This window comes from Eretmochelys imbricata, chromosome 26 (assembly GCF_965152235.1).
Source record: "Eretmochelys imbricata isolate rEreImb1 chromosome 26, rEreImb1.hap1, whole genome shotgun sequence".
NCBI lineage: Eukaryota > Metazoa > Chordata > Testudines > Cheloniidae > Eretmochelys > Eretmochelys imbricata.
The window spans coordinates 14,618,776-14,731,702 of record NC_135597.1 but is presented as its reverse complement, the minus strand read 5'-3'; the positions used below and the strand labels follow the sequence as shown (position 1 = coordinate 14,731,702).

Genomic DNA, 112,927 nt, shown 5'->3' with positions numbered 1-112,927 from the left:
GTCGAACCTCCTGCTCAAAGCAGGACCAATCCCCAACTAAATCATCCCAGCCAGGGCTTTGTCAAGCCTGACCTTAAAAATATCTAAGGAAGGAGATTCCACCACCTCCGTAGATAACGCATTCCAGTGTTTCATCACCCTCCTAGTGAACCCCCTCTTTGGAACCCCCTTTCAGGTAGCTGAAAATCTCCTTCTTGAAGATCTCCTTCTTGAGTGGTAACAGCTAATTTAGACCCCATCATTTTATATGTATAGCTGGGATTGTGTTTTCCAATGTGCGTTACTTTGCATTTATCAACACTGAATCTCATCTGCCATTATGTTTCCCAGTCATCCAGTTTTGTGAGATCACTTTTGTAGCTCTTCGCAGTCTGCTTTGGACTTAACTATCTTGAGTAGTTTCGTATCATCTGCAAATTTTGCCATCTCACTGTTTACTCCTTTTTCCAGATAATCTGTGAATATGTTGAATAAGACTGGTCCCTGTACAGACCCCTGGGGGACACCATTATTTACCTCTCTCCATTCTGAAAACTGACTATTTATTCCTAATCTTTGTTTCCTAACTTTTAACAAGTTCCTGATCCATGAGAGGACCTTCCCTCTTATCCCATGACAGCTTACTTTGCTTAAGAGCCCATGGTGAGGGACCTTGTCAAAGGCTTTCTAAAAATCTAAGTACACCATATCCACTGGATCCCCCTTGTCCACATGCTTGTTGACCGCCTCAAAGAATTCAAGTGAATTGGTGAGGCATGATTTCCCTTTACAAAAACCATGTTGATTCTTCCCCAACAAATTGTGTTCATCTGTGTGTCTGACAATTCTGTTCTTTACTATAGTTTCAAACTGAAGTCAGGCTTACCGGCCTATAGTTGCCGGGATCACCTCTGGAGCCCTTTTTGAAAAATTGGCATCACATTAGCTACCCTCCAGTCATTTGGTACAGAAGTTGATTTAAATGATAGGCTACAGACTACAGTTAGTAGTTCTGCAATTTCACATCTGAGTTCCTTCAGAACTCTTGGGCGATACCATCTGGTCCTGGTGACTTATTACTGTTTAGTTTATCAATTTGTTCCAAAACCTCCTCTAATGACACCTCAATCTGTGACAATTCCTCAGATTTGTCACCTAAAAAGTATGTCTCAGGTGTGGGAATCTCCCTCACATCCTCAGCTGTGAAAACCGATGCAAAGTATTCATTTTGTTCCTCCGCAATAGCCTTATTATCCTTGAGTGCTCCTTTAGCATCTCGATCGTCCAGGGGCCCCACGGGTTGTTTAGCAGGCTTCCTGCTTCTGATGGACTTACTTTTTTTTTTTTTGCTATTACTTTTTGAGTCTTCGGTTAGCTATTCCCATTCTTTTTTGGCATTCCAAATTATATTTTTACACTTCATTTGGCAGAGTTTATGCTCCTTTCTATTTTCCTCACTAGGATTTAACGTCCACTTTTTAAAGCATGCCTTTTTCCCTCTCACTGCTTCTTTTACTCTTTTGTTTAGCCACGGTAGCACTTTGTTGGTTCTCTTACTGTGTTTTTTAGTTTGGGGTATACATTTAAGTTGTTCCTCTAGTATGGTTAAAAAGTTTCCATGCAGCTTGCCGGGATTTCACTTTTGGCACTTTACCTTTTAATTTCTGTTTAACTAACTTCCTCATTTTAGTGTAATTCCCCTTTCTGAAATCAAATGCTACCGTGTTGGGCTGCTGTGTGGTTTTCCCCACCACAGGGATGTTAAATTTAATTATATTATGGTCACTATTACCAAGCGGTCCAGCTATATTTATCTCTTGGACCAGATCCTGTGCTCCCCTTAGGACTAAATCAAGAATTGCCTCTCCTCTGGTGGGTTCCAGGACTAGCTGCTCCAAGAAGCTGCCATTTAAGGTGTCAAGAAACTTTCTCTCTGCATCCTGTCCTGAGGTGACATGTACCCAGTCAATATGGGGATAGTTGAAATCCCCCATTATTATTATTTAGTTTTTTATTTTAATAGCCTCTCTAATCTCCCTGAGCATTTCATCACCACTATGCTAAGGGATGTCTCTGTCCGAACCACGTGCTCCTCTGCACCTGTCGGCTTTCCCCCAGCCCTCAGTTTAAAAACTGCTCCAGGACCTTTTTAATGTTAAGTGCCAGCAATCTGGTTCCATTTTGGTCTAGGTGTAGCCCATCCTTCCTGTATAGGTTCCCCCTTTTCCCAAAAGTTTCCCCAGGTCCTAATAAATCTAAAAAGAAAAGGAGGACTTGTGGCACCTTAGAGACTAACCAATTTATTTGAGCATAAGCTTTCATGAGCTACAGCTCACTTCATCTTTATGCAGCTGATGAAGTGAGCTGTAGCTCACGAAAGCTTATGCTCAAATAAATTGGTTAGCTAAGGTGCCACAAGTTCTCCTTTTCTTTTTGCGAATACAGACTAAAACGGCTGCTACTCTGAAACCTGTCATATGCAAGGTAATAAATCTAAACTCCTCCTCCTGACACCATCTTCTCATCCATGCATTGATACCCTGCAGTTTGCCTGTCTAACTGGCCCTGCGTGTGGAACTGGGGGCATCTCGGAGAATGCTACCACAGAGGGCCTGAACTTCAATCTCTTACCTGGCAGCCTAAATTTGGCCTCCAGGACCTCTCTCCTACCTTTCCCTATGTCACTGGTACATACATGTACCACAACCACTGGCTCCTCCTCAGCACTACACAAAAGTCTATTTAGCTGTCTTGAGAGATCCGCAACCTTCACACAAAGCAGGGAAGTCACCATGCGGTTCTCCCAGTCATCGCAAACCCAGCTATCTATGTTTCTAATGACTGAATCCGCATAACTATTATCTGTCTCTTCCTAATAAGTAGAGTTTCCTCCCCTGCAGAGGCATCCTTAGTGCGAAAGGATACCACGATATCATCTGGAAGGAGGGTCCAAAGATTGTTTCCCTCTGCTCCAGTTGGATGGTCTCCTTCTCTGAGACTTTCATTCTCCTCAACAGCACAGAGGCTGTCAGACCGGGGATGGGACCGTTCTACTGTGTCCTGGAAAGTCTCATCTATGTACCTCTCTGTCTCTCTTAGCCCCTCCAGTTCAGCCACTCTGGTCTCCAAAGCCGGTACAAGGTCTCTGAGGGCCAGGAGCTCCTTGCACCGAACGCACACATACAGCATCTGCCCATAGGGCAGGTAATCATACATGCTGCATTGGGTGCAATAAACTGGATAGGCCCCACTCTCTCGCTGGACTTCTGCCTGGATTCTCTTTGGACTCCTGAAGCTCTTTCCTTTGTTTTTGTGTTTTTATAAAGGATGTTTTGGGCCTTAAGTTTAAAGAATTTTAAATGTATGTAGCCCCTCACAACTTGTTTGCAAAACTTCCTTGTTCACTAGCTTCTCCGGTCGCTTAGGAGTGGGCTTTTTAAAGCCCTGGTCTTCCTGAGTAGCCCTGCCCCCTGGCTAAGGGTTGATGGGTGCTAAAGGGCTTAGGGATCAAAGCCCCGTTAAGAAGCTCTCAGCCTTGCCTAGCAAGCTGCTAGGCTCAGCACACCCCAAACTAAGAGACCACGGGGTCTATTTCAGTCGAGCAGCAAGTACACCACAAACACACACACTACTGAGAATAAACTTACCCCCAGGGTCCCGTAATCACTCCTCCTTCACCTGGAGAACTCCCTCCCCAAACTCCCCCGTTAGCCGCTCCTGGTCGCTAGCGCCAATCAGACTGGAAAACGGATACCCTAGGATGCCCAGAAGACACTGTGTTATTTCAATCCCATAACTGAGTCCCTGGCTCACTAAAAAAATCGGTGAGAACCATGAGCACAGACATTAGACCCCCGTCAGGCTGATGATGGCAGTGGGGCAAGCAGCCTAGACCCACGGTTCAAAAAGGGCCTCCAACGGTATTGCCCGAAAAATGCTGGGCTAGGGGAGCTATGGTCTTGTGGGAGGTGCCATGGCTCACTGGGGGGCCCTGTGTCTAGGCAATGGGCGCCATGGGGGGGCCCTGTGTCTGGGCAATGGGCACCATGGGGGGGGCACCATGGCTCGGGGGGCGCTGTGTCTGGGCAGTGGGCACCATGGGAGGGCCCTGTGTCTGGGCAGTGGGCACCATAGGGGGGGCCTGTGTCTGGGCAATGGGCACCATGGCTCGGGGGAGCACCATGGCTCGGGGGGGCACCATGGCTCAGGGGGGGCTGTGTCTGGGCAACGGGCACCATGGGGGGGCCCTGTATCTGGGCAATGGGCTCCATGGCTCGGGGGGGGACTATGGCTTGGGGGGGGGCTGTGTCTGGGCAGTGGGCTCCATGGCTCGGGGGAGCACCATGGCTCGGGGGGGCACCATGGCTCGGGGGGGGCTGTATCTGGGCAACGGGCACCATGGGGGGGCCCTGTATCTGGGCAATGGGCTCCATGGCTCGGGGGGGGACTATGGCTTGGGGGGGGGCTGTGTCTGGGCAGTGGGCTCCATGGCTCGGGGGGGCACCATGGCTCGGGGGGGCACTATGGCTTGGGGGGGGGCTGTGTCTGGGCAGTGGGCTCCATGGCTCGTGGGGGCACCATGGCTCGGGGGGGGCTGTGTCTGGGCAATGGGCACCATGGGGGGGCCCTGTGTCTGGGCAATGGGCTCCATGGCTCGGGGGGGGACTATGGCTCCGGGGGGGCTGTGTCTGGGCAGTGGGCACCATGGGGGAGCCCTGTGTCTGGGCAATGGGCTCCATGGCTCGGGGGGGGGACTATGGCTCGGGGGGGGGGCTGTGTCTGGGCAGTGGGCACCATGGGGGGGCCCTGTATCTGGGCAATGGGCGCCATGGCTCGGGGGGGGACTATGGCTCGGGGGGGGGCTGTGTCTGGGCAATGGGCACCATGGCTGGGGGGGGCCACCCCGGCGCGGGTGTCTCCGGCCTGCTGCCCCCGCCCGCGGCTCCCCAAGCGCTGCCCTTGGGCCCCCCCGCCGTGCCTGGCGGCGAGCCGGCCAGCTCCGCTCCGGGCGGGTCAGGGGCCACCCGCCGGGTTGTCTCAGCGCCGCCGGCTCCGCTCCGGAATCCCGGCAGCCGGGTCTTGTGGGAGCGGAGCGGAGCATGCGCAGTGCGCCGGGGCGGCCGGGGCTGCGGCGAGGCCTAGTGCAGACGCCGAGCGCCAGAGGCGCGGATCCGCCCCGCGCGGTGAGTCTCGCCCCGCCCCCCCCCACTGCCCCCAGCCCCCACCTAGTCCCCCCCCGCTACCCGCCATTGCCCCCCAGCCCTCCCACTGCCCCCCAGCGCCCCGCCCCCCCGCGCCCCCATTGCCCCCCACTGCCCCCAGCGCCCACCTAGTCCCCCCCCGCTACCCGCCATTGCCCCCCAGCTCCCCGCCCTGCCCCCCAGACCTCCCACTGCCCCCCAGCTCCCTGCCCTGCCCCCCAGCGCCCCGCCCCCCCGCCCCTCCCATTGCCCCCCACTGCCCCCAGCCCCCACCTAGTCCCCCCCAGCTCCCCGCCATTGCCCCCCAGCTCCCTGCCCTGCCCCCCAGACCTCCCACTGCCCCCCCGCACCCCCACCGTGCCCCCCAGCGCCCCCCCCGCGCCCCCATTGCCCCCCACTGCCCCCAGCGCCCCACCTAGTCCCCCCCGCTACCCGCCATTGCCCCCCAGCTCCCTGCCCTGCCCCCCCGCACCCCCCGTTGCCCCCCACTGCCCCCAGCCCCCACCTAGTCCCCCCCCGCTACCCGCCATTGCCCCCCAGCTCCCCGCCCTGCCCCCCAGGCCTCCCACTGCCTCCCGGACCCCCGACACTGCCCCCCAGCCCCCACCTAGTTCCCCCCAGCTCCGCGCCCTGCCCCCTGCACCCCCCGCCCTGCCCCCTAGCGCCCTGCCCCACCTAATTCCCCCCACTGCCCCTGCTACACCTCCTCACTGCTCCCCCGCCCTGCCCCCAGCGCCCCACCTAGTTCCCCCCGCTACCTGCCATTGCCCTCCGTGCCCCCCAGCTCCCCGCCCAGCCCCCTAGACCTCCCACTGCCCCCCCGCACCCTCCAACCCTGCCCCCCAGTGCCCCCAGCGCCCCACCTAGTTCCCCCCACTACCTGCCATTGCCCCCCCGCGACCCCCAGTTCCCCGCCCAGCCCCCAGGGAAGCTGGCTGGCTGGGTTGGTGTTGCAGCAGGAGGTCAGGCTGTGGGGGGCATTAAGAGGGATTTGGGAGGGGGCGGTGCCAGATGCTCTGCCAGCGGGAATCTGAAGGGCAGAGGGCACTGGGTTGTTTGGCTGGGGGTGTTATGGGGCTGGAGCTGGGTGCCGTAACGTGCCACAGAGGTGTCTGTCTCCCGGGGTCTGGTGGGGGGAGGCTGCTCTGCTTGGGCTCTGCTTTGTCATCTGTGTTGGGGACGGTGCAATACAGCACGGGCCATTTCCCCACAGCGTGTTTACCTCCTTCTCCCATGTTGCCCCAGCACAGGGTGGACAGGATGAGGAGCCGTAAGAAGCATTTACATAGGCGCTAGGAGTGGGGATGCCCCAGAAGACATGTCGTACCGAGGCAGCGAGCGGGACTTCCAGACTTCAGCCAGAAGGATGGGAACCTCGTTGCTCTTCCAGCTCTCTGTCCATGAGAGAGAGCTGGACCTGGTCTTCCTGGACCACAGCTATGCCAAGCCATGGAGTGCCCACCCCGATGCTAGCAGTGCCCGGCCTACTCGGATGCTCTTTGTCACCCCCAGGAGGCACCAAGACAGCACCATGTGAGCATAGCCCTTTCTGGTGCTACTGAGTTGATTGGCTTTGGGTTCTCGCGTACCTTGTGTATTCCTTTCCTGTGCTTTGATGGTTCACTCGTTGCTTTCTGTGTCTGTTTACAAGGTGCTTTTTATCACATTAGGTAACACATGTTGAAACCCCAGTCTAAGAACATAAGAATGGCCAGACTGGGTCAAACCAAAGGTCCATCTAGCACAGTATCCTGTCTTCCAGCAGTGGCCAGTGCCATGTGCCCCAGAGGGAATGAACAGAACAGGGAATCATCAAGTGATCCATCCCCTGTCGCCCATTCCCAGCTTCTGGCAAACAGAGGCTAGGGACACCATCCCTGCCCGACCAGATCTACGTGCAGTATTCCAGATGTGGGTGTAGCATGGATTTATATAGAGGCAATATGACATTTTCTGTTTTATTATCTATCCCTTTCTTAAAGATTCCCAACAGTCTGTTCGCTTTTTTGACTGCCACTTCACATTATTCCAAGATCTCTTTCTTAAGTCGTAAGAGCTAATTTAGACCCCATCATTTGATATGTAGAGTTGGGATTATGCTTTCCAATGTGCATTACTTTGCATTTATCAACACTGAATTTCATCTGACAATTGTCTAGACAGGACAATTTGTATTTGAACATGTTAGCTGTAGAAGGTCTCCCCTAGAGGGCAACCTGTGCTGTCTAGTGTAGATTTTTTAAAACGTTAACACATGCTAACTGAGCTGGGTGGGAGGTTTTCAATTAAATGTTTGTCAGAAAATGCTGATTTTTCTAAACTGAAGCTGTTGCAGTTGAATTTCCCCTTTTGAAAAATGTTTGAAAAAAATGTTTTGGAATGATCAGCGTGTTCCCTTTTGACTTTTTTAAAAAATAAAATATTCAGTTTTTCAGTTCAAAACCAAAAGTCACTTTGGAATTTAATTCAGTAAAAAAACAAACTAAAAAAACTAAAAAGGTTGAAATAGAAATGAAGCAGTTCAAAATTATGCATATATTCTGAGGCCAGACAGATCATTACGGTCATCTGGTTTAACCTTCTGTATAACAGAGGACAGAGAACTTTCTCAAAGTAATTCCTGGAGCTGATATTTTAGAAAAACATCCAATCTTGATTTTAATATGGTTGGTGGTAGAGAATCCACCACGATCTTTGGCAAATTGTTCTATGGTCAATTGCTCTCGTTTTTGTGTGTGTGTTTGTGAATAATGTCTTATTTTCAGTCCAAAATTATCTAGTTTCAGCTTCTAGCCATCGGATTGTGTTGGACCTTTCTCTGCTAGATCAGTGATTTTCAATCTTTTTTCATTTGTGGGCCCCTAAAAAATTTTGAATGAAGATGTGGACCCATTTGGAAATCTTAGACATAGTCTGCGGGCCCCCAGGTGTCTGTGGACCACAGGTTTAAAACAGTTCAGTGGTAACAACCTTTTGCAGACCTCTTAAACATATTCTGCGACCCCTCAGGGGTCCGCGGACCACAGGTTGAAAACAACTGTGCTACACTGATGAACCATTATCAAATATTTATTCCCCATGTAGGTACTTTTAGACCAGTGGTTCTCAAATTTTTGTACTGGTGACCCCTTTCACACAGCAAGTCTCTGAGTGCGACCCCCCCACCCCCTATAAATTAAAAACACATTTTTTATATTTAATACTGTTATAAATGCTGGAGGTGAAGCGGGGTTTGGGGGTGGAGGCTGACAGCTCACAACCCCCACATAATAACCTTGTGACCCTGAGAGGTCATGACTCCCAGTTTGAGAACCCCGTTATAGACTGTAATTAAGTCACCCTTTAATCTTCTCTTTGTTATACTAAACAGGTTGAGCTCCTTGATGTCTCACTGTAAGGCAGGTTTTTTAACCCTTTAATCATTCTCATGACGCTTCTCTGAACCCTCTCCAATTTATCAACACCCTTCTTGAATTGTGGGTGGCAGAACTTGTCAAAGTATTCCGGCAGTGGTCGCACCAGTGCCAAATTGAAGTGAAATTACCTCTCTACTTTTTCTCCAGATACTGAAATTAAATGTTTCAATTGACTTGAGCTGAAACTTTTTTGCATTTTCAAGTCATGTAAATTTTCAAGATTTTGACTTTTCACCTTTTCAGGGAGTGGGGAGGTTGGATGGGGGTGGGGTCACGGGGGGGGCGGTTAGGAGCAGGGGGTGCTGGGAGGGGGCGGTCAGAGGACAAGGAGGAGGGGGGGTTGGATGGGTTGGAGGCAGTCAGGGGCGGATAGGGGGTGGGGGCCAGGCTGTTTGGGGAGGCACAGCCTTCCCTACCCGGCCCTCTGTACAGTTTCGCAACCCCAGTGTGGCCCTCGGGCCAAAAAGTTTGCCCACCCCTGTGCTAAAGGAGCACTCAAGAAAGACAAGGTCATTGCAAACACATTAAATGAATTCTTTGCATCAGTCTTCACTGCAGAGGATATGAGGGAGATTCCCACACTGGAGCAATTCTTTTTAGGTGACAAATTTGAGGAACTGTCCCAGATTGAGCTGTCAGTAGAACAAACTGATGAATTAAATAGTAAGAAGTCACCAGGACCAGATGCTATTCACCCAAGAATTCTGAAGGCACTCAGATATGAAATTGCCGAACTATTTTTTGAATGTAACCTCACGCTTAAATCAGCCTCTGTACCAGATGACTGGAGGATAGCTACTGTAATCCCGATTATTAAAAGAGGCCCCAGACACAATCCTGGCAGTTACAGGCCGGAAAGCCTAACTTCAACAGCAGGCAAACTGGTTGAAACTTGAGTAAAGAACGGAATTATCAGACATGTTCATTTAAACAGTATGTTGGGGAAAAGTCAACACGGCTTTTGAAAAGGGAGATCATGCATCACTGATCTTTGAATACTTTGTGGGGGTCAGCAGGCATACGGACAAGCGTGATTCACCTGATATGGTATACTTCGATTTTCAGAAAGCTGTTAGCAAGGTCCCACACCAAAGGCTCTTGAGCAAAGTAAGCAGTCAAGGGGTAAAAGGGAAGGTCCTTTTCTGGATCAGTAACTGGCTAAAAGATAGGGAAACAAAGAGTAGGAATAAATGGTCACTTTTCATAATGGAGAATGGTAAATAGCAGTGTCCCGCAAGGATCTGTACTGGGACAAGTGCTGTGCAGCATATTCATAAATGATCTGAAAAAAGGGTTAAACAGTGATGTGGCAAAGATTGCAGACAATACAAAATTATCCAATATCGTTAAGTCCAAAACTGACTGTGAAGAGTTACAAAGGGATCTCACAAAACTTGGTGACTGAGCTACAAAATGGCAGATGAAATGCAGTGTTGATAAGGGCAAAGTAATGCACACTGGAAAAATAATCCCAACAGTATCTACAAAATGATGGGGTCTAAATTAGCTGTTACCACTCAAGAGAGAGATCTTGGGGTCATTGTGGATAGTTCTCTGAAACCATCCAGTCAATGTGCATCGGCAGTCAAAAAAGCTAACAATGTTTGGAACCATTAGGAAAGGTAGAGATAATAAGACAGAAAATATCATGCCACTAGAGAAATCCATTGTACGTCCACACCTTGAATACTGGGTGGAGTTCTGGTTGCCCCATCTCAAAGAAGATAGATTAGTATTGGCAAAAGTACAGAAAAGGGGAACAAAAATGATTAGGGGTATGGAACGGCTTCCATATGAGGAGAGATTCAAAAGACTGGGATGGTTCATCTTAGAAAAGAGATGATAAAGGGGAGAGGGGATACAATAGAGGTCTATAAAATCAAGAATGGTGTGGAGAAAGTGAATAGAGAAGTGTTTATACTTTCTCGTAACACAAAAACTAGAGGTCATCTAATGAAATCAATAGGCAAGAGGTTTAAAACAAACAAAAGGAAGTACTTCTTCACACAACACACAGTTCACCTGCGGAACTCATTGTCAGGGGATTCTGTGAAAGCCAAAAATGTATCTGAATCCGAAAAAGAATTAGATTAGTTTGTGAAGGTTAGGTCCATTAATGACTATTAGCCAAGATAGTCAGGGATGCAATCCTATGCTCTGGGTGTCCCTAAACTCCTGACTGCCAGAAGCTGGGAATGGACGACAGGGGATGGATCCTTCGATAAATTGCCCTTTCCGTTCATTCCCTTTGAACCATTTGGCACTGGATGCCATTGGAAGACAGGATATTGGGTTAAGGGGACCTTTGGTCTGATCCAGTATACCTGTACTTATGTTCTTAAACTATATTTGACCCATGTTACCAAACTGCTACCACCTCGGACCATTGAAGGCCCCATGGGGCTAGGAAATCTCCAAGCATGGATCACTGCGTGTATGGCGTCCTGCTGAGTTCACTGGAACGTCATGCAGACGCACAGGTGTGTGCTACAGGATCTGTGCCTATGACTGGAGTGGGTTGGGAGACATGGTTAAAACCTGATTCAGGGCTCATCGGCACTACAGGCTGCAAGTAACCTTGTCAGGAGACAACCATGTTATTAGATGACATTTCATTTTGTAGCGTAGCCTGGCCCCAAGACAGTGTGGTGCAGAACACTGTTACAAATACAATGAAAAACAGCGCGATTCCACCTTCTGCTCCAGTGACAGCAGCTTCAAAGGCTGTCTCTTAGTCATGGTCCGATATCTGAGGATGAAATAAGCTTGAAGGAGCCTTGTGCTTTCAGACAGGTGGGCACAGGTGTGCTGTCTCGGTTCCGTCTTGCCAGGCAGGTACCTGTAACCCGCTGCAGTGTGTTTCCAGTTCCTGTTTTGTGTTGAGAAACCAGCTGCTCTGAGTCTGCTGTGATACGGCAGGGTCCTGTTCTCTGAAATCCCAGCTCTCCTTTCAGTGAGGTGGATGTCCCCATCGACGTGGAGACTGTCACACCCACGCCTGTCCCCCTCTACGACAACCAGAAAGCGCGCAGTGTGATGAACGAGTGTGAGCGCCACGTCATCTTTGCCCGTACGGATGCCGATGCCCCTCCTCCGCCCGATGACTGGGAGGAACACATGAACAGGTAGCGTGGCTGGGATGCTGTGGGGGGTTTCTGTGCGGCAGTGCTTACTGAGAGGCTGTTAGCTGGGAAGAGGAACAAAATAAGCAACTTGGAAATGGTAGTACATAGAGGCAGGGATCTAGTGGTCCCAGCGGAAGTTTGGGATTCAGGAATCCTCTTGTTGGTTGTATTATGCTAGCGTAGAGAGCCTGAGCCGAGATTGGGACTCCATAGTGCTATGCACTGTGCATACAGATAAGAAAGGGTCCCTACCCCAAGGAGTCTGCAGTCAATACAAAGGGTGGGAGGGGAAACTGAGGCAGAGGTGAAATGACTTGCCCAGGTTCCCATAGCAGGTCAGTGGCAGAGCTAGGAAGAGTCTCCTGACTCTGTCCATGCCCTAGCTACTGGTCCATGCTGTCTCTGGGTTCTGTGTTTGCCTGGGAGAATTAATGTTTGTAGAGTGTTTTGAAGTCCTGATGCAAAAAAAGCTATAAAAGGACAAAGCGTTATTAATTTGTCGACATTAAGCTGACTTGCATTCTCATGTAAAACCAATGACTGATCTGTAATGTTGTCTTGTGCGATACAAAATGGGTAGACCATAGACCTAGGGTTAGTTTATTCTGTAATGTGCATTGGACAGCAGACCTTTTCTCGTTTTTGCATTGGGATTGTATGTATGTAGTGTTTGGCAGTGAGTGTTTTGCAGGATGAGGGCCTTGGTTTGGTTTTGTTATTTGTTTTAATGTGTCTAGACATGCACTGTTCCACTTTAGGTGACTTTTCACGTCCTTCTGGGCTTTATTTTTTCTTTAGTATTCTTATGTTCAGATTTCTAGAAATATATTTCCCAGAATTCCCGGTAATTTGAGACTTTAGTTCCTTTATAAACTGTGGAACTTTCACTTATTTCATTGCACAGGTATTCAAAGGAATGTGTTATCCAGCTGTTAATTTTACAATGACATATGAGCCTCTGAAGTCAACATCTGAAGATAGGCTGCAGTTGCTCATAGTCTAGCCACTTCCTGAGGCTTTAGTTACCAGTCTAAATAAATGGATTTTCTGTCCTTTTCCCCCACTATGAGCCCTGTTAATTCTTGTGGCTTTCTAAATGTAATGTATCATGTTTGCCCTGAATTTTGCACACAAGTACAACTGGATCAGATGCTGCTTGTTTTTCACTTGCATGAGAGTTCACATTGGTCCAAGGTCCCTTCCCTTTTTTCCTCAGTCAGTCTTCAATCAAGCAAAATATTCCTAGGAAGAGCTTTCAGTTGCCTCTCTATATGTGCTAGCCATCAGTCTCCTTTACAGAGGCCTCTCTCTTTAGAACTTATGAAGACTGTCTGTAGTCTGAAGCAGACACTCTTCTGTTCTGTGTAAGATACTGTACATCAGTTTTGCATCTGCATGTGTAATTTGAATTGCAGCCTGGAGCTAGTAACTGTGTTTCTTCTTAAAACATTGTTTGAAAATGCTTTTTCTGCCTGAGTGCTTTGTTTATTAGGAAGGAAAGGTGATTTTTTTGTCTAAGGAATGGGGTTAGAAATCGTCTAGAATGCAGGTCACCCATCTATCTGTGGGCTTTTGTCCCCTGTTGTGTAATGTCTGAGTGCCTCTCGACACTGTAATGTCTGAGTGCCTCTTGTGAGACAGAGGAGCAACAAGGAGCTGAGGCACTGCATGTGTGTTGGCCAAGATCACACAGGAAATCTGTGACAGAGCTGAGAATTGAATTCAGGTCTTCTGAGTCCCAGGTCTGTGTTGGTTAGTGGTGTGAAAAAACAAACTCACTAGTGACACAGCTGTGCCAACAAAACCCCAGTGGAAATGCAGCTATGCCAATGACAGAGGGCTTCTGTTACCATCGCTAATGTCATTTGGGGAGGTGGTGTTCCTGGGCCAGCAGAAAACCTCTTTCTGTTGGTGTGTGCTGTGTATGCCCTTGGGGCTATGCTGATGTAGGCTGTGTAGTGTAGACATAGCCCTAGCCTGTTCCTGGCTTACCACTGACTTGCTGGGTGAACTTTATATTCATTATAATCTTAAATTTTAGAAACAAAATTCTGGTAAATGTAAACTAACCTCCCAGAGTCACAGAAAAATCCCCACAGCTCTGAGGTCATGAGTGAGATCCTCATTGCAAACCCAGGGAAATCTGCCTGTAAAGACAAAGATGACACTTCCAGCTCCTGATCATCCACGAGACTTGAGCGTGACTATCTGGACATCCTCTGATGATAAATGCGTGGGTGGCTTTCACGTAAGGTGGTTGGTATTTTTTCAGTCTGCATTGCCCAGATCATATATGTAGCCAAAGCCATAAGACAGTGTAGAGACGATAATTATTGAACGTGAGGCATGGGATCTGAGCGCAGGAGTGGGAGCCATTAACTCCTGGGTGCTAAAAGCTGATAGATCAGCTGCACGGTCTTACCTACCTGCACCCTCACTGCTTCGTTTTAAGAGTTAGGAGTGAAAAAACGTAATGTTGAACTAAACTCTTTATATCCTATCTAAACTACCCTCTTGGATTTCCTTTCAGGTCGGGTTGGACGATGGCCCAGAACAAGCTATTTAATAAAATCCTTAAAGCCCTGCAGTCTGACAGGCTCGCCCGCTTGGCCAATGAAGGGGTAAGATCTTTCTTCCCCCATCCCCTCTCCTTCAAGCTGCAGCAGATGTGTTGCCTCCTTATGCACCCAATCCTTCCTGGCAGCGGCCATGAAACGTAGCACAGTCTGGATCCTCAGCTCTTGTAACCTCCACTGTGAGCACGTTTATGGCTTTGGTATGGATTAGAATGTGGTCTTCAGTGGGAGAAGGATTGGCCCATGCTCACTCGCCAGAGGAACAGAGGCTGTAGCAGCGAATTTTGCTCTGGTGGATTCTGTATGGTCCTGGCACACTCACTTTCCTTACGCCCATGTGGTCTGCTCCCCTTGTTTTTAGGCTTGCAATGAGCCAGTGCTGAGGAGGATAGCAGTGGACAAGTGCGCCCGGCGGGTCCGCCAAGCTCTGGCCAGTGTGAACTGGGACACCAAGCTGATCCAGTGGCTTCACACCACGCTGGTGGAGACTCTCAGTTTACCTATGTTGGCTGCTTACCTGGATGCTCTGCAGACACTTAAGGGAAAGGTGATAAACACAATGAGCTCTGGAATATACTTTGCTTTCACTTAATACCACTTTCTCTTCAAACGGTTTGTTTGGGGGAAGCTGAAGGGACATTGATCTCCTTTCTGGGTGACTGGGGGAAAAGTAGCTTCTTTGCCCCGTTCTCCTTCCCTTTTCCCCACTGTGCTATCTTGGGGAGCTTTTGCCTTGAGGATTAGGAGGGAGGACTCCTAGTTTTTCTGTGGCGGTACTGGGTGATCTTCAGCATGTCACTTTGCCTCTCTCTGACTTGGTTGCCCTATCAAGAGAGTGAGGAAAGGAAAGGCCACTAGCCTGGGACTTGGGAGAGGCTGGGTCAGCTCTTCGCTCTGCCACAGGCTTCCTGTGTGACCCAGGCAAATCCCTTATTTTCTGTGTGCCTCAGTTCCCCTCTGTACAATGGGGATAGCAGCTCTGCCATGACACAGAAGGGGCTGGGAGAATAAATACAGCATAGCATGAAGGGTGCTCGGTTATCGTAGATAGATAGATTTTGTAAAAGAGGACTAATACTTTACAGGCAGGTTGTAAACAATTAAGTTTGTAAAGCCCCTGGAGCTCCTGGGATGAGAGTTATTGTAACATGAGTTTCTAAACTTTTATGGAAGTGATTCAGAGAAATACAGGGGACTTAGGAGGTGCTGTGCTAGGAACCAGGGGACCTGGGCTGTTTCCCTTGCTCTGCCACTGGTCTGTTGGATATCTTTGGCCAAGTCTCCTCACGTCTCTGTGCCCCAGTCTCCCCATACATAAAATGGGAGTAATGATACTGAGCTAGTTTGGAAAGTGCTTGAGATCTATGGATTGAAAATCATGAGAGCAGAGCAAGGGGGGGGTGATCGTGTTTGTAGCAGTAATATTCAGTACCTTCTTTTATGCTTTGTATGCAAGAGGCATGTGCCGCGTTAAGTGTTCTCGGCAAACAGAGAAGACTTTGAGGAAACGTGCTACAGGAATGTTGTGTTTCACTAAAACTTCATTAATTGATCTTTTTCTCTCAATTCAAGTAGAATTGTGTGTTTTATTTGTTTGGATAAGCACTTTCAGTACAACGTTCCCATCCCATGAAGGCAGGGTGAATTGGTACAATACAGCTGTACTTTTGCATAGCATCCGTCGTACAAACTAACTCCCCAAATGGTTAAATACAATAAATATTAGAGGTGCAGAAGGATGAGCAGGTTTGAAAAAGACATTTACAGCAGAGAGATCAGCTAAGATTAGGGCCGTCAAACAATTTAAAAACACAGTTGCGATTAATCGCAGTTTTAATCGCGTTGTTAAGCAATAATAGAATATCACTTATTGAAATATTTTTGGTGTTGTGGGGAAAGTGTGTGTTGGGGGAGCAATGGAGCAGGGTGGCAGTAGGGGGGCACCCCTGCCCCGAGGCACGCACTGACGCCCACCCGAGGATGGCCCTGGTGTGCAGTTAACATTTGTTTAAAAAAAAAAAAGCGTTAATTTGTTTTGAGTTAATCATATGCGTTAACTGCAATTCATTGACAGCCCTAATTATTATTTTTTATTACAAATATTTGCACTGTAAAAAAGAGGGTGCAATCTACGAGTCGAAGCATGAAGGGGCATACAAATGCTTAGCACAGCGGTTCTCAAACTGGGTCGGGACCCCAAAGTGGGTTGCGACCCCTTTTTAATGGGGTCACCAGGGCTGGCTTAGACTTACTGAGTCCTGGAGCCGAAGCCCAAGGGCTTCAGCTCTGGCAACAGGGCTCAGGTTATAGGCCCCCTGCCAGGGGCTGAAGCCCTTGGGCTTTGGCCCCCCCCGGTATTCAGGCTTTGGCCCCCCACCTGAGGCCCCCCTCCTGGAGTCGTGTAGTAATTTTTGTTGTCAGAAGGGGGTCGCAGTGCAATGAAGTTTGAGAACCCCGGGTTAGCATATCTGACACGTAAATACCTTGCAACCCCAGCTACAACAGTGCCATACAAACGCCTGTTCTCACTTTCAGGTGATGTAAATAAGAAGCAGGAAGTATTATCTCCTGTAAATGTAAACAAAGTCGTTTGTCTTAGCGATTGGCTGAATAAGAAGTAGGACTGAGTGGACTTGTAGGCTCTAAAGTTTTACATTGTTTTATTTTTGAGAGCAGTTATGTTAAAAAAAAATTTCTACATGTGCAAGTTGCATTTTCACGATAGAGATTGCACTACAGTACTTGTCTGGGGTGAACCGAACACTACTATTTTTCTTACCGTTTTTACAGTGCAAATATTTTTAATCAAACAAAATATAAAGTGAGCACTTTGCATTGTGTGTTGTAACTGAAATCAATATACTTGAAAATTCAGAAAAACACCCAAGATAGTTGTAATAAATTTCAATTGGTATTTTATTAGTGTTTCAGTGCGAATAAAACTGTGATTAATGATGACTGATTTTTTTAAGCTAATTAGTTTGTTTTACATTAATTGCTTGGGTTAACTGCGATTAATCGACAGCCCTTGCTAAAACGGAGAGTCTGTGAAGTAGAGGGAGATCGTTCCACCGGATGGCAGGAGGCGCAAAGGAGAAGGCTTTCGTGGCAGCGGCGATGCGGTGCTGTGAAGGGACTAAAGGAGAGCTCAGTGCTAGTTGAGTGGAGGGAGCAGAGAGGGCAGAAATCGGCCGAGATCTGGTCAGGAGGCTGGAGAAGTGCATGCAGTGTTTTAACTACAAAGAGGTCATTTATTTAACTGGATCCTGCAATGAAGGAGAGCCAGTGGAGCTGTTTGGGGGTGAAGGTTGCACGCTGAGACAAAAGCGTGCAGATATATCAAATACAGACTCTCCCTTCTGGTGGGTTGACACTTCTTAGTGCTCATGCAGTATCTGCGGAATGAATCTCTGCTAACAAAAGGTATTGGAATCGGTAGTGACGCCTGTTCACTGATGTGTTGTCCTTACCTAGTGCCCTGAGGAGGGAACATTTACTGGTCAATTTCTGTGCTCTAAAGGTCTCATTTTCTCCAACTAAATTCCAGTGTCCTGAGTCAGCAAGTTCCTTGATGTGCGAAAATGCAAAGTCTGTAGTCCATCAGTAATGGTCTGCGAGCAAATATTCCCCAAAGGGTAACTTGGCTGGACCTGTGTCTGAAGACAGCTCCTGCTGAGCTGTGGCCTGTGCACTCCCAGCTGTGCTGCTCTGGGTCTCCTCCACAGCAGTGAAAAACCCAAGTACTAGCCCCTGGACTCGTACCCCATAGTGTGTGTGGCAGGGGAGTGCCAGGTGTGCATTCTCCTGTTGCTGGGGAAAAGCTAACTGAATTTCCCATGCTCTGGTATAGACATTGACGTGCCCAGTGAAATCAGTTCTGAAGGAAGAACCCATAGGATATCAAGTGTGTGGTTAATTAGTTTCTTCAGCCATGGTCTGGCCTTTGGTTTCAGATCCCCACCTTGATTGACAGGATGCTGCTCTCGTCCACCACAAAGACAGGGGCAGCAGGGGCTGAGGCTCTCTCCCTCCTCCTGAAGAGACCATGGGACCCAGCTGTGGGTGTCTTGTCACATAATAAACCTGTGAGTACATCCCTGGGCTTGCAAGGAGGGAGGGGCTCAGCTCAGTGTCTGATTGGTGCCCGAATCTGTTCGCTCTCCCCAGTCCTCTCTCTGTGCTTCTCCGTCCAGGTCTCTCTTGTACGCTCGGCATCATGGTCTCTGTCATGGTGTCTCTACCCCGAGTACGTCCTGTCTTCAAAGTGCCCAAGTGCCCTCTTCCTTCTCCTTCAGACCCAGTCCTTGGAGAAATCCATACTGCCTTTTCTCTCTGAGATGAGCAAGGCAGGGGGTCTAGTTTTCCCTTCAGTCTGTGCCTTGGGGGTGCTGTTTGGCCCCTGTTCTAGGAGGCCTGGGCTGGGCTTGTCCTTTGTCTATCATCCCTAGCTATGTTTGGTTGTTTAGCAAGGGTTGCTCCGAGATCATCACCGGTACTCGTAAGTACTGCTGGCCATGTCCTGTTCTCGGCACCTGTGGCTCGAGTGCATGGTTGGGCTCTGTAGCAGCTCTGGTTCAAATGATCTGCCGTCTTAACTTGCACACGGCTCTTCAGTAGCTCAGTCTGACAAACCCCTCTGTGTGTCCTGTGCTGGTGCAGATGTCCGAGTCCTTTGCTCAGAGCAGCGCGGGGGGAGGGTGTGGCTTGACTGGTACGCTTCGCAGGCTTGTCCTGGGGACCATGCCTGGGCCTGTCAAGGATGCGGGGGAGCGGGCAGGTCTCGGGGAAAGGAAGCGGCTTGTCTTATCTTTCTATTGCGTTGAATTTTGTAGAGCAAGTTGCCTGGTTCTCCTCTCATCCTGATTGCGTCTTCCGGACCCTCCAGTTCTATGTTCCCCACCTCTCGCCGGCACCGGTTCTGGCAGTCGCAGCTCTCCTGCCTGGGAAAGGTTTGTAACTCGGCATGTTTTTGAAGGGAGGAGGGGCTGACGTTTGTACTAGCAGCTCTTCAGGGGCATTTAGGGGCAGTGTAACTGCTGTTCAGCTGGCTTCTGTGATCCTGCAACTGCTGTCAAACACCCAACAGCTAGGTCCTCCCCTGGAGCAGCTCCCCTCAGACGCGCACTGCTTGGTCTTCCAGGCAGGGCACTCCATACCTCTGCGGCCATGGGCCATAGCAGGAGGCCTACTGTCCTAGCACATGATTCTGCTTCAGGGATTGCCCAATTGAGTGGATTGAAGACCATGTGGTTGGGATTCTGCAGTATAAACAGGTCAGGGGAAAGGGGTTATTTGGTGTCTGGTAGCCTGTCTTCTGCCTGGGTGAAGTGCTGCTCGAAGCCTTCCTTGTGCATTGACTGCATGAGCACTCTAGGAGAAAAGCCAGAAGCAGGTGGGGTGGGTTGGTAGGGGAATGACCGTAAACCCCTGAGTCCTGACTCTGTGTGTTCACCCCTGTCAGTGCATCCATATGAATGGTCATCAGGACATATTGCTTCACAGTGGAACTGCTGTGATTTATACGGTGCTCTCTTTGTGGCTTGTGTTCCAGGTGATCCCTGTTGCCACCCACCTGCTGAATAATGGTAGCGGGGTGGGAGTGTTGCAGTGTCTTGAACACATGATTGGTGCAGTCAGAGGCAAAGTGCTGGAGGTAAGTGTATGGGCAGCCTAGGTGGGCCTGTAACATATGCCTCTAACACCCATGACCATCACCGTGCCTGCACTGTACTGTTGCCTTTCCTCTCACTCCCTCTTCTGTCTCGGCCAGATTCACAACCATTTCACCCACAAGCCGATCATCCTGATTGGATGGAACACAGGAGCCTTGGTGGCCTGTCACGTAAGTAACTTCTTGTCTTGCATCCTATCAGAGGCCACTTTACACTGTACCTCTTGAATAAAGGTCACCTGGATTGGCTCTGATTCGCAAGTGCCCTCCCAGCGCTCGGCCCCATGCTGGATTGGGCACGGGCGGTAACTGAACAGTGTGGCCCTAAGGTGTGTCCAAGCTACTTATAAAACAGTGAGGAACCCTGATATTCCCTGGCTCTTGTATTACCAGACCAAAGGCATTTGTGTGGCCGATCACCTGCCTCACCACTCCTTGTTACTGAATGTTCAAGTGGTGATGAGCAAGTTAAGTTGATTAGTGGCAGTTGAGGTGGATGTGGCCGGTGGGGAACTGGATAAGGCAAACTAGGGCAATGGGTAAGAGTGGAGTTGGAGATGCCGGTGTAGGGGTTTGATACATGGTTGCAGCCCAGTGAGTATATCGGACTGGTCCAGATATGTCACTCTGTCAGGGTATTGGAGTTAAAGGACCCACTTTTCTTCGAGAACATGAAGCACTCATTGAGACAGATGGCCTGATTCTGCCCTGTTTTACTGCCCCTTGGAGTTCAGTTTGCACTTACATCCAGGCAAAAGTGAGCTATGGGAATCAGGCGCGGTATCTTCAAGGGAGGTTCTGTATTCCAGGAGCACAGGCAAAGGAGAAGAGGGTCCTCCCAGAGTGAATAACTGTGCTTTCCGTTCCTCTTGTGATCTCCGCATGAGCACTAGAATACCAAGAAGGGGGTGGGGTAAAGTACAGGAGAACCTCAGAGTCATGAACTGACCGGTCAACCACGCACTTCGTTTGGAACCGGAGGTACACAATCAGGCAGCAGCAGAGACACAAAAACGCCGGAACAGTGCTGTGTTAGAAATGTAAACTGAAAAAATAAAGGGAACATTTTTTTAAAAACAAAAGATTTGATAAAGAAAGTATTAATACAGTTCCAGAGCGTGGAACCTGAGGGTGGCATGATGGGTTCCAAGCTGCTTGGAGATCCAGGTCGTAGGGAGGGAGAGGCAGCTCAGGAAGAATCTAACTTCAGGGTGATAGAAAGAAGCTTGCTATTTGGCAATCACACCAAGTAAAGCCTTGTATTAGTTGGTTCCCCAGCTTCGTGTGAGCTGATGTTTGGCGTTATCTAGGATTATGTGTGACTCAATGATTAAAAGTCTGTCCTTTACTGGTGGTCTGCCTGTTGTCAATACACAGCCCCAGTGTTCCCTTATTCTTTACTTCCATGTGCGGAATGAATTTTGTTATGTGCACCAATATGGAGGTGATGTGTGACACCACATCAGGGTTGGGGATGAGGGGTTTGGGCTCTGGGGTGGGGCCAGGGATGAGGGGTTTGGGGGTGCAGGCTGCCCCGTGGCTGCTGTGGGGAGAGAGGACTCCCCCCAGCCTTCTTGCCGCAGCAGCTTGGGGCAGGGGTAGAGGTGCCTCTCCCAGGCTGCGGCAGCTCCGGCGGGCCTGGGCCGGGTCAAGGGAGGGGCCCCTCTCCCCCAGCCATGGCAAGTCTGGGGCAGGTCTGTGCTGGGTCCGGTGGGGAGGGGTCGCCTCTCTCCGCCACAGCCCTGAGCGGGCTTCTCTCCTTTCCCTCCAATCCTGAGGTCCTGTGTTGCAGTCTCCGTCTTTTTGGGCACAGGCAAATGAGGAGTTTGAGATCTTTGTTAGAGGGAGGTATTGTCAAATCCAGGTGTGTGCAATGGCGGGAGCCCAGCAGCCAGGGCTCTGCGAACTATGTTGACGCTGAGCGGGATTGTTCTGGGAGGGCTCTGGGTAATGACGCTGTCTTGCTGGTCTCTCTAGGTCTCAGTGGTGGAGTACGTCACCGCAGTTGTGTGCCTTGGATTCCCTCTGCTCACAGTGGATGGGCCCAGAGGGGTAAGCCCAAAGCAGTGGTCAGAGTTCAAAAGACGGGATTGGTTAGTTAACCAGGCCACTGGATCTGTGAACTTGTTTTAAAGTCCAACCAGAAGAGCAAGGGTCTGAAGTTTGATTTTCACCTGCAAGTATTTTCAAGTGTGTCTGAGCCCATCTAGCGTTTGGGGTGATGGAGAGCCATGTCCCAACAATCCGGGCTCTGGGCAGTGAATTATGGTGGGGCAGTCTGGTAGGGAAGGAGCTTAAGGGTTTGACTGCATCCTTGGTGTGACAGCAGAGTTGTGTGCCTGTGACCCATCTCTAGAGCCCCTCTTAGGCCCCACTCCAGAAACAGTTGCAGATCTCACCTTGCTTTGCACCCAGCAACAAGAATGCCAATTTAGGCAGACTTATCTGGTGACCTGATGTGCTCCTTTGTTAGCTGGCCTGTCTGAGACTGATTCAGGAGTGATCTTGGGACCCTGGTGCCACTCAGCTGACTAGCTTTGGGGGCTGTGTGAGAAGAGTAGGCCCTGGCACTGTATTGCCTCCATATAGAAGGCAGTGAGTTCCATACAGGGGACAGTTCTGTACCAAAGCCTTGTTCAGGGCCACATTTTCCCACTGGGAATATCCCTTTTGGGGCATAACCTGGAAAGTCATGAGACTGAATGGTACAGGCCTGCGACTTACTCTTGCAGGTTAGGTATCAGAGTAGCAGCCGTGTTCGTCTGTATTCCCAAAAAGAAAAGGAGGACTTGTGGCACCTTAGAGACTAACCAATTTATTTGAGCATAAGCGTTCGTGAGCTACAGCTCACTTCATCATGTTAGTCGATCTAGCATGGCATTTGGGTAGCTACTGCAGTGACGGGGGAAAATGCAGCGAGAGTGGCTGATAGTGGCTCAGTGTCAGCTGGTGTAAGTCAGTCGAATGACACCGATTTAGATCAGTTGAGTTTCTGGCTCAGTGCCTCTAGTATAAATGTATTAACTTGCCCCATAAAGGTTGTTAGGTCCCGGGCCTTCATATTCTATCGCCCAATGGCCCCTCTGTCCTTCAATTTTAGCTTGTCTCGTTGTCCCATGCTTCTGCAGGATGTGGATGACCCCCTGCTGGACATGAAGACGCCAGTTCTCTTTGTGGTTGGTCAGAATTCTTTGCAGTGCAACGCTGAAGCTATGGAAGATTTCCGAGAGAAAATCCGAGCTGATAACAGCCTGGTGGTGGTGGGAGGAGCTGATGACAATCTGAGGTATGGCTCTGCGACATAGTTCCATGCTGTTGGGATGCTGTCTCCCAGAAGCGTTGAGCGATGTCTGGTCAGGCCCATGGGCCACGCATGAGGATTCTAGGACTTCTTTCTGAAATTAGATGGGGACTGGATGGCTAACCGGATAAAGAGCCTTTTATTTCTGGGTAGTCATGTTAAATCAGGCCCAGGCTGGGGGGAGGAGAAACTTATTGCCATCAAACCAGCTATGTGGAATGAGTTGGTAAGACGTGGCCCAGCTCCTAGTGGTCATGTGTCCATGTCACAGGTGACAGACACTGTAGCAGTCACAGCTTGAGTTGGCCATAGAGAATGGACTGTCCCCTTTGGAGCCAAAAGTCGTCCTTTTCCAGATCAAGGTGGAGGCAGGCGGGCAGGGCAGGGTGTGCGGGAAACTTGTGCTGTTCCTGCCATCCAGGCTCTGTCTGTTCCATGGGCAAATGGCAAACTCAGTTCTCCAGGGCTGACAGGCTTTGCCTTTTGCTAACATGAGCATTCGTCATGCGAGGCTGATGGGTGCGTGTGCGGTGATGGACTGCAGCCGACTGACAGCATTCCTTTCCGCTGACAAGTTGAAAGTCCTGGGTGCAGCGATTATCCCCTTTGTGTAAGGCCAGAGAGCCTGAGTTTTATAGACTTTCCTTTTCCAAATCATTCTCGGCTCTGCTCTTGGAGGTAGATTTTGGCTGTTTGCAGTATCCTAAAGGGCACTCCTTTAGGAGGTGGTCAGCAGGAGAAAGGGTGCTATGGGACTGGCAGGAAGCCATGGGCCACCTGCTCCAATCACACTGGTGTAAATCTTGAGTAACCCCATTGAAATCAATGGAGCTGTACTGCTATAAAATGAACGTGAGCGGAGAATCAGGCCTGGTGGCCAAATTATGCAGGCGCTGTCATGCCAGTTACATGTAACTGGGAGCATATAATAGGAGTGATCAGAAACCTGGGGAGGGGAGTGAAATGCAAAATTAGTGACTAGCAGCGTTGAAAATGCAGCTCGAAGGGAGAAGGCGCGTGTAGCCCTTCTGACGAAGCTTTGGGCCTGAGTTTCAGAGCTGCCAAGACATTTCCCTTCTAAGCCAATGGGATTACCAGGTGCTCAGCATTAGAGCTGGGTGAATAATGGAGTTTTTGGTTCACTGGCAAATCCAAAACATTGGAAAAAGAAATTCATTTCGGGTGGAAGCAAAACCAGTTTTTTGTTTGGAAATTTTCATTGAATTGAAAAGTTGAAAAATTTTCATGTCAAAGCTACATGTTTTGCTTCAATCCAACTTTTTTGATTTCAGGCATTTTGATAAAAGCCAAGGAGGACTAGATTCACAGACTGGGGGAGGAAGGGCAGCTGATCCCTTATAACCTTGAACCCAATGGTTACGGTCCTCCTGGGGTGTGAGTGTCCCATGGGGAGAAGGGGTTTGAACTTGGGTCTCCCACATTGCAGAAGAGCACCTTAGCCACTGGGCTATTGGATAGGCTGGTGTAGGGTTTTCTCAGTCTCTCCTGGTTGAAGCTGTTCCACTTGTTATAAATAGTTAAATAGTCATTGGAGCAGGGATATGAACTTGAGTCTTGCACCTCCCAGGTGTGTGCCCTTCCCACCAGGCGATAGTCTCATTCCTTTTCTAGTCACTGTCATCTGAATTTCACCCGGCGCTACTTGGCATATCATGTCCAGCAGATGGAGCCCTTGAATTAAGCACACTTTGAGCTGATTAGTTCCTGCTTCCTATTGGTGGAATCTCAGTAACACAGCAAACCTCATTTGATTATCAGCTTTCAAGCTAAGAATGTTGTCCACAGCGCGGTGGGGGCAGGGGAAAGGGGGGAGGAATGAACATCTATTGACTCGCCCACCTTTTTAAATAGGATAAGCAAAGCCAAAAAGAAGGCGGAAGGCCTGACCCAGAGCATGGTGGACAGATGCATCCAGGTAACGAGCAAAAAGATCTTTCAGCGCCGTTTCCCCTCCATAGCGTGACTTCCTGGTCATCTCCATGAGCACACGCTCCAGGGCTGCTGCCTAGATTGACTGGGCAGGGGTGCGTGGGCGGGCAAGGGAAGTCGTTGACAGCATAGCTGTCCAGTGCCCTCGAGGTGAACTCAGTAGTCCTGACATGTTAGCCCTTTTGAGTGCTATCAGGGCCATAGTCCTTCATTGCTTCCATAGTCCTTCATATTTCCCTGTTGGTTCATGTGTGTCCCAAGTCACAGGTTCCAACTTCCAGCAGAGGGGCTCAGATATCCTGGTGATGTCAGCGGCTCAATGGGTAGAAGGCAGAGCAGCACCATTTAGAGTCCTAGATTCACCAAGACTCATGCTCTTGTTGCGTTAAGTGCCTTGACTCCGCAGTGAGCAGCTCTCTGGGTTACCTGGTGCTAGAATTTCTCTTGTGGCAATTTAGCACAAGCCCAGCCTCTTGTGCTAGCCTATTTGCCCCCATCAGTGCCTAGTTCTGAGGCTGGCATCACACTAGCTCTTCCAGTCATGGGCTTCTCTGAAACACAACACCCTGCTGAAGCATGGACTGGCCTTATGCTTGTGGAGGAGGAAGCTGGGGGGAGGATAGAAACCTCTAGAACTAGTTCATGGCGTCCACATTCATTTCACTTGTGGCCCAGACAGCTTTGATGCTACTTTAGTGTCTCTGCTGATGGTACTATGCACACGAATCCCACAGCAGCAGTTTTCAAGAGGCCCTGTCTGCTGGGGTGGCTGTTCCTAGATTATGGGCCATAAAGGAGATGTCCTGATGCAGATGTCTGGCCTGGGGAAGCAGGTGTTTTTGGTTCTTCCTTTTGTGCTACGGAGAGCGGCATACTCCCCTCCTGTTCCCAGAGAGCCACCGAGATTAAGCGTTAACACGATACCTACTAACATTAAAAATAGCTAAATTCTTCTTGTCTTGAGCAGTGTAGCTGGGTTACGACTCCTCGCTGGGAAGATCTGAGTGGAGTAGAATCCAGTGCAACCCTGGCTATTCTCTGTTTCTGGAATCGTAGTATTTATTTCTTTAGACTGTTAAGCTAAATTCCCTGCACCCTAGCAGGGCAGTAACTGGAAGCTGCTTCTAGGCAAACTGTGGAGGCTAGTTGTTAAGAGGAGTCTGACCCCTGTGTAGGATGAAATAGCTGACTTCCTGACTGGAGTCCTCACCCGCGCGGACAGCCATTCAGGCTCCGACCCCAGGGACCTCGATGCCGAGAAAAAGAAGAAACCACGTGACTTGACCAGGAGGGACCTGTCGTTCGACTTGCCAGAAAGAACCAGCAGTCCCACCTCCCCGGCAGCCAAGGTGCCGGCCTCACCTTCTGGCTCAGAGGTAGGGACTGGCCCTCTGGCATGTGGAGCTGGGGAAGGCCTGTGTTTGAATGACCATCCTGTGGGCTGTTTTTGCACTGATGAGCCAGGCTGTGAGAGCACAGGGATGATGTTTATATGGGGGGAGAGGTGTGCATATGAAGGTGTCAGCTGCTCACATGGTGGCAAATGGCTCTTGCCAAAATAGATGAGTTGCATTTTAAGGTTTCCTGCAAAGCTTAAGAACATAAGAACGGCCATAGTAGGTCAGACCAAAGGTCCATCTAGCCTATGTTCTGTCTTCCGTCAGTGGCCAATGCCAGGTGCCCAAGAGGGAATGAACAGAACAGGTAATCATCAAGTGATCCATCCCCTGTCACCCATTCCCAGCTTCTGGCAAACAGAGGCTAGGGACACCATCCCTGTCTATCCAGGGAGCTTATCCAGTTCCTTTTTTAACTCTGTTATAGTCTTGGCCTTCACAATATTCTCTGTCAAGGAGTTCCACAGGTTGACTGTGGGTTGTGTGAAGAAATACTTCTTTTTCTGTGTTTTAAACCTGCTGCCTATTAATTTCCTTTGGTGACCCTAGTTCTTGTGTTATGAGAAGGAGTAAATAACACTTCCCTATCTACTTTCTCCACACCCGTCATGATTTTATAGACCTCCATCATGTCCCCCCTTAGTCGTCTCTTTTCCAAGATGAATAATCCCAGTCTTTTGAATCTCTCCTCATAACGGAAGCTGTTCCATCCCCCTAATCATTTTTGTTGCCCTTTTCTTTATCTTTTCCAATTCCAGTATATCTTTTTTGAAAAGGGGGGACCAGATCTGCATGCAAGATTCCAGATGCGGGCGTACCATGGATTGAAAGAGAGGCAATATGATATTTTCTGTCTTGTTATCTATCCCTTTCTTAATGATTCCCAATATTCTGTTCGCTTTTTTGACGGCCGCTGCACATTGAGTGGATGTTTTCAGAGAACTGTCTGCAGTGACTCCAAGATCTCTTTCTTGAGTGGTAACAGCTAATTTAGACCACATCATTTTATATGTATAATTGGGATTATGTTTTCTTTGTATTATCAACATTGAATTTCATCTGCCATTTTGTTGCCCAGTCACCCAGTTTTGTGAGATCCTTTTGCAGCTCTTCGCAGTCTGCCTGGGATTTAACTGTCTTGAGTAGTTTTGTATCATCTGCAAATTTTGCCACCTCACTGTTTACTCCTTTTTCCAGATAATTTATGAGTGTGTTGAATAGGACTGGTCCCAGTACAGATCCCTGGGGGCACCACTATTTACCTCTCTCCGTTCTGAAAACCGACCATTTATTCCTACCCTTTGTTTCCTATCTTTTAACCAATTACGAATCCATGAGAGGACCTTCCCTCTTATACCATGACAGCTTACTTTGCTTAAGAGCCTTTGGTGAGGGACCTTGTCAAAGGCTTTCTGAAAATCTAAGTACACTGTATTCACTGGATCCCCTTGGTCCACATGCTTGTTGATCCCCTTAAAGAACTCTAGTAGATTGGTGAGGCATGATTTCCCTTTACAAAAACCATATTGACTCTTCCCCAACAAATTGTGTTCATCTGTGTGTCCGGTAATTCTTTTCTTTATTATAGTTTCAACCAATTTGCCCAATGCTGAAGTCAGACTTACCGGCTTGTAATTGCTGGGATCGTCTCTGGAGCCTTTTTTAAAAATGGTGTTACATTAGCTACCCTCCGGTCATTTAGTACAGAAGTTGATTTAAATGATAGGTCGCATACCACAGTTAGTAGTTTTGCAATTTCACATTTGAGTTCCTTCCGAACTTTTGGGTGATACCATCTGGTCCTGGTGACTTATTACTGTTTAGTTTATCAGTTTATTCCAAAACCTCCTCTATTGACACCTCAGTCTGGGACAGTTCCTCAGATTTGTCACCTAAAAAGAATGGCTCAGGTTTGGGAATCTCCCTCACGTCCTCAGCCGTGAAGACTGATGCAAAGAATTCATTTAGTTTTTCTGCAATGGCCTTATTGTCCTTGAGTGCTCCTTTAGCATCTCGATCGTCCAGTGACCCCATTGGTTGTTTAGCAGGCTTCCTGCTTCCGATGTACTTAAGAAATTTTTTTCTGTTACTTTGAGTCTTTGATTAGCTGTTCTTCATATTCCTTTTTGGCCTTCCTCATTGTATTTTTACACTTCACTTGCCAGAGTTTATGCTCCTTTCTATTTTCTTCACTAGGATTTAACTTCCACATTTAAAGGATGCCTTTTTCCCTCTCACTGCTTCTTTTACTTTGTTGTTTAGCCACGGTGGCACTTTGTTGGTTCTCTTACTGTGTTTTTTAATTTGGGGTGTACATTTAAGTTGAGCCTCTATTATGGTGTCTTTAAAAAGTTTCCATGCAGCTTGCAGGGATTTCACTTTCTGCACTTTACCTTTTAATTTCTGATTAACTAACTTCTTCATTTGAGTGTAGTTCCTCTTTTTTAAATTAAATGCTAACCGTGGTGGGCTGCTGTGGTGGGTTCCTTCCCACCCTCCCCCCAACAGGGATGTTAAATTTTATTATGTTATGGTCACTATTACTAAGCAGTTCAGGTAGATCACCTCTTGGACCAGATCCTGTGCTCCACTTAGAACTAAATCAAGAATTGCCTCTCCTCTGGTGGGTTCCAGCACTAGCTGCTCTAAGAAGCAGTCATTTATGGTGTCTAGAAACTTCATCTGTGCATCCCGTCCTGAGGTGACATGTACCTGGTCAGTATGGGGCTAGTTGAAATTCCTTGTTATTACTGAATTTTTATAGCCTCTCTAATCTCCCTGAGCATTTCACAGTCACTCTCACCATCCTGGTCAGCTGGTCGGTAACATCCCTCCGCCTATATTTTTATTCGAGTGTGGAATTACTATCCACGGAGATGCTGTGGTACCGTTTAGTTCATTTAAGATTTTTACTTCATTTGATTTTACGCTTTCTGTCACATACAGTGCCCCTCCCCCACCAGCACGACCTGTTCTGTTCTTCTGATAGATTTTGTACCTTGGTATTACTGTGTCCAACTGATTATCCTCATTCCACCAAGTTTCTGTGTTGCCTGTTACATCAATATCCTCGTTTAATAGGAGGCATTCTAGTTCACCTATCTTGTTATTTAGACTTCTAGCAGTGGTATATAAGCGTCGGAGTGCCTGGGCTAGGGGTCGGCGTGCAGGGGGCCGGGGGAGATTTGCCTGGGCTTGGGGGGGAGGGTTGCCTGGGCTGTGGGTCGAAGTGTGGGGGGAGAGGGGCCTGGGCTGGGGGTTGGAGTGCAGGGCGGGGCGGCTGCAATTCCTGAATGCTAATCCTGGCTCGGATACTGACTCCTGGTGTGACTTGGGGCAGGTTACCTGTCCTCCATGCCCATCTGTAAAACAGGGATGGTGATATCAAGCTTGGTCATTGGGGGTTGTGAGGGTCAAGTGGGAACTACTGATCTGCGGAGATGTAAATTAATTGCTATACCAAGCATTAAGATTAACCCATTGCTGCATCCTGCCATGGAAACCTGACTGCATGGGGCTTCTCTTCTTGTTTGGGCAGGATCTGTCCAGTGTCTCCAGTAGCCCCACCTCGAGTCCCAAAACCAAAATGGCTGCTGTATCATCTGTCCAGAAGTCCAGCCAGATGGGTGCCACCCAGCTGCTGAAGAGACATGTGCAGAGAGCAGACGGGGTCCTGACACACAAGCAGGCACAAGGTAACGCCCCAGCAGCTCGCTCCACTCGCTTCCTCCTCATTACCCCGGTAAAGCCCCTTGCGGGTGTCACTGTCCAGCTATACTCTTACTTTGCCCTGCAGGATTATTCTAAGTCTGCAACCTTCCTTTGGTCATGTGACATTCAGGTGGGGCGGTCTCCCCACTGCTCAGACCCCATGCACTGTCACTCCTAAGTAGTGGCATATGGGAGCTGACTCTGGGCAGGAAATGGTAGCCTCTCTGGCATAGGAGGGTGAGTCACTTACAGGCCTTTGCTTTGCTATTGCCCAGACTGGGAAGGGTCTTTGCCTGTCTTGGTGCCCAAATCATCGTGCAGTTGTAGAATGTCGGCCCAGTGGGTGTGGGCACATCCGTTTTGGGGCACCTGGTGGGCTGGTGGTTTGTATCAGTGAAGATTTTCTAGGGAGTAAAGGGTGGTCGGGGTGGGTAAGGCCACTGAGCCGGGATGAAGATGAGGGTCTAGCGCAGGGGTAGTCAATAGGTGGATTGTGGCCAAATCCAGACCGCCAGATGCTTTTGAATGGACCCCCAAATCTCTTTATTTACTTCTTATCATTGTTGTTTTTCTGGCATCTGGACCGTTCCTGTACCTTGACAAAAAATAATTTGACTACCCCTGGTCTAGAATGCAGGGGAGGGCCAGCCACCAAGAAGGAAAGGCTAACCGGAGCTGTGTTTTTTGTCCTGTGGGATGCTGATTAGATCTTGGGATGAACCTTCAGTCGTGCGGGGAAAGGTCTGACAGGTAGGGCTCTGTCTGGTGTAGGCAGGGTTGTGGTAGCCATGTTGATCCCAGGATATTAGAGGGACCAGGTGAGTGAGATAATATCTGTTATTGAATGGCTTCTGTTGGTGCGAGAGACGAGCTTTCGAACTACACAGAACAAGAGCGCCGTATAAATTTGAAAGCTCGTCTCTGTCACCGACAGACGTCAGTCCAGTAAAAGACATTACCTCCCCCGCATTGTCTCTCCGTGGAGCAGGAGGTATGTTTTCCTCTGGAACCTGTGGATAATACTTTGTCACGAATGGGCCATAGAAAATCCCTCCTGGCAAACACTATTGATTTAGTTGGGGTTGGTCCTGCTTTGAGCAGGGGATTGGACTAGGTGACCTCCTGAGGTCTCTTCCAATCCGAATCTGCTATGATTCTATGATAATTGGGAAGTAGTTCTCCCGTCTCCAATCTTTCTTGCTTCCTTTGCTCAGGACAGATCTGAACAGGCCTGCCAGTTCCCCGTGAGCATTGCCCTGTGCTCCGGCTAGTTCTTTCTCTGATTCACAGTAGGTTGCAGACTGGAACTTGAGCCCAGGTCTTGCACATAATAGAGCAACGCAAGAACCGTTGAAGTCTGCTCTGGCCTATGTTTTATCTATAGGAGCAAGTTCCTGGCGAGTATATGAAGGGAACTGAGCAGGAGAAGGCTCTGTGGTTGGTATCATTGCAGACACTTCTGCAGGGTAAAGACAGTCCAGAGGGAGGGTTCACGGAAGCGTTGTGGCAATGAATGTTTGTGTGTACTAGTTACTGCTTTCCAGTCATTGCCAGCATTTCAGCACAGAGATGGCCAGTGTGACTAGCTCTAGGGTGTCTGTGTGGACAGCTCCAATATCAGACGTGGGGTGGAGCCCAGCATCACAAGCCTGCTCGTGCTCCCTGGAGGCGGTCATCAGGGGACAGTTAGGGGGCTGTGGGAAGGATGCTGTGTAGTTTGGTAGTGCTCTTGGGGGGGGAGGGAGAGGGATGTCTCCAGACCTGTTGCCCCTTCCCAGGCGGGTGTGATGCATTGCAGTTTGGGGGATGAGTCAGGGGTGTCTCCAAATGCCATGAGGTTGCATCACGGAGCTGTACTTCCATCTGTCAGAGTGAGTGGTGTCTGCAGACCTCCCTGCTGGCCAGCTGTGGGTCCCGGGGAGTGAGTGGTGTCGGCAGAGCTCCCTGCTGCCCAGCTGTGGGTCCAGAGGAGTGAGTGGTGTCGGCAGAGCTCCCTGCTGCCCAGCTGTGGGTCCAGAGGAGTGAGTGGTGTCGGCAGAGCTCCCTGCTGCCCAGCTGTGGGTCCAGAGGAGTGAGTGGTGTCGGCAGAGCTCCCTGCTGCCCAGCTGTGGGTCCCAGGGGAGTGAGTGGTGTCTGCAGAGCTCCCCGCTGCCCAGCTGTGGGTCCAGGGGAGTGAGTGGTGTCTGCAGAGCTCCCCACTGGCCGGCTGTGGGTCCAGGGGAGTGAGTGGTGTCTGCACGGCTCCCTGCTGGCCAGCTGTGGGTCCAGGGGAGTGAGTGGTGTCTGCAGAGCTCCTCGCTGGCCTGTTGTGGGTCCCGGGGAGTAAGTTGTGTGTGCAGAGCTCCCCGCTGGCCAGCTGTGGGTCCCAGGGAGTGAGTGGTGTCTGCAGAGCTCCCCACTGGCCAGCTGTGGGTCCCGGGGAGTAAGTTGTGTGTGCACAGCTCCCCGCTGGCCAGCTGTGGGTCCTAGGGGGTGAGTGGTGTCTGCAGAGCTCCCTGCTGGCCAGCTGTGGGTCCTAGGGGATGAGTGGTGTCTTCAGAGCTGCCTGCCCCCACCGGTGAAAGTCAGCTGTGGGTCCAGGGAGTGAGTGGTGGCTGCAGAGCTGCCTGCCCCCCGCCTGTTGTCTGTCTCTCCCCCCACCCCCCGTGAAAGCCAGCTGTGATACTGTAATTCTCTCTGATTCATTTCAGCTCAGTTTGCTGCTTTTCTGAAACAAAACATGCTGGTGAGGAAAGCTCTTCCTCCTGGCACCTCTTCATGTCTCTTTGGTGAGTATCTCCTCACTTCCTCTCTCTCTCCGCTTCCTTCCTCCTCCTCTGGCTTTCCTCCATCACCTTCCTCTTCTCCTCGCACTGGTTTGGGGGGCGTTCTAGCGTGTGGTCCCCCTCTCTCTGCTCTTTGCTTTCTCATTGCTGTCGTGGGAGCTGAAGCAAAACAGCCACACCCCTCCCCTGGCTTTCCCTCTTTCTGGCCGGTAAATGTTCCCTGGGAGTGACATGATTTTGCAGTGGTTTGCTCTGATGGACTGTGGCATCATGTGAGTGTCCTGGCAGCTTCCTGTGGTCAGGAGCGTAACTCTTTTGTGTGCTGGGTCTGATTGGCTGAGATGCAGACCACAGCATGGGGAGTTGTGCTTTTGACATGGAAGGCGCTTCGTTGATGCATGGTACGGGAAAGTGCTTTGGACAGCCTGTCGCGGGTGCAGAGACGGGGCTGCTTAGTGGCTCAAGGAGGCCAGCTGGAGCATCTTTCCAAACCCATGGAGAGTTGGAGGAGGAACAGCAGAGGAGTGGGTAGGGAGGGCGAGGGATTCCTTGGGAAAGCAGGAAGGCAGTGCTGAATTGGATCCTGAAATGGATAGGAAGCCACTGTTGATGGTGGGAGAATGGGACTGGAGGAAGAGACTCTGGCTACTGTATGTCAGAGCCTCTGAGACCTAGAGATGAGGGGGCCAGATTCATAGCTGAGCTAAATGGATACAACTTCTTTGCCTCCAATTGCATTGGCTGCCACTGTGGAGTCAAGCTGAAGGATTTGAGGTTAGAAGAGGTTGGTGATAAAGGTCTGGAGGAGGATTTTAGCAGGGTTAGGCTGGTAAGAGAGTTGGGAGGCATTTCAGTTGCTGTAATAGCTGGATCTATCTCTAATGCGAGTCGCTTTGTCATGACATGACCTGTCAGTGCCAGAGCGGGTGGCCCTCGGCTGTGGGGAGTGTGATGGAGGAACACCTCTCTGTAAAGCATGGTGCCTCATGGCATAGTGCTGGTGGCTTCTTGTCTGGATGAATGAAGCTCTGGATAATTAGTTGGAGACCAGCGGGACTGTGGGGTGCTGTAGCTGGGTTCTCTGAGATACCAGGAGGTCCCCATCCCTCTCTCTGCCTAACACACAACTGGGTTATTGTCCAAACACTCCCTTCTTGGGGTTTGGCTGTGTCCAGAAGTGATATAACAAAGCCCGAGGCAGGACTGTATAGACAAGCAGGTCCTAGCCTAGGCTGGCTACTTATTGAGTTCTCCTTCCCTCAAGCTCTGCCTCTGAGAACTTTGTTTTTTCTACTACGGCGTTGGAGGTAATGAGATCCACCTGGTCAGGCTGCCTGGGTGACTCAGCGGAGTAGCTCTGCACTTCTCTGTGGGGTCTGAACACCCAGCAGCAGCTCACAGGCACAAAAAGGATTCATTGCCTAACTGGGGTGATTCCTGCTCGCATGCTGTCCGGATGGGAAGAGATTTTTCCCTGGGACACATTGGCAGCAGCCGCACCCTGTTTCTGGAGCATTGAGCAGGCGGCATCAGTAGGATCCAGGTGTGCAGTGTTCCACACCATCAAAGGAGCACTTTAGTCCCTGCCATCGAACACTTTATGGGAAAATGCCTTCATGCGGTTACATTGGATTTGCCCGCTGGCAGCTCTGACAGTAGCTAGTGCGAAGCCAGGGCTAGTCACACTGTCCTCCAGCCCTGCTGCTTCTGCGTCGGTGGGGCTGAGGAGAGGGATGCAGCCTCCCTGCAGGAGAACAGCGTGGTGGGAAGCCATGGTGAAGTGGGAGCAATAGGTTTGTCTAACTAGAGCTCAGAGCGCTGGTGCCTGGGGCTTCAGCCTGAGCGCACAGGGAGCTCTTCCCATCTGTTGTGAGAACAAGAGGCTGCGTGCGCCACAGTGACTGTGTAATGAAGGAGGCTTTGATCATGTGAAATGCAAGAGGGTGTGTTTGGTCACTGGTTCCTACAGACTGTCATGGGTGCTCTGAGGAGTACTAGCGTCGTTCCCCCTGCAGCTGCTGTTCCATGGTGCTGCCCAGCTGATGGCGCCGGGTGGTGCGCTTGATGCTCGGGCGGTCTCAAGGGCTTTTGCAGCGGAACTGATGCCTGTAATCTCTTCGCATAGGTGATCAAAACTCTCTGGGTAGTTCCATTCACTCTGCATGTTCACAGTTCTGGGGAAGGTGTGTAAGCTTTGCGCATCTGTTATCAGCCAGCACCCCACCTTGCTGCCCTCAAAGCAGGACCCTGGGTGCAGGTGCTAAGATAATACGCATTGATGCTTGCGTTGGGGTAGAGCAATGCCAACAAATAAATGCCTAGCAGTAATGTGGTTCAGCTGCACTCTCCCCCAGCAGTAGGTCAGGGACCTGCTCCTGCAAAGTGGGGTCATTGATCTCCAGGGGGATGAAGGCTGTTCAGTAAAGAACTTGGACCCCAAGGACTATTTCTTCTACACACACGCGCCTCGTCCCCGACCCCCATAGGAGAAGGAATTAACTACCTCAGTGACTTTTTTCAGGCTTTATATATTCTTGTTTCCCCTACGGCCCTCCCCAGCTTGAGGGTAAGTATTTAGGGCAGGTCTTCACTACCCGCCGGATCGGCCGGTAGTGATCGATCTATCACATCTCGTCTAGAAGGGATAAATCGCTCCCCAAACGCGCTCCCCATCGACTCCGGAACTCCAGCTCGCGAGAGGCGGAAGCGGAGTTGACGGGGAAGTGGCAGCGGTTGACTCACTGCCGTCCTCACGGCCAGGTAAGTCGACCTAAGATACGCCGACTTAGCTGCATATCTTAGGTCGGCACCTCCCCCCAGCGTAGACCAGGGCTTAGAATTGAGAAATGGAGGCTGGAAGGGACCTTGACAGGTCATCTCGTCCAGACCCCTGTGCTGAGGCAGGGCCAAGTAAACCTAGACCAAACCTGACAGGTGTTTGCCCACCTGTTCTTCAAAACCTCCAGTGATGGGGATTCCACAACCTCTTTTGGAAGCCTGTTCCAGAGCTTAACTCCCCTCAGATTTAGAAAGCTTTTCCTAATCTTTAACCTAAATCTTGCTTGCTGCAGATTAAGCCTGTTACTACTTGTTCTGCCTTCAGTGAACATGGAGAACAATTGATCAGTGTCATCTTTATAACAGCCCTTAATCTATTTGAGACTGTTCTCAGGTCCCCCCTCAGTCTTTCTTCCTCAAGGCTAACTCAGTGTCTCCAGTTTTTTTAACATTTCCTCACAGGTCAGGTTTCCTACATCTTTTATCGTTTCTGTTGCTCTCCTGTGGACTCTCTCCAGTTTATGCACATCGTTCTTCAAGTGTGGCGCCCAGAACTGGTCACAGTACTCCAGCTGAGGCCACCCCAGTGCTGAGCGAAGTGGGACACAATTACCTCCCATGTCTGTCTTACCACATTCCTGCTAATACACCCCGGAATGATAGTAGCCTTTTTTGCCACTGCATCACATGGTTGGCTCATATTCAGTTTGTGATCCACAATGACTCCCAGATCCTTTTGAGCAGTACTATGATCTAGCCAGTTATTCTCCATTTTCTACTTGTGCGTTTGATTTTTCCTTCCTAAGTGCAGTACTTTGCTCTTGTCTTTATTGAGTTTCATCTTGTTGATTTCAGACCATTTTTCTAATTTGTCCAGGTCGTTTTGAGTTCTAATGCTGTCCTCCAAAGTGCTTGCAAAGGGTTGGTGTCATGTGCCTTACTTCTATTGCCCCTTAGTCCAGAGTGGACTGAGACCAGGTGTGGTGGGAACTCCCTTTCTGAGCACTGTAGATTTACACCTTTCACACTGGAAGGCCGGCCTTCATTTCAGCACCTCCACTGCAGAATGTGCCGGGGCTGGGTGGTGTGCTAAAGCTTACTTCTCCAGTGAAGAGATGGACAGCAGGGTGCAAGCCATGAACTCCCGGGTTCTAAATTGAGATCATGCGGTTACATATCAGCAGTGGAATACAAATGGGCAAGATGCGGTACTGAGGAAGGATGGTCTTGTGGTTAATAATCACTTCTGTTCCCCTAGTGCCCAGGGTCCCAGTCATGTAGAGGGTTTCATTTTGCTGGGAGCTGTGATGTGTGCGCCAGAGCATTGACACAGTAGGCCTCAGGACAGAACAGATGTGCTCGAGTAGGGTGGGTTGGGAGGCTGAGGTACAAAGGAACTGTTGAGCAGAAAAATGGAAGTCTCGGCTTGCCTATGTGAGGCCAGACAGGTTAGGATATCGGACAGAGATCCTCAATCCTGAAATCAATGGGATTTAGGCACCTATATACCTTGAATGATCTGGGCCTTAGTCTTTGTGGACCTCAGTTCCTCATCTGTACCTTGGGGATAACAGGGCCTTGCAGGGGTGTTGTGAGGGAACATACAGGAATGATTGAGCTGTGCAGGTGTGGTGGTGGTGAGCGCCAAGGAAACACGATAAAGAACGGACTCTTGCAGAGTAATGAATGGTGGAGTCCAGCAATATGCGCTGCAGTGCAGGGACGGCTGGAGCAGAGCACGGGGTCAGCAGCTGAGGTCTAATCCCAGCTTTGATGGGGTCATATGTGCATTTGGGCAAGTCACTTTACCTCTCTCTGGGCCTCAAGTTTCCCCATTGGTAAAGTGGGGATACGTGATGATGGGCTGGCATTTGTACTGTGTTTTGGAAATGAAAAACACTTCTGTAAGGGGCATTATTACTGCAGCGGTTCATAAAGTGATAAGCCTGCACTGTTTTTCAGTGCAGAAAAAGACAGGATCCTTAGACTGTGCTGCCTTTAGAATATGAAGAGCTCATTCTAAATACAGCAATTTGTGATGCACAAGGAAATCAACTTAGAGACGTGAGCGGTAAGGAGAGAGAGGACTCTCCAGCAGTTGGTGATGGGACACTAGATGGGGAGGGCTCTGAGTTACTACAGAGAATTCTTCCCCAGGTGTCTGGCTGCTGGGTCTTGCCCAACTGCGCAGGATCTAATTGATCACCATATTTGGGGTCAAGAAGGAATTTTCCACCATGTACTGACAAGCTGAGGTTGTTTCCTCAGCAAACGTCATTCCTGCCTGAAGAAGAGGAGTACTTGTGGCACCTTAGAGACTAACCAATTTATTTGAGCATAAGCTTTCGTGAACTACAGCTCACTTCATCGGATGCAGACTGTGGAAAATACAGAAGATGTTTTTATACACACAAACCGTGAAAAAATGGGTGTTTATCACTACAAAAGGTTTTCTCTCCCCCCACCCTTCTCTCCTGCTGGTAATAGCTTATCTAAAGTGATCACTCTCCTTACAATGTGTATGATAATCAAGGTTGGCCATTTCCAGCACAAATCCAGGTTTTCTCCCTCCCCCCCACCCCGCAAACCCACTCTCCTGTTGGTAATAGCTGATTCCTGCCTGAGTTTGCAGGCTGCGTCCTGGCAGCCTGTGTCCTAGGTGCCAGGCCTCCCTGGTATGGTTGAAAACGGGGGGGCAGAAAGCACTGGTGAAGGGAGCTGGGGGAAATTCAACACAGGGCATTTTGGAAACATGCTAATAGAGTCCGTCCCCTTCTGCCATGTCACTTTCCCGGGGGACTCTGCAGAAAAGTCTGCGTGTTTAGGATCCAGGGTTGTTCCATGGGCTGGCTCAGGAAATGCTACACTGGGACAGATGCAGCGCTGCAGCCGGGCTGCTGCCGTGTTCACACTTCCTAGAGTGACAGAAGCGGGTCTTCCAGTGCTGTACTAAACCCACCTCTTCTGCCGACCTACTGGTGTCCACACCGGGGCTTGGGGCGGCTTCATTACATTGCACAGGATGCAAAATTTTGTAATTTTGTAGTTCAGGCAACGTAACGCTGTAGTGTAGACCAGCCCTTAGTAACCAACTTTGATTTCCCTGGGCCTTGCTGGGCCCTCCCCCAAAATCTCCCCAGGAAGCAGCCTGAGTTTGAAACATTGAGATTTGATACTGCAAATACTGCGTCCACCTCAATGTCTGTGCAGCGCCTGGCACAACAGGGCCTTCCACCGTAATTTAAGGGTTAGAATAAGGAAAATAATATAAAACAGAGGAAACAAATCAACCCAATACAGAAGCCTTGGCATGCTGCTAATCCCCTTGCTCAGCCCAGACAGTGACAGCCTCTGTAATACTGCAGTAAATATGTCCCTTTCCGGTGCAGGTAAATAATGTGCACTATTTTCAAACAGCTCTTTGGCAGACCTTTAATCAAATACCAGTTTGTTATGAAGGATCTTTGCAGGAGCCCACGCCAGTGACCTGTAATTCAGAGGGGTATCTTCCCACATGTTCCTGTGTCCAATGGTAGTTTTCAGGAGCTACCTCAACAGCTGAAGTTAAACTCAGCCCTGACTCTTCCACAGATGCCTTGTAAAAATGTTAACAACGTCACTTGTGTCTCTCTCGGCTTTCAGAGAGATCTGAAATCTCGCCCAAGATTTCTCTCCAGTCTTTTGCTGCTTTTTCCCAAATTCTTGAGGTGGTTCCCAACAGGCTTGAGGGCTCTTGGTGTCCCTTTTTGACCTCTAGAAGCAACACATTCACACACACGGGAACTTGGACTGTCTTGCTCTTTTATATGGCAGGTGCCCAGTAGATAATTGGTTTTGAAGAGTCTGAGTAATACCCAAACCTCAGCCAGACAGGCCTCGGAAGTCTCACGGGGATCACGGTGCAGGCCCCCTCCTTGCCAGTCACACCTTCCTCACCCTGCAGTTTCCCTATGTCAAAAGACAAAACGGAGAGGCAGACCCAGGTTGCTCTAGCCCTGACACAGGCCTTCAACAGCAGCACCCTGCGATGCAGCATCTGACAGGGGCAGCTGAGTCAGTCAGGAGGGGTTCACACGGAGCACAGCACAATCCGTTAAGATTCTCACTTGGCTCCTGCACTTCCTCAGTTTGCAGAGCAGGGCCTAAAGGACAGGCGTGGCTGTCACCGAGTCAGCCCTGGGGCTCAAGTGGGAGCAACTTGTGCTGTGGTGCTGAAGGCCTTAGGGTTCCGGTGCAGCATGGGGCACGGGTCACTTGCAGGTTTAAACTAGCGTAAATGGTGGTTCTCTGTAACTTGACTTCTTTAAACCATAGTTTGAGGCCGTCAGTGACTCAGCCGGAGTCTGTATAGATGATCATGATGGTCCTCTCTGACATTAGAGTCTGAGTCCTGGTGCATGGAAGGCAGGAGGGGGCCGCATGAAGGAAGCTGTAGAGAATATGCATGGGCTTGTGTTCCCTCTCTGGGTATATATCGCATTATCATCCGTGCTGGAGTTATGCTATCCTCAGGGCAGCAGGTATTGGTTTCAAATATACACTTCTGTGTCTTCTAGTTCCAGTCTCCTCAGAGCAGTCAGAAGCGACTGAGAAAGAAGATGTGCGAATGCAGCTGAAGAGACATCAAACCCCCAGCCCGACCCATTGCAGCAAATCCTCCAAGCGAGCCAAAATCAAGGTGACCATTGTCTCCCACGGGGAAGCTGCTGGCACTGGGAATGGAGCACCCCTCGTTGCACAGCCGGAAAGTGAGTCCCAGTTCCAGAACTGCTCTTTAAACCGGAGATATTTACATTCAGTGATATTTACATGGAGATCGGGTAGTTGGTGTGTCTTAGGCCAGCTCTGGGTATGAGGATATGTCTGCTGACAAAGATGGAGCCAAAGGGGAGGAACCTTCTTCTTTAACAACATAGACATGGCAGGCAGCCTAAGCGGTTCCAGATGCCAGCGACTGGGTACTCAGTGATGCTTGGGGAAGGGTGGGGATTGAAGTCCCATAATAGATTGTGTACAGCAGAGCATATGGCAGAAGCTTCAGTTCAAGGGAGTCGTTCAAATTGTATGTGCCAGGGTGAAAGGCTGATTGTGTGTGTGTGGGGGAAGGGTTTTCCCTTTGTATATGACTTAGCACAATCTACTGAGTTGTGAGGGACATGGTCTTTTCACTTTCCTCTGAAGCTTCAGGCCACTGCTGGACGCAGGATACTAGTCTTGAGGGACACTCAGTCTCGTTCAGTTTTGTAAGTCTATGGCTTGCTTAAGTGTCTGTCCCTCAAACACTAATGCTGTAGAAGTGACAACAAAGGACTCCCAAACAGGTTGGAATCTCTCTGCAAAGATCTCATCTGGGACCCGCTCCTGCCATACAAGGAGGACCATGTTGGGATTTGATGTGGTCTCCAATGGAAGAATCTCTGTGTATTCTCGGTATAGAATAGTTTCCTGCTCTGCTGATCCCCTTTGGGCATTGCAACGGTCTGAAGTCTGTCAAATACACCTTTTATATATACATTTGCAAAACCCAACTCTTCTCCCGTCTTCTCCTGGGTTAAGAAAACCCTGCTGTGATGTGAGTTGCAACTTGGTGAGCTGCAGTCCAGAGAGAGCTGTAGTGTGTTCAGCTTTGTTTCCCTCCAGCACTGGAGAGGAGGCCAGGAATTTTGTTTGCTTATTGTAACCACTGTACATTAAGGAAACTGTCCGTTGTGGTAGGCCAGGTTGATGCATAGTAGGACTTCTGCTTGGAGCACCAAAAATTCTTAAATGTAATTGCAAGTGAGTGGAATTAGTGTGCAGCATAGGACTGAAAGGGTCAGCACGCCATTCCAAAGCCCTGGGAAATCAGAGATTTTTCAAAGCTGTAAAGTAAATTGATCCATTTTGCACCATTTCTTGGTTAATTTAACAGTTGGTTTTACTGTGAAAATTAACTAATGAATATATTGTGGCTTACCTTCAACAGCTTTGGAAGTCTCTGATTTCCTGGATTTTTTTTTTTAATTTTCAAAACTTTATTTCTTTTCACAGAAAAAAAATGAAATGCAGAAGTAAACATGAACCAAACAAGAATTCCCTCTTACCGTGCGTGAGCAGGAGGAATACACAGGACAAACGCATTTGTATCCCAAACACCGCAATAAACAAATATTGTAACTCACCGGCCTTTCTGTGTATTTTGTAAAGTGTCTCAATAGAATGCTTACAAAATCAACCACTAGAAAACCGGCATGTGCTCAATGATCCATCGAGGCAGTAGAATTGTATAATAATAATAATCTGGCAAGGAGGAAGTGGGGGTGTGAGTGAAGTAGAAGCAGATTAGTGGAATTCACCAGAGATGCTTACATCCCTGTGCTGAGCACCTGGTATCCAGTGCTTTCAAATGTCGAAGCTGATTCCCTCAGTCCTATTGTGCATCATAAGATTGTCGCAATGGCAACTTCCTGGTTTTATTAGTGATTCTATTTGGTTTGATGTTTCTGGAAGGACTCGCTCTCCTAGAACGTGCTAGAAAATATTTGGGATTGCGCTGGAGCTTTCCTTTAAAAAGTGCTTTGGGCAGCAGGATGAGCTCTGTTCCCCCAGCATTGCTCTGTGTCACTGGGCCGTGCGTGATGGCAGGGGCTCCCCAAAGGCTGGAATAGGGCAGAGCTTTACGTCTCGTGTTTTTCTTTGTTTCCCACAGGTGTGCCAGGAAAGCCCCCCACCATGATCGTAGGCCAGTCTGGGTCAGGCGTAAAGGAGTTCTCGGGACTACTTACCACCACCAAGTGAGTGTATCATTTTATTTTTAATCTGTGGATCTCTGAGAGAGCTGAGCTGACGCCAGGCTCCAGAGAGCAGTGATTCCAGTGTCTGCCACTTCCTCGGACCTTGAGTGTGAAAGGATATGTCAGAAGTCCAGCTCTATGTCTGAATCCTGAGATATAGGAGATATCCAGTCCCCTGGAACCTACCCCTCGTTGGTGTTGACTTGTTGCAGGGCAGTCCTGAGATGTGTTGGCAGAGTGAGGGGAGTAGTGGGGAGGGCATCCTGGTGATAGGAATATCTCTCTCTTTCTATGGGAGAGACAAATATTGAAATGATAGATTCAAACCTCCTGATCTTTGTGATTCTGGCACTGCTTTCTCTCTCCCTGCATCTTCTGCCTTAACCTGGACTCCAGTTCCTGTCCTTAAAGCATCTTCCCTGCCCAACCCTTGTCTCTGCCACTGCGGCCTCCCTGCCTGCTGCCAGACTCGCCCCCCAGCGCTGGAGGAGTATTTAAAGTAATTCTCCTTTGAAATGCCCCCCCCCCCCCCCCCGGGAGTTTCTTGCTGTACATTTAATGCTGTCTCAGTCTTCTCATCTCCCATGGTGCTGCTCTGGTTTGCTGTATGCCTCAGAGCAGCAGCCCCTGCCTTTAACCTGGAACAGGAGGCAGGATCTGGAAAATAAAAACGGTTTTAAATTGAGACGTCCCTTTAACTCCCAAGGTGGAATCTGTCTGTGTATAACACTTAGTCAGCGTGGCATGGGGACAGAGGGCTTCCAGTCACACCGCATTTCAGAAATAGACATCCTACTCCATTTGTGCGTGCTTCTATCTCCCGTCATGGAGGCGCAGCCGCTGCGGCAGTTTTGAGTTCACCACAGTAAAGTTTTCAGTCTCACCCAGCCCTTCCAGAAGGAGAGTGGGTCTGGGCTGTGTTTGACCCCTTGGCTGCAATCTTTGTCCTGGAAATACATCCCCTTGGAGTTTGTTGGTTACTGGAGTGCATTTGCCGAGTTTCTCTGTTTATTTTCCAGGCTGAATTCTGCAGTGGAAACCCCCACCCTCAGCTCTACCCCCTCGGCCATGATCCCTAGCAGCACAGCTCCCAGCGCCTTCCATTCCTTGCAGAGCAGGCTGGTGGCCAGCAGTGCCCACTGCAGGCAGGCCCAGCCTAGCAACGCACTCCAAGGTACCTGTCTCTTTCTTCATGCCTGGCTTGGGAGTCTGCAAAGCAAACCTGGCCTGCGAGACGGATCTGTTGGAACCAGTCGTGTGTTTCCCTGCCTGCACCTTTGCTCTAACCCGGGAGTGGCTGAGAATCTTCTCAGCGTTTGGCTATCCCGGGGGCCTGATGAGGCCAGTGGCTTACTCAGGAGCTGGAAAGTGAGCCTGGTGGAGGATGGAACACTGGGCCAGGCCCTGTTTCCATTGCGGTCAAGGGCAGCTAGACTGGGTGACATTGTTTCAGCGAATAATACATCTGCAGAAAAGTCCATTTTGGGGGATACTTTCAGGTCAAATTTAGCGAATAGTATCAACCTAGAAATGGGGGGGATTCCAAAGTGGTTTATTTTGGTCCATTTTTAAATGGAACATTTCAGCTTTTTTGTTTTGAAACGGTGTTTTGTTTAATAATTTAGCTAGTATTAAAAAAGGGTGAAAGACACCCCAAAGTGACCTGGAGCAAAACAGAAAAACTTGAAGAACAAACAAACCGACCCCCAGTTGTATTTTGTTTTGATAAGAAAAACCGTCAAAATTCAATTTCAGTTTGAACCGAACCACGTTTTTGTCAGATTTTTTGGTTCAGTTTCTGAAATAAGAAATCAATGATGCTCTCAGCTCTAATGGCAACATCTCCACCGATTTCGGTTGTATGGGAGCAGGAAGTGGCTCGCTATCTGGTGTTCTAGACACGACTGGCCCTGCCTACACTGGGCGCACATCCTGTGTGCAGTCATGCGAGTTGATAGGTGTTGGGTCGTGTTCTAGAATGGTGTTTTCCTCCTGGAGACGTAGCTCATAGGGAGGACCGCGGGGCTCCCACAGGTCAAGAGGTAGCGTGACTCAGGGGACAGCCTCCTGCTGAAGCTAGTCCACCAAAGGTGAGAAACTGGCTCTTCATGGCAGGTTATTCCTCAGCCTTGTTTGCTTTCAGGAGCAGCATCTGCTAGCAGCCTCCTGCAGGGTCTGAGCTTCAGCCTGCAGGACATCGGCACCAAGTCACCAGCCCTTCCAGGGAGCGTAGCATCCGTGGGGCCATCCATACAGGTAGGCAGCCCTAGCGACATGGAGGGTTTCAGATAGGCACGGGCTCTCCTGGAGAGCGGGAAACGGGATCTAGAGAGCTTGGGAGGACAGCATCCTTGTCATCCTGGAAGTAGAGCTCTGCTGCGGTAAGGAGCTCTCTTGAGGCTCTTGCTCTTGTGTTTGGCGCTTGTACCCTCAGGAGGAGGGTACTTGAGGAGCAAGGGTGATGGATGCCTTCTCTACAAGGACCACTGCTGTCTACAGCCTGCCCTCCCATCTGGAGGCTGGGTGCAGTGATAGCATGAGGTGCATGGCAAGTGGGAGTTCTGGCACAGGAGACATTGAAACCTAAACTTGACAAAACACTAGACAATGCAATGTAGGGAATGGTCCTGCACGAGCCCCGGGGAGTGGGTGAGACGAGCCCGCTGGGCCTTTCCCACTCCTGCTTCTCACAGTGGAGTTGATTGCAGCCCCATCAGCTCTAGCAGGGGCAGCCTGCAATGCTCCACCTCTATCTGAGCAGCATCCACGCAGATCAAGGTGGTTTATTGCATGCTAGGGCCAGTAGTCTCCATGGGCTGCCCCTTCATCTTAAAATCAGGGTGTCCATTGTGAAAGGGCCAAACTTCATCCGCCCTTGGGCTGAGATGCACTGGCTGCCTACTGGGATGAAGGGTGGGAAGACTCTGCCAGACCTCGGAGACCTCGAACTGCCCTTGAGAGTGAGGGGGAGCAGGGAAAGACATCCTGCCCCTTCCTCCCTGGTGCTCACCGCACTTGCCTTGCCTTGCAGACCTCAGCTGGGAAGACACCAGCACCTATCCAGAGTCTGAGTGCCATAACCACGGGCACCGGGACAATCGTCCGCACCATTCCAGTCGCCACATCCTTGTCGTCTCTTGGAGCCCCGGGGAGCGGGAAGCCCACAGCTATTCACCAGTTGCTGACCAATGGCGGGCTGGCCAAGCTGGCCAGCAGCCTTCCTGGCTTGGCTCAGATCTCCAATCAAGCGGCAGGTAAGGGGCTAGTGCTGGTGGGGGGTTTGGAGACGGAGATGCAGGCCCCTTCCCATCTCCTTTCAGACTGTAGTTTGCATTTACAAAGCTTGTTTGAAGTTCAGAGTGATCTGTCTATGCCGACTTACCCTCCTGAAGCCGCTGCAAGGAAGGTACTATTGCCGCCCCCTGTGGAGACACTGAGGCACAGAGAGAGGAGGCGATTTGCCCAAGGTGTCACAGTGAGTCAGTGGCGGATCTGGGATTGGAATTTGTGAGTCCAGCGAGAGAATTTACATCCCTCACAGGGTGAAGGGGGGATCCGCCACTATAGACAGTGAACATCCATGTCCTCCCCAGTAGGAGTCCATCTTCATCATGCACATGATTGAAGGCCCCTTTGCATGTTCCTTAATACCAGGCAGAATTATACCTCGCATGGTTTAGGATGGCTTGTAAACAGGGCCAGGTGGCTGTCTCTGAATAGTGAGTCCCCTAATTCAGAGCATTCCAGGTGCCATAGAGCCAAGATCCAGCTATGGATGCGGGCTGTGTGTTCCTTAGAGATGCCAGCCAAGGTCAGACTTGTGCCCTGTCTGCTCACCCGAGCTAGTGACCGCCATTCCAGCCGTCAGCTCCATGCTCTGGAACTCGCATTACTGCCTTGGGTCGTGCTGACATCCTCGTTACACAGCACGTGGTCTGGTAATAGGAAAAGTGCAGGGGATCTGGGTGCAGGTCTCCGAATATTACTGCCAGAGACTGTGCCTGGAGAGCTAGTGTTGGGCTTTCCCAGAGGTGGATTTGCTGAGCTGTATGTTGTGTTGGGGACTGTGATCCTTGCCACACTCCATGTTCGGTCTGTCCTATAGCTGAGCTCCATTTGCTGGCAGTTAGGGAGCAGCTGCCTGGCAGCTGGCAGGGCGGGGTTGTGTCTGTTTGATCTGATTCTCCTGTAAAAGCCCGGGGCGAAGTGTGTGCTCGGAGATCGGCTGGTCGCAGTGACTTGCCTCGCTCCTGTGTCTTCCAGGCTTGAAGGCTCCGACCACCATTACAGTGACCCTACGGGGGCAGCCTAACCGTGTCACTACCCTGAGCCAAGCGGCTGTGGGGACTATCCAGCCTCAGCTGGAGGAGCAGCAGCTGCAAACTCAGACACCTCAGGTAATTCTGGGTCTCTGGTCTTAGGCGAAGAGAAGCCGTTGGGCATATGTTATGCTTCCATCACCAGTGTTTGCTGACCCACATGTTTTGTGCAGAAGCATCTCTCCTGGGGGGAGTGTTCTGCAATATGGCCCAGCAACCCTCATTGGGATTTTCTTAGTAGGGTTTTGCCAATGCTGAAGCCAGGGTGTTTACTCCCTTATGAGCTGTTGTGCCCCTGTGCTGTGATTTGAGCGGAGACTGAAGTGGACAGGAATGAGCGCTTGTGAGGGAGAGCAGTGTGTGCTCTCTGGGCAGAAAGGGGCATAGTAGGACAGTGGTTGGAGATAGATCCGTCCTCTCCTGCCACAAACGCAGAGGCCTCCACCCAAACAGTGTATCTGATGTTACCTCACAGCTGCACTTAATCCACTGGAAATGCCGAACCACGGCAGTTACTTTGGATCCAAACACCTGGAGTTGGTGTCAGCCTGGGAGCCCCTGTTTAATGTCCCTCTGACACTTGGGGCTTTCTGGAGAGGCGTTTGGAGACCCTGCTCTGTGACGAGGAAGGCAGAATGGGGCTCCCTCCAGAGCTGAGGTCGGTTTGGGCCCAATTTGACCCGAACCTGACTAGACCACAGACAATCCAAACCTATCCTGCGGTTGTTTTCATACCCGACCCTGGCGCTTGTAGCTAGTCCCAGGGGTTGCAAGGGTGTAGCTGCCAGCCCAGACTCCGTTTTCCGTACTTTGTTTCCTCCTTCAAGCCGCAGGGCTAATTATCCTCCAGCCCTGCTCTCCCTCCGGAAGCTTGTAGTCAGGTCTGCTGGGGTCAGGTCAGATTGCAGGACTCTACTCCAGAGCCTCTTGCTGCATCTCTTTCAACAAAGGGTCAAACAAGAGTGAGGTCGGGGCGGGGGGGCGGCACAGCGCCCCATCCTGTGCCTGGAGCTTGGTGCCTCAAGCCTTCAGATCCCTGATCTGAGACCAGGCACCAGGATGGCTAATGACTGGCAGGTGTCTGTGGGTAACACCAGTGTCTCCATACTGTCATCTCCTCCACAGGTCCCAACACTTCCCCATGCAGGTGGCAGGACCCAGTGAGGTGGGACTGTTCAGCATTTATCATGTTCTCTAGGGCAGTGTTTGTCAGCGACCGGTCTGTAGGCTGGTGCTGGTCCCGAGAGCTCCCTGACACGGTTTAGGAAGGTGGCAAGCCAGTCCCTGGTATCGAAAAGGTTGAAAAACACTGCCATAAAGTAACATTTTTTCATGACAAATCTCCCTTGGGATTTTTTCACTCACTGTGACAGGAGTGAGCCCTGCTGCTGTTGGAAGAAGGTTGTAGACTCTTGACCTGTCAAGTTCCCTCCCTGGGAAAGAGACTCAGGGCACCGTCCTCCCAGCCCCCAGCTGTGTCTTGTCCTGGGGCTGAACCCAGAACACAAGCTGCCAGGTTAGAGGCAGATTTGTTTAGTGAAGAAGCAGTTAATGGAGTCAGATGTTCCAGGCTTGTGATCTCAGATCTGCAGTGGCAAATTTCAGCCCAAGTCCGAGTTCAGAAAGGAAATGAGCAGCTAGAACATGTTAAGAAGAAGATGAAATCTCCAGGGCAGACGTCAGTTTGCAGTTGAGATGTAGATTTGCAGATGTCAAAGCCAGAAAGGACCATTTTGCGCATTCCAGCCTGAGCTGCCTAACCCAGGCCAGAGAACCTCACCCATTGGGCACCATCAGCAAAGTTGCAAGCCTCATAGACTGTAAGGTCAGAAGGGACTATTCGTATCATCTACTCTGACCGCCTGCAAATCACAGGGCACAGAACCTTGCCCACCCACCCCGTAACAGCCCCTGAACCTCTGGATGAGTTGCTGATGTCCTCAAACCATGGTTTAAAGAAGTCAAGTTACAGAGAACCACCATTTACGCTAGTTTAAACCTGCAAGTGACCCGTGCTCCACGCTGCACTGGAACCCTAAGGCCTTCAGCACCACAGCACAAGTTGCTCCCACTTGAGCCCCAGGGCTGACTCGGTGACAGCCACGCCTGTCCTTTAGGCCCTGCTCTGCAAACTGAGGAAGTGCAGGAGCCAAGTGAGAATCTTAACGGATTGTGCTGTGCTCCGTGTGAACCCCTCCTGACTGGCTCAGCTGCCCCTGTCAGATGCTGCATCGCAGGGTGCTGGTGCTGAAGGCCTGTGTCAGGGCTAGAGCAACCTGGGTCTGCCTCTCTGTTTTGTCTTTTGACATAGGGAAACTGCAGGGTGAGGAAGGTGTGACTGGCAAGGAGGGGGCCTGCACCGTGATCCCCGTGAGACTTCCGAGGCCTGTCTGGCTGAGGTTTGGGTATTACTCAGACTCTTCAAAACCAATTATCTACTGGGCACCTGCCATATAAAAGAGCAAGACAGTCCAAGTTCCCGTGTGTGTGAATGTGTTGCTTCTAGAGGTCAAAAAGGGACACCAAGAGCCCTCAAGCCTGTTGGGAACCACCTCAAGAATTTGGGAAAAAGCAGCAAAAGACTGGAGAGAAATCTTGGGCGAGATTTCAGATCTCTCTGAAAGCCGAGAGAGACACAAGTGACGTTGTTAACATTTTTACAAGGCATCTGTGGAAGAGTCAGGGCTGAGTTTAACTTCAGCTGTTGAGGTAGCTCCTGAAAACTACCATTGGACACAGGAACATGTGGGAAGATACCCCTCTGAATTACAGGTCACTGGCATGGGCTCCTGCAAAGATCCTTCATAAGAAACTGGTATTTGATTAAAGGTCTGCCAAAGAGCTGTTTGAAAATAGTGCACATTATTTACCTGCACCGGAAAGGGACATATTTACTGCAGTATTACAGAGGCTGTCACTGTCTGGGCTGAGCAAGGGGATTAGCAGCATGCCAAGGCTTCTGTATTGGGTTGATTTGTTTCCTCTGTTTTATATTATTTTCCTTATTCTAACCCTTAAATTACGGTGGAAGGCCCTGTTGTGCCAGGTGCTGCACAGACATTGAGGTGGACGCAGTATTTGCAGTATCAAATCTCAATGTTTCAAACTCAGGCTGCTTCCTGGGGAGATTTTGGGGGAGGGCCCAGCAAGGCCCAGGGAAATCAAAGTTGGTTACTAAGGGCTGGTCTACACTACAGCGTTACGTTGCCTGAACTACAAAATTACAAAATTTTGCATCCTGTGCAATGTAATGAAGCCGCCCCAAGCCCCGGTGTGGACACCAGTAGGTCGGCAGAAGAGGTGGGTTTAGTACAGCACTGGAAGACCCGCTTCTGTCACTCTAGGAAGTGTGAACACGGCAGCAGCCCGGCTGCAGCGCTGCATCTGTCCCAGTGTAGCATTTCCTGAGCCAGCCCATGGAACAACCCTGGATCCTAAACACGCAGACTTTTCTGCAGAGTCCCCCGGGAAAGTGACATGGCAGAAGGGGACGGACTCTATTAGCATGTTTCCAAAATGCCCTGTGTTGAATTTCCCCCAGCTCCCTTCACCAGTGCTTTCTGCCAGGGAGGCCTGGCACCTAGGACACAGGCCGCCAGGACGCAGCCTGCAGACTCCGGCAGGAATGATGTTTGCTGACGAGACAACCTCAGCTTGTCAGTACTTAGTGCGTAATGGAAACAGAGATCTATTCGGACCACGCTGGCACCAAAGGCTGATGCCAGTTGCTCTCCTTGCATCCAGAAGATGGAGGATGAGGATCCCAGGGAAAAATGTTTCTCCTGACTGTGAGGGGGTCTTTCTTATCGCACAGTTGAGTTCCCTGTTTTCGGTGTCACTAATGCAAGTTCCGTGCAGATGGCCCTGCCATAGGGGATGCAGGAAAGCAGACTGTGACTGGGGAATTTGAGCTGTCCAGTTTGAAGCCCGCTCCTCTCAGAACAGTTGCTGTGACCCATGGCTGCCTCCAGCTGGGAGCCCCATGGAGGTGGGGGCAGAGAAATTGCTTTGGCTTTGCACTGCTCCTTCATCATGGGATTTCAGAGAGAAGGAACTTCTGAGCCATTTGAGGCCCACAGATGTGGGCGAGGGTGTCGCTGGAAGCTGCCCTCAGGCTCTGTCAGTGGAAGTGGTACATTAAGCGTTTGTAAGTCCTGGGCCTGTTTCTGGTTACATAAGGATCTGCACTGTACTTTTTTATCAGTAATTTCCACACATAGACATTCCTCCAATGTGCCTTGTAAATGCTTGGTGGCTGTTCTCCAGCTTGCCAGGCGGTGGGAGCACCTGGTCCCTTCACCTCTCTATTCAGTGTCAGTTTGCTGGCATGAGGTGGCCTGTAAGTGTCTCGGGAGTTAGTATCTCTGTGTCAACGCTGAATCTCGTGAAGGGAATGTGGAGAAGGTGATGATAGCTCCTCGTGTGACATTGTGTGCACTCACCATAAATCCTCTTCCAGTGTTGAAGATCAGTCTGTCTGAGTTGCATCCAGTTCTGTTGCCCTGTAGGTCAAAATCTCCTTGTGTAAGCCTGAGTCAGTCTCTGGTTTTCCAAGGCTGGTTGAAGAAGTGATCAGAAATAGCATGTTTTCCTTTCTACTTCGTTACCTGCATTGGGGCACCCTAAACAAACGTGGCAGAACAATAACTAGATTGTTAGTCTGACAAACCCATGACATTTTCAGGCATAGATTAACTCCATGCGTTGTTGCAAGGTGGGACTTGAGGCTTAATTCTAAGCTGTGAGTTTGACTTACATTGTTGGGTTTGTGTGTTTAAGGCAGTGCTTCATTGTGTTAATGTCCATGGAGAATTCTTTTAATGTCATGAGTTATGTATTTCAGCAACTGCTCTAATTATATCCATTAATGTAATTGACTTACATTTGCCATTAGAATGTGTAATTCTGTTTGACAGCACCTCTTCTTGATAAAAGACTAAGGGAAATAACCACAAAGAACAAAGGCCGTTTTTCCAATACAGCTGGGTGGTCTAAGGGAGTTGAAAGTCATTGGGAGTTGGACTCTTGGTCCCCTTTGAGAAGTGCAGCCTTCCGCTCTAAACCTGTATCTGTAATAGGGCTAAAGCTTTGGATTGCCCAAGGTTTCACCTAATTACTGGGGCTTGGCTAGTTCTTCTTCAACCTCTATGGAAATAAGATGTAAAGTTTTAACAACAAGAGTAATTAAGTATTGGAACAGCTTACCGAGGGTTTTGATGGAGATTGACAGTGGACGTTTTCTAACAGATCTGCTCTAGGGATTATTGTGGGGCAGGTGTCTGGCCTGTGCTCTACAAGGGGTCAGGCTAAATGATCACAATGGTCCCTTCTGGCCTTGGAATCTATGAAAGTTTTGCTCGGAAGGCAGTTCTGTTGGGCCAGTGTCCCCTGTCCAGGTTACAGCTGGAATCTAGATGGGATGCAGGTTTTCAGGATTCAGTACTGGTTAAATAATAAGAAACGCAGTCCAAATGGCACATGATTAATGCTGGCATCACGGGGGTTGACAGTGGAGACCAATGCGGTTGGAAGATGAAGGGGATCGTGACTTGTTGGTGTTTGCTTATGACACTGGCTTTGTTTCAGTTGCAAAAGCCATAAAGGAGTATGAGGCGCTCTATTGACTTTAGGTTTCAGAGTGGGAGCCGTGTCAGTCTGTATCAGCAAAAACTACAAGGAGTCCTTGTGGCATCTTAGAGACTAACACATTTATTTGGGCATAAGCCTTTGTGGGCTAGAACCCACTTCATCAGATGCATGGAGTGAAAATACAGGAGCAGGTATAAATACATTAAAGAGGGGGGATTGCTTTACCAAATGTGAGGTCAGTCTAATGAGATAAATCAATTAACAGCAGGATACCAAGGGAGGAAAAATAACTTTTGAAGTGGTAAGAGAGTGGTCAGACAGTTGACAAGAAGGTGCGAGTAACAGTAGGGAGAAATTAGTATTGGGGAAATTAAGTTTAGGTTTTGTAGTGACCCAACCACTCCCAGTCTCTGTTCAGGCCTAATCTGATGGTATCCACTTTGCAAATTAATTCCAGTTCTGCAGTTTCACGTTGGAGTCTGTTTCTGAAGTTTTTTTTGTTGAATAATTGCCACTTTTAGGTCTATTACTGAGTGACCAGAGAGATTGAAGTGTTCTACTGGTTTTTGAATGTTATGATTCCTGATGTCAGATTTGTGTCCATTTATTCTTTTGCGTAGAGACTGTCCGGTTTGGCCAATGTACACTGCAGAGCGGCATTGCTGGCACATGGTGGCATATATCACATTGGTAGATGTGCAGGTGAATGAGCCCCTGATGGTGTGGCTGATGTGGTTAGGTCCTATGATGGTGTCCTTTGAATAGATATGTGGACAGAGCTGGCACTGGGGTTTTTTGCAGGGTTTGGTTCCTGGGTTGGTGTTTTTGGTGTGTGGTTGCTGGTGAGTATTTGCTTCAGGTTGGGGGGCTGTCTGTAAGCAAGGACTGGCCTGTCCTGCAAGGTCTGTGAGAGTGAGGGATTGTCCTTCAGGATAGGTTGTAGATCCTTGATGATGCGCTGGAGAGGTGAGACCTGACCAGGAATACTGTGTGTAGTTCTGGTCTCCCATGTTTAAGAAGGATGAATTCAGACTGGAACAGGTACAGAGAAGGGTTACTAGGATGATCCGAGGCATGGAAAACTTGTCTTATGAAAGGAGACTCAAGGAGCTTGGCTTGTTTAGCCTAACTAAAAGAAGGTTGAGGGGAGATATGATTGCTCTCTATAAATATATCAGAGGGATAAATACTGGAGAGGGAGAGGAATTATTTAAGCTCAGTACCAATGTGGACACAAGAACAAATGGATATAAACTGGTCATTGGGAAGTTTAGACTTGAAATTAGACGAAGGTTTCTAACCATCAGAGGAGTGAAGTTCTGGAACACCCTTCCACGGAAAGCAGTGGGGGCAAAAGATCTATCTGGCTTTAAGATTGAACTCAATAAGTTTATGGAGGAGATGGTATGATGGGATAACATGGTTTTGGTAATTAAATATTCATGGTAAATAGGCCCAATGGCCTGTGATGGAATATTAGGTGGGGTGGGATCTGAGTTACCCAGGAAAGAATTTTCTGTAGTATCTGGCTGGTGAATCTTGCCCATATGCTCAGGGTTTAGCTGATGGCCATATTTGGGGTCAGGAAGGAATTTTCCTCCAGGACAGATTGGAAGAGGCCCTGGAGGTTTTTCACCTTCCTCTGTAGCATGGGGCACGGGTCACTTGCTGGAGGATTCTCTGCTCCTTGAAGTCTTTAAACCACGATTTGAGGACTTCAATAGCTCAGACATAGGTGAGAGGTTTTTCGCAGGAGTGGGTGGGTGAAATTCTGTGGCCTGCGTTGTGCAGGAGGTCAGACTAGATGATCATAATGGTCCCTTCTGACCTTTGTATCTATGAATCTAAGGCCCTTCAGAGTCTGCTCCAGCTTGCCTAAAATGGAGCAGATTGCAGCCCCTCTTCTCTTTAATGTGCAGTTGTCAGTGCTCAGGACACCAAGATTCGTCTTGCCTTTACCTGTTCTCTGATAACCTCCTCTGCAAGAGGAGCTGCTATATAAATGGGAGGTATCTAGATAGTATCTGCTTCCTTCAGAGCCCATCAGTGCGTGGGGTTATGGATTTGAGCCTCTACCTCCAGAGCAGTCTAGACCCTCCTGACCAAAGGAATTGGACCTGGATTTCTGGCAAAGCAATAAACTGTTCGGCCACTGGGTCTTGCAATTTGCAAGACTTTTAAAGCAACATTTTGTCTCAGTTTGGATAAAGCCATTTAAATTAATAGTGTGAAAATCAGCTTGGGTACCACTAAGCAGAGAGGCTCTTGGGTCTGCAGAATGTCCTGCAAGTCAGGCACTGCCTGGGCTACTTCAGAAAACTGCTTCACGTTGGAAAATCACCTTAGTAATCAGGGAGAATTAGCCTGGCAGCAGGGAGAGAGCTCAGTCTGTCGGGGTGGGTGCTAAGCTCTTCTTAGTGAGAGATGCTTCCTCATTTTCTCATCAGACATGATAGATTCGGGATGCTACTAGCAGGCTCCCTGTGCTTGGGTGTGATCTGCAGTGCACAGGGTGTGCGCTCCTTAACGGAATGGGCCAGCTCGTTAAAGTGCAGATCTCCTGGGTTCCGTTCCTGGCTCGGCAGCTGACCTGCTGAGACACCTGGACCAAGTTTCTCTGTGTCCCTCTCTGCAGAACAGGGCTGCGAAGGGTCACGTGCCTGCGGGGAGCTGTAGAACGGCCTCCTGGGTGTCTTTGGGACCCCCTACGAGGAGGGGGTAGTGTGCTGTTGTGTAAGTGGGAGCTTCCAGCCTCAGTGGCTTGCAGTTGCCAAGCCCCCGGGGAAGGTTTGGTCTGCCAGACCTGACAGAGTTGCCGGTGGCTTGGGTTAGTGTGGGGCTGCTTGGAGGAAGCAAGCCCACTCTGAGATGGGACCAAGGGGCAGACCCCTCCCCCACTCGCTGAGGGTTTGTCTGCACAGGGGGGTAACTCGAGTCATCCAACACGTTTGTACACGTTCGCTTGGACTCAGCTCATGGCAGCAGATTTCCATACAGCGTGTACCAACCTGTTTGCTAACTGGCAGCCAGTTAGTTCCAGTCTCGACAGCCCCTTGAAGCGAATGCAAGTGGGTGACTCTGGATGTGGATGGCACAGTCGGAGCCGAATACCTAATAGACCCTTTAGGAATCCCCGAATTGGTTAGTTACTGGCATGCCCTGGGAAGGTTAGACGTCTGACCAGAGGTCTCCCACTGAATGGGCTCTGCACAGACATCAGGCTGAATGTCCAAGGGAACTTGTGCATCTTTCACGGCCCAGCAGAGAGCTCTTCTGATGCAGAAGCGAACGTGAGCATGCTGCTTCCAGTCGTGTTGCACTGCTGGCAGCATCCTGATGTTAGGGGGCTTATTCCTTCACCCACTTACTTCCCTGGTCCTTCTTGCATGAACAGAGAGCAACAATACCCGAAGTCCAAAGGTGCAAACAATTCGATGTTTATTGGGGTGAACTTCCAGCTAGCATGATTCCAGTTTCCTTCCTTAGTATCCTCCTTCCCAGCTCTGACACCACAGAGCCTTACACCTGTGTCCCTGTTCCCATTCCTGCCCTTAGCAAAACATTATTCCAATTTCCTTACCCCCATTCCCTGTTCCCATTTCCCCCTTTAGCAAAACATGATTGCAATTTTCCTTACCCCTATTCCCTGTTCCCATTTCCCCTCTTTAGCAAAACATGATTCCAATTTCTCCACCCCCATTCCCTGTTCCCATCTCTCCCACCCACACACCCACCCCCTCACTTTCTAATTGACTGCAGACTGTATAGTAAAACTTGAGTTCGGCTTAGCTATACCTTAACCAATCATTTTCCTGAAATTTAACTAACCAGTCCTAACGTATTGTAACATGATTATGTAACCAATTATATCCCACCACTTTAATTAGTTTACACCCAGCAAAATTAATTATACAGCAGACAGGAACAATCACAGAACCAGACAGATTATACAGACAAACAATAGCAAAGTGGGAACTATAATGACAAAACAATACAGAAGTGAGGATTTCACATCCCAGTATTGATAAATGAGTTCTTGCCAGACAGGATGCTATCAAACTAAGTTTCCTTTTACATTTTCTAGGTACTTCCCTTTCTGTGGAGGTGATAGGCATTATCAGGACAGGATTGTTTTCCTAACAGCCCAATAGCACCTTATTTCAATGTGACTAGTTTGGAATGTGAGGATGTCACCGGTCGCTTCCTAGCTTATGGCTGCCTCTGCTGCTCAGCCAAAGGCCTTAGCCTAAGAACAGGGCCTCAGACTGTGACAGTAAGAGAAGGCCCTTACACCAGCAGACAGTGATTTTGATTCTTTCTTTTATACCTCTAGAACTAGCCAAGTGATAAGAATACACCTAAATTCTTAAAGTACAGGCCTTTGCAGACAGGCATGAATATCTATATCCTAACAGCTGACAGTAACCGCGCATCGTTGCTTTCAACAGAGGATCCCTGAGTGCTCAGAATCTCTTGTTAAGCCTCACAAGTTCCCAGGGACATGGGTCAGTATTAGCTGCATTTTACAACCGAGGCACAGAGTGGGAAAATGACTTGCCCAAGGTCATCCGTCGAGTCATTGTCGAGGTGGGGATAAGGCCTTAGGTAAGACACAGTCACCTGAACTCGCCCTCCCAAAGGTTGATGCGGATATTGCTGAATTTATTTAAGGAAGGTCTTTGCAGAGCTCTGTCTTGTTCCACAGAGTCCTTCTCCAGCTGACAAGTAACTGGTCAGAGGGAGGGAAAAGAGGCATAGAGGAAAGGTTAAAAAGTAGAGAAGTGGATTTGAATTTCCAGCTGCTGAGAGAGGTTACAGGCAATGGAAAGAGAGCCCCGCTAGCGAAGGGCTGGTCGGCGTCCCCGCTCTGCATCACACTCCCAGCTCCTGTGAGTGCTGTGAGTTTTTCCGTTGGGTCTCAATTACTTTAACCCTTTCAGGCTCCAGGTGGTGCAGTTGGGAACTTGAGCTCCCCAGCTTCCAGTGCCGCCCCTCCTGGCAAGCTGCTGTCTCAGATGGAACTCAGCAAGGCTCAGGCTGGCATAGAGATGGCTCCTGCTGACCCCGCGTCCCACCTGACCTCTGCAGCAACGCCACCTGTAGGTGAGGCTCATGGCAGTTCTGGGGCACACGCAGCCAGGCCTTGGGGTCAGTGTGGAGGAAGGGCTGGAGCCATGCCTGCCTGGTGACTCGCAGGGTTGCTGTGGTGGCGTGGCTGGATTGCCAGGACGCCCAACGATCTTGTTGGTTTTTTTAAAGTCACAATCCCCCTCTTAACTGGTTTCTTTGAGTACGTGTGTGCACTTTATTGGGCGTGACAGAGCAAGGGAAGGCTGTAGAGCAGTGTAGCTGAGACGATTAACCCCAACACCTAGGTAGTTATTTTAAGTTCAGCTCCATGGCCTAAAGTTACAAACTCCTCAGGTTCTGCATTTGTGCTGGCTGTGATCAGCTGTCCTGCAGCTTGTGCGAAGCGTGCGCTTTCAACGCTTTCAACGCTTTCTCCCTGCTGTGCGTTATTGTTGATCTAGACTAGGGAGAAGGGATCCAACCCCCTGCAGCTCAGTGAGTGTGTCGGTTGCAGCTGCCCAGGGAGAATCCAAACCCACATAACCAAGCTGCCCTCTATTGTATCCTTGAAATGCTTTGGTAAGATAAGCTGCATCCCGGCTGGTTTGATTCTTTCTTTCCTGTTGGTTTCAAAGTGAAGAGAAAAGCTCTCGAGGCAGATGGATGATAAGCGTTCTGGGCGAAATGAGGAGCCGGGACAAAGCCCCACTTGAAAACAATGGAGCTGTGTTGAAGTGTCTGCCAGATTCCTCAAAGTGCCAGGGTCTAAACAAACGGCTCTGGAGCGCTTGGGAATCTCTGCTGTTGTACAGAGGCTGGTACCTGGTACTCGAATGATCTCCCAGTCCCTGCAGGGCTAGAATCACTGCATACCGCAAACCCCAGCAGTTCTCCCACTGAGAGCAATAGGGCAGTGGGAAAACGCTGCTTTCTTTTTCTCTCCTAGCTTGAAGTGTTTCCCTTTGCTATTTGTACTTTAGCTAGTGGGCGACCGTGGTTGTTTTCAGAAAGCTTTCTTGGGTCACTCATGGCCCTGGATGACTGTTAACCCAGTAGCAGAGTTAGTGTATTCTTGGTTGCTTGTTTAGTGGCCAGAACCGCAGTAGGTGCTCCAGAGAAACACACAGCAGATACAGCCACTGTCCTTCAGAGCTTACAGTCGAAATAAACCCCTTCCCAACTGGGAAATACAAGCAAAACAAAGGGCGAGGCAGGGGATGAGAGATGGAAGGACAGGGGAGTGCTTTTCAACAGTGCAGTCTAGGATTTTCCATACCAGCTTAGATCTCTGGGTTCAACTTCACTGGTACCCTGCCTCCGATGGTGGCCCCAAATTGAGACTTCAGAGAAAGGAGAGCGCTACTCACATAGTGAATTTGGTGAGTTGTGTGATGTGTTTGTGATGGCAGGGAGGGGGAAACGTTGCTCCTGATCCTTGGGATGGCTGGTGGCATGCAACCTTACCCTGAGCAGGGGACTAGGAATCAAGGCAAGTCGAACTCCAACTTTCTCTGTGTCAGGACCTTGTGCTCCCAGATAAGCCTGTAAGTGCCCTTCTCTTAGGGACATCCCAGCATGCCAGGGGTGGTGAGTTGGGCACTATTCAGTGAGACAGGAGTCAGGTAGGGTCCTGTCTTTGTGGCATGAGACTATTCCTGCGTTAAGGCAATGGCTGAGGGAACCTGCAGTCAGGATGCCTAGCCCGGGCTTGAGCACGTGCAGGAAGCTTCCTCGCTCAACAGCATTCATATTGTTCACTCCACCAGATCCTGCCTCCTGGCCTCAAACTGATCAGAGCCTCTGGGCGGAGGTGAGGTGGTGGAGGAAGAGGGCTCATCTTGTCCCAGATAATTGCCACTGTAGCACTTCCTGCTCCCTGTGAATCTGACCCCAGTGCTGGCGCCCAACCTGGCCGGCTGCTGTAAAGGTAATGTAGCCAGCTGCCTCCTTGTGAGACGCAGCATGTCCTCCCTGGGCACAAGCTTGCATTCCCTGGCTGGGAGGTGCTGGTGTGACCCAGGAGCTAGGGCTGAGATAATACCCCAGCTTACTGCTGGGGGCACTGTGCTCCAGAGGTGCCATCTTCCGTTGTGGTGAACAGGACCTCGGCTGACCGCTGTGACCTTTCTAGCCCCGGTAGCGCTTTCCACAACGATAGAAATAGTTCTGGAGTCCTGGCCAAATGTAAATTTGGTCGTTTCATTTGAATGTCCCCTCCCTGCTATTTTAGTTGGCTGTGGTCATCTTGTTCTCTCTCTGACCTAAACAGCTGCTATAGTCCCACTCAGAGGTGGCTATATTTGGAGTGATGGTGAAATCATCTGCCTATATTCTACTCTGCATTTCTACAGCAGATTTCCATCCAGTGGTCTCAGAGTACTTCACAAACACTAGTTAAGTCTCTCAACCATTTCTGTGTAGTACAGACAGGGAAGCTGAGCCCCAGGAGTTGAGTGACTTGCCAAAGGTCAGGCATGCCACCTTGAGCAGGGATTAAAACCCAGGTCTCCTGTCTTGAAGTTCTGTCCCTTAACCAGAAGACTATCCCTGCCCTGCTAATCAGCTTGGAAGGTGCTTTGACATCACTGGCTGGACATGATCAGTGCTGAAGAACAGTGGTGTTGTGCTCCAGCCCTGGAGCTGTTCCCTGTGTGTGCAGCCACTTTGCTGCCAAGGGTTTGAAGGACAGTGGATCCACAGCAAGGGCTTTTCCTGAACCTGCATGTGAAAGGGGACCCGGGGGTGGGCAAATCCACGCTGTTTGGGCCCCCAAAGGGCATGGCTTGCCAAAGCACCAGAGGAGTGTGCTGTGCAGTGGGAGAGGTCAGGGCCACTGCATAGTAATGGGGGCATGAATCTGACCCTTCCACTCTGCAGCTGACCTCAGTTTCAGTGTACTTGCCTGGCCTAACCTCCTTTGAGTACCCTGCTCCCTCTGGTCTGTGCAAGAGCTCCTGTCTTCCTCCAGCATTTGAGTTGCTGTACGTTTGCACTTCTGCTGTTCCCTTGAAGAACCCCAAGTAGACCTCCCTCCTTACTCTGGCAATCTCAGCTGCCTCTCGGCTCCCTCCTGGGGTTTGCATGTGGCTAGAAAGTGGGCAGCCTCCGTGTCAGCTTCTCCTTCCTCCTCACACCACTGCTGCTCAAGGCGGAGCTGAAGGCACTGTGACCTGTGCTAACAGGACTTTTGCTTAGAGCTCAGCTAACGCAAGCCAGTATAGGCTCAGTGTTCAGGCCAGTGAGTGAGATGAACCAGTCACTGCTGGCCATGGGTTCTATGCAATACATGTAGCTTTGGCGAAATCGCTGCGGGAAAGGCCTTGACATCTTCCCACAAGCCTACCATGGTTTCCCTGTCCCCCGCAGGAGATCAGCAGTGATCATGCAGCTCCCTGCCAGAGGAGGTTGTGAAGGCCAAGACTATACCAGGGTTCAAAAAAGAACTAGATAAGCTCATGGATGAGAGGTTCATCAGTGGCTACTAGCCAGGATGGGCAGGGATGGTGTCCCGAGCCTCTTTTTGCCAGAAGCTGGGAATGGGCGACAGGGGATGGATCACTTGATGATTACCCGTTCTGTTCATTCTCTCTGGGGCACCTGGCACTGGCCACTGTCGGAAGACAGGACAGTGGGCTAGAAGGACCTTTGGTCTGACCCTGTCTGGCCGCTCTTATCTGATCAGCCTGCCAGAAAGACACAGTGCAGGACAAGCTGTGAGTTAAGGATGAGAGCTGTTGTCGTGGTGGTAATTCTGACTGTGGAGCGCTACCCCCCCTCAGAGAAACAGCACCATCACACCAGGGCAAGGCAGGCGAACGTTCATGCCAGTGCTGGGTCTCGGTCACAGCTGTTGTCCTCTAGCATTGGGATTTCCATCCTCTGGATGGAGGGCTGTGCACTGGTACCCCCGGTTGCATAGTGCATGTTGCTTTGGGGGTTCCCCGGAGCTCAGGGAGCAGCGCAACCACCAGGAGAGCACGGATTTCATGGCTGGAGCTTAGCCTGGCCCAGACAAGAGGTGCTGTATGTGGGCTGGAAGGCGCTAGTGTGGGCCAGGAGTGTTCCTGCCCCCTTTATTGTGGGAGACCTGTCCTCCTCTTATCCAAGAGGGTTGCAATTTGAGGATTACTTTGGATCCTTGGCTGCTTCTGGGTTTGCAGCTGGCATAGGTGGTCCCTGGTCTGGCACTCAGGACGTAGTATTCGTGTGCTGTGCCAAGCGCCTGTCCCCGGGGGCCACAGCACGCCAGGGCGCTTGCTGTTGTAGGGGTATATGCTGGCTCTGGGGCTGACCTGGGCACATACCGTGGTTTACAAAGTAACTTGCCCGCAGCAATGCACAGCTTACACCCTGGTTACTCTGCCCCAGCTGCTGTGGGCTTGGCCTGTAGAGACGGTGGAAAGCAGAGGGGAACACTAAGCTGTCTTTGTCCCTCTGTCTCCGCAGTGACAACCACCAGCCCCATGAAAACCCTGTATGTCATGTCAGACGCCAAGCTGTCTGCGCTCACCAAATCTGTGATGGCTGAGGCTGTCTGCGCCCCCCTGAAACCTGTGGGGATCCAGACGCCCTCGTCTGCCTGCTCGTCATCCTCCTCCAGCTCACCCCCCGTTGCCGTGACCTTCACCTCTGCGACGCCGGCTAGCCCCCACTGCAGCCTGGTGCATTCCAAAGTGGGGCCCGTCCTGCAGAACACTACCAAGACTGTCATCCTGACCTCCACGCTGGCAGCAAAGGGCGACGGGCCCCTGGGGCGCAGGGCGGAGAAGGTCGGCCACACCCTTGGGGCAATGGAGACCCTGGGGAAGGTGCCCTCTGTGGTGGACAATGGGAGCACCATCATCCACACCAGGGAGACTCTGGCTAATAGACATTTGCTGCCACAGGGCATGGTGCCAGCTGGGGCTGGCACCACGCTTATAACGCTGGGCAGCAGCCTGGCCAGCCCATCCATCCTCGCAACAGCAGGGCCCACGATCAGCCAGAAGCCATAGCGAATTGAGCACCGCTTTGCCACGAATTTGAGTTTGGCCTTCAGTATGAACTAGCGCCGTTGGCTGCGGGAGTGCAGCGCCCATGCTGGGCCCAAATGGACATTTCTTTTGGTTTGGGGTTTTCTCTTGCTGTTTAATAAAACTATTTTTTTTCAGTTGTGTGATTTCTTCATTGTAGCGTTTCTCCTTTGATCACTGCCTGCACTGTAGCCCGAAGAGGAGGAGGAGGGATGTAGATTCTCAGCATGGAATGGAAATCAAAATGCAATTATGCTTTGCGTCTTTATAGTATCTTTCAGTGAAGGATTTCAGAGCTTTGCAAACAAATGAGCCCCCCAGCACCTTATGAGTGAAGGAAATGCTATCCCCTTCTTCTTTGGGGAGCTGCAGCTGTGTTGCACACAGGCATGTGTGCACATTGGAGAATTTTGCCTAGCAGTACCTGTTGGGCCGGTGCTTGTGCCTTGGGGCTGTACCCCGTCCCCTGGCTATATGAGGCAGTCCTGCCCAGCCCCCCCTCAGTTCCTTCTCACCATGCATGGCTGGAGTCAGAGCTTTGTGTGGCTATCACCTCTGCTTCTCTGTCTGTTTTCCTCTTTGTGTGTGTAGCTTTTAGATAGCTAGCCCTACCCTAGATAGTGTTAGTTAAGCTTGGTAGTTGGGATACTTATTGCCCTGTGTGATGTCCTCACCACGGTTCAAGCACTGCTGTTGAGTGCGCGGAGCGATTGCTAATAGTGATCCTTGCATGAGGTGTAGGCTGTGTTTAGGCAAGGAGTGTTCTGGTACTCCTGTATACTTTCCTTCTGATTCCGATCATCCCTTAGGTCATCCTCAGACTGAAATTGTACTGTGCCAAGGTCATCGTCCTTGCTTAGCCATGGCATAGGCTATGTTACTTTTCCGACCTTCTTGTGTTTTCAGCCTCCAATGTCCCGTCCTCTTCATCCTGACCTTCTGACTCAGCATCATGGTCAGATTTTGCATCCCATGATCAGCTCTCTGCATCTCGCTGCATGGCTACTCTGTGGTTAAATGAGGAGGAAGAGCGATGTTCAGAGGCAGGTTCTACTCAACAGCAGGAAAACCTGTTTGGCCAATGGAAGCATTTTTTGATATGGTTGTTGGTCCACAGAGTTCCACCAAAGCTGGCTGATATCCAGGACATCTTGATGTACCTGTTACATCTTCAGTCGTCAGATCTGGTACTTAGGTTGTTGAGGGTGCATCTGGTGTCGATTTTTGGCACTTCATGCACCCATCCGTGGAGGTCAGTATTTTCCAAACCACGGTAACAAGGTTCTTCAAAAGAGTCCATCGCCACGCACCATAGAATCATAGAATATCAGGGTTGGAAGGGACTTCAGGAGGTCATCTAGTCCAACCCCCTACTCAAAGCAGGACCAATCCCCAATTAAATCATCCCTGCCAGGGCTTTGTCAAGCCTGACCTTAAAAACTTCTAAGGAAGGAGATTCCACCACCTCCCTAAGCAACGCATTCCAGTGTTTCACCACCCTCCTAGTGAAAAAGTTTTTCCTAATATCCAACCTAAATCTCCCCCACTGCAACTTGAGACCATTACTCCTTGTTCTGTCCTCTTCTACCACTGAGAATAGTCTAGAGCCATCCTCTCTGGAACCACCTCTCAGGTAGTTGAAAGCAGCTATCAAATCCCCCCTCATTCTTCTCTTCTGCAGACTAAACAATCCCAGCTCCCTCAGCCTCTCCTCATAAGTCATGTGTTCCAGACCCCTAATCATTTTTGTTGCCCTTCGCTGGACTCTCTCCAATTTCTCCACATCCTTCTTGTAGTGTGGGGCCCAAAACTGGACACAGTACTCCAGATGAGGCCTCACCAATGTCGAATAGAGGGGAACGATCACGTCCCTCCATCTGCTCGCTATGCCCCTACTTATACATCCCAAAATGCCATTGGCCTTCTTGGCAACAAGGGCACACTGTTGACTCATATCCAGCTTCTCATCCACTGTCACCCCTAGGTCCTTTTCCGCAGAACTGCTGCCTAGCCATTCGGTCCCTAGTCTATAGCTGTGCTTTGGGTTCTTCCGTCCTAAGTGCAGGACCCTGCACTTATCCTTATTGAACCTCATCAGATTTCTTTTGGCCCAATCCTCCAATTCGTCTAGGGCCCTCTGTATCCTATCCCTACCCTCCAGTGTATCTACCACTCCTCCCAGTTTAGTATCATCCGCAAATTTGCTGAGAGTGCAATCCACACCATCCTCCAGATCATTTGTGAAGATATTGAACAAAACCGGCCCCAGGACCGACCCCTGGGGCACTCCACTTGATACCGGCTGCCAACTAGACATGGAGCCATTGATCACTACCCGTTGAGCCCGACAATCTAGCCAACTTTCTACCCACGTTATAGTGCATTCATCCAGCCCATACTTCTTTAACTTGCTGACAAGAATACTGAGGGAGACCGTGTCAAAAGCTTTGCTAAAGTCAAGAAACAATACATCCACTGCTTTCCCTTCATCCACAGAACCAGTAATCTCATCATAAAAGACGATTAGATTAGTCAGGCATGACCTTCCCTTGGTGAATCCATGCTGACTGTTCCTGATCACTTTCCTCTCATGTAAGTGCTTCAGGATTGATTCTTTGAGGACCTGCTCCATGATTTTTCCGGGGACTGAGGTGAGGCTGACTGGCCTGTGGTTCCCAGGATCCTCCTCCTTCCCTTTTTTAAAGATGGGCACTACATTAGCCTTTTTCCAGTCATCCGGGACTTCCCCCCTTCGCCACGAGTTTTCAAAGATAATGGCCAATGGCTCTGCAGTCACATCCGCCAATTCCTTTAGCACTCTTGGATGCAACTCGTCCGGCCCCATGGACTTGTGCACGTCCAGCTTTTCTAAATAGTCCCTAACCACCTCTTTCTCCACAGAGGGCTGGCCATCTATTCCCCATGTTGTGATGCCCAGCGCAGCAGTCTGGGAGCTGACCTTGTTCTTGAAGACGGAGGCAAAAAAAGCATCGAGTACATTAGCTTTTTCCACATCCTCTGTCACTAGGTTGCCTCCCTCATTCATTAAGGGGCCCACACTTTCCTTGGCTTTCTTCTTGTTGCCAACATACCTGAAGAAACCCTTCTTGTTACTCTTGACATCTCTCGCTAGCTGCAGCTCCAGGTGCGATTTGGCCCTCCTGATTTCATTCCTACATGCCCGAGCAATATTTTTATACTCTTCCCTGGTCATATGTCCAACCTTCCACTTCTTGTAAGCTTCTTTTTTATGTTTAAGATCTGCTAGGATTTCACCATTAAGCCAAGCTGGTCGCCTGCCATATTTACTATTCTTTCGACACATCGGGATGGCTTGTCCCTGTAACCTCAACAGGGATTCCTTGAAATACAGCCAGCTCTCCTGGACTCCTTTCTCCTTCATGTTAGTCCCCCAGGGGATCCTACCCATCTGTTCCCTGAGGGATTCTGCTTTCCTGAAGTCCAGGGTCTGTATCCTGCTGCTTACCTTTCTTCCCTGTGTCAGGATCCTGAACTCAACCAACTCATGGTCACTGCCTCCCAGATTCCCATCCACTTTTGCTTCCCCCACTAATTCTTCCCGGTTTGTGAGCAGCAGGTCAAGAAAAGCTCCCCCCCAGTTGGCTCCTCTAGCACTTGCACCGGGAAATTGTCCCCTACGCTTTCCAAAAACTTCCTGGATTGTCTATGCACCGCTGTATTGCTCTCCCAGCAGATATCAGGAAAATTAAAGTCACCCATGGGAACCAGGGCGTGCGATCTAGTAGCTTCTGCGAGCTGCCGGAAGAAAGCCTCATCCACCTCATCCCCCTGGTCCGGTGGTCTATAGCAGACTCCCACCACTACATCACTCTTGTTGCTCACACTTCTAAACTTAATCCAGAGACACTCAGGTTTTTCTGCAGTTTCATACCGGAGCTCTGAGCAGTCATACTGCTCCCTTACATACAGTGCAACTCCCCCACCTTTTCTGCCCTGCCTGTCCTTCCTGAACAGCTTATATCCATCCACGACAGTACTCCAGTCATGTGAGTTATCCCACCAAGTCTCTGTTATTCCAATCACATCATAATTCCTTGACTGTGCCAGGACTTCCAGTTCTCCCTGCTTGTTTCCAAGGCTTTGTGCATTCATATATAAGCACTTGAGATAACCTGCTGATCGCCCCTCATTCTCAGTATGAGGCAGGAGCCCTCCCCTCACAGACATTCCTGCCTGTGCTTCCTCCCGGTATCCTGCTTTCCCACTTACCTCAGGGCTTTGGTCTCCTTCCCCCGGTGAACCTAGTTTAAAGCCCTCCTCACTAGGTTAGCCAGCCTGCTCGCAAAGATGCTCTTCCCTCTCTTCGTAAGGTGGAGCCCGTCTCTGCCCAGCACTCCTCCTTCATTGAACACCATCCCATGGTCAAAGAATCCAAAGCCTTTTCTCTGACACCAGCTGCGTAGCCATTCGTTGACTTCCACGATTCGACGGTCCCTACCCAGGCCTTTTCCTTCCACGGGGAGGATGGACGAGAACACCACTTGCGCCTCATACTCCTTTATCCTTCTTCCCAGAGCCACGTAGTCCGCAGTGATCCGCTCAAGGTCATTCTTGGCAGTATCATTGGTGCCCACATGGAGAAGCAGGAAGGGGTAGCGATCTGAGGGCTTGATGAGTCTCGGCAGTCTCTCCGTCACATCGCGAATCTTAGCCCCCGGCAAGCAGCAGACTTCTCAGTTTTCCCGGTCAGGGCGGCAGATAGATGACTCAGTCCCCCGGAGGAGAGAGTCCCCGACGACCACAACCCGCCTCCTTCTCTTGGGAGTGGTGGTCGTGGAACCCCCAACCTCAGGACATCGCATCTCATGCCTTCCAACCAGCGGAGTCTCCTTCTGCTTTCTCCCCCCAGACATATCATCTGGTCCACTCTCCGCAATGGTACCTGTGGAGAGAACATGAAAGCGGTTAGTTACCTGTGTCCACGTTGCTGGAACCCGGACATTCCCCCTTCTTCTTCTGGAGGTCACGTGTTGCCAAGCTTCTTCACTGGCCTCTTGGCTCCGCTGTGCAACCTGCTCTATATCTTTAGAGCTTTGTGTCCCTAGAAGCATATCCTGACTTTTGTCCAGAAAATCCTCCGTTTCTCGTATGCAACGCAGGGTCGTTATCTGTTGCTCCAGACCTTCAATCTTCTCTTCCAATATGGAGACCAGCTTGCACTTTGTACAGACAAAGTCGCTTCTGTCCTGTGGAAAAAAGACAAACATGGCACATCCAGTGCAGGTCACAACAGCTGAACCCCCCCCCCTTCCATATCACCTTCCTACTATGAGCTTCCTCAGAGAAGTTGGCAACATGTAAGCCTCACTGGGCTCACTCCAGGTGAACACCAGTGCGAGAACCAGTTCCTTTCTGGCCTTAGCGGCTTCGCCTCATCTGGCACCTCCGTTCAACCCTTGGGCATCCTTGTCTTTCTTTTTTGTGTCAAAAAGCAATCACGTCTGCAAGGTGTGCGAATTGCAGGCTCTGATGGCAGATCCTTCTTAAGCGCAGTTCTCCAAATACAGGGACTGCGGCTGCATGCGAAGCTTTTATCGAAGCGGTCTCTCCATTTCACTTGAGCCAGGCGATGTACATTCCTGTGTTCTTTCTTTAAGCCACATTCAGCCCTGAGGCAATAATGTCTTCACACGGGAGGCGATGTCTGCCCTTTAACCTGGACAGAACTCGATCGTTTTGTGCTTCGCCTCATCTGTGCCTTACACAGCCCAATGAAGGGACACAGACTCTCCCTGGGGGGATAGCTTCCTGTATCAAGACAGCTTACGAAATAGTTCTGTCCCCGCAAAGGGTTTGAGCTCATTCTGCAAGAGCTGCAGGCTACGTCAAAGGTGTTTAAGTGACGTTTCAATGTTGGATGTTTGCAGGGCTGCCCCTTGGTTGTCCGTACATACTTTTCTGAACCATTATGGCATTACCATAGCATCCAGAGCAGAGGCAGACTTTGGGAAGGTGGGCCTGCCATCCTGGTTTGAATAGACTCTGAGCCCCACCTCCTGCGAGTGCTGCTTGAAAGTCACCTACGCGCAATACGTGGCTGCATCCACTCGAAGAAGAAAAATGGGTTACCTGCCTGTCTTGTCACTGTTGTTCTTCAAGATGTGATGGAGACATGTTTCCACAATCACTTTCCATCCCCTCTGCACTGGAGTTGGGGCAGTGCTGCCGCGTATAGCCAGGGAGGGGGCTATGGCCATGAGGCGCGAACACCGCCCCTCTGCGGGTACGGCAAAGCAAAATTCTCCGGCTCCGGTGCACTGGGTGCGTGCACACGTATGTGGAATCCACGACTGCATTGCATCTCGAAGAACAACCGTTACAATTCAGGTAAGTAACTGGTTTTTTCAGATGGGGAAACTGAGGCTTGAGTCAGGGCAATCAGCAGCGCCTCACTTACCTGTAGATTAGATAGTTTGCTTGGTAGTAGACTTAGTTATTAGATAGTTTTATCATTATTGCCAAGTCTGTCTCGGTACCGATGGCACCGAGCTCGTCAGGGAAGCTCCAGTACAGTGAGTTCCCAGAGAGCAGAAGACCCGAAGCAGGCAGGCTCGAAGAGAGCCCCACAGGGCAAAGTGAAACCTGCTTCTTCGGTACCCACGGAGCTGAAGCAGCACTCGGCACCGAGCAGCACAGTGGCTCAACCTGCTGCACCTGTGCAGCACAGCACAAGACCCTCGGCACCGGCTGCTGTTACTCACTCTCCTGCGCCACCAGGGACACCGACATTGGTATCGATGCTCCCGGTACCGCACCAGTTCCTGAGACCTCCTAATCTCATCAACACCGAACTCTCCGCTCCTCGGCATGGGTGGCACTCCGTCCTGATCGATACCGAGCTGACTGACTCCACCCAGGCCGGCTCCCCTCCTCTCTGGTGAGGATGACAACAAGGATGAAGGGGTGATATATACAACCCATCACTCCTCACCCAAACCGGGACTATCCCATCAGAGTACCACTCATCCTTGGAGGCAGGTACCGGATATGGGCACCGCCCCCTATGTCATTCCCACCAAATTGGCCCTACTGGGATTCATGGGCACTATACAGGACGCAACATCGAAGGCTCCCTAGCCCACAAGATCAAGAGCACCACGGTCTTTATCATCATCTATCCCAGCAACCTCAGAAACATAAGAAGAGGTGACTGAGGAAACAGGAAATCTCCGATCAGGAAGTCTTATCACTAGTGAGCCTGTCATCTTCGTCTTCAGACAAAACTATAATGCCCCCACCCCCACCACGGGATGATTTCAAGCAATTCTAGGACCTTCAAAAGGGTGGTAGAGTCCTTGGACATATCACTAGAAGAGGTACCTGTATCACAACAAACTACTTGACATACTGCAGACATCTACATCGATGAAGATAGCATTCCCAAACTATGATGCTATTATGGAGCCTGCCAAAACCATCTAGCAGACACCAGCTAGTGCACCCCCATCTTGCAAAAGATCCGACAAATGTTCCATCAAAAGGAGTTGAGCTTTTATTTACACCCCCCCACACACACTCACACCAAACTCACTTGCAGTGGAAGCTGTTAACAAGAGGAGAAAACAACAACCCCCCATGACAAAGAATGGAAGAGGCTAGACCTCTTCGGCCACAAGGTGTATTCATCCACAGCACTGCAGTTTCGTAGAGCCAATTATGAGGCCCTATTGTCCAAATACACACACATCATTCTCTCAAAAATGTCAGAATTTCTTGACAGTTTACCCAAAAAGAAAAAAAGAGCAGTTCAATGCTAATATCGCTGAAGGCCATCTCATCATCATGACAGCGCTACAGGCCTCATTGACTCTGCAGAGACAGCTTCACAATCTATCACAACGTCTGGGGTCATGCGCTATGCATCTTGGCTACTTCTCTCGGGGTTCCCCTGGGAGGTCCTGTCAACTGGTGAGGATCTGTCCTTCGAAGGCCCAAAGTTATTCGCTGCCAAAATGGATGAGTCTCTCCATACTCTTAGGGACTCAAGGGCAACCTTAAAATCCCTGGGCATCTATAAGCTCTGCAAATAAAAAGAAACAGGGCAGGTATTATACCCAGAGATTCCGATCACCACCGTACTCACAATCGCACAGGCAATATGACCAACATCGCAAACAAAGACAAATCAGATGTTGACAAAACCAAAATCAATCATCAACGTCCCAGCAGTCCACCTTGAAACAACAATTTTGAAGGTGTGGTCAACGGCGCATGAGACCACCGCACTCTTTAATGCCGGAAACAGACTAATCTCCCGACCATTTGGTGATGGCCTGTCACCATTTAACAGAGTCTGGAACACCATCACAACAGACAAATGGGTTTTGGAAATTATCCAAAGGGCTATTCCATCCCCTTTATCTCCATCCCACCTACCCAACCCCCTTCCCCGTCCCTCTTCAGGGACCCCTCTCATGAGCACCTGCTGCAACAGGAAATAAACCACCTCATACAATTAGGTGTAGTGGAACCCATACCAACGCAGCAGAGGGGGCAAAGTTTTTACGCATTATTTTCTAACACAGAAAAAGATGGGTGGGTGGAGACGCGTTTTGGATCTAAGGAAACTCAACAGGTTTGTTAGAACACGTTTCAAAATGGTGACACTAACCCTTATAATTCCTGTGTTAGAGAAGGGGGACTGGCTGTTGGGTCTCGACCTGCAAGATGCATTTTTCGTATTACCATCCATCCATCCGTCACACAGAAGGTTCACCCTGGGAAAACACTTCCAATACAAAGTGCTACCCTTCCATTTCTTGACTGTCCCAAGAGTTTCTCCAACGTTTTAGCAGTGGAGGCAACACACCGCCGCAGACACGGAGTCAGGATGTTTCCTTATCTGGACAACTGCCTCATAAGGGCACCAACACAACACGAAGCAATAAGTGCCACTCAGAACATAACCCTTTTCATGAACTTAGGGTTACCGATAAACACGTCACCACGCTCGTCTACTTAACTTTGACAGTGACGGACAGTCCACAAATATCTGCCAGAACATGTCTCCAAATACTGGGACGTATGGCAGCAACAGGGTTTGTTGTCGAACATGCCAGACTCCACTTGAGATGCCTGCAGGCCTGGCTTCGAACAGTCTACATACCACACGGCCACAGCCTAAGCAGATGCCTCATGATGCCAAGGAAGGTAAAGGACTCACTAAAATGAGAGACGTCTGCACTCATTGGAAAGGTTATGATTTACCGAATGTGATTATCCTGTTTGTATGCATGTATCATTTTGGTATCTGAAGTTAGGAATATTGTCTCTGCATCTATTACAAGTGTGTTTACGCCTGGGGAATGCCCGTTAGGCAGAATGCACTCAGTCTAAGATGGCTGGCTGGGAAAGGCCACTGGGGAGAACAATAGGTCTTAGAAGAAGCTAATCTCCCAGCCTCCAAGTCATGGCGGCTGTGACGCTATAGGGACATGTGACCAAGTCACCTGGTGCTGGACTCCATCTTGGACTACCAGTGTTTTCCACTGACCGGGCATGGGAACCAAGCTGGGAGACAAAGGGTTCCTGCCATATGCCAAAGCTATTTAAGGCAGGGGAGTAACATCACTGTGATTCTTCACTGACTCCCCACCCAAAGGAGACTCTTGGAAACACCTGAGGAACAAGGACTGACTGGGGGAGAAGGGTTGGACCCAGACTACAGGCTTCTGGCTGGGGCTGACTATTAGTAAGCGACTAGGACGACCTGACCCTCAGACAGGGCGCAGCAACGAAAGGTCTGACATCTCAATTCAGGCAGACTGCAGGCAAAGGTAAGCCTCTTGGCCTACAGGGGGGAGGCTGCCACCCCCGCTGGGGTTGCAGAGGGTAGGGGGACGCAGAGCTACCTGACTCCACCACGTCCCAGCCCAGGACCCTAAGAGTGGCAGAGTGGTCTGCCACTTGGTCAGCGGGGAGGGTCCATCCAAAACACGCTGACCCATGCTCCAGCAATGAAACCGGACTACAGTCTGGTTTCCCTGGACTACTTCCTCCCACAGTCTGGGCGGGGCGGTCTGCAGTCCACAGGTGCTCTGGCTTCTCTGGGTACAGAGCAGCGGGCAGTCCTGGCAACACCTCTCCAGGGTCACTCTCCTCCGGGGGCAGGGTTCTGCTCCAGGGTACTGCAGCAGAGAGGAGACGTCTGTCTCCTTCCCCGGTTCCCACGCCACTGAGCTGCAGAGCCCTCCCTTTATACTTCCTCTCCCACCCTGGTATTTCCGGCAAGGGGGACGGGGTGGGTTCAGCCCCACCCACCCAGGGGCATGTATTGCCCCTCGCTCTCAAGTCCAGTGGGAGGCCAATCCCCTCACTGCACTGCCCCATCAACCTCGGGGGCATTTGGATGGATTTATCCCTTTTCGGAACCAGAATTCAAGGCCCTCCGGGAAGAACTTGAGCATCTGGCAGAAAAACTTTATCCTTCTGTCTACAGCCCCTGCTGGCGCCCTGATTCTGTTTGTCCAAAAAAAAAAAAAAAAAAGAAAGAAAGAAAAGAAAAATTTGGCTCTTTGCATCTTCGTGGCGACTATCAACCCTGAACAACATTACTGGCTCTGATCACGCTGCCCAATAACCACAGACCCGTTAGTAGCGAAGGAATTTGCTCAGGTTTATTGTCAACGAAGCACAGTGTTGGTGCCTTATACTTGCTACAAGCATACTGAATGCACGTATGCCCGTGACAATGGATGCAGCTCAGCCAGTGATGGGAGTTTCCACTGCCCTTGAGGCCAGACAAAGACTCCCTCTGAGGCTCCATCTTATACACCAATACAAACAAGTTATGTGTTGCCCCCTGGCGTGGTCAGTTACCACCCATCACCTTGTACGTGTTGGTTTGATCAAAACATCTCCAACCCTTGCGCTGTCATCACAACCTCAACTTTAGCAGGGTTCAGTGTGTTCTCGTTATAAGTACGGATAAGGTGTCTGCAGTTGTGGACTTGGCAGTGCTGAGAAAAATCCACCACATCCAGAGCTTCCTGGGGTTTGCCAACTTCTACCAGTGGCTCATCAAGGGGTTTTTGAAGCTGGTGACCCCAATTACACAACTGCTCCAGAAGGACACTGCCTTCGTTCGGACCCAGGAAACCCAATCTGCCTTTGATCAGCTGAAAGAAGCACTGACATCAGCACACCTGTTAGTTCACCTGGACCCAGCTAAGCCCTTCCTGGTCAAAGCAGATGCCTCCAGTCATGTGATCAGAGCCGCGATATCGCAACTGAGTCCCTGAATCTTCTCCATCCCCTGAAAGTTCTGCTCCTGAAAGTTGACACCTGTGAACAAAATTACAAAGTCTGTGACTAGGAACTGCTGGCCATCAAAGCTACCTTTGAGGAACAGCATCATCTCGTGGAAGGCGTGTGTTTGCTAGTTAAGGTGTTCACGGATCACAAAAATTTGGGATACTGTGAATGGAAAAGGTTCTCAATCAGTGCCAGATGCACTGGTCCCTTTTTTTCTCCCAATCTGATTTCACCCTGACTTGACATGCTGGTACCCAAAAGGGCAAGTCGTGAGTCATGCCTGTGTAGCTCTGAGCCCTCCTATGCCTGATGAGTCACTCCTGAGCCAACAATGTGATAAGTCGTCAGAGGCCATTACCTCACGGTCTCGTGATATGCCCCATGCCGTTCAGTCGGGGGCCTTCCAACCCCCAAGTGAAGAGCCACCCAGGTGATCTAGGCTCCTGAGGGAAGCAGTCTCTCCAGCCTGCTCAACATCACTATCTGACTGGGACCACGCCCATTGCCTCGTTCTGACAGACTGCCCGTGCTCCTCCTGCCAGCCCTTGCTCCTGCGCCCGGTCCTTCCCCGGCCTGTGCCCATTTCCACGCTAGCCAGCCCCTGGTCCAGCCTCCATCTACTCCAGCCTCAGCCGGCCACCCAGTAGTTCTGATGTCAGTCGTGGAACCAGTCTTATTGGGGAAAGGAGCAGGTGTCGCTCACTCGATCTCCCTTGCACACTCAAACTCCCCTTGCACACACACACAGGAGCAGCCAGAATCAGGTTCCCTGACCCTGTTTCATAGCTCCCCAGGCCTTTGTGCAAGGGTGTCAGATCATGGGGGAGGGGTCCTTCATTTTCTCCCGCCCTCAAACCCCATTAAACTCTCTCTACCAGGCTCAGTCCAGGGTTCTCCTCACCAAAGACCCTGGGGTCTGTTCAGCTCCTCACCATGGGTACAGCTCTGCCTGAATGGCTTAGCCTGGTGCTGCCCAAAGGCCCTGCGAGCCAGGTCCTTGGAGGTGCTTTTCGGGTGGGTTTATAAGAAGATGTCATGAAAATCCATATTGATGTGCTGGGGGTGGGAAAATGGATTAAATAAAGCCAGGCAGCCCCCTGGACAGCCCAACAGTGTCCGAAGGGGCCTGACGCTGTCCCGCGAAGGCGTCGGCTCACAGCTGTGGAGTTACTGTCAGTTTCTGCACTCGGGAGCAATGCATCAGAATCAGTCAGAGCTTCCTGGTCTGGCTTGAACTAGGGGAGGCCAGGAAAAAATCCCTCCCTGCACCTGGAAGTGGGGAATCAGTTACGAGTCCTGAGAGCACAAGCAGTAAAACCAGGTGGTTTTTTTCTTGTTGCATAAAGACAATCTCGTCCGTCTCCATATACCCACCCTGCCATTCAGTTAGACTGAGGGCTGCGGAGCAGGTGGGGTGGCAGGACATCAGCAGAGCTGTTGATGGGGTGAGCCCATGTCATGAGCCCATCTCTGAGCCTGAGGAGTCAGCCCTCAGACTGGCTCCCTGGCAACCAACCAGGGCTCAGACAATCCACAGGTGCTGGTCTAACCAGGTGACCCCAAGGCCAGGGATACAAGCTCCCAATGAGAGCAGCCCACTCCAGTCTGCTCAAACTCGCTTCCTTGCCAGGAGTATCCCCCATCGCTTGGTGGTTCCGACCTGTTCCAACCTCAGCCTGCTCCTGCTTCAGCCTTGTGCCAAGCCTGCTCTTGGGTCCTAATTCCTGCTCTCACTCCTGAATCCAGTCCCTGGCCCAGCCACGAGCACTGCCCACTGCTGCCTCACTAGGTCTGCCCATCCACTTCCCAGTGTCTGCCAGTCTGAGCAGACTCCCTCCTTTCTGGGCCTGGGTCCAGCAGCTGAGCTGGGGACCCCGGGAATGTCCACCACTGAAATGACCGAGTTGGTCCTTTGGGGTCAAGTTGCCCAGTTGCATCTGGAGAATGCTTCCCTCCGCTCACAGATCCCAGCAGCCACGGTAACCCCACGACAGCTGAATGTAACTGTGGAGTTGAGTTCTCGAACCAGGCCCCCTCTTCTGCCCACATGTATGTTGGCATCTATGAACTGTCATCCTCTGCACCTGCAGGTCTTGCTCCATCTCTGGGTCGCAACTGCACCTGAGGTGAATGTGACGGGTTCCCCCCAGGGTTCCCCCTGGAATGGGGATACCACTGAGCCCCCTGACCCACCAGCCTGGGCTCCCTCTCACACTGCTGCTGTGACAAACTGCAAAGCCCTCCAGCCTCCGTACAGGTAGGCCACACCTAGATGCAGGCTCTGTCCAGCCCCTGCAATGAGCCAATGGTGGAAAGGCTACAGCTGAGGCAACTGGTGGAAATGATGGATGGTAGCATGCTGCCCTCTGGTCCAGCTATCCGTGAACTGTGCCCCTCCAGGCCTTGTCTTGCCTGCGTCCCCTTTAGCGCCGTGATCGCCCAGTGCCCAGTGCTTGTTTGGCGAGTGCTGCTTCTTGGGGACTTTAAAACCTGTTGCTGTTCGGTTTTGTGTCTTTTGCTAGTTACTCTTCAAATTCCTCCTTGGCCTGTGTAATTATACAGCGACTGGCCAGAGCGTGGGCGCCTTCCTATTTTCCTCAGCAGGATTCAACTTCCACTTTTTAAAGGGTGCCTTTTCGCCTCTCACCACCTCTTCTACTCTGCTGTTTAGCCAGGGTGGCATTTCTTTTAGTCCTGTTACTGTTTTTTAATTATTATTTTGCATGTACATTTAGTTTGAGTCTCTGCTACGGTGTTTTAAAATCTTTCCCCTGCAGCTTGCAGGCATTTCACTCTTGCGATGGTTCCCCATTTTTGGGTCGTTCCCCTTTTTGAAGTTGATTTCTTTGGTATTTTCCGCACTACAAGGACGTTACATTTAACTATATCACGGTCAGTATTAATGAGCGCGTCCGCTATATTCATCGCTTGGACCAAATCCAGTGCTTCACGTAGGACTAAATGGCGAATTGATTTCTGCTAGTCCCTTGGCATCAGCAGGCTCTTTCACCACAAGACCAATTTCCTTGCTTTGTGTATCTTTTCAATCACGAGGAGCTATTTTGTCCCTCTGGTGTCTGACAGTGCTGCTGGAGACTCCTAACACGATTTCAGCAGCATCAGTGCAGGCTGGTGATAGGATAAACTCCCCGCACCTGTTGCGTGAGGCTGCCTTGCTGGTCTAGTGGGTTTTGAAGGCACAGTGCAGGAGGCCTGCCAGGCTGTCTCCGAGGCAGAGGTACTTTACAAAAGCACTTTTCTCTGTTCTGAGGTCAGTTGCCCATCTCTAAAACAACTCCCGCTGTCTCCTGGCATGCGGCTTATGTGACTGGAGCTGGCTGGAGCGCCGGCTTGGTGTCATGCTTTCCTTAGCCAGCGCGGCATCACCTAGCGCACATGCTGGCTCTGGGAACAAACTGCCGGTACCTGTAGATACATAAATTCCAAGGCCAGAAGGGACCATTGTGATCATCTAGTCTGACCCCCTGTTTCACACAGGCCAGAGACCTGCCCGCTATAATTCCTAGAGCAGATCTGTTAGAAAACATCCAACCTTGATTTTACAATGGTCAGGGATGGAGAATCCATCCCAACCCTTGGTAAGCTGTTCCAGGGACTAATTAATCTCACTGTTAAAAATTTACACCTTATTTCTGGCTGTATTGGTCTAGCTTCAACTTCCAGCCATTGGATGGTGTTAGACCTTCCTCTGCTAGACTGAAGAGCCCAGTATCAAATCTTTGTTTCCCACTGTCACGTTATTGACTTGAACTGGGACCACATAGATCATTGTTGCAACCAAGGTCCTGTAGTGGCACCAAATCTTATATAAAGGGGGTCAAATAAGGTGTCTAAGACGAGGTTATGGTTTGCTGGTTAGGATCATGCTGTCTATATGTGGGTATCATTTTTATAGTTGAAGTTATGAATATTGGCTCTATACTGTCTATAGTTCAAACTTATGCTCTGCTTCTGGGTGACACCCCAGACAAGTTGGTGTCAGCTCTGCCTAGCCTGCTTGATGGCTCATTAAGGACCATCAGCCACACAACTGACCCATTGAGAGAAGGCAGACACGCCTTGGGACTCAGCAAGGTGTGCGGGGACCTGCCTATGGAGAGAACTCTGAGGTGTTTCCAGGCCATGGGATGGGCAGCTTGTCTTTGGAACAAAGAAAGCAGAGACCACATGGCAAGAGACTATACAAAGCTGCTGCAGCTCCTCCATCTTGTCTTCAGTTCTGCTTCTGACCTCTGGAGGGACTTTGCTACACTGAAGCTTTGAACCAAGCACTGAACGACCCATCCCAGCTGGGGATGTTCTCCAGAGACTTGATTTGAACCTGCCGTTTATTCCATCACTGCTACAAGACTGAACCAAGAACTTGGCCATGACTGTATGTCATTGATTCCATGTAACCAATCCTAGCTCTCATCTCTATCTTTTTCCTTTTATGAATAAACCTTTAGATTTTAGGTTCTAAAGGCAAGGGGGCTTTGCAGTGGCTTCCAGATGAAAGTGGTTGGGGCTCAGTGGGGGTCTGGGTACAATTAGTTGGGGGTCAGTGGCCTGGGGGTCTGGATATGGGGGCTCAGGCTCATCAGGGTGGGGGTTTGAGTGCAGAGAGCTCAGTGGAGGGTGGTCTGCGTGCAGTGGAGGGAGTCCAGGGGGCTGGGAGTCTGGGTGCAGGGGAGCTCTAGATGCACAGGTTGAGGGTCAGTGGGGTGGGGTTTGGCTATGGAGGGCTAGGGGGGTTATGGGTGAGGGTCAGGCTCGGCAGTGCTGTCTGGGTATGGGAGGTCCAGATGCACAGGGGTTGAGTGGATGGGTGAGCAGCTTCCCATACAATGATCCCCCCCCCATCCTCCCCCTCCACAGCTGAGCAGTGATTGGGGCAGGAAGCAGGGGAGGATGCTGAGCTTCCTGCAGCTGGGGGAGGTTTCTGGAGGTGGGTCTGACATAGCCCCAGCCACTCCATGCAGGGGAAGAGGAATTTTTGTCCTCTCCTGCCTCCAGCCCAGCCAGGACTAGCAGCTGATCCCAGCTCAGAGTAGGAGCCACTGGCTGGGGTGTCCCCAGCCCTGCAGGGATTTACCTCTTCGCCGGCTGCTCTGTGCACCTGAAACAATGAACCTGCACAGCTAGGGGGTGCTGCGTGGCTGCTCTTACAGCTTCTCTTTGCTTCCCTATCAGAAAGTCATTTTTCTATGAGGAAACAAAGAAATCTGCAGGGGGCATAAATTCTGCGCATGTGCAGTGGCACAGAATTCCCCCACGAGTAGATAATCCTTATATAAACCCAGAGTACTCCCACACCTTGAATACTGCATGCAGTTCTGGTCACCCCATCTCAAAAAAGATATATTAAACCCAGAAAAAGTACAGAGAAGGGCAACAAAAATGATTAGGGGTCTAGAACAGCTTTCATACGAAGAGAGATTAATAAGACTGGGACTGTTCACCTTAGAAAAGAGACGACTAAGGGAAGATATGATAGAGGTCTATAAAATCATGACTGGTGTGGAAAAGGTGAATAGGGAAATGTTATTTACCCTTGCCTATAGTACAGAAACCAGGAGTAACATGATGAAATCAATAGGCTGTAGGTTTAATATAAACAAGAGGAAGTACTTTTCCACACAATGCACAATTAACCCATGAAACCCCTTTGCATGGTGGGATGCTGTGAAAGCCAAAAGTATAAGTGGGTGCAAAAAAATACTGGATAAGTTCTTGGAGGACAGGTCCATCAATGGCTGTTAGCCAAGATAGTCAGGGATGCAACCCCGTGCTCAGAGTAACCCTAAATCTCTGATTGCGAGACTCCGGCAGGGGTTGATCACTCCAACTGCCCAGTTCTGTACACTCCCCCTGAAGCTGTAGTGCTGGGCATCGTGGGAGACAGGACACCAGACGAGCGTGGCAGTTCTGATCTTCATATGGTTTTACTGGGGCATTGTAAGTGGCTAGTTTTGAAAATTTAGCTGGTGTGCACCCAGCCCAACCGGTTCGGGGCTCTAATCCAATTGTACGGAAGTTAATGGGAGTTTTGCAATCAGCACCAATGGGGGTGGGTTCAAGCCAGCGAAGAGTAACTCTTAGTTGTGTACAGCCAGAGAGCCACAAGGCAGACTTCAGCCCAAGATGGCTGGCTTGTATTTTCAGACCAAAGTTAGAGGATTTCTGGAGCAATCGGATGTCTGCCTCAAAATGATGAATCTCAGTCCTGCAGTAGAAGAGGGACAAAACGCTACTTGTATTTCCTTATGAGGAAGGACTCAGATGGGAGTCGTTACATCTGCAATGCCCCGTCCTTCCTGGACCGGGCTGGAGAAGCATCAGTAGGTCCGTGAAGGTACGGAGCGCTTCTGCTGACTCACCCGGCAGCTGGACACGTGGGTCTCATTATCTCCATTGATCAGGCTCTGACAGCGTGTCAGGGTGAATCTCTCTTGAAGTTCGTTGGGCAACACTGGCGCAGGGAGGTGAAAAGTACGTTTCACTCTTCCAGTTTCAGTGAACTGAGTCCCCCAAATTGTACAGAACTGATGGGGCTTTCTCTAAGACTACAAGCTTTCCATGTGGGCGGGTCACGTGGATTAGGACTGCATTCTGCTCCGGTTTGCTCAGTTGTCTAGTGCAAAGGCAGCACCGTTGTAAAATCCAAGCCACGCCAGTCATCAACCGTTTTTTAGATTGTGAAACCGAACTGTTTTAAAAGATCCTTTACCGCTCTCTGCATTAACTAGCTAATGCAGCCGTGTCAAAATCGGAGGAGAGACAAAGCACAGGGTGTTGCAAGGACCAATTACTGTTTGTTCAAATAAGCTGCAAATCAACAGTGCTGTATATTGGTCATTCTTATATGCTGGAAAATAAGTACTGCCAGAATCCTTTTGCTGAGAGCCAGAATCAAGAGCAAACTGTCTTTGTCACCAAATAAGCAGATTAGTCCATCCCCCGTCCTCCCCCCAACAATCAACCATAACAGCTGACTCAACAAAACTGTTATTGAGACTAAATCAAACACACAAAAAGCCCCCAGGGAAACAAAAGCTCAGGAGACAGGGGGTGCTGACAAGCACCCAGCTATGCGCTCACAGAGCACATGACCCCCACCCCCCACTCCCGCTAACCCTGCAAGCGAATGAAGACATATCAACCCCCTCCTGATAAGCCCAATACATGTCAAACCAGAATGCAAATACCAGCTGAGAACAGAGAGGCCCAGAAGGGTTCTTACATAATACTCAGGTTTGGGGTGGACAATCAGTGGCTCCCCCTTCCAAGATGGGTGCCCTAAACCGCTCCAGTATGTTCTTAGATACCTACAGCACATCAACAGTTGATGCAGAACTGGTGGGGTGTAGGACTAGAGCTCCCCAAACGCCACTGCTGTATGCAGTGTGGGTCACCACGAGATCCCAAAGCTCTTTTCAGCAGGCTTATGATCCCCATTTTAAAGATGGGGCAAGGGAGGCACCAGCTGGCAAAGTGACTTGCCCAAGGTCACAAAGTAAGTCAATGGCAGAGCAGGGGATAGACCCCAGGAGTCCTGCTTGCCGGGCCCATGCTCAATGCACTAGGCCAAAGCCGGAGCTCTCAGAACATGGGGCTCTAAGGCAGCAGCCCAGCGGGGAGGCAAAAAGGCATTAGTCTGGCCCCTAACTGCCTAAAAACAACAAGGAGTCTGGTGGCACCTTAAAGACTAACAGATTTGTTTGGGCATAAGCTTTCATGGATAAATTACCCACTTCTTCAGATGCAACCCCTCTGAGACCTAGTTGCATACAATCTCAGGTGGGGAAAATCCACAAGCCAATCTGTACACAAAACATAACAAACTGGCACCCTGGGGCTGTCATTAGAGTAGTTATCTGTGGGAAGAAACGAAAATCTCGGCAGTTTCTGTTTGTTCAATAGCCACTAGCTTCACTGTCCCCCGCTACACACAAGAGATACTCCCCCCAGGTTCCCGCCTCTTCCACGCAGAGCCTGGCCTGCTACATCGCAGCATCCGATGACATGAGAGCCTGTAATCGTAGCACGGTGAGATCTTGCGCCTTGCAGAGCTGCGCTCTCAGGGGGAGAGGTCCCTCAGCCAGGCACATGCAGCTTTGTTCTGGGCAGGTGTCCGCGGGCAGGAAAGCAACACGGTCCCTGAGAGGTCTGTGCAAACACGCACAATCTAGTCCTCAAGCAGCCCTCCGAAGCATGGGAGACAAGCCTGGTGCAGGGGCGAGGGGCTTGCTCTGCGGGACTCTGTTGCCCCTCACACTGTCTCAGCCATAATGACTCCTCGGACGTCGAAGGCGTTACGCCGAGGTCGAACTCACGGGAGATCAGACTCAGGCCTATCCCAGCCTGGCCCTTGCAGGCTGTGTGACCCTGGGCCAGGCATTCAGGCTGATATTTCAGGGGCTTAGAGACTATGGGGAGGAGTGTGGGGTATAAAAACAGAGAGAGAGAAAGACAGCGAGCCTCCCTTGGCTGTGTTCCAAGACAAGGTGGGTTGAACAAAGCCTCTCTGTTGCCCGCTGTCCCCCCGACATTTAGAGGTGCTGGTTCCCGAGTCTCCCCCCATTTTCCTGGACATGCCAGTGGCCACATCAGCGGCATCTTTCCCCGTCGCTGCTTCAGACTCCGGACGAATTCTGCCCAAGCCTGGCAATCTGTCGGAGGCTGGAAGCCTGGGTTCCCAGTGCGTGCCCGTGGGCATTAGCCCAGCATACGAGGCTGTGCCACTCTGGCATATCCATTGGCTGGGACTGGGCTGCTGTTTGTCAATGCCGCCTGTTGGACCGAGTGGCCTGGGGAGGCAGCAGCTGCAGGATGTACCCAGGAAAGGGCCCGTGCAGCTATCACACCGCTGGGATCGGCGCCGTCAGGAGCTGCGCTGAGACCTGACCTGTTGTCAGCAGGCGCTTGGCCTTCAAATATGTAAAGTGGACTCAAAACCAAACGGCGATGTTACATCTAAACCAAACCGCGGCAGGGACGTAACAACGTACCAGGGAGGGACCAGTTAAAGGGACGCTGTCAGGTTGGATCGATCCACTACTAAAGCAAAAAGAACAAATAAAGGAGAGCTGATAAACTCAAACAAACAAACTCCTCGTTGTTTTTGTGGATACAGACTAACACGGCTACCCCTCTGATACCTGATAAACCCAGGGAGTCTGTGTTTCAGCCTGGCCTTAACTGGACCTCTGTTTTGCGTAGCGAATTTGTGATGTGGTATTTTGCATCGGCAGTGATGTGTGGGTGTGTTTTAGGTCATTCAGAGGTGGCTGTCCCTTGATTTGTGGGCAGAGTCTGAAATGGAGGACTTTGCCTTCAGCCACATTGGCACATGAAAGTTGTGGGTGCAAAAGCCAGGGCCAGTCTTTACAAACCTATCCCAACCGGGATCAAAATGTCACATTGTTTATTTGTATGTCAATGAAAACTTTTTTTACAAATCTAACCCGCACCCTGCAGTGTTGGAAACCTGACCATGTCCACTTCGTGCTACGTTCCTCCAGTTTCACAGGCCACTCTTTTATTAAATACATATTGTTCAAAAATCTGATTGCTTGACATTGTCCCATAATAATGCCTAGCTGTTCGGAGCGACGTCCCATTGGTTCTGGCACTGTATTTCCTGGGTGTCATTTCTTGGTCAGATTAGGGACATGGATGTGTACAGAGAATGCCAGACTTCACTTGTATCCTATTCTATGCCCGCTGAGTGGGAGGTGTCAGTCATCGCCAAGTCTACTGTGCCTTTTCCCATGGATATGAAACCTGTGTTGTGCAGGAGGTCAGACTAGATGATCAGAATGGTCCCTTCTGACCTTAAAGTCTATGAACTGGGCTTGTTTAGTCTGTGGAAGAGAAGAATGAGGGGGGATTTGATAGCTGCTTTCAACTACCTGAAGGGGGGTTCCAAAGAGGATGGAGTCGGCTCTTCTCAGTGGTGGCAGATGACAGAACGAGGAGCAATGGTCTCAAGTTGCCGTGGGGGAGGTCTAGGTTGGATATTAGGAAACAATATTTCACCAGGAGGGTGGTGAAGCACTGGAATGGGTTACCTAGGGAGGTGGTGGAATCTCCTTCCTTAGAGGTTTTTAAGGCCCTGGCTGGGATGATTTAGTTGGGGTTGGTCCTGCTTTGAGCAGGAGGTTGGACTAGATGACTTCCTGAGGTCTCTTCCAACCCTAATTTTCTGTGATTCTGTGATTCTAACGCAACCCAGAAGGGATTGGATTTCAGTGACAGGTGAAGGAGTATCTGTGCCTATCATCAGTGAAGCATTTGGGGTTGGGAATAGGGCTATAGAAATGTGACTCATCTGCTAACAAACATCTGCAGTTCCTGATGTCTTTACCCAGACCCAGCATTTCCTTCTCCATTCACAGCAGGTGAACGTTGTGATTCCTTTTAGGCACTGCCTCATCCTGATATTTCATGAGAAGATCCTGTTCCGAGTTTGGCCCGTCCTCATCAGCAATCAGTGGAGGTAATGACATTTTGCCAGGTGCCCCAGGATCTCGGCACAAAATAAACATAAACTCAGGAGTAAAGGTTCTCCTTTTTTGAAAGACGTTTGGGCACATTAGCTCCTCTAAAAGGGGAGGGAACAGTCAGGGTCCTCCGGCGTGACTATAAATCCAGGCAGCAGGTTTCTGACAGTCCTCATAGGGACTATCTCACCCCTGGAGCCATTTCTTAGCGAACTCCAGCTCCGTCTGTAGGACACTGAAAAGCCAAGATGGTGAGTTGAACTTTCTGCTTTGTGTCATGCATCTCTCTCTCTCTTCTGTCAGGGCTTTCTTTACGATGGAGAAATAATGTTCAAGCCATCATCGGGTTACAGATGATCTAGCTGAACTTGTAGGAATCTAAAGACTTTTCTCCATTAGAATAGAGCCAAGCAAAGAACTGATTTTTCAGTTCAGTGGTGGGCCCGAAAAATAAAAACAAAAAAATTGTTTTGGGTCAAAGATTTGTTTTGAAATAAAAAGTCAAAAGGTTCCTTTTTGACATTTTTGAAATGAAGTGTTTCAGCTTTAAAATTTAATTTATTTTTGGCTGAAACTCTTCACTGAATTCAACCTGAATTTGCCAATAGCTTCAGTCAATCCAAAACAGCATTTTTGTGTGTGAATAAACTATTCCCCCCTGCAATTTGCCCAGCTCTACATTAGATCATAATCTCAAATGCAAATATTACATCTGCTGATGAAAACAAAGAACTTTATGGGGGTGGGGCTGGGGGAAGGGAGAATCAGTCTTTACAAAGGGTACATATGTGTAAGCGGGGGAATGGTCCGGCTACTGGGGAGAACTTTTCTGGTTCGCGAAAGGATCTGAGTCCTCGCTCCCGCCCCCTTTACCCAGAGCCCTGCCTGACCTTGAGGGCTCCCCTCCCACTCTCCCGTGGGGCAGAGTCCGCGGAACCCCAACAAGGCTGGGCCCAGGATTCCTGGGGGCTTGACCCCCAACCTGGTCATGGTCACTTAGGGCAGGGGCGAGGGTGTCCCCACGCCGGGGTGCTCTCTCTGCACTGATCGTTACACACAGTTCAAAGCAAATACAATTTACTAAACAGCAACCAATTAAAAAATAAGAATAATAAGAAAAGGGGGAAAGGCTAAAGGAAAACCCGACACCCCGCTCTGTGGCCCGGGGACGTCACCACCAACCTCTTTGGGATGTCAGGGCAGTTCAGTCTGTTCCTCACACGTCCCAGCCCCTGCCCAGGCCCTGGCTGAGCGGCAGGGAGGCAGGGAGGCTGTGGGTTGGACACTCGCTCTGGCGGTGGCCACACGCCCTCAGGCTCTCGGTGGCAGGACCCTTCTTCCCAGCATCGCTCCCGCCCTGGCAGGGTTACGACCCCCTTCCAAGTCCGGCCTGCAGGGCCTCTGGGCTGGGGGCGTCTCCCTGCGCTGGGCTGGCTGCCCAGGGTCCCCCCCTCGCTCTGTCCAGCTGCTCACCGCACCCGGCTCCGGATGGCTCCAGCCCCAGCCCCCGGGGCTGCCTTTTCTGGCCCCTCTGGGTGCTGCAGTTCTGCTCCCAGCACAGGTCTGCTCCCTGGGCTGCTTCTCTGGCTGGCCCAGCCCTGCTCCCCAGCTCAACTTGGCCCCTGCTCTCTCCTTAGCTCGGCCCCCACTCTGTTCCAGGCCATTCCCGCTCACCCCCTTGCCTCCAGACTCCCACATCATTAGCCTCCCTGCCCTGTCAATCCGGCTGACCTGGAGCATTGGCCTCTCCCCATTGCCCCTGGGGACTGTCAGTCTCAGGGTCCTGATTTCCCATCCACCCTTCCCCTTTCTTTTGGTACTGGGAGCTAACCCCTCCATAAAGCATCCTTTGTCCTGAGTCACAGTCATGGATTGCAAGGTCAGGTTGCGATCATCTAGTATCAGTACCCTTGTCCTTAGTTCTGTACAGAGCTGTAAGTGTTTAGACAGGTTTCTTGGGTTGTTTCTCATCTCATCCACCCTGTCCTGCACGAGGAGAAGAGCTCACACTCTGCTGTGGGGATGGAAATAGGAAGCGTTCGCCAGAGCCAGCTCAGATCTCCCGGTCAATAGGTAGCTCGAGAGAGGGTGTGTGGAAAGGCAGACAGGTAGCAGCTCCACACTGAGAGAGGTTGCCCAGCGCTGTGAGTAGCGTGGCCCGTGGAATGCCCTCCCGGTAGCCCCCGTAGGGTTGCCTATGACATATTGGGCCTGGGTTTAAAGCCCCGATTCTAAGGTCCCTTCAGGTGGAAGTGTCGTAACCAGGCCCAAGCTGTAGCTGTTCAAACATCAGTCTGTCAGGGAAACCTCCAAAGGAGGGAGCGTCCAGGGCCCAAGAACTGAAGTCCAAGCGGGTATGTTTACACTGCAAAAAACGACCCGTGGCAGTGAGTGTCAGACCTGGGTCGACTGCCTCGGGCTCGCAGGGCTTGTGCTGTGGGGCTGAAACTAGCCCTGGAGATGACTGGGCTCAGGCTGGAACTTGGACTCTGAGACCTGGTATGTGGGGAGGGTCTCAAATATCAACTCTGCTACCTTCAGCCCTGTGGCACGAGCCCCGTGAGACTGAGTCACTGACACGTGCTGCCATGGGTCTGCTTTTGCAGTGTAGACCTACTCAGAGAACACAGTTAGGGCCTGATCCTGCGCTCCCTAGTTGAACACAAAAATCTCTGCCCGCCTCAGGAACAAATAGATTCTTTGTTGTGACTCTTCCCCCTGCTTCAGCTTGTAGCTGCCGAGGGCAGCGGGAGTGGGTTTGGAGAAGCCTCTGGCTCACTCTGGCATGGCTGTGATGGGACCCAAAGGGAAACATGCCCCTCACGCAGAAGAGCAGATTAGCATGATGGCAGGGAGGGGTTGTGAAAAAGGGAGGAGATAAGAGGTACTCTGGGAGGACTGTCCTCCAGAATAAGAGAATGATTGGTAATCAACAAGGGATGAGATTTTCAGAGGTTCCCAGTCAATGGACCTTGTGCTCCTTTGGAAAATCTCACCCCGTGGCATTGGGTAGGATCCCATGGGGGCAGACATGTGGGGACTGTTACCTCCCTGCTCCTTTCCGCTCCAGGCTGGGGGAGCCCTTTACCCGTGTTCTTCGTCCCAGCCGGTCCCCCAGGCAGTCTGAAAACAAACGTATCGTTCACCCTGCAGCACTCATTTGAGCTGTGGTTTGACGATGATACAGCTGATCATTGTAAAGCCTGGGGGTTTATTTGAATAATAAACTAAAATGATAATAATAATGTCCCCTCCCATCTGGGTCACTGGTTCCAATCCAGCCCAGGTTGGGAATGTCAGAAAGTTATTGCCACCTTGTGGCTGTTTGGCTGGTGTGAGCTGAGTTTTGTCAAGAAAACACACGTCTGACCGTGTCCCATGCCTCGCGGGCAGCTGTCCCTGCTGCAAAAACTGCCCATCTCACAGCTGGGGTTAATTGATTCTCTACTTGGCAGACTCAGCAGAGAACTCAAGGTTTGAATGGGCCACGGAAACTGGGTTCAGTCTTGGGACGATCTGTCCCCAGTAGAGATACGTTGATTGGGCGCAGGCAAACCATATGCGTTTTAATGTGGCTAGACGTCAATGTAAACATCTAGGAACAAAGATCGCAGGCCACACTTACAGGCTGGGGGACTCTGTCCTGGGAAGCAGGGACCCTGGCAAAGATTTGGGGTTGTGGTAGATAATCAGCTCCCAGTGCGACACTGTGGCCAAAAGAGCTAGTGGCATCCCAGGGTGCATAGCTGGGGAATCTGGAGCAGGAGTTGAAAGGTGATGTCAGCTCGTAGCACAACCATGCTGGGATCTGGTGTCCAGTTCCGGTGCCCACAATTCAAGCAGGATGGTGACAAATTGGAGAGAGGTCAGAGAAAAGCCATGAGAATGATCAAAGGATTAGAAAACAAAGAGAAGGTCAAGGGGTGACTTGATCCCAGCCTATCAGTACCTACACGGGAAACAAAGATTTGATACTGGGCTCTTCAGTCGAGCTGAGGAAGGTCTCACACGATCCAATGGCTAGGAGTTGAAACTAGACAAATTCAGACTGGAAACAAGATGTAAATTTTTAGCAGTGAGAGTCATTAACAACTGGAACAACTCACCCAGGGTCCTGGTGGATTCTCCATCCCTGACATTGTTTAAATCAAGACTGGCGGGGGTTTTTAACAGATCTGCACCTGGAATTATTGTGGGGGAAGTTTCATGGCCTGTGTTGTTCAGCGGGTCAGACTAGATGAGCGCAATGGTCCCTTCTGGCCTTGGAAGCCATGAAAGTCAGAGTTAGTGCACGCTGGCAGGGAGCGGGGCTGGAACCCTTTGTAGAGTGGGGGTGCTGAGAGCCACTGACCCAAACTGTAAACCCTGTGTATGATGGAACCCACTTCAAGCCCGGGAGTGGGGCAGCCCCCCTAGTTCCTGCACCTATGTTGGCAGGGCAGTGTGGGGAAACTCACATGGTCACTGTTTGTGCTGGACCTGCTCTGGTTTGCAGTCTGCCAGGGTTTGCTGGAGGGACACACCGAGAGGATAGCTCCTTGCTTTCTTTCATGAGAACGATGCCCGTTCTTGTACGGCTGCTGGTTAAGGCTGCATGTTCTGAATGCAGCCGGGTGTTGCAGGGCGGGAACTCCAGGGTGGTTCTGTAGGGAGCCTGTGAAGCTGCTTCCATGAATTCTGTTGCATCTTTTGCAGAAGACCCTGCTCTGTCTGACCATGGTCTGTGCCAGCCTGGCTGTCTGCCGTAGAGTCGGCTTTCTGATGAACAACGAGCAGATAAAAGAGGGTAAAGTTATAATTATTACTTCAGGCAAATGTTTATTTGGCACAAGTGGCAGACTCTGGGCTAGTCCCAGACTAGCTGTGGGCCTTGCAGGCCTGGAGAGACGTGCCTTGCTGGAGCTGGGGGTGAGGCGCTCAGTGAGATGGCAGGTCAGGACTCAGATGCAGCATTTGTTTGTACCAAATGTCTGGCTCTAGCCAGTGTTATCAGTCCTTCACTGTCCTGTGTCTTTGTCTTTCCATGCTCTTCCACCTGTACACACTCACAGCCACTCTGCAGAGCAGGTCTCTGTTCTGAGCCACCCCTACGAGAAAGAGCCCAGGAACCAAGGAATTTCTTCTTTCACAAGTCCGTTTACTATATAGTCCTCAGATAGAGGATGTATCAGACATTAAACGGATAAGAACAGATTTAAAAATTTTATTAAGATGATGCTAAAATAAAAAAAAACGGTACAGAGTTTAAGCATAGAAGTTTCTGGTTACCAAGGAATAAGGTACAGATTATCAAGGGGTGCGAAGTTCGATTTAGGATCGGGTGGCATAAGGAATACATAATCTGCAATCTCCCTGATTTGGGGTAAAAGTTTAACCGGTCAAAGTACAGACATTGAGATATGGGGGTATGTTGTTCATATAATGGCTATGTTCAGGTGTGGAGTATAATTACACTTGATCTTAGCCAAAAGGCCGAGGTGAACTTCGTTCTCCTCACAGCTGAGATCTGGCCATTACAGATTACAGGTGGCTCTCCATTACAAAGTAACCTTCAGAAATAAACCAAATCCAATTTATGAAACTCATTACCCTTCTCTTGAGGCCACTCCTCCCAGCAAGTCCCTGGCAGCGTGTGCAGGGTGAGAACACGGCACTTTGACAGCGCTGCTGCCAGGCTCATACAAAGGCATTTGATCAGCAATCTGCTGGGGCTTATTAAAGAGACTGTCAAAAGGCAGAAATGGATCATGGGCATGCGGCTTAAGAGCTGCTGCAGTTCTGGAAAGCCTTTGCAGGAAGGTGAAGCCACACTCCTGAGCGTTTCACTGAGCAAAGCATGTTAATTAGCGAAGTAATTATGTTACAGGACCCTGTACCAAATAGGCTTGGCATTTACCCCCCTGCCAAATGTACAGCATAGACTTTAAGCAGACCTGCGCAAATAATGGATTTGTCAGTTTCTGGCAGTGCAGAAAATTTTTTTAAAACATCGTTTCAGGTCAAATAAAAAATGAAATGTTTGATTAATTGAAAAGTTAAAGAATACAAAAACAAAAACCCAACTCAGTTTTGGGTTGAACAAAATGTTTCGTTTCTGTTTTGAATGTTTTTTAAAGTTTGACTTTTTTAGAATTATTTTTCTTTGTTTTATTCATCATGATACAATTCGGTGAAACCGACATGAACACATGACATGTTTTGGTGTCACGCCTTTTTCACCTGGTGCTCATCCTAATGCACCAAGGGTGGGTAATTACGATGGGTGGGTGAAATGGGTTAGTTAAAAATGCAAGACACTTGAGTAGTAAGTAGCACTTGGCGCATTCCCAGCACCTTCCATATGAGGCTCTAACTCACCCTGCAAAGAAGGCCAGCACGAGACCTGTGAGCCATCTAAGGGTCAGACTGAATTTCAAAGGAGTCTGCAGGAGGTAGCCACTCAAGTCCCATTGAATTTCAGTCCAGCCTAGGTCTTTCAGGACTTACGTGGGGTCGGTGGTGCACAGACCCGGTGCTAGCTCTCCACGTAGGAGTGAGTTTCACTCCTTAATGAGTTAAGACTCAACAGCATCCCAGTGAGGGAGGAACCTTTCCTGAAAACTGAATCGAAACTTTAGATTGGGAGTGAAAATACCTGGTGAACTTTGAGTTTGTTCACTCGTTTTCCGGCCTCATCCCACCTGCCCAAACTGCTGAAACACTGCCCGAAGCGCCAGAGCAGGGAGCTCTGAAATTCCCCAGAGCTTGGTCTGGAGATCCTGCCTGATCTCCAACCAAATAGGGCTTCATGGCGTGCAGGTCCCCATCAGCACGTCTGGATCCTGTTCCAACCTGAGTGGAGCTAGTTCACCTCAGTCTGGGACAGTTCCTCAGATTTGTCACCCCAAAAGAATGGCTCAGCTTTGGGAATCTCCCCCACATCCTCTGCAGTGAAGAACGATGCAAAGAATTTACGCTTCTCTGCAATGGCCGTATCTTTCTTGAGTGTGCCTTTAGGACCTCAATCAACCATGGCCCCACGGATTGTTTGTCAGGCTTCCTGCTTCTAATGTTCTTACATTGTTTTGAGATTCTTTTTTGCGTGCTTCGTTTAGTGGGGCTGATGTAATTGCTCAAACGCCTTGCTTGGGATGATTTTCAATCTTCTTACCCCACTGGCTACAATTAGAGGTGTCAACGTGTTGGTTAAAGGCTTCTGCTGATTGTCCTCAGTTTCAGAGACCTGTATTTATAACCTTAATTGATGCTTAAATAAATGGATGCTTTTAAATGGAACAGCCACTTAATCAGGCCAAATATGAATCCATTGCAGAGTCCTGACTAAGAAGTTTCTACTCTGGACACAAAGCCTCTGTCTGTACAAAGACTTGGTTTGAGATCTATCTCTGTGCTGCCCTTTTCATCCCAGCCGTACCCTTGGGTTGGGAAGTGTGGACGCGCAGGGGATTCTTGGGGTTTCAAGAGCTCCTGAGCTGTATCCAGGCAGTTGAATATTTCAAGTGGATTTGCAATGTTAATAATTGCTTTGTTCATTGACTGTTCTTTGGCTAAAGCATTTCTTCCAGCAAGGTAACTAGGTCCGAGTTGAAGACATCAAGATATAGCTTTGCATTTGGCTGCATTAAAACGTATTTTGGTTACCAAGCAAGTGACCTGTTCTCATCGTTTACCACTCTGCCAATTTTTGTGCCACTCACACATTTATCAGCTGTGATTTACATTCACTTCCAGATCTTTGATGAAAATGGTGAATAGCATCAGGCCTAGAACCAATCACTGTGGATCCCACTAGAAACACCCCCAGTCAATGATGAGTCCCAGCTGACAGTAACTTCTTGAGATCTTAAAGAAACAAGATGGGTGAGGTAATGTCTTTTATTGGACCAACTTCTGTTGGTGAGAGAACCAAGCTTTGGAGCTAAAAGATACGACCTTCACCACCTTGTCTCTCTAATATGCTGGGACCGAGACCGCTACAACAACACTGCAAACACACTGAAAGATTGTTGAGATCTGTCACTTAGCCAGTATTTCTTCATTCAGTTAATGTGTGCTCTCTCGTGGAGCTAATTTTTTATGAGACCGTCATGCGGTACTAAGTCAAATGCCTTGCAAAAGGCTCAGTAGTATTACATCTATGCAGTTACCTTTATCAGCCAAACTTGTGAGCTTATCGATGAATGAAATCAGTCTGTTTATGTTAACCTGAATTTGATGGGCTAGTTGTTATGGCTTGCCACTGATCACATCCCACCAGAAAATTTATAGGTCCTTGTCCAATTCAGACTACAGGGTCAGAGAACTCAGAGAGTTCTATATAGGGAGAGGACTTTTGGGGTGCCTTGGCAAAAACACTGAGGACAAAACCAAATTGATAAAAACGTCATTGAGAGTAACAAAAGAATAATAAATGCTATGAAACTTACGACTGCAAAACAGTAGAGGAATTCCAAAACTCCTGCTGGTAACGTTCCTGTTATAAGTACCTTAACCTAACATACTCGCTCCCTTCCTTGAGGAGCCGGTAATAGGAGGTGAAGGACCAGCCTCACTCCTGGCATGCCCGATAACAGGATGGTGCTGGCTTCCCCAGTAGTTAGGAATGTCGAGTAGTTATACTGTACTGCCCAAGCTGAGCTGACAGCGTGACAGAAGTTAGAGTGATAGGTAGATAAAAAAGATAATCTACAGAATATAGGAGAACAAAGAAAAGAAAGAGCTAAAGACTAAAAGAAGGCTAAAAGAGAGCTCATAAAAGAGAGCTCACCAGACTTCTTCCGTACATGGTATTTTATAGGATCCTGACACTATGTAATTCAGGCCTAACCTACTGTACCCAAATCTTATTTCTGTACCCTAAGAAATGTAGGGGTCCCCTTCTCCGATAGGTTAGTGGATTATGGCACTTACTCTCCATATATTAATAAGGATTATCTCCTTCCAAAAACTGCCAACCTAGGCTCTCTTGGCGACTTCCATGTCGTGGTGTACCCTGTGGTTACTAACCGGTTGCAGACGCTGGATAAACTTGTTCAGTGATGTGTGTCATTCCTCCCTTTGGTTCCCCAAAGTTCAGGGACCATTCTTATCTGTGCCAAAGGCTACCAGCTTTTCTGCTGACTTACTCTTAACTGATTATACTTTTAGCTATATAGCATATCTTACCGGGTACAGGCTGGTAGGCTTCTTGCATTTCAGCAAAACTTATTCTCTGTATAATTATTAGGAAATACATATCATATGCCTCAGCACATCCTAAATTCAAAGGAATTAATACTGATAAAATATAAGAATGAAATGGATTCATTCAGAAAGAGAAACATATTATTTGATACGGCTGGCTGGATTAGTAGGATATAATAGCCAGCAAAATAATCCTATGGGCTACATTTAACAAGACCTAGTTTCCATAAAAATTATGTTGACTGCTATTAATATATTCCCAGCCTTGAATTCTGTATCAGCTGAGTCATGAGATGGATCTCTCTCTCTCTCTAACCCCAGGCCGTGCCTGATGTCATTCACCAGCTTTGATCACATTCAGGGGAGTATCACGATGAAAGATTTTCAGTGGTGTAGCATTTAAAGCTAGTAGTTGCTTTTCCTTGGCATCTTATAAATTGCCCGGAAGCAGCTAAATGTCTGATTCAGTTTGGGGTAGTGCTTGTCTTCTGTTTATAACATGAGGTTCCTTACTCATGTGGGGGAGATTTAGGTTAGATATTAGGAAAAACTTTTTCACTACAAGGGTGGTGAAACACTGGAATGCGTTACCTAGGGAGGTGGTGGAATCTCCTTCCCTAGAAGTTTTTAAGGTCAGGCTTGACAAAGCCCTGGCTGGGATGATTTAGTCGGGGATCAGTCCTGCTTTGAGCAGGGGGTTGGACTAGATGACCTCCTGAGGTCCCTTCCAACCCTGATAGTCTATGATTCTATGATCACAGCATTGACCCATTTTACCTGGGGCTGCGCACCAAATCTTAAATGCTTCTCAGAAAGAAACAACAACCCCTGTACTTGGAAAGTTACAAATGAGGCCGCTTTTCTGAATACACCAGATGAGCAGAATGGTTCTACTTCACCGTTGTTCCACTTTGGGAACCTCTGCAGGGTAGTTTGGATGTAGGTAGTTATTACATAAAACCCCCGAACAATGGCTCCTCTGTGCATGTGATAATGACTCACACGCAGGGGCGGCAGGTTTGTATAATTTTTGGTGGTGCCCAGACTGGGTCTAGTCCCCCCGCTGCCCTGTAAGCTGATATATATTTTATTAAATAATGTAAAAATGGACTGGAAACTGTAAGCGTTTAACAGTTTCCCTTTATTGCACAATATCACTGTCGTAAGAAAAAATTATTTAACCAAGAATGTCAACGTTATTAATACTCTTTTGAATACGGAAACAACCAAGCACTCTTTGATCAACAACCCCCAAAAGCAAATACTTTCTAAAATTAAAACAAATATAGGGTTCGGGTTCGGGTTGCTGGTTGTTAGTGGTCCTACAAATCAAGAATTCGTTGCTGGGATAAAATGAAGCTACAACGCGCCGGCGCCAGAAGATTTCAAGGGTCAATTAAAAGTGGGAAGTCAGATGCAGCACTTGCCTGCTTCAATATAGTATATTTTGTTGTACCTGCTGTGACGAAGTGGGAATGTTCTTCCTGTTTTCTCTGAATACTGTGTGGGTGCCTCAGTTTCCCCTAGGCATTTCTTCAGGACCTAGGTGGTGGGATAAGGGTGTGTGATTGTTGGAGAGCCCTAGAGAGCCAGTGTGATGCTGTCTGCCACACTGTGCACCTCCTGCAGTGTGTCCACCCGGGCGGGGCTCCTGGGGAAGCCAGAGGGCCCTGCCCCCGAACTCCACTGTCAGACGTGACTCTCGGCCAGCCAGTAAAACAAAAGGAACGCAGTATAAAACAGAGCTTGTTGTAGGTACAGAAAACAGGACCCCTCAGTCTGTTCCAACTTGGGGGGTGGGGAGCCCAGACCCAAGTTCTGGGCCTCTCCCCATTTCCCCAGCCAGCTCCGAACGTACACTGTCTCCTGCCCCTCCTCTGGCCTTTGTCTCTTTCCCCGGGCCAGGAGGCCACCTGATCTCTTTGTTCTCCAACACTTTCAGTTGGCACCTTGCAGAGGAGGGGCCCAGGCCATCAGTTGCCAGGAGACAGGGTGTCGGCCATTCTCTGTGCAGACAGCATCACACTGGCCCTCTAGGGCTCTGCAACAATCACATCCCCTTATCCCACCACCTAGAGACTTAAGAAATGCCTAGGGGAAACTGAGGCACCCACACAGTATTCAGAGAAAACATTAAGAACGTTCCTGTTTCGTCACACCTGTATACGACCAATTATATACTTTAAAGGGTGTAATATAATCAAGTATTGTGCTAAACACGATCATACCCCAGACTGATTGCCAAAATTTAAGTTGCGTGTTTTTCCCCTCAGGTGAGGGCTCTGGGATGGGGCTGGGGATGAGGGGTTCACACTGAGGAGGGGGCTCAGAGCTGGGACTCAGGGTTGGGGTGCTGGGGGCACAGGCTCTGGGGTGGGGCAGGGCCGGGGAGCTTAGGCTGCCTACAGGCTGCCCCAGGGCTAGGGTCAGAGAGGAGTCTTCCCCGCCCCTCCCCGCCGGCAACACCGAGCTCCGGGTGAGGGACCCCTCCTCTTCCCCCCCTGACCCCCTCGCACACTCACTCTGCACGTGCTCCTAGGGCCCCACTCAGGTCCAGGAAGCCCCCTCGCCTCCCCTATGGTGGGTACTGGGTGGGGGCTGCCGTCCTGCGTGGCCTCCCATGCTGCTGCCCCTGACCGTAGCCTCACTGGGGGTGGGGGATGGGGCTGCCCCTTGCCCAGTGTGGGGCAGGAGGGGTGGCTGTGCGCGCAGGCAGGCAAGCTTTCCTTCCGGCGGCAGGGGCGCTCCAGGGAGGGGCGCCGGGCGCTCCGGGGGGGTCGCATGGGGGGGCCCGCTCCAGGCAGGGCTGGGGGAGAGAGGGGGCTCTGGGACAGTTCGAAGGAGGGTAGAGGCCAGATGTCAGCCTGTGGCTGCATCCTGTCTAAAGCCATGCACGGAGCACATGGTAGCAGGAAGAGAGCTGAACAGCACACGGCCTCACGTTTTCCCCCCTGGTTTTGGTGTTATCCGTGTTCCTAGTGTTACTCTGCCAGGGGACGCAGAGGCTCGTGAAGGGGCTGAATAGGGCATCATTAATACTCTGTGGTCCCCAAACTGTGGGGCGTGCCCGCCTAGGGGGTGCGGAGGAACATTGGATGGGTGCAGCAAGGCATCACCCAGCCCCGTTCCGCCCCAGCTCTGCTTCGGCCTGGCCCCCGTGCCCCGGCTGCAGCTCTCCTCCTGGCCTCCGCCCCAGCCCTGGTTCCCTGGGGGAGGGGGTGTCGACAGGGATAAGGGGGGGGTCGCAACTGTGAAAAGTTTGGGTTCCACTACTCTAGCCCTTGGTATCCTTAATCAGAAAGAACAGGAGGACTTGTGGCACCTTAGAGACTAACCAATTTATTGGAGCATCAGCTTTCGTGAGCTACAGCTCACTTCATTGGATGCATCCGATGAAGTGAGCTGTAGCTCACGAAAGCTTATGCTCCAATAAATTGGTTAGTCTCTAAGGTGCCACAAGTCCTCCTTTTCTTTTTGAGAATACAGACTAACACGGCTGTTACTCTGAAACCTGTTAATCAGTCAGCAAATTCCTCTGTCTCAGGCTGCTGATGCTTCCACACAGTTAAGAAACTGGGCGTTGATAGACCCTGAGGACCTTAAGGGAAATAGGTGTTAAGCTCTGTGCACTCTCCGAGCCTTTCGCCAGGCCTTTGGGTGGATTGGAGCTTTGGTTTGCCACAACCGTTTATCATGCCCTGGTTCATAGCATCTCCCTCCATCCTGGCTTGATGCAAAGAAATCCTTGAAGAGGCTCCGGACAGTATCGGGGTGGAAACACAACAGTTCCTGAAGCCTCTGGAGCACGGATACGAGTGTGAACGTTGCCATCTAGTGTTCAAGTAAGCACTGGCTTTCTGTCTCCGACTGTCCTTCATGGGGCATGATAAAGTGTGTAACACAAAGTGGGCATGTCTACGCTGCCAGGTAAGCCCGGGCTCAGACTCAGGCTCAAATCCTAATCCCCCTTCTGTCTACACATGAATCTCTCTGACTTGGGCTTGGACTCAGGCTCCTAGGACCCCATGGGTGTGGAGTGGCAAACCCTGAGTCCAGCTGAGTTCCAGGGTTCAAGCCCTATTATTCTGAAGCATGGACCTGGCCACACCAGACTCAGACCAATGCTATCCCACAATCCCATGGGCTGAAATTCTTTGTCCTCTTTATCCCAGGAGTCACCAATCAACTCCCAGGAAACAGAGTCAACCTCCTTTTTTCAAGCACAGTTTGGCGTTTAACAAGCCGTCCATTTTATTCTGTCTGCTCCCTGAGCTGGAAACACAGCGAACCTGCTCCTGTCTTTGCAGCGCCCACTGGCCAGAAAAGGTCCTTTGCCAGGCACGCTGCTTCCTGGTCACAGGAGCATGGCCAGATTTTGGTGAATCTCCGGGGTGAGGCGAGCAAAGCATCAGGTTTAGTCAGAGCTCTGGGAATGATTACGCCTACCCGCAAAGAGGAGAGAAGGTGGCAGCACTGGAAATTTATTAGATCGGTGACCAGAGCAGGGGGTGGCTTAAGCAACTCAAGACCACTTACCGCAAAGCCAGGGACCAGAACGCAGCATCCGGTTGATTCCCCCATGAATTTTGACACAATCCCAGGTGCTGTAGCTGCAAACTTAGCCCGTAGCAGGAATGCCAGATAGGGAGTCACATTTCAGGGAAAGGCCTGTTTTCAGGGCCTCCTCAGTAGCTGTCCGGCCCTCTCTATTCATAGATGAGCTGTTCACTCGCCATTCATTTCAATCCGTCAGTGGCACACGTGGCTGGCTTCCACCGGCAGCTTGGGATAAAACCTCTCTTTGCCGCCTGGGAACCACAAGAACTGGCATGTCTTCCAACAGGTGGAACACCTGAAAGGACAGAGGAGGTTTCTGTAGAATGCTGTGGGAACCAGCCTCCGCCCAAGTCCAAAAGGGTCTGCAATTTTCAGAAAAAGTGATCTCTGACTTACCGTTCTCTGTCACATCTTTCACGGCTGTTTAACCCACCGCTATCCAGGGAGCTTCTGTGGGCGGACACATCCCGCTAACAATATATTGAAGGAGTGTTTTGCAAAGTAACTTTTTATGTCCCTGAAATTCCAAAAGGCGTTTTTCTTGCTCATGGTCTGAGACACAACAACCACCTTGTGTGTCCTGGCTGCTTTCAGGCCCACTGACCTCTATAGACCAGAGTACCTTGACAGCTCGCCCGCAAGCGAGGAGGAGCCTGGGTCACCGTAGAGTCACGGACCGGTCCGAGAGGAAGCATTTCTGTGATGGACTTTTGGCTGGCATTCTGGACAGGGCCAACAGCAAAGAGAGGGGGACTTACAGCAAGTGGCTGTGCAGCCTGGGGGCAGGATTTTTGCACAGGAGCAGACACTTGTTCCCCAGGTCCTGGGAGAGGAATGGCAGTTAAGGGAGGAAGACAGAGCACAGCAAAAGAATCGTTTGAGCAGCCGCTTTCGCTAATGGCTGCCAGACTGCAGATTCCTGCTGCACCTGCCCAGTGGCCTGAGTTCCCTCCCTGGGACGATGGACCAGGAACAGTGGGGGGGCCATGCAACTGGGCCCTATCAGCGGATGGATAGGCCAAATGTGCTCCAGACCGAACAACCCCTCCCCCATGGACACCTCCTGCCCCGGTGCCAATGCGTGTCAAACGTGCAACGAAGGGAAAGGAGAACGGGGGCCCGGGACGTGCTACACTATGGGGTTCTGTCTTGGAAATTGCTTCATTGTTTGCAGGTGTTCGTGCACTCAGTTCCTGATTGTGTTAAGGGTTTTGCTCTGACTGGTGTTTTGGTGTGCTAGAGGCCGGTGGTCTGCCTGGCGAGGGTTAATATTGTGCCTTTCTAAGAAGTGTTCAAAAAGAAAGGTTTTTATTTTATTAAGAAATCGTATTACCCTTATTGCATCACATCACAGAACATGTGTTTCAAATAATAAACACCACGATAAGTGGCCACTTTGAAGTTGTGTGCAAACAGGATGTATTTGTCAGTCCAGATACCTTAATCTGTAGTTTTACCCTCCTTCCCTTATTTCATAAGTGGTCAATTTATTCATAAGAACAATGCATGGCACTCAACTCCCTGCCCCCACTTACCTAATGTACGGCAAACACTGCACGAGCACATTCATAAAGGTACTATTCTCCCTCCTCCATTGGCCCATGCAAGTCGATGATGTGGGCGCACGGAGCAGCCCTGCTCTCTGTTCATAGAATCATAGAATCATAGAATATCAGGGTTGGAAGGGACCTCAGGAGGCCAACCCCCCACTCAAAGCAGGACCAATCCCCAATTTTTGCCCTGATCCCTAAATGGCCCTCTCAAGGATTGAACTCACAACCCTGGGTTTAGCAGGCCAATGCTCAAACCACTGTTGCCCTGGTGCAGCCAGCCCCAGCTGAGTGCACGGGCTCAGCGGGCCCCTGCTGTCATGGGTGACCTTGGGCTTCACAAAGACTGTGAAGAGCGCAGCAAGCCACAGTAATGCAGACAGCGTTGATGACACTGGCATCCAAATGGGTCTCTAGGCATTGCCAGCAGGATTTCAATCTGTCAAACGCACATTCAGTCACCATTCTACACCTGCTGAGAGAGAAATTAAACCGTCCTTTTCCAGGGCCTCTGAGATCAGGATAAACCAAGGTGAAAGAGGGTACGCAGAGTCCCCCAGACTAATCGTGGGGACAGTAACTCCATTTATGACAATGTCATTTGGTGGGAATAGTGTCCCAGCCTGTCCTTGAAAACCCTGGCATCAGGAACTTGTCCAGTAAAACCCACAAGGATATTCATAAACCACCCTCTGTGGTCCATGACCCTTTGTGGTTTATGTACTCATGTGCTCCTTGAGAGGGGCAAACTACGGGCCCATGAGTCCCATCAGAGGCCCTGGCTCAGTTTGGAAACTGCATTTGCTCAAACCCAGCAATTATTTCAGTAATATCTCTAATGCCTGGCACCGGGGGTAAGCCACATGTCTGATAGCCTCAGAAACCTCTGCCACCAAATACACACAGTCTACTTTCCATCCCCAAACTGGTTGGCAATGTTGTAGAAGTAGCAGTGATCTGTATGCTATGTGTAACCTGTATGCTCAAAAGGTCTGTTACACCTTCCTCCCTCCCTCCCCCCTGCTTTTGTCGCCTCTCCCTCTTTGAATACCTGTGAAGTGGCTTTCCCTCTCCCCCTCCCTCCTGGAATGCTTGTGGGATGAATGGGCTGGTTGAACAGCTGGAAGATCAGAAGAGCTCCCAGGTAGACAAGGTGTCGGGGACTCTAATTAGGCAGCGATCACATGCTCAATGCATGGACACTGCCCGAGGTGGAATGTGACCAACCAGACGCAACCAAGACACCTCTAGTCGCAGGCCATGAGGAGCAGGTCCTTAAAAGGGGAAGGGGCCATGTGCTCAGGAGGGTATTCACAAGGTTGTACCTCCCGTGAAGGCCCTTCGCCCGGACCACCTGGCCAGTGGTTCGCCACGTTGCATTCCATCGTGCCTTGGAAAGACTAACCTTCATCGCCCCATCCATCGCTGTGCTGTGGGACACTTACCTTGAGGGTCCTGACATCTCCATTGCCGGGCCTGTCCTGGGCGCGTGAGTATGCGAGTGTGAGTGTGACATCCCCCCACCTCTTCTTTTGAGCTTAGCTATCAGTATAATAAACATGCTGCTTTCTGCCAAACTCTGGTGGGTCATTAGTCCTCCCTAAGGTTACTAGGCAGCCCAATTTCGGGTAACAGGCAATGGACCGGTAGCAGTCTGGGGTTGCCAGCTCCCAGACAGTTATAGCAGCCCTCTTCTGGACCTCCTGTGTGTGTCTTGATGCTGGAGGGTTGGGAAAAGTGTCTCACAAAGCCTGAAGTGTAGCTTTCTGCGTGCAAAAGTTCTGGACCTGCCGCTGCTCACCCCAGCTCTGCGTGATGGGATGAGTCCACCACTCTGGTTCTGGCACTGCTTCTGAAGCACTGGTCCACGTCAGAGGCGCCCGTAGCTATACCGAATGCCATGAGCAGCATCAGGCAGTTTGCGTTGGAGTCTGCCGTGCCCTCCGGCATTAGTGGTGGGTCAGGAAATGCTGCTGGAACATCTACCAGCAGCTCACGGAAGTGCTGTCTGTTTCCTCAAACGAAAGTGAAAGCACAAGCTAGAGAAGTTCTTCAAATAGCAACGCCTCCATGGTGCTGGCTCTGGTCCCTGGAAGCGCCTGGCTTGTCAGGATGTGCTGACAGGCCGCCCAACTTCCAGTGACATGCAGGGGTGGGTACTCAAGTGTTTCCCACGGGGCAAGCGCAAATGGCTAGAGCTACCAGATTTTGGAAGGGTGCTAGGAAGTCTGGGATATGGTTGTGTAAGCAGGGTCTGAATGAGCTCTCCCCTGACATCTAGTGGTGAGCTGTGGAAGAGGACTTCAGGAGCTGATCTCGTTTGCTTGGGCACACCCACCCTGCTCAGGTGCTCTGCATGATGGGATTGCTGGCCCAAATGATCACTTTTGGCTGGTGTTGGATCCCCAGTCTTCTTGTTATTGGGGCAGGAGTAATAAAGGGCTGTCATTCTTGTTGTGTGAATCAAGGGCAGCAGAACTGTGCTTGGCATAGCCTGATGGAAGGACTCGCCCTCAACTAAAAGACACTTGCTAGACAGGGGACAAGCGTTCCAAAGCCCAGTGGGGTACGATATGGTACTTGGTGGTGTGGGTGTTGCTTAAGGGTTGTAGATATCCTGGGGGGCCTCTGTATAATCAAAGCGCTGATTTAGACTCAACTGAGAGTCGTTATATGTGGTAGAACTGAAATCAGTGATCCCTAGGTCTAAGAGTTAGACCTGCTTTGGGACAGTGTCTCTCAGCAGTGAGGCTCCCCCACTAACAGCTGAAATTACTGAGAGCTGTGTTAAGAGGAGGGACCTGAAGACATCTCAGCACTTATCTGGCAAGGTGGCTGCTGGAGAGGACTGGAGGGGAGCCCTGCAGAGTGGCACAGCAGTCAGCCAGCAGGGTGGCTGGCAGAGAGGTGCAGCAAGCGAGTGCCCAAGCAGTGGAGCAAGTCAGGTGCCTTCCTACCCTCTCCGCCGAGAGCGGGAGGTGAACTCTGCAGACGCACCTCTGAACTCTGGGCCTGCACTGACCAAGGACAACAACTGTGAGTGGGGTGAAGAGAAGGGACAGACACACTAAAGGGACTTTTGGTTGCTGGACTTAAGAATCCGAAGGGAAAGGACACTGCCCAACTTACTTGGGGGTGGGTCTTCTGCTCATGGTTCATGTATATGAACCCTGTTTGTGGTGTTTTCCCAAATTAATGCCGTTACTTCCCTCCTTTTATTGAAAGTTTCATTGCTACACTCAGACTCTGTGCTGGCGAGAGGCACCTCAGGGGTGGTGTGTAATTGTCCCAGGTCAATGGGTGGGGGCTCGAGCTGGTTCTGTGTTGCATTGTTGGAAGAAGAACCCCTAGATACAGAACCCAGCCCTTGCTGCCAACTCTGACTGGCAGAGGGGTTACAGTTGGTTGGACTCAGGCCTGCATGCTGTGGTGTGGATGCTGGAGCCCTGGGTTGGGGGTTTGAGTTAAAAAATTCTCAACCTCGGGTCAGAAGGCCATGTATCTGCTTGATCCCTGGGTTCCCAAACCCAAAGTTCGCTGACTTGAGCTCTGCTAACATGAGGCTTGCATGGCAATGAAGACACACTTCGTGAGAGCTGCACAAACGCACACGTTAGGCGCATAGGCAGCCAAAAGCCATTTTAGATACCATGGGGTTTGTTGAGACTGCAATAAAAGACCTGCAGCACGACCATGGCTGGCCAGAGTCGGCTGACGTGAGTTTGCAGGGCTATAAAATCACAGTGTAGATGTTCGGGCTTGGGCTGGAGCCCGGGCTCTGAGACCCCACGACAGGGGAGGGTCTCAAAACCCAGGCTCCAGCCCAACTCCGAATGTCTACACTGCAGTTTTTAGCCCCCCAGCCTAAACCCCACAAGCCCACGTCAACTGACCCGGGCTCTGACCCGTGCTGTGGCAGGTTTTTTATTGCAGTGTCTAAAAACCCATAAAGGCTGAGACACAAAACCAGGAAATTCAGAGTTCAGGCTCCATCACTCACATCGTAAGAACAACATGAGAGCGGCCAGACTGGGTCAGACCAAAGGTCCATCTAGCCCTGTGTCCTGTCTGCCGACAGTGGCCAGGGCCAGGTGCCCCAGAGGGAATGAACAAAACAGGGAATCATCAAATCATCATTCCCAGCTTCGGACAAACAGAGGCTAGGGACACCATTCCTGTCCATCCTGGCTAATAGCCATTGATAGACTTATACTCCATGAACTCATCTCGTTCTTTTTTGAACCCTGTTATAGTCTTGGCCTTCACAACATCCTCTGGCAAGGAGTTCCACAGGTTGACTGTGAGTTGTGTGAAGAAATACTTCCTTTTCTTTGTTTTAAACTGCTCCCTATTGATTCCATTTGGTGACCCCTAGTTCTTGTGTTATGAGAAGGATCAAATAACACTTCCTTATTTACTTTCTCCACACCAGTCATGATTTTATAGACCTCTATCATACCCCCCTTAGTCGTCTCTTTCCCAAGCTGAAAAGTCCCAGTCTTATTAATTGCTCCTCATACGCAAGCTGTCATTTTAAAAAGATGAGATACGGGCAGCGTGTGCCAGAGGGAGTGCTGCCCTGGGTATGTTCGGCTCTCTCACAACCTGAGTGTGCTGTAATTTTAGATATTTTTTTAGGGCTGTCAATTAATCGCAGTTAACTAACGCAATTAACTCAAAAAAAAAATCGTGATTTAAAAAATTAATAGCGATTAATTGCAGTTTTAATAGCACTGTTAATAGCTTACCAATTGAAATTTATTAAATATTTTGGATGTTTTTCTACATTTTCATATATCTTGTATTCTGTGTTCTAATTGAAATCAAAGTATATATTTTGTATTATAAATATTTGCACTGTAAAAATGATAAACAAAAGCGATAGTATCAGAGGGGTGGCCGGGTTAGTCTGGATCTGTAAAAGCGGCAAAGAGTCCGGTGGCACCTTACAGACTAACAGACGTAGTGGAGCAGGAGTTTTCGTGGGTGAATACCCACTTCATCAGGTGCAGGTAGTGGAAATTTCCAGAGGCAGGTATAAATATGCAGGCAAGAATCAGGCGAGGGATAACGAGGTTAGTTCAGTCAGGGAGGATGAGGCCCTCTTCTAGTAGTTGAGGTGTGAACACCAAGGGAGGAGAAACGGCTTTTGTAGTTGGCGAGCCCGTCACAGTCTGTTTAATCCTGAGCTGATGGCTACCTTTAAATCTGCTATTGTGTGTCCAGTGAGATTGAAGTGTTCTCCTACAGGTTTTTGTCTATTGCCATTCCTAATATCTGATTTATGTCCATTTATACTTTTACGTAGGGACTGTCCAGTTTGGCTGATGTGCATAGCAGAGGGGCATTGCTGGCACATGACGCTATATGTTACATTGGTGGACGTGCAGGTGAATGAACCGGTGACAGTGTGGCTGATCTGGTTAGGTCCTGTGATGGTGTCGCTGGTGTAGATATGTGGGCAGAGCTGGCATCGAGGTTTGTTGCATGGATTGGTTCCCGAGTTAGAGTTACTGTGTTGCGGTGTGTAGTTGCTGGTGAGAATATGCTTCAGGTTGGCAGGTTGTCTGTGGGCGAGGACTGGCCTGCCTCCCAAGGCCTGTGAAAGTGAAATCGTATTTTTCAATTCACGTCATACAAGAACTGTTGTGCAATCTCTTTGCCATGAAAGTGCACCTTACAAATGTAGATTTTTTTTTTGTTACATAACTGCACTCAAAAACAAAATGATCTAAAACTTCAGAGTCTACAAGTCCACTCAGTCCTACTTCTTGTTCAGCTAATTGCAAAGACAAATAAGTTTGTTTACATTTACAGGAGATAATGGTGCCTGCTTCTTATTTACAATGTCACCAGAAAGTGAGAACAGGCGTTCTCATGGCACTTTTGTAGCCGGCATTGCAAGGTATTTACGTGCCAGATATGGTAAACATTCATATGCCTCTTCATGCTTCGGCCACCATTCCAGAGGACACGCTTCCATGCTGATGACGCTTGTTAAAAAAAAATACGTTAATTAAATTTGTGACTGAACTCTTTGTGGGAGAATTGTATGTCTCCTGCTCTGTTATACCCGCATTCTGCCATATATATCATGTTATAGCAGTCTCAGGTGATGACCCAGCATGGTGTTCCTTTTAAGAACACTTTCACTACAGATTTGACAAAATGCAAAGAAAGTACCAATGTGAGATTTCTAAAGATAGCTACAGCACTCGACACAAGGTTTAAGAATCTGAAGTGCCTTCCAAAATCTGAGAGGGATGAGATGTGTAGCATGCTTTCAGAAGTCTTAAAAGAGCAACACTCCTATGCGGAAACTACAGAACCCAAACCACCAAAAAAGAAAATCAACCTTCTGCTGGTGGCATCTGACTCAGACAACAAAAATGAACATGCGTCGGTCCGCTCTACTTTGGATTGTTATCGAGCAGAACCCGTCATCAGCACGGACACGTCCCCTGGAATGGTGGTTGAAGCATGAAGGGACATAGGAATCTTTAGCGCATCTGACACGTAAATATCTTGCGACGCCGGCTACAACAGTGCCATGAGATCGCCTGTTCTCACTTCCAGGTGACACTGTAAACAAGCAGCGGGCAGCGTGGTCTCCTGCAAAGGTAAACAAACTTTTTTGTCTGAGCGATGGGACTTGCAGGCTCTAAAATTTTACATTGTTTTATTTTTGAATGCAGGTTTCTTTGTACATAATTCTACATTTGTAAGTTCAACTTTCACGATAAACAGTATTAGTAAGTACTGAATTGCAAAATACTATTTCTTTTGGTTTTTTTGCAGTGCAAATACTTGTAACCAAAAATAAATATGAAGTGAGCCCTGTACACTTTGTATTCTGGGTTGTAATTGAAAGCGATAGATTTGAAAATGTAGAAAACATCCAAAGAATATTTAAATAAATGGTACTGTATTATTGTTTAACTGTGCGATTGTGATTAATTTTTTTAATCGCTTGGCGGCCCTACCATTTTTTTACACGTGCAGTTGCTAAGCAGTAGTAGCTGGTAGCCATCTACTGGCTTTTCAGTGCACATGTAAAATGAGTAGATGGGTCTCAGTCCAATTCCCAGTGCAACAGTTATCCAGGACAGGCCGTAAGTACTGTCACGGGTCCCAGGCTCACGGTCTCTCTGACCCCTGGCTAGTCTCCTCGAGTGTGCCCCGCACTCAAGCTGCACACCGCCCCTTTTCTCCTGGTGCGATCACACGACTCTCCCACTCTCAGACCAGGTACCTGGCCACTGTCCACATGCGGATCCTGGTAGGCCTAGCTGTCTTAGACCCCCCAAGGCCTCTAGGGATTGGGTAGTAGCCCCCTGTTCCATTAGCTCAGAAACCAGTCCAATCCGCGTCTGCTGCTCCTCCGGAGACTCCTTTGGTCACCACGCCGTGGAACATCGCCGCTGGAGCCTGGAAGAATTCTGCTCTCTTGGAATGGAGGCCAGGGGGTTGCTTATCTAGAGGCATTGTGATAATTGCATGCTTGTTTTTCTAACAGCTGCCCATGAAGTCAGACAAATAGATTCACCCAGTGCAGCCCATACAGCAACGTGCCTCGCCGGCCAGGTCATGTTCAGTATTCACACAACTATCTGACAGCCACGTTCTGGGATGAGTACAGGCAGCTCCCCAGCCACCCCAGAGCTCATCCCCACAACTGCTACTTGTTGTCCCCCCCCGAGAGTTGTGGAGCCATTATTTACCTATGACTTGTATGTTTGTAAAAACCCAATAGAGTGCAATAGCTCCTTGATGGTGGGCGATAGTTTTAAATGCCGATTCTTAATTTGCTAGTCAGCGCTCTGGATCGTTACCTGATAAATGCCAGTGCACAGCCACAGAGCATATGTGTGCACTGAAAACGGTGACGACCTCTTCAGCAAATTGCAATTATCAACCATGTGAAGGAAGTTGGCCTCTAAAACAGAATCACTTGCTGCATTACATTGTTCTCCAGCTAGCTTGTGCCGGGCACCTGCACAAGAGAAGCAGGGTTGTCTGGGCAGAGTTTGAATGGGGCTGACGGGGAAGGTGGGAGTGCAAACACGTGGTGGCTCTCCATGTGACCATAGACATGGACTTCAGTGAAACTTGAAGCACCTCTGCCAATCAGACTCTTTCCCTCTGTCTGCTTCAGTGTCCCCATCTGTGCAATGGGACAATAACACCCACTAGTTTTGCCATTACACTGTGTTCACTGAGTGCAGGTTCGTGCCTCAGGCAATGGCCAAGGACTGATGCTTCAGAGAAAGATACAAACCTCAGCCTGTATCTGGCCAACTGCACGTGAGGGGGAAAGTCCATCTCGCCCTGTAGGTGATTACATTACTTTTATCTTTGCATAAATGCATAACTGCAAATGTTATTAGCTGCTGTCAAATTATCCAATCCCTTACAAAAAATCCAGCTAAGTACTTAACTCTGTGACCCTCTGCTCCTGTGAAGTGTCCACGGTGCCTACACAGAATGGGACACTTTATTTCCAAGGAGTTTACAAAGAAAAAGGGGATGGGCTGTAAGGGAAGGCCTTGTTCTTTGGAAAGCCTTGTGCAAAACAGACCAGATTGTTCAAGGGGAGGGAAGTGTCTACTCCAGCACAGTAGACAGCACGACCTGCTTGCAAACTTGCATTGTCTCTTGTCGTGTGAATGGGCAGAAAGGCCTGGCCTGTCAATGTTGCTAGCGGGTGGATTTTCCTCTCCAGAAGGAAGCTCAGAATTATGAAACATCACATGCATCTGATGCATCTCAACCCTGGGTGCAAGCCTTACAAATGGACTTTAGAGGCCTGCCTGACGGTGAAGGCAAAGGGAAGGGCCCAGGAGTGTGTTGGGGAGGGATAGCTCAGTGGTTGGAGCATTGGCCTGCTAAACCCAGGGTTGTGAGTTCAATGCTTGAGGGGGCCATTTAGGGATCTGGGACAAAAATTGCGGATTGGCCCTGCTTAGAGCAGGGGGTTGGACTAGATGACCTCCTGAGGTCCCTTCCAACCCTGAGATTCTATGAATGGCGCCTGGCTTGTTACCGGTGCCTGCCGGTGAGCTCTGTCCCTGCACTGGATCAGCGCACTGGATCAGCTCAGTGGCAGTGTGGGATCATTAGGGATGTGTGGAACAGGCAGCTGTTGGTCACACCTCACTGATTACCAGGCACATTCTTCTACCTTTGCTCAGTCAGGTTAAAGCCTTTCCTCTTCCAGGTTGTAAAGCAACCCTCCCCCTCTATTCTGCGGGTCTCGGGGGGTTTTTCTGAGACACCTGATAGCTCAAAGAACAGGTAACAGTATTGTGACAGTTTCATGGTAACTGCACCTCCTTACTGAAAAGAATGGACAGGCCTGTAACCAGACGTGTTCCCGAGAACAGAAGGGTGTGCTGTCCGCTGGGTGCTAAGATATGGGATGTGGACCTGAGGTTGAAGAGGATCCTAATGGGAGGGGGAAAGAATCCACTGATCGTCCTTCATGTGGGAACAAATGATACCAATAGATTCTCGCTGGAATGTATCAAGGGAAACTATGCCGGGCTGGGGAAGACACTTAAGGAAATCGAGGCTCAGGTGATCTTCAGTAGGATTCTGCCTGTTCCTAGAGAAGGGCAACAAAGGTGTGACAAGATTATGATGCTCAACAGATAGCTTAGGCAGTTGTGCTATAAGGAGGGCTTTGGGATGTATGGCCACTGAGAGATATTCATGGACAGAGGATTGTTCTCTCGGGATGGACTTCACCTGAGTAGGGAAGGAAATAGACTTCTAGGATGGAGGCTGGCACAACTGATTAGGAGAGCTTTAAACTAGGAATTTGGGGGAGATGTCCAGGTAATCTCCACGCTGGATTTTAGCACTGAGAGGAAGAAAACAAAGTAAGAGGGGATACAGCCGTGGGTAGGAGAATGGACATAAGGAGGAAGGGCAGTGTGGATACCAGTCTAATAGGTTATACTGGCTGCAGAATGACCGTGCCTAATAGGGTACAGAATGTGAGCAAGGCCAAACAGCAAAATTTAAGATGTTTGTACACCAGTGCAAGGAGCCTAGGTAACAAAATGGAGGAACTAGAGCCACTGGTGCAGGAAGTGAAACCAGATATTCTAGGGAGAACAGAAACATGGTGGAATAGTCGTCATGACTGGACTACAGGTATTGAAGGGGATGTGCTGTTTAGGAAAGACAGAAATAAAGGCAAAGGTGGTGGAGTAGCATTGTAGATCAATGATGAGGTAGAATGTAAAGAAATAAGAAGCGATGGAATGGATAAGACAGAGTCCGTCTGGGCAAAAATCACATTGGGGAAGAAAACTACTAGAGCCTCCCCTGGGATAGTGCTTGGGGTGTGCTAGAGACCACCGGGATCCGATGTGGATATGGATCGAATCACTGAATATCAGGGTTGGAAGGGACCTCAGGAGGTCATCTAGTCCAACCCCCTGCACAAAGCAGGACCAATTCCCAATTTTTGCCCCAGATCCCTAAATGGCCCCCTCAAGGATTGAACTCACAACCTTGGGTTTAGCAGGCCAATGCTCAAACCACTGAGTTATCCCTCCCCCCCAAAACCTCTTTAATGTTTTTAATTAAGTAAATACTAGTGGGAATTGTGTGATCATGGGAGACTTTAACTTCCCAGATATAGACTGGAGGACGAGTGCTAGTAGTAATAATAGGGCTCAGATTTTCCTGGCTGCGATAGCTGATGGATTCCCTCATCAAGTAGTTGCTGAACCAACAAGAGGGGATGCCATTTTAGATTTGGTTTTGGTGAATAGTGAGGACCTCATAGAAGAAATAGTTGTCGGGGACAACCTTGGTTCGAGCGATCATGAGCTAATTCAGTTCAAACCTAATGGAAGGATAAACAAAACCAGATCTGTGACAAGGGTTTCTGATTTCAAAAGGGCTGATTTTCAAAAATTAAGGACATTAGTTAGCGAGGTGGATTGGACTGAAGAACTTACGGATCTAAAGGCAGAGGAGGCCTGGAATTACTTTAAGTCAAAGCTGCAGAAGCTATCGGAAGCCTGCATCCCAAGAAAGGGGGAAAAATTCTCAGGCAGGAGTTGTAGACCAAGCTGGATGAGCAAGCATCTCCAAGAGGTGATTAAGAAAAAGCAGAAAGCCTACAGGGAGTGGAAGATGGGAGGGATCAGCAAGGAAAGCTACCTTACTGCGGTCAGAACATGTAGGGATAAAGTGAGACAGGCTAAAAGTCAAGTAGAGTTGGACCTTGCAAAGCGAATTAAAACCAATAGTAAAAGGTTCTATAGCCATATAAATAAGAAGAAAACAAAGAAAGAAGAAGTGGGACCGCTAAGCACTGAGGATGGAGTGGAGGTTAAGGATAATCTAGGCATGGCCCAATATCTAAACAAATACTTTGCCTCAGTCTTTAATAAGACTAATAAGGATCTTAGGGATAATGGTAGCATGACAAATGGGAATGAGGATATGGAGGTAGACATTACCATATCTGAGGTAGAAGTGAACCTCAAACAGCTTAATGGGACTAAATTGGGGGGCACAGATAATCTTCATCCAAGAATATTAAAGGAACTGGCACATGAAATTGCAAGCCCATTAGCAAGAATTTTTAATCAATCTGTAAACTCAGGGGTTGTACCATATGACTGGGGAATTGCTAACATAGTTCCTATTTTTAAGAAAGGGGAAGAAAAATGATCCGGCTAACTACAGGCCTGTTAGTTTGACATCTGTAGTATGCAAGGTCTTGGAAAAAATTTTGAAGAAGAAAGTAGTTAAGAACATTGAGGTCAATGGTAAATGGGACAAAATACAACATGGTTTTACAAAAGATAGATCGTGCCAAACCAACCTGATCTCCTTCTTTGAGAAAGTAACAGATTTTTTTAGACAAAGGAAATGCAGTGGATCTAATTTACCTAGATTTCAGTAAGGCATTTGATACGGTGCCACATGGGGAATTCTTAGTTAAATTGGAAAAGATGGGGATCAATATGGAAATTGAAAGGTGGATAAGGAAATGGTTAACAGGGAGACTACAGCGGATCATACTGAAAGGTGAACTGTCAGGCTGGAGGAAGGTTACCAGTGGAGTTCCTCAGGGATCGGTTTTGAGACCAATCTTATTTAATCTTTTTATTACTGAGCTCGGCACAAAAAGCGGGAATGTGCTAATAAAGTTTGTGGATGATACAAAGCTGAGAGGTATTGCCAATTTAAAGAGAGACTGGGATATCATACAGGAGGATCTGGATGACCTTGTAAACTGGAGTAATAGTAATAGGATGAAATTTAATAGTGAGAAGTGTAAGGTCATGCATTTAGGGATTAATAACAAGAATTTTAGGTATAAGCTGGGGACGCATCAATTAGAAGTAACGGAGGAGGAGAAGGACCTTGGAGTATTGGTTGATCATAGGATGACTATGAGCCACCAATGTGATATGGCCATGAAAAAAGCTAACGCGGTCTTGGGATGCATCAGGCGAGGTATTTCCAGTAGAGATAAGGAGGTGTTAGTACCGTTATACAAGGCACTGGTGAGACAATAGAGTGCGCAGTTTAAGAAGGATGAACTCAAGCTGGAACAGGTCCAGAGAAGGGCTACTAGGATGATCCGAGGCATGGAAAACTTGTCTTATGAAAGGAGACTCAAGGAGCTTGGCTTGTTTAGCCTAACTAAAAGAAGGTTGAGGGGAGATATGATTGCTTTCTATAAATATATCAGAGGGATAAATACTGGAGAGGGGGAGGAATTATTTAAGCTCAGTAGCAATGTGGACACAAGAACAAATGATAAACTGGTCATTGGGAAGTTTAGACTTGAAATTAGACGAAGGTTTCTAACCATCAGAGGAGTGAAGTTCTGGAACAGCCTTCCAAGGGAAGCAGTGGGGTCAAAAGATCTTTCTGGCTTCAAGATTAAGCTCAATAAGTTTATGGAGGAGATAATATGATGGGATAATTTTGGGAATTAATTGATCTTTAACTATTCGTGGTAAATAGGCCCAATGGCCTGTGATGGAATGTTAGATGGGGTGGGATCTGAGTTACTACAGAGAATTCTTCCCTGGGTATCTGGCTGGTGAATCTTGCCCACATGTTCAGGGTTCAGCTGATCGCCATATTTGGGATCGGGAAGGAATTTTCCTCCAGGGCAGATTGGAAGAGGCCCTGGGGGGTTTTTCGCCTTCCTCTGCAGCATGGG

The 112,927-nt window shown here is 49.7% G+C and overlaps 1 protein-coding gene and 1 long non-coding RNA gene across 14 annotated transcripts; one reads left to right on the top strand and one right to left on the bottom strand.

The window, feature by feature from the left end:
* Nucleotides 1–5,050: 5,050 nt before the first annotated feature.
* Nucleotides 5,051–92,187, top strand: KANSL3 (KAT8 regulatory NSL complex subunit 3). Of its 12 annotated transcripts, XR_013344581.1 has the most exons (25): nucleotides 5,051–5,162; nucleotides 6,431–6,713; nucleotides 11,551–11,721; nucleotides 14,252–14,342; nucleotides 14,659–14,844; nucleotides 18,251–18,382; nucleotides 19,130–19,246; nucleotides 19,849–19,950; nucleotides 20,068–20,139; nucleotides 21,946–22,020; nucleotides 23,097–23,254; nucleotides 25,142–25,205; nucleotides 26,395–26,595; nucleotides 30,155–30,311; nucleotides 33,018–33,095; nucleotides 40,427–40,618; nucleotides 42,559–42,643; nucleotides 43,663–43,817; nucleotides 44,787–44,899; nucleotides 45,675–45,897; nucleotides 46,907–47,040; nucleotides 57,492–57,654; nucleotides 84,355–84,429; nucleotides 89,129–89,219; nucleotides 91,746–92,042. XR_013344581.1 is itself a non-coding variant. In XM_077805783.1 (23 exons), exons 2-23 carry the CDS (start codon nucleotides 6,499–6,501, stop codon nucleotides 92,170–92,172), a joined length of 2,820 nt encoding a protein of 939 aa, XP_077661909.1. In that variant the 5' UTR covers nucleotides 5,051–5,162; nucleotides 6,431–6,498; the 3' UTR covers nucleotides 92,173–92,187. The 12 variants fall into 12 exon arrangements, 10 of the variants coding, with proteins under 10 accessions (XP_077661909.1, XP_077661908.1, XP_077661910.1 ...); XR_013344580.1 differs by lacking the exon at nucleotides 91,746–92,042 and having other exon boundaries at nucleotides 89,129–89,247; XM_077805783.1 differs by lacking the exons at nucleotides 57,492–57,654; nucleotides 84,355–84,429; nucleotides 91,746–92,042 and adding an exon at nucleotides 92,165–92,187.
* LOC144257704 (uncharacterized) lies at nucleotides 70,184–99,802 on the bottom strand. 2 transcript variants are annotated; one of them, XR_013344583.1, is made up of 3 exons: nucleotides 98,153–99,802; nucleotides 73,820–73,958; nucleotides 70,184–70,695 (listed from the first exon to the last, which is right to left on the bottom strand). It is a non-coding gene; the product is annotated as an uncharacterized LOC144257704 (long non-coding RNA). The 2 variants fall into 2 exon arrangements; XR_013344582.1 differs by lacking the exon at nucleotides 70,184–70,695 and having other exon boundaries at nucleotides 73,493–73,958; nucleotides 98,153–98,468; nucleotides 98,570–99,802.
* Nucleotides 99,803–112,927: the final 13,125 nt, after the last annotated feature.

Bases quoted from the DNA above. Each gene is read 5' to 3' on its own strand.
- KANSL3 (XM_077805776.1), top strand. From the start codon at position 6,499: ATGTCGTACCGAGGCAGCGAGCGGGACTTCCAGACTTCAGCCAGAAGG. The intron at 14,845-18,250 runs GTGATAAACACA...CTTTGGTTTCAG, and splicing joins TGCAGACACTTAAGGGAAAG to ATCCCCACCTTGATTGACAG. The intron at 20,140-21,945 runs GTAAGTAACTTC...TGGTCTCTCTAG, and splicing joins GAGCCTTGGTGGCCTGTCAC to GTCTCAGTGGTGGAGTACGT.